This window comes from Capra hircus, chromosome 23 (assembly GCF_001704415.2).
Source record: "Capra hircus breed San Clemente chromosome 23, ASM170441v1, whole genome shotgun sequence".
In the NCBI taxonomy this organism is placed as follows: Eukaryota; Metazoa; Chordata; class Mammalia; order Artiodactyla; family Bovidae; genus Capra; species Capra hircus.
Genome location: NC_030830.1, coordinates 43,094,009 through 43,238,187, shown reverse-complemented (window position 1 = coordinate 43,238,187; position 144,179 = coordinate 43,094,009). Strand labels below are relative to the sequence as shown.

The 144,179-nt window shown below is 39.5% G+C and overlaps 1 protein-coding gene across 1 annotated transcript; it reads right to left on the bottom strand.

Moving 5' to 3' along the window:
* On the bottom strand, positions 28,804–131,857 carry FAM83B (family with sequence similarity 83 member B). Its single transcript, XM_018039254.1, has 5 exons — positions 131,752–131,857; positions 109,542–110,053; positions 36,532–36,696; positions 35,736–35,860; positions 28,804–31,505 (listed from the first exon to the last, which is right to left on the bottom strand). The coding sequence occupies exons 2-5, from the start codon at positions 109,983–109,985 to the stop codon at positions 29,195–29,197; spliced, it is 3,045 nt and encodes a 1,014-aa protein (XP_017894743.1). The 5' UTR covers positions 109,986–110,053; positions 131,752–131,857; the 3' UTR covers positions 28,804–29,194.

The window sequence follows — 144,179 nt, the reverse complement described above, 5'->3', positions numbered from 1 at the left end:
AAAATAACACATCAGTATTATTAATTAACAACATGATACAGCTGTCTAATATTTTATTTCATATACATTTTAGTGTATATTCTTTGTCTCTTCCTGTGAAAATTATAATATCTTTTCTAAAAAGAGAATAGAAAGATGATATTCAATTGCTCCTCTGGCATGGTCGATGGAAAGTTGGGTGTGGTTTTGAAAACCATTGATTCCAAAATGTCTTTGTATGTTCCATTTCTTTATCGCTAATGCCACATCTGATTCCAGAGTGCTTCTTGCGTGGGGACAGGTCATCAGAGAACCGCTTGCACCAGCTCCTGGTCCAGCTTGGCCACCTACTCTGTGTACTCTCATCCCTTGCCATGCCATCCCTTGCCAGGCCTTTGGTTTGCAGGGCATGAGGTAGTCTTGAATCTTGGTCTTGGTAACTTCCGAACAGGGAACATCTCTAACTCAATTTCTTCTTTAAGTCAAAGATGGGGTCCAGATGCATGATGAGATCTACCTCATAGATGTCTAATTTTTGGAGGTAAAGCTGCCAGTCTATTGACCTATCCAATGCCCAGGGAAGCCATAATGGGACAGAGGGTGTTACTCATGCTGGGCAACATGCCATGCTGCCAGCAGCTCTCCACACCCACTGTGGAGAGGGCCACATGGTTCATTAGCTTCCTGATATAGACACCACTGCCTGTAATACTTTACATATTTATAGAGAAGTAGGAGTTGGCACAAACACCCCACAGAATTTGCAGTAATGGAAGCTTCCCAGATACCAGGGGAATGGCATGTTAGAAAACAAGGAAATCCAGGTGAGCCTGAATAAGCACTGCCTTCATCCTGGAAACTTTGGGTTCTTCCCCTGAACCAGCTCAGATCTGCTAGCTAACTTTTTGCTAATTTATCCAATGTTTAACAGAGTTAACAGGGACATTTAACAGAAACTGGAGATGGAAATGGCAACCCACTCCAGTATTCTTGCCTGGAGAATTTCATGGATGGAGGAGCCTGGCAGATGTGTTCCATGGGGTTGCAGGGAGTCGGACATGACTGAGTAAGTATCACTCACTCACTCACACACTCACTTTAAGAAAAAAGAAAATCTCTCCTTGATGCTATAAAAGAGAACGGGATTTAGATTCAGATAGATCATATCTGACTCTACCACTTACTTTCTATAAAATGAGACTACATATTGTGAACTGCTGAGTAAGAGAGTTAAAGAAATGTTATATGAGCAAATGACAGTACACTGCTTGGCCTGTACGTTTTTAACGTTAAATCCCTCCAATCTCTCCTGAACCAATCAATACCAATATTCTATACCTTGAGCTATCAGGACCAATATTCCACCAGTGGAATAATTTTTACTGCTGTAAACTTGGCAGGTAGGATCCCTTGTTCAGCAAAGGAAACTCAAATATGTATTGTCACAGCCAACATCAATCTGTGTCTTCTTTGTTTAATGCTTCATTTTTGAGTTTGGCTCATAGATCCCCCATTGAAGTTGCATTCTTGCTGTAAATCTCTGCTCAATGGAGTAATTCTGAATGTATTCAAAATGAATAAATTTTGTATGAACGACTCACTGACTTGGACACTTCTTGATGTGTGTTCAACCCGCTAAATCAGATTTCCTCAGCATTGTTGCTAGCCTGTCTGAAACCCAGGATTAGCCAAGCCCTACAGTGCTAAGAGGCTGGCTACCCAGCTAAGCCTTCTGATTTCATCTGGTGCAGTTGTGCTGTCCTTCCTGCTGCCTCCTGCTGCCAGGGTTCTCAGAAAGTAGGAGGGTCTAATGCAGTCTCTTAATCCACTTCCCAAAGTGGTACACAACACCCTTCTGAGTAACAACAGAGTTGAAAATATACATTAACTCCCAGAATGACTGCTCTCTACAAACCACACATACTCGAATAAAAATTGTAAAGGCCAAAACGGAGCTAAGAACTTTACTGTCTCTCTTATTCTTCACATAACTCCATAAGGTAACTAATAAAACGATTCCCATTTTATAGAGCAGGATTTGGCAAACTATGGCCCATGAGTCTGCCTGCCATCTGTTTTTGTGGGGCCCATGAACTAAGGATGAATTTTAAATGTTTAAGTGGTTGAAACACAATAAAAGGAAGAATAATAGTTCATGACATGTGAAAGTTGTATGAAATTCAAATTGCATACCTGGAAATAAAGTTTTTTTGGAATACAGCAACATCCACTTTTTGCATCCTGTGAGGGAGTTTGCTCTACAAGTCAGAGTTGTATGGTTGTGGGACACAGAACCTGTGGCCAGCAAAGCCTGAAACAGTTACTCTCTGGCCTTACATAGAGAAACTTTGCTGACCTCCATTTATAGGTAATGAAGCTAAAGATCAGAGCATTCAATAACTTATCCAAATTAACCTAAAAGTAAGTAGTGAAACTAAGAGAAAATCTGGACCTGATTAATCCAAGAGATCGTATCTTAATAACTCTGTTGTTATAGTTTTCGTTGTTATGGAACTTAGTGAATCTCACACTCAGAAAGGAAATTACATTTTAATGACTGTCATATTTTTTATCTTGACCATTGCAGACAGGTTTGGCAAAGAATGACTGCTACCACTTCTGTAAAATGGTGTGCTGCTGAATTTATAAGAGGAGTATTTGGCTTTCCTGACATCTGCATGGCACAGTGCAAGTCCTGGTCCTACTTCAAGAGGAATGATTGCCAATCTCTATATTATAAACACTTCCACTTCTAACCTAACTTCAAAAGCACAGCGCATATGCTAGGTTTTTGGAATTGGATGAAAGGTTTGGGAACATGCCCAAGAAATAATTATAAATGATTATTCAAAATTATACATTCAGTTAATTGCCAGTAAAGAGAAAAAATGCTCCCTTCCTGGCTTCAGAAGGCAGAAATAGTGGCAAAAGATTCAAGCCATTAAATACATGAAAAAAATTACATCATCATAATCTCAGAGCAGCATTTTAATATCTAATATTCATTTTAAGATAAACTGAAATATATTTATAATTTTATTTTATCTTCAACTTGACAACATGATTTAAAATAATTGTACAGCCTGTTTGTTGTTGTTTTTTTTTTTTCACTATAGTGGCACATAATGCTACTTTTCAAGGATTCTATTTTGTATATGTTACAGTACACAAGGAAAGGCATGATAGATTAAGGGATGCTGTTTTTAGGTCTTTGCAGAAAGGCATAAATTTTATCTCTCCATAGACTGGGGCACAGTGGCAAACTAATAATTAGAATTGTGACTTTTGAATTAACACATTTATAATCAGTATCTCATGATCATTGTCCATGGGATTAGGATCTTTGGACTGAAACATCTAATCTGCATTTGCTCCATGGCTGCCCATTCCAGAAGGCTTCTTTCTGCAATTACTATGTTGGCTTTTAGGATATCTATTTTTGTGACTTGGCTATGAAGGTAAATGGCTGACCTCAGAAAAGCACTGCTTTTAATAGGCTAGTGTCTACCTTAAGTGGGGAAGTAAAAAAGACAAGGCTTTTTTTCTTCTCCCTAGAAAAGAAGAAAAGACATATGTATTAGAAAATTATAAAGTGTAAAGTAACTTTCTAAAAATTAAAGCTGTGTGTTCTATTTCCAGTTTCATTTGTGAGGAACTTAGAAGTTGCCACTCCATCTTAATAAAGCTAAAATTTTTTATCGATTGATGATGAGGGGGAATACATTGAAAGACTGGAATTGACATATGCACACTATATACATAAAATAGATCACTAATAAGGACCTACTTTATAGTACAGGGAACTCTACTGTAATGACCCATGTGGGAAAAGAATCTGAAGAAGAGTGGCTATATGTGTGTGTGTGTATATATATATATATATATACACACATATACATAAAACTGAATCACTTTGCTGTTCACCTGAAACTAAAGCAACATTGTAAATTAACTATGCTCCAATAAAATTTTAAGAAATAAATAATAAGCTCTCCAAAAAATGCAAGGGTCTTCTCTAGACAGGAAACACAGAAAGGGTGTATAAACTCGAACCCAAAACAATAAAGTAAAGGGCAATGGGATCATACTTATCAATAATTACCTTAAACGTAAAAGGGTTGAATGCCCCAACCAAAAGACAAAGACTGGTTGAATGGATAAAAAAACAAGACCCCTGGATATGCTGTCTACAAGAGACCCCCTCAAAACAAAGGACACATACAGACTGAAAGTGAAGGGCTGGAAAAAGATATTCCACGCAAATAGAGACCAAAAGAAAGCAGGTGTAGCAATACTCATTATCAGATAAAATAGACTTTAAAACAAAGGCTGTAAAAAGAGACAAAGAAGGACACTACATAATGATCAAAGGATCAATCCAAGAAGAAGATGTAACAATTATAAATATATATGCACCCAACATAGGAGCACTGCAATATGTAAGACAAATGCTAACAGTTATGAAAGGGAAAATTAATAATAACACAATAATAGTGGGAGACTTTAATACCCCACTCACACCTATGGATAGATCAAGTAAACAGAAAATTAATAAGGAGACACAACCTTAAATGATACAATAGACCATTCTGACCTAATTGATATCTATAGGATATTTCACCCCAAAACAATGAATTTCACCTTTTTCTCAAGTGCACATGGAACCTTCTCCAGGATAGATCACATCCTGGGCCATAAATCTAGCTGTGGTAAATTCAAAAAAATTGAAATCATTCCAAGCATCTTTTCTGACCACAATGCAGTAAGATTAGATGTCAATCACAGCAGAAAAACCATTAAAAATTCCAACATATGGAGGCTGAATAATACGCTGCTGAATAACCAACAAATCACAGAAGAAATCAAAAAAAGAAATTAAAATATGCATAGAAACGAATGAAAATGAAAACACAACAACCCAAAACCTATGGGACATTGTAAAAGCGGTGCTGAGGGGAAGGTTCATAGCAATACAGGCTTACCTCAAGAAAGAAGAAAAAAGTCAAATAAATAACCTAACTCTACACCTAAAGCAACTAGAAAAGGAAGAAATAAAGCACCCCAGGGTTAGTAAAGGAAAGAAATCTTAAAAATTAGGGCAGAAATAAATGCAAAAGAAACAAAAAAGACCATAACAAAAATCAACAAAGCCAGAAGCTGGTTCTTTGAGAAATTAAGTAAAATTGAAAAACCATTAGCCAGACTCATCAAGAAACAAAGAGAGAAAAATCAAATCAACAAAATTAGAAATGAAAATGGAGAGATCACAACAGACGACACAGAAATACAAAGGGTCATAAGAGACCATTATCAGCAACTATATGCCAAGAAAATGGACAACTTGGAAGAAATGGACAAACTCTTAGAAAAGTACAACTTTCCAAAACTGAACAAGGAAGAAATGGAAAATCTTAACAGACCCATCACAAGCACAAAAATCGAAACTGTAATCAGCAATCTTCCAGCAAACAAAAGCCCAGGACCAGATGGCTTCACAGCTAAATTCTACCAAAAATTTAGAGAAGAGCTAACACCTATCCTACTCAAACTCTTCCAGAAAATTGCAGAGGAAGGTAAACTTCCAAAATCATTCTATGAGGCCACCATCACCCTAAAACCAAAACCTGACAAAGATGCCACACAATAAAAGAAAACTACAGGCCAATAGCACTGATGAACATAGACGCAAAAATTCTTAACAAAATTCTAGCAATCAGAATCCAACAACACATTTAAAAGACCATACACCATGACCAAGTGGGCTTTATCCCAGGGATGCAGGATTCTTCAATATCTGCAAATCAATCAATGTAATACACCACACTAACCAACTGAAAAATAAAAACCATATGATCATCTCAATAGATGCAGAGAAAGCCTTGATAAAATTCAACATCCATTTATGATAAAAAAAAAACCTCCAGAAAGCAGGGATAGAAGGAACATACCTCAACATAATAAAAGCTATATATGACAAACCCACAACAAACATTATCCTCAATGGAGAAATATTGAAAGCATTTCCCCTAAAGTCAGGAAGAAGACAAAGTGCCCACTCTCAACACTACTATTCAACATACTTTTGGAAGTTTTGGCCACAGCAGTCAGAGCAGAAAAAGAAATGAAAGGAATCCAGATTAGAAAGGAAGAAGTAAAACTCTCACTGTAGATGACATGATCCTTTACATAGAAAACCCTAAAGACTCCACCAGAAAATTAATAGAGTTAATCGATGAATATACTAAAGTTGCAGGATATAAAATCCACACACAGAAATCCCTTGCATTCCTATACGATAACAAAGAGAAAACAGAAAGAGAAATAAAGGAAACAATTCCATTCACCATTGCAATGAAAAGAATAAAATACTTAGGATTATATCTACCTAAAAAAACAAAAGACCTATATATAGAAAACTATAAAACACAGGTGAAAGAAATCAAACAGGACACAAATAGATGGAGAAATATACCGTGTTCATGGATTGGAAGAATCAATATAGTGAAAGTGAGTATACTACCCAAAGCAATCTATAGATTCAATGCAATCCCTATCAAGATACCAATGGTATTTTTCACAAAAATAGATCAAATAATTTCACAATTTGTATGGAAATACAAAAAAAACTCAAATAGCCAAAGCAATCTTGAGAAAGAAGAATGGAACTGGAAGAATCAACCTGCCTGACTTCAGGCTGTGCTACAAAGCCACAGTCATCAAGACAGTATGGTACTGGCACAAAGACAGAAATATAGATCAATGGAACAAAATAGAAAGCCCAGAGATAAATCCACACACATATGGACACCTTATCTTCGACAAAGAAGGTAAGAATATACAATGGAGAAAAGACAATCTCTTTAACAAGCAGTGCTGGGAAAACTGGTCAACGACTTGTAAAAAATGAAACTAGAACACTTTCTAGCACTATACACAAAAATAAACTCAAAATGGATTAAAGATCTAAATATAAGGCCAGAAACTATAAAACTCCTAGAGGAGAACATAGGCAAAACACTCTGACATAAATCACAGCACGATCCTCTATGACCCACCTCCCAGAATATTGGAAATAAAAACAAAAATAAACAAATGGGATCTAATTAAAATTAAAAGCTTTTGCACAACAAAGGAAACTATAAGCAAGGTGAAAAGACAGCCTTCGGAATGGGAGAAAATAATAGCAAACAAAGCCACTGACAAAGAATTCATCTCAAAATATACAAGCAAGTCCTGCAGCTCAATTCCAGAAAAATAAACTACCCAATCAAAAAATGAGCCAAAGAACTAAATAGACATTTCTCCAAAGAAGACATACAGATGGCTAACAAACACATGAAAAGATGCTCAACATCACTCATTATCAGAGAAATGCAAATCAAAACCACAATGAGGTACCATTTCACACCAGTCAGAATGGCTGCTATCCAAAAGTCTACAAGCAATAAATGCTGGAGAGGGTGTGGAGAAAAGGGAACCCTTTTACACTGTTGGTGGAAATGCAAACTAGTATAGCCACTATGGAGAACAGTATGGAGATTCTTTTAAAAAATGGAAATAGAACTACCATATGATCCAGCAATCGCACTGCTGGGCATACACACCGAGGAAACCAGAATTGAAAGAGACACATGTACCCCAATGTTCACTACAGCACTGTTTATAATAGCCAGGACATGGAAGCAACCTAGATGTCCATCAGCAGATGAGTGGATAAGAAAGCTGTGGTACATATACACAATGGATTATTACTCAGCCATTGAAAAAAATACATTTGAATCAGTTTTAATGAAGTGGATGAAACTGGAGCCTATTATACAGAGTGAAGTAAGCCAGAAAGAAAAACACCAATATAGTATACTAATGCATATATATGGAATTTAGAAAGATGCTAACAATAACCCTGTATGCGAGACAGCAAAAGAGACACAGATGTACAAAACAGTCTTTTCGACTCTGGGAGAGGGTGAGGGTGGGATGGTTTGGGAGAAGGGAATAATATCATATGTGAAATGGATCACCAGTCCAGGTTCAATGCATGATACAGGATGCTTGGGGCTGGTGCGCTGGGATGACCCAGAGGGATGGCATAAGGAGGAAGGTGGGAGAGGGGTTCAGGATGGGGATCATATGTACAGCCCTGGTGGATTCATGTCAATGTATGGCAAAACCAATACAATATTGTAAAGTAATTCTGTTCAGTTCAGTTCATTTCAGTCGCTCAGTCATGTCCAACTCTGTGTGACTCCATGAATTGCAGCACACCAGGCCTCCCTGTCCATCACCAATTCTCAGAGTTTACTCAAACTCATCTCCATTGAGTTGGTGATGCCATCTAGTCATCTCATCCTCTGTTGTCCCCCTCTCCTCCTGCCCTCAATCCCTCCCGGCATCAGGGTCTTTTCCAATGAGTCATCTCTTCGCATGAAGTGGTCAAAGCATTGGAGTTTCAGCTTCAGCATCAGTCCTTCCAATGAACACCCAGGACTGATCTCCTGTAAGATGGACTAGTTGGATCTCCTTGCAGTCCAAGGGACTCTCAAGATTTTTCTCCAGCACCACAGTTCAAAAGCATCAATTCTTCGGCACTCAGCTTTCTTCACAGTCCAACTCTCACATCCATATGTAATTAGCCTCCAATAAATTAATTAATTAATTGATTTTTTTAAAAGAAAGAACAAATTAAAAAAAAAAAAGGAAAGCCAAAAACTCTCTTGAATCCATAAGACAGGGGAAGATACTGCAAAAACCACTGCTCCTGAAGTTCAAGACACACACATATAAACACAGGCGCCATACCTTATTCGAGCAGAGACGCAGAAGCAGAAATCACCATGGAAATCAAGGCACAAGTAGGAAAACGTGAACTGGAGTTAAAGACTTGCTAGAGTCTCCTTCGGGACACCCATTAAAGTGAAAAATTCCAGGGGGACCCAGTCCCAAGGGACTTGACAACAATGGGAGATTTGCCTAGAGGAACTCAGCCAGATTCCCACAGGGAGAATGGAAAAGGAACCATTTTGAAATACTCAGGTGCACTCTGTTTCTCTTAACAAGGCTGCTCTGAGGGCAAAAATGGTCACCAGCATCTAACCTCCCGGGGAATCACCAGAGTCCAAAAAACTTGGGTGGGCTTCCCTGGTGGCTCAGGTGATAAAGAAGTCTCCTGCAATGGAGGAGACCTGAGTTCAATGCCTGGGTCGGGAAGATTCCCTGGAGAAGGGAATGGCTACCCACTCCAGTATTCTCTCTGGAGATTCCATGGACAGAGGAGCCTGGTGGACTACAGTTCATGAGGTCTCAAAGAGTCAGACACGACTGAGTGACTGACACTTTCACTTTCTTTTCACTTTCAAAAAGCTTGGGTAAGGGATTTGCCCAAATTCAGCCCATTCTAGCCATCCTGTCTCACATTAGAGAGAAAAAAAAACTGAAAAGCATTTGTGAAGTTTACAGTCCAGAGGCACAGGCTAGCTAAAGCACTCAGATCTGATAACAGGACTATAGAACGCACTTTAACAGCATGTTACTAGAAGCCTATTTATAGCAGTTTCTTTTACCCAGTACATTATGTCACCTATCAAGAAAAAAAAATTGCAAGTCATACAAAAGCCAAAAAACACAGTCTGAAAAAACTGAACAAGCTTCATTACCAGACAGGGATGCTTCATTACCAGACAAGGATGCTTCATTACCATGGCAGGGATGCTGGACCTATCAGACTGAGCATTTAAAATAATAGTGATTAATACGCTCAGGGCTCTAATGGGTAAAGTGCACAGCACGCAATAACATATGGGCAATGGAAATAGGGAGAAGGAAATCCTCAAAAAGAACCGAAAAAAAATGTTAGAGATAAAACAAAACAAAACAAAACAGAAAAACACTGTAAGACAAGTAAAGAAATGTCTCCAATGGGCTTATTAGCAAACTCGATGCAACTGAGGAAGGTGTTTCTGAAATGGAGGACCTATCCATAGAATCCTGGAGAAGGCAAAGGCAACCCACTCCAGTACTCTTGCCTGGGAAATCCCATGGACGGAGGAGCCTGGTGGGCTGCAGTCCATGAGGTCGCTAGGAATCAGACATGACTGAGTGACTTCACTTTCACGCATTGGAGAAGGAAATGGCAACCCACTCCAGTGTTCTTGCCTGGAGAATCCCAGGGACGGGGGAGCCTGGTGGGCTGCCGTCTATGGGGTCGCACAGGGTCGGATGTGACTGAAGTGACTTAGCAGCATCAATACAATCCTAGAAAGGTGAAAAGGAGAGAAACTAAAGATTATTAAGAAAGACAAAATATCCAAAGACTGTGAGACAACTACAAAAGGTAGTTGTTCATGGAATTCTTCAGGCAAGAATACTGGAGTGGGTTGCCATTTCCTTCTCTAGGGGATCTTCCTGACCCAATAATAGAATGTGGGTCTCCAACATAGCAGGCAGATTCTTTACCATATGAGCCACCAGAGAAGTCACAAAAGGTATAACATATGAATAATGAGAACATCAGAAGGAGAATAACGAGAGGAAAGAACAAAAGAAATATTTGAAATAGCAATTACTGGAAATTTGCCAAAATTAATGTCAGAAATCCAACCATAGCTCCAGGAAGCTCAGAAAACATCAAGCAAGAGAAATGCTAATAAAACAATACCTCAGCATATTATTTTCAAACAATGGGAAATTAAAGTTAAGGAAAAATTCCTGATAAAAAGCTAGGGAAAAACTTATCTACAGAGGAATAAAGATAAGGATTATATCCATTTCTTCCTCAGAAATTATAAGATTAAGAAGAGATTAGACTGAAATGGAGTGTTTAGAGTGTGAAATGAAATATTTCCTGGCATATTAGTTGGCAAGAAGTGTCACAGCCATCAGTGATTTCTTGCCTCCAAATGTGAATGAGGGCTCCCAGAACTTCAGTCCAGCAGATGCCACACCCTCCATGGTGATTGCTGAGGAGTTTGAGGATTTGGGGAGTGGGGACTGAATGCAAAAAGCAACCATTTGCTATATCTGTCACTCCTTAAGGTGAACAAGGAAACAAGATTTTGCCCCAGATAGCTGAGGTGCATATGAAAACCATGAATTCAGTGAACCTAGAGGCTTGCATTTTTCCATAGATAGAACACTAAATTCTTTAACTTGATATTTAATTTTTCCTTATCTCACAATAATCTTTGATGTTCAGACTGCCTGCTCTCTTTGTTGAAAATTTGTTTATAGTCTTATTCCCCCTTCAACCTCCTTGAACCAGTTTTCTCAGTTAGTGAGATGCTATCTCCCAGGGTTCAGGTCCTTACCATTCCCACCAAATAAAATAACTCTACTTTCAGGGTGTGACTAATGTTTTTGGTAGACAAGAGGAAAAATCTGGCAAACCTAGAATTTTGTTCCCTGTGAAATTACCCATCAAAAGTGAAGAGAAATAAAGACATTCTCAAACAAACAACAAAAAAAAACTTGAGTGAATTTGTTGCCAGAAGACCTGCCCTTACCTTGCAAACATTAAAAGAAGCTCTTCAGAAAAAAATTCAGAAACTTCAGTCTACATTAAAAAGGAAGAGTATCAAAGAAAGAATAAGCAAAAGTATAATAAAAGCATTTATTTTTCTTATTCTTAATTGATCTGACAGAAAACAGTTGGTTCAAAATAGTACTAGCAATAATGTATCAATCATATATTTACATGTTTATATCTATATTTATTTGAAATGAAAGAAAGCAATGGTACAAAGGACAAGAGAAAGGAATTAGAATTATTTTGTTATTAGAAGGTACTCACACACATGTGAAGTGATACAGTGTTATTTGAGAGTTGATTTGAATTAATTAGTTATAAATGCATTTTGTAAACTCTAGGGCAACCACACACACACCAAAAAAAAAAAAAAACAAAAAAAAAGAAAGAAAAAAGTATAATGGTATGATAATAAATGAGAGAAAATGTAGTAATATAAAATGCTAAATTAAAACCAACTGTATCAATAACCAATTTGAATATAAATGGTTTAACTGAATCAGTTAAAAGATGGAGATTGTCGGAGTGAATAAAAAAACACGACCCAACTGTATGTATTTTCATACTGTTAATGGGGCTCTCAAGGCAAAAATACTGAAGTGGTTTGCCATTCCTTTCTGTGGTATGAAAAGGCAAAAATATGGGACACTGAAAGATGAACTCCCCAGGCTGGTAGTTGCCCAATATTCTACTTGATAGCAGTGGAGAAATAACTCCAGAAAGAATGAAGAGATGGAGCCAAAGTAAAAACAACACCCAGCTGTGGGTATGACTGGTGATGGAAGTAAAGTCCGATGCTGTGAAGAAAAATATTGCATAGGAACCTGGAATGTTAGGTCCATGAATCCAGGTAAATTGGAAGTGATCAAATAGGAGATAGCAAAAGTGAACGTCAACATTTTAGGAATCAGCGAACTAAAATGGACTGGAATGGGTGACTTTAACTCAGATGACCATTATATCTACTACTGTGGGTAAGAATCCCTTAAAAGAAATGGAGTAGACATCATAGTCAACAAAAGAGTCCAAAATGCAGTTGCTGCTGCTGCTGCTGCTAAGTCGCTTCAGTCATGTCCAACTCTGTGCAACCCCATAGATGGCCTCCTACCAGGCTCCTCTGTCCATGGGATTTTTCAGGCAAGAGTACTGGAGTGGGGTGCCATTGCCTTCTCCACCAAAATGCAGTACTTGGATGCAATAACAAAAACGACAGAATGATCTCTGTTTATTTCCAAGGCAAACCATTACAATATCAGAGTAATCCAAGTCTGTGCCCTGACCAGTAATCCTGAAGAAGCTGAAGTTGAACAGTTCTATGAAGACCTACAAGACCTTGTAGAACTAACACCCCCAAAGTTGTCCTTTTCATTATAGGGGACTGGAATGTAAAAGTAGGAAGTCAAGAGATACCAGGAGTAACTGGCAAATTTGGCCTTGGAACACAAAATGAAGCAGGACAAAGGCTAACAGAGTTTTGCCAAGAGAATGCACTGGTTATAGCAGACACCCTCTTCCAAAAACATAAGAGAAGACTCTACACATGGACATCACCAGATGGTCAATACTGAAATCAGATTGATTATATAATTTGCAGCTGAAGATGGAGAAGCTCTATACATTCAGGAAAAAACAAGACCGAGAATTGACTGCAGCAAAGATCATGAACTCCTTATTGCAAAATTCAGACTTAAACTGAAGAAAGCAGGGAAAACCACTAGACCATTCAGGTAGGACCTAAATCAAATCCTGTATACAGGGGCAATGACAAATCGATTCAAGGGATTAGATCTGATAGGCAGAGTGCCTGAAGAACTATGGACAGAGGACGGTAACATATAGGAAGCAGTGATCAAGACCATCCCCAAGAAAAAGAAATTCAAAAAAGCAAAATGGCTGTCTGAGGAGGCCTTACAAATAGCTGAGAAAAGAAGAGAAGGTAAAGGCAAAGGAGAAAAGGAAAGATATATCCATTTGAATGCAGAATTCCAGAGAATAGCAGGAAGAGACAAGAAAGTCTTCCTCAGTGATCAATGCAAAGAAATAGAAGAAAACAATAGAATTAGAAAGACCAGAGATCTCTTCAAGAAAATTAGAGATACCAAGGGAAGTATTCTTGCAAAGATGGGCACAATAAAGGACAAAAAACGTGTGGACCTAACAGAAGCAGATGATATTAAGAGGTGGCAAGAATACACAGAAGAACTATATAAAACAGATCTTCATGACCCAGATAATCATGATGGTGTGGTTATCACCAAGAGCCAGACATTCTGGAATGCAAAGTCAAGAGGGCATTAGGAAGCATCACTATGAACAAAGCTAGTGGAGGTGATGGAATCCCAGTTGAGCCATTTCAAATCCTAAAAGATGATGCTGTGAAAGTGCTGCCCTCAACATGCTGGCAAATTTGGAAAACTCAGTAGTGGCCACAGGACTGGAAAAGTCAGTTTTTATTCCAATCTCAAAGAAAGGCAATGCCAAAGAATGCTCAAACTACCGCACAATTGCATTCATCTCACACACTAGTAAAGTAATGCTCAAAATTTTCCAAGCCAGTCTTCAGCAATACGTGAACTGTGAACTTTCAGATGTTCAAGCTGGTTTTAGAAAAGGCAGAGGAACCAGAGATCAAATTGTCAACATCTATTGGATCACCGAAAAAGCAAGAGAGTTCCAGAAAAACATCTACTTCTGCTTTATTGACTATGCCAAAAGCCTTTGAATGTGTGGATCACAACACACTGTGGAAAATTCTTCAAGAGATGGGATGGATTCCTCCATCCATGGAATTTTCCAGGCAAGAGTACTGGAGTGGGTTGCTGTTTCCTTCTGCCTTACCTGCCTCTTGACCTGTATGTAGGCCAGGAAGCAACAGTTAGAAATGGACACTTAAAACAGACTGGTTCCAAATAGGCAAAGGAGTACGTCAAGGCTGTATATTCTCACCCTGCTTATTTAACTTATATGCAGAGTACATCATGAGAAATGCTGGGCTGGATGAAGGACAAGTTGGAATCCAGTTTGCCAGGAGAAATATCAATAACCTCAGATATGCAGATGACACTACCTTTATGGCAGAAATCGAAGAACTAAAGAGCCTCTTGATGAAATTCAAAGAGAAGAGTGAAAAAGTTGGCTTAAACCTCAACATTCAGAAAACTAAGATCATGACATCTGGTCCCATCACTTCATGGAGGAAAAGTGGAAACAGTGAGAGACTTTATTTTGGGGGCTCCAAAATCACTGCAAATGGTGACTGCAGCCATCATATTAAAAGAAGCTTTCTCCTTGAAAGAAAAGTTATGGCTATCCTAGACCGTGCCAAAGAATTTATGCTTTGGAACTTTGGTGTTGGAGAAAATTCTTAAGTCCCTTGGGCAGCAAGGACATCCAACCAGTCCATCCTAAAGGAAATCAGTTCTGAATATTCATTAGAAGGAACGGTGCTGAAGCGAACACTCCAAAACTTTGGCCACCTGAAGAAATGACTCCTTTTAAAAGACCCTGATGCTGGGAAAGATTTAGGGCAGGAGGAGAAGGGGAGGGCAAAGAATGAGATGGTTGAATGGTATCACTGACTCAATGGACATGAGTTTGAGTAAACTCTGGGAGTTGGTGATGGACAGGAAGGCCTGGAATGCTGCAGTTCATGGGGTTGCAGAGAGTCGGATATGACTGAGTGACTGACCTGAACTGGCTGAAAGAGTTCAGCTGGGATTCCATCACCTCTGCTAGCCTTTTTCATAGTAAGGCTTCCTAAGGCCAACTTGACTTCACACTCCAGGATGTCTTACTCGAGGTGAGTGACCACATCATTGTGGTTATCTGGGTCATTGAAACCTTTTTCCTTAAGTTCTTCTGCGTTTTCTTGCCACCTCTTCTTAATCTCTTCTTCTTTTGTTAGGTCCTTACCATTTCCGTCTTTTGCATGAAATGTTTACTTGATATTTTTTATTTTCTTGAAAAGATCTCTAGTCTCTCCCATTCTATTGCTTTCCTCGATTCTTTGCATTGTTCTTTTAAGAAATCCTTCTTATCTCTCCTTGCTATTCTCTGAAACTCTGAATTCAGTAGATATACCTTTCACTCTGTCCCTTGCTTTTTGCTTCTCTTCTTTCCTCAGCTATTTGCAAAGGCTCCTAAGACAACCACTTTGCCTTCTTGCATTTCTTTTCCCGGGGATGGTTTTGGTCCCTGCCTCCTATATTGTTATGAACCTCCACAGTTGTTTAGATACACTCTCTACCAGACTATCCCTTGAATCTATTCATCACATCCATAAGTGATTTGATTTTTGTCGTACCTGAATGGTTATTGTTGTCTCTACTTTCAAGACTGAATTTTGCAATAAGGAGTTTATGATCTGAGCCATGAACTTTCACCACCAGATGCATCAACAACTGGCATCATTCCTGCTTTGGCCCAGCTGCTTCATTCTTTCAGGAGCTACTAATAATTGCCCTCCAGTCTTCCCTGGTAGTTTGCTGGACAATGCTTATCTTCCTGTGTCATATTCTTTGGCATTTTCATACTGTCCATGGGGTTCTCTAGGCCAGAATACTGGAGTAGGTTGCAATTTCCTCCTCCAGTGGACCATGTTTTGTCAGAACTCTTCATTTTGACCTATCTATCTTGAGGGGCCCTGCATAGCATGGCTCATATCTTCATTGGGTTACACAAGCTCCTTCACCACGACAAGGCTGTGATCCATGAAAGGTATTGTTATTCTTCTATCCAATCTTATAGAATGTGCAACAACAAGAATGACCTATCATGTGAACTACGACCTTTTGGTGATTGTGATGTGTCAATGCACATTAATCTTGGAAAGAGACATACCATTCTGAGGAGTGATGCGGGTAATAGGGGAGGCTATGCCCATGTAGGGGCAGAAGGCATGTGAGAAATCTCTGTAACTATTCATTTCCTTATAAACCTAAGATTACTTTAAAAAACTAGTTTATTTAAATAAGAAAAAAATAAAACAAATACATATTCTTAAACTATGTTTGCTTTTATTGTCTTTATATCAGTTTCTTGACAAAACTTGTTTCAAAATTAATCTGTTTTTATGTAATAAGTAAAGCATGTGCGTCTTTGGCTTGATATACTTCCCTCCTCCTCTGAGTTCTCTTAAAACACTTTTCTGCATGCCTCATTGTGCTTTGGGCTTTTATTATCATTCTTTATTTACTTGAGTCATTCTGCTTGCTCCATATATTGTAAACTCTTTGAGGTCAGGTACAGAATCTTAAAAAGGTATTTGCATTTCCTGCTATAGGGGATTAATGGAGAATCATTGACTTAAATGAAGTAAAACATGTACTTGTGGAAATGTACACTGTAAGGAAAGATGAGTGCTTTTGTTTGACAGGCACAGAGAGACTTTTATGTGCTACACAGTTTTGTGCATTGAAACTAATAAAAAACCCATATACTTTCAATGTCTGATTTGCTTTCATCATTTGCAAAGATAAAGATTAGATACATATGAAATGTTGAGAATAATTTATTTTTTTATTAGGGGACAGATAAGGATAAGGGCTACTTTAGAAGAAGATTAGACCTGAAGAGACTTGCAATTCCCAAGGCAAGGAAGGTACAAGACACCATATTAGGAGCACTGGAAAGACTGCATAATCTGAGCACAATTCTTCGTATTATCTCCTTTCTAGGTCCAATCACAGCATCTGAGCCTGTTCATCTCTTTCTTCTCTGATTCCAGTACTTATTAAACACAGTACAGGCAGAACATTATTCTAGAAACCATATTTTATAATTCTAAGTGCTTTGAATTAATTTTGCTGAAGCAGATAGGTAAATATGATTCTCTATTCTAACTTATGATACTAAATCTGGCTTGAACAGACTTTGTGGTTAAGACATTAATGGTCATACAATGAGCCTGAAACTGTAATCAGTTCATCTAGTGACAGACAAGTCAGTTCTAAAACATAATATTTTCCCATTTTATAGGCTTTGAAGACTAATTGTTTCAAACTCTGATTCTAATATTTACTAGCTTCTTGTCCTTTAGAATATCAAGAAAGTCCTGTAAACTTCAGTTCCCACATTGGGTAAGGAGGGATGAGGGTACAATAATCAGTTGAAATACTACATTTAAAATTCCTGTCCATATAAGCACTTGGTAAATGCTAGCTATTAATACTATTATAATTAGTGTTGATCCACTGTGCAGCTGTCTCTGTCATGGATCTTGACCTCTGGGGCAGATATTTTTGAATGGATGATTAATGGTGATAAGGTTTTAATCAACTGGGCTTCCTATTTGTCCATTCAGAATGTGTTATATAAAGAGAACCTCTGCCAGTCTCGTCAGTCTCCAGTGTTGTCTCTCCATACTTAGTAAAGCAGAAGATCGCCAATTCTGATGGCTTTCCATTTTCATTTTAGTTTTTTATCTAACTCTAAATAGTAAGATGTATTCAGTTTTATAATTCATTAGTTATTTAAATTTAATCTGAATAGAATATATAAACTAATGGTACATTTAAAAATGTAGTTCTAATGTGTTATCTTATAATGTTTCATAATGCAATATATATTTTATATTACATTATATATAACTATATTGTACAATTATATATATACATAAATTATGTATAAAACTGTATTATACAATTATATATGTGTGTGTATATATATATATCTCGAGGCTATTTAACCTTTCTTTCTGTAAGGTAGCCGGATGAAAATGATCACAGTCATAGAACTCCAAAGCAACAGTAAATGATCTCTCTTATTACTGAATATAATACAATGGACAATGAAAATTTCCTTTCTCAAATGGCAAAAAATTATATTTTGATGATCAATAAATGATATGGATTACATAATTCCAATTATCTTTCATTAAAAATAGTATACTTTACCACAAAGCTAAGTCACATTTGTCCCAATAAGGTAAAATGGTGGAGATGTGATCCTTCTCCCTTTCTGATATATACAGATATAAAATATCTCATACAGCTGAGCAAGCAAGCCTACAAATTTGGCTTAGGTGGAGATCAACCAACAATTTGAAGAGGGGACCTTTTCATTGGAAAACTCTTTATGCTTAAAAACAGAGGAAGCATGATTTCTCTCTAACATAGTGTCATTTATCAAATGTGGATCCTAGGAAGTGTGTGAATATGTTTATGGGTGTGCATGTGTGTGACAGTTTTGTAGAGATGACAATGAGATGAAGCACACAAATCAGTCCTAAAGAAACAAGTTTTAATATTTTATTTGAGTAGAATATACCATAGCTAATTTTTGTGATTTCAACATTAAGTTCTGGGAGTGGAAACGTTTCTGACATTATTGAGGCTGAAGAATTTCCTGAAGCACTCAGAGACTTAGCATTCAGTGGCTCTCATGTTGCGATCCCTGTGCTAACAGCGCAAATATCATCTGGGGACCTAGAAATGCATAGTTTAGGTCTCACTTCAGATCTACTAATGCAGAAACTCTATGAATTAGATCCAGACATCTATGTTTTCACAAGCTCTCCAAGACATTGAGATGCACATGAATGTTTGAGGACCTCTGGTCTAAATCAATTCCTCATAAAAAGGGGAAATCTGATGTACGTGCCAAGAAGTCTGGAGCAAACATAAATCATGAGTTTAAGTAGAATGCTTGCCAACAATGCCTGTTCTAGATACCTGCAGGTCCTGTCTAGTTACATTACTCCTTTGACTCAGGGTGGTTTATACACTGCCATACCTGCTCCACATTGTCTCCTTAACATGCTCAAGCTCAGCCACAGTCTTTAAGATGGATCTTGATCCTAGTCAGGGATATTCAAGCAGCTCTGAAGCCTCCCTTTGAGGATGAGTGTCGTGATGCTCCTGGCCAATCTGACTGACCCTACTGGCTAGTTCTGCTTTATGCAGTTATCAAATCACATCTCTATTTCTGAAAAACAATTTAACATCGGTGCACCTCTTCTCATGTTTCTACTTCTTATCCCAGAAGGTAAAACGTCTACCCTAGTATACTTCTAACTTCCCTTCTTATTAGCTGCCCTATAAGGCTTCATTGATCAGTAAGATTAGTCAGAGACAAAGCCAATTAATAGGCCATTGCTGTGTGCATGCATGGGATGAAACGTGGGGCAAGAAAGGGGACAAAGAGAGGCAGGAGGACCATAAGAAGCATGGATGTTAGCATTAGCCCTGCTTCTCAGCTAAGCCCTGAGTGTGGGACAGAACAGACACTAGCGTGTTAGGTATTTCCTTATCAAAGAACCCTAGAAGGCACAAGGCAGAAAACACAGAACTCAAACAGTAAAATTTCACTCCCCGAAACCCTAATTTCTCAGACTGAGCCATTGTTTTCTTATTTTGTTCTCTTAATCCAGAATTTTGCTTGGATACCCACCAAAAAGGGCTCCCTAGTGGCTCAGCAGTAAATAATCTGCCTGAAAGGCAGAAGATGCAGATTAGATCCCTGAGTCAGGAAGATTCCCTAGAGGAAGTCATGGCAATCAACTCCAATATTCTTGCCTGGAGAATCCCATGGACAGAGGAACCTTTCATGGGGTCGCAAAGAGTCAGACATGATTGAAACAATTGAGCACCAAAGATCTCCAGTTTTAGAGAAACTTAGTTGCTTAAATCAGTCCCAAAGTCAACCCAAGACACTGTCAGGAGTAGCCCCTTTAAAGAGCCAGCCGTAATTTTCTATGCCAGCTACTTCCAGATAAATTAGCAACTTATGTATTTCATATACCAACCTTTGGGGGCTTCATCATATTCCTTGTTAGCACCTTCAAACGTTGAATTCTGTGTTGGACTACTGTGGTCCCTTGTTACACCTCCAATATTCGAAGTTATTTTCAATACCTTCCTCTCGTTTTTCTCCACTCATACACTGTCCCCACGCCTCATTGGAAGTGATTCTAGTTTCCAGTTCTAAGCAGGTCTGTTTTCTGCTGTAGTTACTCGGTCCATGTCTGATCATATTTTGAAATATAATAACTTTACTTGGCAAAAGATATCAGGACAGAAGAGATCCTTTGTGAAAATGCTTCACAATTAAGTTTGTGTTTCTATCATGAAAAATAATCTGCATAAGAGAAGTTCAAGAGATAACATGGATAGGAAGCTATTTTCCTTGGTTGTCACATTTAGCCTAAGGCAGTTGAGGAAGTATTTAAGATACAAGGTCAGGATCTTGGATTTAAGTAAGAATTTCCCAGGAAAGTGTTCAGGAAATCTGAATCATACTGAACACACACTGCAGCCCAAAGGCCGCAGCGGCGCCCCGCACCCTGGCTGCGGCCCGACTCCCTACCGGATTAGGGTTCCTGCGCGGGCGGAGGCACAGGAAGGTCCCTGGGGATTTGTTCTGCTCTGAATAAACTGCAAAATGAACATATTTGCAGCAGGGGAGATTCATTCACTTTGTGGGCTGGTGAAAAGAAATAAGGCTACAATCTCTGCTATTTGCTCTTCTTTCTTCTCTTAATTTCTTTCCTCTTCTCTTTCTAGCTCTTTCTGGGCAGTCTTCGTGTAATTACCCACTTCAATTATCCACTTCAATGCAGATTACTTCCACATCCAACTCAGTCTTCTCCCCTGAACCCCAGATACACACCATTAATGGCTGCCTACAACCAAGTGTCTCTCACACGTACCTGAAACGACAACGACAAATGACTCAGCATGCTTCCCCCGCACCACACACACACACACACACACACACACACACAACACACCTACCCCTTCTTCTGTGTAACTTACATCAGGTGAGAAGACTATGCAGCCTTCCAAGCTAAGCAACTCAAATTATCAAAACTCATCCTTTCCCTTTAATGAAAATCATATATTTGATTATCAATTTATTTCATTCTAATGCAAAAATACATATCAATTTTGTTTCCTCTTCCTTCCCAAATGCCACGGCATGTATTCATTGTCCATTAAAAATTTCTTAGATTTCTACAATAGCTTTCTGCAATAGCTTTCTGCAATAGCTTTCTGCAATAGCTTTCTGCAACAGTTGGATTCCGGGTTTCCTTCCAACCCATTTTTAGGATCACTTCCTAAGATTGATTTTGCAAAAACAGAAAATTAAAGGGTATTACAAACTTAAGAGCCTCCAGAGATTTCTCACTGCTTTCAAAATACAGTCTAGACCTTAGCTTGGCACATAGGATGCCTTATAATTTGGCTCTAAAGCTCCTCTTCTGACAATTACTGCTCTTTATTTTCACACCCATAAACACCAAGAGCAAACCAACAAACTTCTCCATTGTTTTAGAAAAAATGCCATGCCTTTTTACATTTCTTTCTCTGTATATTCGTTTTCTCTGCTTAGAGTAGCTCCTCCACTTTATCTTCCTGGCATACAGAGTCCCCACTGTGGCTTCTCACATGGGATGTTGATTGTTTACTTATGACTCTTTGCTCACTTAATTGTGCTGGCAAAAAGAGGGGATCATGTGTACACCACAGGTATCAAGCAAGGAATAGACATGTAATTTCAGTGAGTAAATACATATGTGAATCCAAGGCAGTGTGTGTCTCTAATAATTCCTATAAATGTTAGTGATATTAGAGTAGGGTAGACAAAATTGTTGAAGAGATAACACATTTTAGGGAGGATGAAAAATCTGGAAAGATAACATTATCTCTTCTCTTTTTATTTTTAGAATGAAGGAAAAGTTGGCTCCATATTTAAAGCATCCCAGAAAATTCTCCTTCACCTCTCCCTCAAAAATGAATTCAGAAATGATGTCACAGATTTCCCACTGTCTAATACTGAGACAAATCACAATTTGTAGTGTCAGGGGCACAACTTCTTCTAAGTGAAATGCAGATAGTGATAATGAATGACACATAGAAACACATTTCAGATCTTCGATGATATTAAGAAATAATTGATAAAGTTATTGCATTTACTTTTTGAAAAATCTTTAAACTTTAGGGATACATAATGAAAACATAGCTGTGACATGTGATATGATTTCAGAATAATATGAAATGGTGAGATAGAGTATGGAAGAGGCACATTTATCCATGAGTTGATGAGTGTTCAGGACAGGTGATGAATGATGAGCATTCATTAAAATACCTGTCCAGGTGTGCATGCTTGAAATTCTCTAAGTTAAAAAATACTTTTTCCATCATGACCAAAGCCTCCACAATTGTGAACTATTAAAGTGACATCAAATATTGTTCTTGTTATTTGTAAGGCATTGATACTTTTTATTCTAGTATCTCCTATTCTATTAATTTTTTAAAATGGAATTATGGACCACTAAATTTATTTGGTTTGGTAGTAGTAATAGCAAACACTGTTTTACACAATGGAATAATTTTTCATATGTTAGTCTCACCCTGTTCAATATTCCCTCTAAGAGTTTTCTGTATTCCATACTAGGTATTAACCTCCTTGTAAGGCTCCCAGCCTTTTACGCATCGTAGCTTCTTGATATTGCTCTAAATTTGACACATGGTTTTTGTCACAAAGTCTGCCCTAGAAAATTTTTCTAGAATTGGTCTAAACAGATGAAGGTTAAGGTAGGCCATGGATAAAGCTAAGGCAACCTAGGAAGGACAATTCATGGTATCATAAAAGTGTTTCCCTGACTCAGAGCAGGCAGACCTCATTTTTTCTTTGATTGCTCTTCTCAGATACTGCTTTTTTCTTTCATTCTTTAAACTGAAGGCTTTGTGACAAAGCTGTAGTAAGGAAGTCACTCGGAATTTTTCCAATATCATTTGCTCTCTTTGTATCTCCATATTTTGGTAATTATCATTTATCATTTTTTCATTATTAGTGTATTTGTTACGGTGATCTGTGATCTTTGTTGATGCTATTGTAACTGTTTTGAGGTGCTGGGAACCATGTGCATATAAGATGGTGAACTTAGAACAATAAATGTGTGTGTTCTGACTCTCCTCTGACCAGCTGCTCCCCTGTCTCTCTCCCTCTCCTCAGACCTTCCCATTCCCTGATCCACAACAATATTGATATTAGGCCAAACAATAACCCTACAATGGTCTTTAGGTGTTCAAGTGAAGAGGCATTTGATGTGGCAAAGATCACTATTGTCTTATTTTAAGAAATTGTCACCCCGGTCTTCAGCAACCCTGATCAGTCTGTAGCCATTGAGGCAAGATCATCCACCAGCAAAAAGATTATGACTCACTGCAGGCTCAGATGATGTTTAGCATCTTTTAGTAGTAAAGAGGGTTTTGAATTAAGATACATACATATACTAAAGTATAATGTAAACAGAACCTTCATGCTGCTGCTGAAGGGCTGTGCTCAGCTGTGTTTGCCTCTTTGCAACCACATGGACTGTGTAGCCCACCAGGCTCTTCTGTCCATGGAATTTTCCAGGCAAAAATATGAATACTGGAGTGGATTGCCATTTCCAACTCCAGGGGATCTTCCCGACCCAGGGATCGAACCCACATCTCTTGGGTCTTCTGCACTGGCAAGTGGATTCTTTACCATTGTGCCCCCTAGGAAGCCATAAATTTTATACACACTGGGAAATTTAAAAATTCTTGTGGCTCACTTTCTGCATTTCTTTTTATTGTGGTGGGTCTGGAACTGAACTCTCAGTATCTCTGAGGTGTACTTGTGCATTTGAACAGAATCATCTCTTGTTCCAGGTGACTCATATCCTTTATTCAAGCTTGACCCTAGGATAAAAAGAACCACAAAGAAATGCCCTGATTTACAGAAGCTCCAGGCATCAAACTCACCATTTAACTTATATTTGTTAAATATAATATTTTTCTCATTTTTAAAAATGTAAAGTCATTCTGTATTTCTAAATACTTTCTCACTTACCTAGGTTATTTTCAAACTTTTTTTCTATGGTGCAAGATAGGCCTCCTGGGGTGGCGTCATCTACAAAAAATAAATACTTTTTCTACTGCAGCATTCAGCTTAGTGATAAAATTGAATACTATGGGTTGCACTGAACTACTTTTTATACTATCATTTCCCACATAGTGACACTTTATTCCAAGCCTCAAACCTATTTTAACTGATCAAATAAGTGTATTCAATAAAGAACAACTTAGTACCACTGTTAAGGGTAGAGTATGATCACTAAATATCAAATCTGGATAAATTATTATACAAAATATAGTAGTTAATAAAAAATGATGTTTATGAGATAATTCCAAAATTAACAGAGAAATATTTTGAAATATGTAAAAATCTAAATTCATGATGCAATAACTAAGTGAAAAACATCAGGGTCAGTGGTGAAATACATGGTATGAAGATAAAAAGTAAACAACATACAATATATTGATTTTGTACAAAATTATTTAATATTCATTTATGAGATCTAACAACAAAATTTGGAAGAATATTTACTAACATTGTAGGTATATAAAAAGTTGACTCTCTTTGGTTTATAATTTTACTTTTTTCTTTTTAAATATTCTAGAACCAAAATGAATTTTATGATAAAAAAATTTTTTAACCAGCATCACATATAAGTCACACATTATATGAAATAATGATTCTACTTTATATCCCTTAGCTTTAAGGCACATTAAGAATCAACAGATATTCGTAAAAGAAAATATCTGTGGAATAGTATTTGAATAACTAGAAAATCTTGAGTAAAGTTAAGTACAGCAAAATTATTTGGAGCACATCTCAATTAAATAAGATATCTGCTTCCACAAAAGTAGATGTTAAAATAAACCCAGACCTCAACACACTGTGTCAGAATTACGGCCAGCCCCAATCCCTGAAACAGGGGAATATCAGGGTATTCAGGACAAAGGCACTTAAACTGCTCTGAAACTATCTGCCAAGAATTACTTTGAAATCATACCTAATTTCTTGAGTTTCTGCTTACAAACTTTTACATTATGTAGACAGCAAAAATTGTCTCACCAAACTTTAATATGAAAGTACATCCAAGCGACATTATCTTCCCACCAATAACGGGGCAAAAAAGGAAACATATTACTTGAAATGACTACATCCATGAAGCCTGGGTGTGTCTGTTGAAAACTCAAAACCCTGAGTAAATCATCTGAAGCATTATGTGCTTGCTTTGTCTTAACCCTGGGAGTTCCTCAGCTTCAGAAACTTTGGAAAGTTAGCATGTATAGAGGCTGACATACAGATATTTGTGGAGGAAAAAAAATAGAAGAATAGTCCAAGATAAAAGGCAGAGAGGGAAGTGAATCTGCTGTGAAAAAGCCCACGCTACCTCACAGGTGAGTGGAATGAAGCCCTGGGCTTCCTAATCCATCAGTGAGAAGGGGAACTCAGCGACTACTTAAAAGCTCTCCCTGTTTCCAGAAATGATGGCAACTGCTGTGGAAAAAAAGAACAGGCTTTTGCATGTAATTAAGCATGATTAAAACTCTCGTCTTTATGTAATTTCAGCTTTATACAATTTCAGTTGCATTGCTGTAAATTTCAGGACTTCCAATTTCAGAGCTGCCTAATGACAGCCCATTAGCCCTTAGCTCTGAAAGAAGGCCCATCTAACAAAAAGAAAGAATGGATAATATTAAAGCCAAATTGGCTTGGTTAACCCTAGGTTCTGCTTTTTGATAAATCCATAAATAACTACAGTCCAGAATCACAAAAGAAAATTTTTCTAAGAACAAAACGAAAAATCTCACTCATTAAACATCAAATCTAATAGATCACACAATTGTCAGATGGCTCTAAAACTTAACACACAAATAATTAAAAACATTTTTTTTATTGCAACTGCAACTGAATTCCTTATTTGATTATAAAGAAATACATATTCCAAAGGCTATTTGAAAAATCAATTTTTTTTCTGGTAAATATACTTGAATACTTTTCCTGTGAAAAATGACTATTCACTCTTAATGTTTTATTTGTATACTGTTGAATCATTAGGAAGTGTGCAAATTTTCCAGTCTATTACACTCAGCTTTCCAAAACAAACAGATAGATACTCATGTTATAGCAGTTGGAAATTCCCTATGTTATAAGGGAGTTTTAAAACCAACTTTTATGAATGATGTGAAATTGAGTACCATACTCTGGATTTGTGTATATCAAATGTCCCTGCTGTAGTTACTTGTTTATTTTTGCAACCCTTAAAGAGATGGCTAAGGAGAAAGACAACTACTTTCAAAGAAGTTTCCTCAAGCAGAGCGGAGTAGAAGCCAACAAGTTATGATGTGGGTATAGTATTAAAAATACAGGCTTTTGTACTCAAACCCTCAGTTCAGTACAGTTCAGTCGCTCAGACATGTCCGACCCTGCGTCTACCGATAAGAGAGTTGAGCTCTTGAAAAGTTACACAACTTCTCTGAGGCTTAATTTTCTCATGTGCAAAAAGGAGGCATTAACTTCACAGGGTGACTGTGAATATGTAATGAGACAATATACTTAACTTTGCATTCTATTCATTGCCTAGCTCCTAACCTTCTCTAGAGCAAAAGCATTTTAGGGGCAAGTTCACGTCCGGTTCCTTTCCTCTTCCTCTCCTCGTCAAAGGTCAACTGGAAGGAGGTCAACATGTTGCCTAGCAATTAAAAATGGACTCCTAGGCTATGTTCAGAGAGCAGCCTCACCTACTAAAAGAGTTTTAAGCTCGGCATATGCTTGTTCAACTAAACCTTTCCTAGTTGATTGCTGTTGAGTCAGGAAATGTAAATGTTCTCTCATTTAATTCTCCACAGTTTGGGTGAAGCAGGTATTGAATATATTTGGGAAGTAACATGTGACAGAATGTTGTAGACACTTTAGTACCAGGGCTTACTGGTGATGTGGTTTGGGGCATTAGCTCTCTGAGTCACAGTGTCGCAATTATCATATGAGGAAAATGGTGCCCATAAAATATTGCTCGGAGGACTTCAGATCCTAGCTCAGGGCCTCGTCTGTGAATGCTGGGTTTCTGCTCCTGCTATCCTTTGTTTTCTTGTCATGTTTCTTATCATGGTTTTAAAATACTGTGGAAAATTATGTTAATGCCATTATTTGACATTATTTTACTTAGTAATGATGTAGCTTTTAATATTTGACTGAATTTTGAATTTTTAAAACATGCTGTCCCATATAGCAACTTAGAAGGTGTAAAACAATTTAAAGTGTCATGTGGGACTTCCCCGGAGGCTCAGATGGTAAAGCATCTGTTGGCAACGCAAGAAACCCAGGTCCAACCTCTGGATGGGGAAGACCCTCTAAAGAAGAGAATGGCTCCCCACACCAATATTCCTGCCTGGAGAACTCCATGGACAGAGGAACCTGGGGACTACAGTCCATGGGGTCGCAAAGAGCCAGACACAACTGAGTGACCGACACTTAACTTATGGGACTTCCCTGGCACTCCAGTGGTTAAGATGCCATACTTCCATGTCAGGGGCTGCAGGCTCAATCCCTGGTCAGGGAACTAAGATCCTGCACTCCTTGCTGCACAGCCGTACCTGCCCCGCCCCCACCAAAAAAAAATATGTCATAGAAACACTTTCCACTCTCAAATAATGCATTGTTTCTTGAATTCTGCTCTTTGTGAATGAAAAAAAAAAAAACAAACAAGTTATACCGTCTCTGTAATGAATATGGAACTTTTATTTCATTACTCTAAGAAAGGCAAAAGGGGATCTTATGAACTACATACCATCATCAAACTAAAATATAGAAAGATTTAAAAGTTTCAATCAGGCCCCAAGGTCATAGAAGAACCAGGCCATGCAGCACTTTTCATTGTCATCAGGGTCCTCTCAAGAAAGCACTATGCAGCTGGAGTGTATTTGGCATAGTATAGGAAAGAGCAAAGGGTATAGTAAAGAGGATAGTATAATAAAGAGCAAAGGGTTTTGCAAGCAAAGAGTTTTGCCAGCAAAACACCTAAGCACTCTCATACTAATCCAAGATAAAAATTTATGTGGAAGGTTACAGTTTTAAAGTCTTCTTCATATTAGAAAAAGGAGGGGAATAATTTAGGTTTTCCAAATTCCTTCTGGCTTTCTATAAGTTTGAAGGAAAGAATGACTATAAAAGTTCAGCAGGGTGGCAACAGTTTCCCTTGGTCCAAAGTGGAAATAAGCACATTCTGAAAATAAATTTCTATGATTAATTTGAAATACCTGAGGCCAATACTTTGCAAATACTTCAGATATACAATGTGCTGAGCTATATAGTTTAAATTGTACTATTACTGCCCTACCAGTTTCACAGAAAAATTAATAAAACATTTATAAAATACAAGTTATCCTGTAGAATTGAAAAGTAATTGAAAACGACAAATGCTTTGCCCTATTTTCTCATAATTTGAAGATATGAAAACCCCACAAAGACATAGTATAAAAGACTGCTGACAGTGTCATGATCATTTTTAATAAGGAAAGAGTTTGCAATGAATGGCTAAAATCCATACACCATCTCTCCACTAAAGCTTCCATTTAAGACAAGCAGATAGAAAACAATTTCATTACACTTGTCTTACCATTTAAAAATCATGTATTTATAGACATTCCATCTATAGTGTAATTAAGCACAACTAATTTTATCACACAGAACAATACTGTACATATGTGAGTTGGTAAACACATACATCATACCTCAAATTCTGCCCCCATAGAAATCTATTAGCATATTATAAAAATATGCTAATTTTTCCATGCTAACATTCCATAATGTTCTTTGGACAACTATTTACAGCCACATTGATTTTATATTTTAAAGTCTATTTGTAATTATAGTAGCTCATTTATTTTTGTGTATGAAGTTTCCAAACTTCTGCATAAATCCTCGAAATTTGTTTTCATTTGGCTGAAATGAGTGGTAAACACCAGTGTTATAATTAAGCATTGGGCTGGACCTGCCATAACTATTGCCCATAGTTGAGGATTTCACTTCTGGGCGGTGTGTACTGCTATTTGGCACGTTGCTTGTTGGCTGGATAGAGCTTTCAATCTTACAAAATGGCTCAAAACGACTGTAAACACGCCGATCAATTGAATGAGTTCTCAGAAGCTCATCATTGGGCTTTGATCTTGGAGAAGAAGTTGGTTTTCTTTCAGGAACAACAACTGCTTTAATCTCCTTTGAATCTCGGTACTGGATCTGCTCGGTGTTGAATCTGGGGGCAGAGGCATCTCCTGCTCCTTCTGAGAACTTGCTTTCAGCTGGACCTGAAGAAGCTATGGTTTTGTTACTTTCATTGGATGGAGAACGTATCCTCTGGGGTGAATGTCCTGCTACATCTTCCTTACTCTTGTGGATGCTGCCTGGAGAGTTGGATGAAGAGGAATGCTTTCTCCTAGGTGATGAATCATTTTTGGGTTCTGATTTTTTTTGTTTTTGATTCTCTTCAGCCTCAGAAATTAAGGTGTCAGAACTACTACACATTCTGTAAAAGGCAGGTGCTTTGTTTTTGGATAGATTGTCTTTCTTTTCTGGGGCAAGGCTAAGTAATGACCTTAACTTCTGAGATCCCTTTTTCAAAAAATTTGGGGAACCCTTCACTTCTTTCTTGGAAGTGACTTCTTTGTTGGGCTCCTCTTTATTCACATCCAGCAACGCAGCCATGGAAATTGACTTGGTAGCAGTGCCACTTGGAGGATCTCCCTTGGGAACCTCCTCTTCCCCCTCCTCCTCCTCTTCCACACCATGGGTCACATTGTGCATGCTTTTAGAACTTTTTAACAAATCCTCTTTAGGTTTTTCTGGTTGTCTCACTGGATTCCTGGTAAGTGTGCTATACACATAATGCTTACTATTTCCATGATTCATATTGGCTTTTGAATGGTCAAAGAATGGGAAACTGCGCCTTTTAAGCAGATTCTCATTTTTCTGACTCTTTAGGTTTTCTGTCTGCTTGTTTGCACATAAGGTTGTATATACATAGTTGTTTGACTCCGTAGGGCCATTTGTAGTTGAGTTTAAAGCTGGTGGGTGGCTTTCAGGAACCTGTAAGGTATGCATTTTTGGTGCCTCTGGCTGTATTGAGAACTTGGGTGTTGACTCCTCTGAGGGTTTGTCTGTCATAAGCTGTGCGCCTGTTGGGGTGTCTGGGATCTTTCTAGGTGTGTCACTTCCCTGGGAACCAACGACAGTTGAATTTGAGGAATCAGTTGTACAACTGTTGACCTCCTGCTGCTCAGGTAAAGTGGGTTTAAACACGAGAGAGGAACGAAGCCGAGAGTGAGTGTACAGGGCGCTGGCTTTCAAATTCTCATGTCCCTCATAGCCCTCAAACCTGTCGGTGGGAGCAGATCCGTTGGAATCAGGGGCAGCTTCCGAATGGTCATTTAAGTAGGACTCAATTCTCCAGTTACGCAAAAATGACTTTGTGGTATGTTCAAGGGTTGGCATGCGTTGTTGCAAGAAGCGAATATGATTATCTGTCCCGTTAAAAGACCTCCGCACGTTGGAATTCCTTTCTGGAAGATTGGTCGTCTTCCTCTGGGCAAGGCGGTCAGCAAAACTCTGGGCAGGTGTGTGCTGGTGGCCTCCGTAGCCGCCCCGGGATGACGATGCCACGCTGAGACTGTCTGAAGGCCTTTTCCAGTTCCCAGGAGCATTAACATTCCGATTCAGAGCCCTGTTGAGCAGCAAGTATGGCGTCGATTCTGGCTGTTCCCCGGCATAACTGTGCCTCTTCCAATTTTCATTTAACTGACTGTGCTGAGGCTGACGGATTGGACCATTAAAGTTGGGAACAAAGTGAGGTTTGTAGGCATGATTTCTTAAGTTGAATTTGTCATGTTCATTGCGAGTATATATCCCTCTGTTTTTGAAGTAGCTAGAATCTAGTTTATGAATGCTGTCTTGTCTGCCAAAAAGGTTTCTTTGGCTGGAAACAGAAGCTAAGGAAGACACGGAGCGCTGGTAAGTGCCGTTCTCCCAGAGGGCTTTGCCGTGGTTCACCCTGACTGACTCTTCTGGGGCAAAAGAGCTGGGGACACAGGACCTGGCGTAGAGAGTTCTAAACTCCTCGTCGAAAGACTCAACAAGTTGTCCCGTGATTATCTGAACCATGCTGAGATGTGCTTTTTCAAATGACCACATGTAGCTGGAGAAAAAAAAAAAAAAAAGCAAAATTGGCAAATGTTAACCATGTTGACGATACTTAGCTCTACTAAGATGTGTCATTTAATATTGACAACGAGTATTTTTGTTTTCTTTAATTACCATAATTTAGAGCTTCAGTCATTATATCTTTGCAATATGTCTCCTCACTCCTGTATTCATATTTTAAATAACAAAGCAACTCAAGTCCTGGCTTTGAATCCATCCATAATTTTGAGAAGTACACGGAAAGCTGAGTGTACATTTTACATCTCTGCCTACTAAGATTTTATGGAGCAAAATATGGTATTCTACTTTATATGCAGCACCCTGGTCAGGTGCAGGCAAGCTGGTATTGGAGGAAAAGTTGAGAAAACTGGCCTCCTCCAAGCCAACTGTTCCACATGAACTTGGACATTAGTTTCCTCCCAGCCAGAATGAGAATAAGGACAGAATAATTACTACAATTCCTTATGGTCATAATATGTCGGGATGCAAGACAGTCTGTGCTAATGCACATATTTCATCTCTGTGTCTTAAGAGCACATGGAGTTCCGGGTGCTAGAAGGTGGAAACAGACATAGGATTTGCGGCAGCAGGCTCAGCCACTAAAGACATCCTTCAATTCACTCAGTGTCCACCGTAAATTCAGTACTCACAGACCAAGCCAGTTAGAATGCCAATTAAGATCTCTGCTTGTAGAATACAACTGCTTTTATGTACAAAAATGCCTTTATTGTACTTTGTGGAATTTCTAAATCTCTTTCCCAGAGTTTAGACGTGACACTTGTCTTGAAGTTTCATATATAATTTTAAATCTTATTTTAGAAAATCTTGATAATGTAACATGTAGCGACACTGAGCTGAAAAAGCCACTGTAATATGCTAGGCCTCAAAAAAATGGACATGATATAATGGAGGGGTAATATGAAAGGAGCATACTGCTTATACAGGGAAGACAGTAACAAAGGCAGATGGAAATATTAAAAGAATGTACAGAACAATAAAACATATAAAATATCACAAGCAGCAGTGTGCAACTTAAAAATCTTATTCTGATATGTTCAATTTTCTCTAGTGTGCTTACTAAACGCATGGTACGAGCAGCGTACGTCAAGGTACTTTTTATGTACAGATGTGTGACAACCAGGATGACTTACAAGAAATGGTACAAGAGTGAATTGTTACAGGAATTTTCAATCCAACTGTAGATATGAATATAAAATTTGCTAAAAACAGCAAGCAAAGGCATGAATGATCAGCTTTCAAATAGGAGGATATCCCCAGAGACAGTAAGAGATTGGCAGTATTTTGAAATTAGAAGCCAGGAATTTCAGATATGAAAAGTGGGAAAACCATTTTGGGGAAAGGAGAAACATGGAAAAAGAAAGGGAACAAGAGTGGTCATGTTTTGGCTGAACACAGAAAGCAAATTATGCTTAGTTGAAGTAAGAAGCTAAAGAGCAGACTGATGGGGTCTTCTCTGACAGTCCAGTGGTTAAGATTTCACTTTCCCAATTCAAGGGGTGAGGGTCTGATCCCTGGTCAGGGAAGTAAGATTCCACATGCCTCGTGGCCAAAAAACAGAAGCAAAAAACAGAAGCAATACGGTAACCAACTCAACAGACTCTAAAAATGGTCCACAGCAAAATAAAATATTTAAACTCGTGGAGGAAATCTTGAAAACAAAGCAAAGAGATCACAAGATTAAAAAATAAAAAAAAAACTTACAAAATTCTCTCTCAGTCAAACCTGTGGACAATACTAAGTATCTTCCAGGTTTTACTATGACAATTTCAAATGAGGGTATCCAATTCAAGATTTGATTTCCATACATTGTCCATGTACAATACACATTACAGTATACACTGTATACATGCAATACACAATGTACAATATACATTGTCAAGAAAAGCTTGTGTGTTTTATGTCCTCATTGTTGGTATCATGATGCAGCCAGACTGCTGTGTCTTCCTGATAACCCTGTCCTCACGATGTGTGAGCTATCACAGCGTGAGACCTGGGAGTATAGATGCCAGACCTCTCTAGAAACATTGGGAGCCTAGCATATAAAGACACTTTATGGCAAAGAAATATGAATTAAGGTATGTATAAAATAGCTAATGAGAACTGACTGTAGAGCGCAGGGAACTGTTCTCAGTGCTCTGCGGTGACCTCAATGGGAAGGAAATCTGAGGAAGAGGGGATACATGTCTCTGTATGGCTGATTTATTCTGCTGTACAGTAGAAACTCATGCAACACTGTAAAGCAACTATACTCCAGTAAAAACAGCAACATCAAAAAGGAGGCATTCGGAATTTGCCTACAAGGAAAACAATGGCAATACCAGAACAGAGACTTGAAAGCTATTTCTACCCAAAAGAGTGTTCATTTTTAACCAGTTTCCACAAAAACCAGTTCATAACTGTTCCACTAGATCCTGCCCTCATATTTGCTGATAAGAAAAATCCATAATGATTAGGCAGGAAAAAAAAAATGGCAAGTGCTACAAGCCCTTTAAAAAAATCATTTTTTAAAAGAAGTCTATTTGAAATTAACATGAAATAATAGAGAGAAGAGTTGTTAGATAATAGTTTTGATGAATTTTAATAATCTGTGGTCCTACAAGTCCATATTCATTTCCACAAATAGTAACTTAAGTTTTGCCTCTGTCTTATGATGTAGATGAGAAGCTAAAGAGTTTCTGTAGCTATTTGTTTGTTCTTCCCAACACCAGTTTTAAAGTAGCTCAGTTATAGTCATCTCAAAAGATATCACCTATTAATAGTAAGACGAAGCTGACATGAAGTTATTGCTGAAGATAATCTCCAAAGTAAAGTTAATAATAAAAATAGAAAGCACTCATTAGGATGAGATTACCTAGTAAACACCATTCCAAAAGTCAAGTGAACTCTCATTTTAATTAAAATTTTCAATTAAAACCCCTCTAAAACCAAGCGGGTCTGAACAAATAGATACACAAATAATGAGTCTTTGCAATAATTCATTAACTTCAAGCACTGCTCTTAACACATTTTCCTTTAAAGCTGCAAAGAGGATTTTCACTAGAGGATCCCTGAGCAAATATTAACAGTTAAAACATGCCTAGAATAATAGCTGCCTTTGGGGGTTTTTGATGCATTAACTCATTTAATTCTCATGACACAAGATAGGTTCTATGATTATGCTCCTTTTACCCAGGAAGAAATTAACATGCAACCAAAGTAACTTGCCATGGCCATTCCCTTCAATGCGCTGCCTCCTTTTTCTGGACTTTTAAGTTCTTAAGACAAGAGGCAAACTTTTCCCTTGCCTTATCCTGTTGACATCCACAGCTCTCCTGAATTTTTCCCACAGCCTTTACTAGTGAGTCTACTGTGCTCTGGTGACCCAGGAGTTCAGGTGTTTGTTGGCATTTTTATCTGCCTATTGTTATGACCTTACTGTGTGACCCATTCAAGATCTATGTCTGAAATTTATAAGGGAGTTTCAAGGCAGCACTTTACTCTAGAGCCAGCCGGACCTGGACTTGGTTGCCAGACCTGAACTGCCTTTTGGTCCTTAGCTGTGATGTTTTTAGACAAGCCACTGAACCTTCTAGAACTTCAGTTTCATCATTTATAAAATGTAGATAAAAACAAGTGCCTTGCAGATACACTGTAAGGACTGGGAATGAAACGTAAAGGCTAAGTTAGAACAGAAATGGATGTATTCCTCCAGTGGTAGTATAGAAAGAGGCCAAGGAGTAGACCGGGGGCTGGGAAACCCACCTACCATAGCATTTAAACAGTCAGACTCTTCAGTGAGTTTTCAGTAACACTGTGATTACAGCATAAGAATCATCAGGGTCTTAATAATACTAAAATAATAAGAGCAACCCATTAAGCAGGTTCTTCCAAGAGATACAGCTTCTATTTATGTGAACAATTATTATGCTTCATACTGTTTTCATAAGGAACAAAAACACCTTAAGCATTATAAATCTTTAGGGAACCTGAGATATTATTCAATTCCCTCATTTGGGGGAGGAAGAGTTTAAAGCCCAAGTAAGTTATGTGACTTGCTGATGACTTAATATTCTTTCAGCCAGAACTGAAATGCAAGTCTCTCCAAGTTTTCCACGCAAGGATTCTTTTACTTTTAAGAAATAACTAAGCAGATTACATTAAAGCTTGAAACTCATAAATTCTATAAATGATTGATAATACTGGAGTGTAAATACAATGACCTTACCTGTAGGAACCAAACATAACTTTCTGGCAGTCAACCAGCAAAAATTTCTGTTCCATTTTTCCATGAAATTTTGCCCCTGTTTTGGAAAGATAATCTTGACCTTTTACTGTCCGCACTCGAATATTCTAGAATTGAATGTAAAAATAAATATTATGGTTAGAGTGGGGATATTTTGAAAAGTAAAATATATTAATATAAAAACTTTTTAATCAAAAAAGTACAGAGGTAACAATTTTGTTAAACATATAACAACAATAAAGATAGAGAAGTACATTTTAAAACAAAACCTGAAAAGAAAGCACTCAAAGAAAACAGTCACTTAAATCATGCATTTTAATATAATTGAAATCATTTATACATGACGGTTTTATAAATCTCTTAGGGTCCTACTGCAAGAGCTCCTTTCAGGTTATAGTAGCATGACAACAAACAAGATGAAAATTCGCCTTCATCTTGATGACTCAGACATCACTGAAATGATTGTGACAAGAAACATCTGCTGAATGAAAGAATCACTCAAGTCAGTTGTTTCAAGGTTGCCCATGTAAAACGGAAACATTAATTATGACTGACAGCAAAGTTAGCTCAGGAGCTTAAGTGCCCCACCATCAAGAAAAGGACCCTATAAAACCATCATGAAGATGATGAAGTCGTAATCTGAAAAGGACAAGGGGACCCGTCTGTGGTCGCCACCTTCAATATATGGTGTGCACCTGGAGTGACATAGCTCACTGTGCCTCTCATTTGACTGAGGCAGAGCACCTGAAGAAAAGAAAATGAAGTACGGAGTTCTTACTCTGAGACGCTGAACGTGACAGCCCTGTTTCTCGGTCATGCTCAGGAAATGACTAAACTTGGACTCATCAAGCAGAATGTACACAGATATTCCTCGAGTTGATGCCTCCACAATTTCTTTGAAAATGTCCACGTCTGTAAATACATCCATCGCTAAGGCAATGACCTGTTAAAGATACAAATAGGAAACGATGTTAGATACCCAATAGAGAAAGACCAAGAAAGCGCTTGCTTTCAGAAAAAAGTGGATAAAATAGAAAATAGCTAAATGTATATTGAAAATAAACTATTTACAGATTTATCACATTAAATAATTTCATACTAGCTTTAAGTCAAAGGGGAATCTGCATTTCAGTAGAATGTTGAGTGAAGGGCAGATGTGAATCTTGGTAATTGAGGTTGTCTGCAGGGTGGATGGAGGGGGCAGTTAGGTGAAGGGTGGAAATTAGTGCTAATGTTTCTCATGGGAAATATTTCCAGGGGAAAGCAAGATTTCTGGAACTAGTTGTTAGGAATAAAAGTCTTGGTGAACAGGGACAGAAAAAGAATCTTCTAGAAATAGAAATATAGTGAGAAAGGACCAAGATAAGAAAGGTATAAGGGGAGTTGAAGACCAAAAAATTAAATACATATGCCTAAAATTAGCAGAGCAGACAGAACAAGTAAATGAAAAAAAAATGAACAAAAACAGATGATTAAAAAGGTAAATAGAGAAAGAAATATCCTTAAGGAGCAGGCCCCCAAAATGGAGAGAGTCCAAGTTAACAGTTGAAAACAGAACCAATACTGACTCTGAGAAGCAAGGGGAAGGAAATGACGCTGAAGTCATTCAACGGACCACCCACTACATGCCAGATGAGAAGGGCAGAATCCCTGCCCTTTGCCAAGCTTACAAAGTGGGGAAAGAGGCCATAAACAATGCATCGAAGAGGGAAATTACGTGATAAGCTTAAGATAATGTTTGCTGGGGAAAAATTAGAGCAGGATGAGGAAGGTCACGAGTTCCTGGAAATTGAGAAGTAGGGGTCTGTGGCGTCTCTGAGAGAATTTAAAAAGGCCCTTAAGGTGGATATCCTAACAGATTGTATCTCAAGCAGGGGGACCCCACAGTGCAAAGGCCCTACCTCAGGTTTAAGGAACAGCAAGGGTGGGAAATAAAACAAGAAATGGAAAAACTTATCAGAAAGCCTTGAAGACGTTACAAAGCTTTCCATGTTATTTCCTAAATAAAATGTCAGCTGTTGAAACTCTTTATTGAGGCAATAATGTGGTCTCATTTATGTTCAAAAAAGATTGCTCTGGCCTCTGTGTTAAGAACAGACAGTAAGACTAGGAGGCATGGTGGAAACAGGGAGGCCAGTTAGAACCACCGGAGCGATTCCAGTGGGAGGTTACAGTGGCCCGGACCAGAACGGTACTGGGAGCCGTCACCTCCAGTGATGAGCAGAAACAGTCAACACGGGGTGCTTTGAGCTGCAAGGACTTCTGTATGGGCTGAATGTGGGATGAGAGAGAATGAGGGGAAAAGAGCATGACTCTTAAGATTTTGGGGCTCTTTAACCTCAAGGACCAAGTTGTCATCAACTGACATAGGGGAGGGTACAGCTGGAGTAATGTTTAGTTAAAAGATTAAAAAGTCAAGGGACCTGGATATTCAAGGGGAATGCCGCGTAGGGAGGTCTAGGGCAGAACTGTCAGCTGGGTGTCATAGGGTAGATATGATGACTAAATCCAAGTCAACAAGGGAGACGAGGTGAATAAGTTAGGTGGTCTAGTACAAGCGGTAGGGCAGCAAAGGAAAGCTAAGCAAAGGGGGTATCCTGAGAGGCACGTCAAGACAAGGTGTTAACAAGAAGGGTGTCCTCAGGGGTGTGCTATCATGCCATAAGGCCAAGTAACACGGGGATTAATTATTCATCGGATTTAGTAATATACAGGTTATTGATGATTTCACAGTGTAGTTTTAGTGGAACAGTGAGATCAAAAGCTTTCTAGGGAGGGTTTTAAGAGAGCTTGGCTGGACAGACACTGGAAATAGCACGTACAGGTAACTCTTTTTGAGTAATCTGGCTACGATAAGAAGCAGAAAATTGGGGCGGTAGCAGTGGGTTAAGCTGGGTCAATGGAAGTTGTATGTTTTACTTTAAGGTGAGAGAAGTAACAGCAGGTCTATGTGCTAATGAAATGCTCCAGTGAACAGTGAAAATTAATGATGCAAGAGATAGTTGGAGGTGGTATGGGGAATTGGGGGTTTCTGGAGGAAAGTCTTAGAGTAGGCAATAAAATACAGGCTACAGGGGTAAAATAATCAGAGTACAGGGAATAAAGGCCAGTAAAAGATCACTGTACTACCAAGGCAGAAGCCAGGTAGAAGGTGGTGGAGGGAGGGCAGGTGTGGTGCTTGTGGTGGCGGGGGGTATGATGTTCTCTGAATGCTGCCATTTTCTTTGTGAGATGGGAAGACCCTGGGTTATGGAAGACATGTAAGCATATGAGGAAAGGGGCATAAATAGTCATCTAAGATGATAGAAAAGGCAATAGGGCATGAAGGTAGTGTAACTGCAGGGCAGCATTAAGAACCCATCAAGTCATTAAAATGAGACCAGTCAATGTGGTTGTGAAGAGGGGAGCAGTCATGTAGCACACAGTCAACTGAAATGCTCCAGTGAAGAGTGAAAATTAACGATGAAGGAGATAGAAGATGTGTAATGTAGGGGATTTCCCTTGTAGTTCAGATGGGAAAGAATCTGCCTGTAGTGCAGGAGGCCCAGGTTCGATCCCTGGGTCGGGAAGATCCCCTGGAGAAGGAAATGGCAACCCACTCCAGCATCCTTGCCTGGAAAATCCCATGGACAGAAGAGCCTCGTGGGCTGCAGTCCATGGGGTCGCAAAGAGTTGGACATGACTGAGTGACTAACACGCACGTACATACAATGTTCAATAGCTAAGATGATTGATCCTGGGGTTTAAACTCGATCAAGAGAGGAGAGATGGTGTCACAGATGTGAGAGGCAGGGAAACAGGGGTAGGATCAATGAATCTGAGGTCTCGCTGGGACTAAATGATAATTAAATATTAAGGAATTGTCATTAATTTTTTATAATAACAGCAATATAATCATAAAAGGTAATATCTATCCTTTCTTTTAAACAGACACATTAATATAGCTGCAGATAAAAATTGTATTTAATTCACATTATAAAAGGTGAACCAAAATTGGTGATGAAAAGTGAAAGCCAGTTGATGGTACATGAGTGTTTTATATGCTGTTTTTTCTACTTTTGAAAATTTCCACAGCACAAAGTTAAAAATAAATAGTTAAGCGAATAAGTGGACATTGGATATTAGCAGGTTCCGGAGGTACCATGTGCCAGAAATACAAGCAGGAGTGTTGGTCAGAGGAGGATGAATTGGGTCCTACAGGATCTGCAGTTACCGACTGTGATGCTATCAAGGACCTGATTGGGAGTTAGGGCTGAGACGCATGTAGGACAAGATCGTGGAAGGAGAGCAGGAAAAGGATCCTTTCCACACATACTGAAATTGCCACCAGAACTGCTGAAAAGAGTGACGGCACCAAGCAACAAAAATGGTCAAGAAACAAGAAGGAAAAGAAATACCCTGGCGATAGGCACATGGAAGCAACCACTAAGATAATGTGTTGGATACACTGCAAGTACACAGATGAAGAAGGTCACGGATAATATCTGGTTTAATCCAATAAGATCCTAGAACAAAATACTGGACCGTGTTCAAACAACACAAGATGACATTCTTTAAACTATCAATAAAACATACTTCAATCAGATTTTCTTGAGGAAGAATAATTTCAATCATTCTAATGGCCTCCCATGACCCTTTCCTTATTTATGATTGAGATGAGGTGCCAGAAGGGAGAAGCTAGTGGGAACAGCCTCATCTGTGTCTTCTACATACTCTTTAGAAAATCAAACATGTGAAAAACCTTCAGTCACATCCACAATTATTAATGTGTTTATGATACAGTAATGAGTGATGTGATGGTATATGGACATTGACATAAAGAAATGAAAGTGTCCATTTTACAAACTTATTTTACAAATAACTTTAAAAGCCATGTCTGGAGCAGTCTAGCACTAATTTTTTAACTAAAATGGGATTTTTTAAATAGAAAAATAGTTTCACACTATATGGCATTTAAAAAAAAATGACCAGCATATCTAAAGAATTTATTTATAATTTGCCAGAAAAATCATGTAGCAAATTACTTCAGACTTTGGGAATGAACACAAATGTATGACAGATAAATAAAGGGTTTTGTTTGTTAAAAGTAATTGAAGCCATTCAGCCAATGGATGATTCTAGCACATATAAGATAGAACAAATGACAATCTCTCTTACATGACAGATAACACAATACAGCAGGATCCGGGAGACCAGATTTCACATTTCTGACAAGCTTATCTGATGGCAGCAGAGCCAGGTACCTTATCAGGATTTCTGGTTCCCAGTACCCTCAATAGACACCTAGAAAAATTATATGAAGTCTACAGAGAATTTCAGCTGTGCCAAGAAAGGCAAAACAAAATATAAAAGGTAGCCACGTTTTTAACTGGTGGGTTACATTCAGGAAAAGGAATGATAATTAGAAATGAGCTATGCCAAACCTGATATGAAGGTATTACATTTCCAGCTAGTTAGCTAAATCACACTGTGCTGTAGAAATAACCAAAATGACTGTATCTAACGAAACAAAAATGATATACTTGATTAGTACAAGGTTTATCAAAGGGTACATGAATTAATTTTCTAAGTCAACACAGAGGTCATTTACATTAAATGGGATTCATTAGACTGCCGTGTAACATATTTTTAAACTTTTCTTGCCTCTTCATTAGTTACTTTGCTTCTTTTTTGATAAATTAGAAATGTAAACAAGCAAATGCATTCCTCAGCAACATGAGACTTGGAAAACTTTTAGGAAGGTATTCTGTGTCACTTTTAACATTTGAGAGATATCTTGCATCTTTTAGGAGTTTCAGAGAATTTGATTCAAGGATCTGAGTTACCACTTATTTATCTCAGATTAGTAAATTTTCCTGAAGGGACCTAGACACAATTAATTAAAATAATATAAATAGTGACAAAACATTTATGGTAACTTCATATTCATGATACAACTGAAATTCATTTAGAGAAGGAAATAATGAGTTGTTATGTAATACACTCTAAAAATAATTCAGAGAAAGGAAAAAAATGTTCTATTGCTGCAAGAATGTTAGGGGTGAGTACAAAGTAGAATGACATGTACTACTGGGGCTTCATGAATAAGCCTTAAAAAATCAATAAAGATTATTTTTAGCCATACAACTGGAAGACTAGCATTACAGGCATAGAGGCAAAGATCAAAATGATGATCACAGTAGTATCTTAATAAATGTTTATTGAATTAACCTAAATATAAGCACAAAGATTATCTGCTTTATGATTATGGGGCAAATTTACTTAGGATTTAACTGTATAGCTCCTACGAAGGATCTTGCAAATCTGATATACATTTAGATATGATCTTGATAGGAATATGAATCCTGAAAAATAAAATATCCAAAAGACTATATGCCTTTAAATGACCCAGATACTTAATGAAATGTAAGTATACTTTGGGTTAATGTTCTGTCGTTACAGAACTGTCAGCATCACTTTCAAAAATTGAAAAAGTGAACATCATATCTTTTATGCTTCAAAATATTAAGCACCATTTGAAAGTATTCAGGCTTTCTTGGTAATTTCCTACATATATACAGGAGGAGGATTTACTTTCTTCCAACAGGAGAAAAGCTAAAAAGGAGTTCAAATTAATAATAATAATAATAATAATAATAAAGAACACTTTAATAATTACATTTGTAATAAAAATCAACACAGCTGGAAAACCTTAAAACCGAGTAATAGAAATCAAGATAAATGATCACCTAAGAAATTTATATTTGTAAATCTGTAATGCCTGTTAAAAGCAATGTCCTAAATGAATTTTAGAAATAAAAGGAAGCCTGATATTAAGAATAAGTATTTTGGTCCTTATCCTACTGGAGCCTAAGTGAAAGTATTCATTTTGTGTGAAATTTCACATATAATATAGTGTATGCCCCAGAGTAAGTTTCAGCTTTACATTCGTTGTTCAGTAGTTCAGTCATGTCCGACTCTTTGTGACCCCATGGACTGCAGCCTGCCAGGCTTCCATGTCCTTCACTATTTCCCAGAGTTAGCTCAAACTTTTGTCCACTGAGTCGGTGATGCCATCCAAACATCTCGTCCTCTGTCGTCCCTTTCTCCTCCTGCCTTCATTCTTTCCCAGCATTGGGGTCTTTTCCAATTAGTCAGCTCTTCACATCAGGTGGCCAAAGTATTAGAGTTTCAGCTTCAACATCACTCCTTCCAATGAACACCCAGGACTGATCTCCTTTAGGATGGACTGGTTGGATCTCCTTGTAGTCCAAGGGACTCTCAAGAGTCTTCTCCAGCACAGCAATTCAAAAGCATCAATTTTTTGGAATTCAGGCTTCTTCAAGGTCCACTCTCACATCATTCATGACTAATGGAAAAACCATAGCTTTGACTATATATAGGCCTTTGTCAGCAAAATGATGTCTCTGCTTTTTAATACTGTCTACGTTTGTCACAGCTTTTTTTCCAAGTAGCAAGCAACTTTTACTTTCATGGCTGCAGTCTCCAACCACAGTGATTTTGGAGTCCAGGAAAATAAAGTCTGCCACTGTTTCCATTGTTTTCACGTCTATTAGCCATGAAGTGATGGGACAAGATGCCATGATCCTAGTTTTTTGAATGTTCAGTTTCAGCCAGCTTTTTCACTCTCTTCTTTTCACTTTCATCAAGAGGCTCTTTAGTTCCTCTTCACTTTCTGCTGTTACAGTGGTATCATCTTCATATCTGAGGTTGTTGATATTTCTACTGGCAATTTTGATTCCAGCTTGTGATTCATCCAGCCCAGCATTTCACATGATGTACTCTAAATATAAGTTAAATAAGCAGGGTGACAATATACAGCCTTGACACATTCCTTTCAGAATTTTGAACCAGTCCATTTTCCCACGTCTGGTTCTAAGTGTTGTTTCTTTACCTACATACAGGTTTTGCAGGAGGCAGTTAGATGGTCTGGTATCCCCATCTCTAAGGATATTCCACAGTTTGTTGTGACCACACAGTCAAAGGCTTTAGCATAGTCAATGAAACAGAAGTAGATGTTTTTCTATAATTTTCTTGCTTTTTCTATGATCCAATGGATCTTGGCAATTTGATCTCTGCTTCTTCTGCCTTTTCTAAATCCAATTTGCACATCTAAAATTTCTTGGTTCCCATATTGTTGAAGCCTGGCTTCAAGGATTTTGAGCATTACCTTGCTAGCATGTGAAACAAGTGGAATTGGAATAAAAACTGACCTTTTCCAGTCCTGTGGCCACTGCTGAGTTTTCCAAATTTGCTGGCCTATTGTGTGCAACACTTTAATAGCATCATCTTTTAGGATTTATAATAGTTCAGCTGGAATTCTATCACCTCCACTAGCTTTGTTCATAGTGATGCTCCCTAAGGGCCACTTGACTTCACATTCATTATGAATACAATAATTTTGCACACATATAAGTATACTAACAGCTAAATCGATATCAGCTGATTTGGTCTGCTATGAATTTTGTAATCTTTGGAAAGTCACTGAAATGATTCTGAGTCTCACTGACTTCTGCTGCTGCTGCTAAGTCGCGTCAGTTGTGTCCGACTCTTTGTGACCCCATAGATGGCAGCCCATCAGGCTCCTCTGTCCCTGGGATTCTTCAGGCAAGAATACTGGAGTGGGTTGCCATTTCCTTCTCCAACACATGCATGCATGCATGCTAAGTCACTTCAGTTGTGTCCGACTCTGTGTGACCCCATGGAACAGCAGCCCACCAGGCTCCCCTGTCCACAGGATTCTCCAGTCAACAATACTGTAGTGGGTTGCCATTTCCTTCTCTATGTATTAAATTATCCACAGAAGATGGTGTGCGTATCAAGTTCTAAAATGCTATGTTTAGATAACTATTCACTTACTCCTAATTACTCAGCAATTGGATTAAAACATAAGTTGTACTTAGCTTTTTAAAACCTTACTGACCATGACCTAGTGATAGTAAAAACAGACAAAAAACAAAAAACACCTGGGCACTGTAGTAAAAGTCAACAGAAAATGTTAAATTGGAATGTCTAGGCTCTGTTATAGGTACAACATACTTTTGTAGAACTAGCACATATGTTTGACAGCTCAGAAGGGTTGCATAAATCATTTCCCTCTGTTTCTACATTGTGTTATGTGGTTGAAAGTATTTATACAACTATTAGGGACTAAATGTTTGTATCTTTCAAAATTCAGATTTTGAAATCCTGAGCAGGCTTAAAAAAAACAGCAAGAAGAGTCATAGTCATTTTACTGATTTCACAATTCAGCCCACTTACAAGTTCATGTCTTTCTAGCATTTTCGGAAAAGTGCCTTCTCCTGAAAACTGGCCTATCAAGGGTCCTGGGCATGGTCTGCCAAACCAATGGGTCAGGATCTAGATCTTGGCACACTGACAAAAGTAACTTGTTTTCAAGTTACTGGTTGTAACATAATTATCTATTGGCTTAGAATAGCTATTATCTTATTTAAAATTTTGCAATATAAAAGGGTGTCTGTCAAGATCACCAGGAGAAATATCGATTACCTCAGATATGCAGATGACACCACCATTATAAAGAGTGATGAAAGTGAAAGAAAAGAGTGAAAAAGCTGGCTTAAAATTCAACATTCAGAAAACAAAGATCATGGCACCTGGTCCCATCATTTCAAAGCAAATAGATGGGAAAACAATGGAAACAGTGACAGACTTTATTTTCCTGGACTCCAAAATCACTGCAGGTGGTGACTGCAGCCATAAAATTAAGACACTTGCTCTTTGGAAGAAAAGCTATGACCAACCTAGACAACATACTAAAAAGCAGAGACATTACTTTGCTGACAAATGTCTGTATAGTCAAAGCTCTGGTTTTTCCAATAGTCATATAAGAGTCATGTGAAAGCTGGACCATAAAGAAAGCTGAGGGTCAAAGAATTGATGCTTTTAATATTCTTCCTTTGTGTTTAGTTTTTGTTAGTTTGATTAGTATGAGTCTTGTCATACTAATCATACAAGACATAATAAGTCTTGTCTTCTTGGGTTTATCCTGTATGGGACTCTTTGTGCCTCCTGGACTTGATTGCCTATTTCCTTTTCCACGTTGGGGAAATTTTCAACTATAATCTCTTCAAAAATTTTCTCATACCCTTTCTTTTTCTCTTCATCTTCTGGGACCCCTATAGCTTGAATGTTGGTGTGTTTGATATTGTCCCAGAGGCCTCTAGGACTATCCTCAGTTCTTTTCATTCTTACACTTTATTTCCACCATTTTATCTTCCAGTTTACTGATTCATTTTTGTGCTTCAGATATTCTGCTATTGATTCCTTCTAGAGTATTTTTAATTTCATTAATTGTGTTGTCTCTGTATGTTTATTTTTTAATATTTCTAGGTCTCTGTTAATTGATTCTTGCATTTCCTCCATCTTGTTTCCAAGATTTTTGGTCATCTTCACTATTATCCTTCTGAAGTCTTTTTCAGATAGTTTGCCTATTTCCTCTTCATTGATTTGGACTTCGGTGTTTCTAGTTTGTTCCTTCATTTGTGTAGTATTTCTCTGTCTTTTCATTTTTTTAAAACTTATTGTGTCTGAGGTCTTATTTTCTCTGCTTCAAGGTTGAATTCTTTTTTTAAAACATAAATTTATTTATTTTAATTGGAGGTTAATTACTTTACAATATTGTATCGGTTTTGCCATACATCAACATGAATCCGCCACAGGTATACACGTGTTCCCCATCCTGAACTCCCCGCCCTCCTCCCTCCCCCAGAAGGTTGAATTCTTTCTTCCTTTTGGTTTCTGCCCTCCTAAGGTTGGTCCAGAGGTTTGTATAAGCTTCATATAGAGTGAGATTTGTGCTGTTTTTGTTTGTTTTTCCTCTGATGGGCAAGGCTGAGTGAGGTGGTAATGCTGTCTGCAGATGATTGGGTTTGTAGCTTTGTTTTGTTTGTTGTTTAGTGAGGTGTCCTGCACAGGGTGCTATTGGTGGTTGGGAGATGCCGAGTCTTGTATTCCAGTGGTTTCCTCTGTGTAAGTTTGCACTATGTGATACTCCCTAGGCTTAGTTCTCTGGTAGTCTAGGATCTTGGAGTCAGTGCTCCCTCTCCAAAGGCTCAGCGCTTGATCTCAAGTTTTGCATGGTAGTATATATTCTTTCCCACTGGTCAGGCACTCCTGTCCACTCTCAGCTGGTGTTCTGCACACACGCTGTGTCTGAAGTTGTATTCCTGATGTGTCTGTGGAGAGAGATGTACTCCATGTCCACCTGCTCCTCTGCCATCTTGCTCTTCGGAAGTGACACTTTTACTTTTGCAGGAGTGAGCATCCAAAGGGGCGCAGTCACAGACGGACACCAGCCTCCTCAGAGAGTTGACAGGTGGGTGGAGCCTTGTGGTCAATGTGAAGTTTAGGGACTTCTCTGGTGACCCACTGGCTAGGAATCCACCTGCCCTCCTCTCCTCATGTTCTTAAGTCCATTTTCTATGTCTGCTTCTCCACTGCCGTCCCATAAATCTGTTCTTCAGTACCATTCTTCTAGATTCCATACATATGTGTTAGAATACGATATTTATCTTTCTCTTTCTGACTCACTTCATTCTGTATAATAGGTTCTAGGTTCATCCACCTCATCAGAACCAACTCAAATGCATTCCTTTTTATGGCTGAATAATATTCCATTGTTTATGGAAAAAGTAACATAGGAACTTACATTACCATATGTAAAATAGATAGCCAATGGGAATTTGCTCTTTGGCTCAGCAAACTCAAACAGGGGCTCTGTATCAACTTAGAGGGTTGGGATTGGGAGGGAGACAGGAGGAAGGTTCAAAAGCGAGAGGGTATATGTATATACCAGGACTTCCCTGGTGGCTCAGATAGTAAAGCGTCTGCTTACAATGTGGGAGACCTGGGTTCGAGCCCTGGGTCAGGAAGATCCCCTGGAGAAGGAAATGGCAACCCACTCCAGTATTCTTGCCTGGAAAATCCCATGGATGGAGGAGCCTGGTGGGCTACAGTCCATGGGGTTGCAAAGAGTCGGACACGACTGAGCAACTTCACTTTCACTTTCATATGTATATCTATGGCTGATTCATGTTGAGGTTTGACGGAAAAAACAAAAACAAAAACAAAAACAAAATTCTGTAAAGCAATTATCCTTCAATAAAAAATTAAAAAAAAAAAAAAAAAAAGAATCCACCTGCCAATGCAGGGGACACAGGTTTCATCCCCGGTCCAGGAAGATTCCACATGCCTTGGAACAACTAAGGCCATGTGACACAGCTACTGGAGCCCATGCTCGGGTTAGGAGAAAAGATGCTCAGGGAGGGTCTGTGAGCATCTATGTGCCCCGTCCAAGCCGCCTGGGATCACTAACCTGCAAGCTCCTCCCAAGACTGCATTCTTTACTTGAGCAATAATTGTGTCTCTTGAATGTCAACAATTAATTAGCTTGACATAAAAAAGAAATCAATCACATAGCGTGGCAAAAATACCACAGGTCCTATTTATCCAATAATTTCTATTTGAAAAAGAAATTTGAATATCAAGGAGTTTTACATAAAGTCATGAACTATTGCAGTAGCATTTTTGTATTCAGTGTAAGTCTTCCTGTGTCTTCACCCTGTAGTGAAGTTACATGAACTTAATCCCCTGTTTATTTAACTCTACTGCTCTTTCTCTCTTGGAGATTTTTTTTTACCACTTGCTTCTGAGAACTGTGTATTATTTTTCACTTTGATGCCTAAAAATTGAAAGACAGCATACCTTTGGTGGTAGAGAACAGTCGTTCTAAAAGTTGAGAGACAGGGGAATAACTAATTTTCAGGGTATCATCAACCTCGATGGAAAACAATTAGCCACATTACTTAGAATATTTCCTGAATAATTTGTCTCCCACACACTCCAAGTTTCTTAAGTATTTTGAACACCTAATGATACTCCGGAGAAGGCAATGGCACCCCACTCCAGTACTCTTGCCTGGAAAATCGCATGGATGGAGGAGCCTGGTAGGCTGCAGTTCATGCAGTCGCTAAGAGTTGGACACAATTGAGGGACTTCACTTTCACACACTGGAGAAGGAAATGGTAGCCCACTCCAGTGTTCTTGTCTGGAGAATCCCAGGGACAGAGGAGCCTGGTAGGAGGCCGTCTATGGGATCGCACAGAGTTGGACACGACTGAAGTGACTTAGCAGCAATGATACTCATTCTATATAGATAATATTCAGATGCAAAGCAGTGAATGTTTTTCAGTTGGGCTACAGACACAAGACACAGGTTTCCTATTTTATTAGCATTTCCAAGTCTTCATTAATATGATTAAAATCTCATTGTGAAAATCTCCACTTTCCCTGCTAAGAAAATTCTAAACTATAATTTATTTTCCTTCAGTAGGTTCATAAAAAGGATCTTGCCCTAATTCTAGGTTGAAAATCTGTTTATTAGCTATACTACATCTGAACGTTGAGGTTTTATTAAAATAAACTGCCTTTATCAAAAGCTGAGATAGCGACATTTATTCCAGCCACTTTCATTGAGTTAAACCAAATTGTTTTATCCATCAAATTAAGGAAGATCCATGTCTTTACATATGACCTTTGATTAATATTCTACATAAATATGTTACTTGAAAAATAAAGTATTTTATATAAATATATCCTCGAGCAGCTCTTAAAGCTGTAAATATTGCCAAAATGGGAGCTAGTGATTAAAGAATAGGAATAGAATGAGATGAGGAAAAAAACTACAAAAATTTTGACTACATTAAATTTGGTTACTATACCAAATTTGTCAAATGACATTTGAAAGCCATTTAAACTTCAAATATTTCCAAAGGTCAAATAATTTCATCTTTTAGGACACAAATAATATTTTAAAAGTACTTCCATTCTAACAAAATTGAATGTGGAGTTTCTATCTGGGCCAGTGAAATATTTTTGAAAAAGAATTAAATATGCCTGTGAATTTAGGTTTCTTGAGACTTTATTTCTGAAAACAGATCAAATGGCAAAAGAAAAGTACACTGGATAAGCATTAAAAGGTTCAGATAATCATAGGGGAAGAAAAAAATATCCAAATCATTAAAATGTAAAGCAGTTCAATAAGAAATCTAACCTTCGACTTTTATTATTGAGCTGATCAAAGGCAACAGAAAGCCTCCTGACTGATAAGAGAACCAGAGGAATCTGTCCTCTGAGAGGATGGTAGAAAAGGGTGTGCAATGAATTTAACTATCTGATAGGAAATAACACCATCAATGACATATTTGGTTTCAAATTAAAATTAAAGAAATGAAAGTTTCATGAGTATCAGAAAAGATCCCCAGCTCCACTTTCTCAGAGAGGCTAATTATTCAGGTAAAAGATAATCTCATGGCTTTTTAGACTTAATATTAGATTGCCTTTTTTTCACATTGAACTCAAACTTCCTAGGTAAAATTTAGGAGAATTTCTTTCAGTTCTAGTGTCTGGATCGGAAAGTAAACAAACAAGTAGACAGCAATATTCTCATGTCATGAAAAATTTTATAAAGTACGCTTCATAATTATACACACACACAGGGTGAGAGAAAGAATGAGAGAGAAAGAGAGATGGTCTGTCTCTTTCAACCTCCAGGGGAAGAATGATTATTTTTAAAAAACAGACTAAAAAAGGGGAACTTGCAATAATTTCACAATTATGCCAGGGACAATGGTACTTTTTCTTTTATCCTGTTGTATGCATACTTTTAGAAACAGATGTTATTTACGTAATGTGTATGTTATATGTTTGTCATTAAGGAATGTTCTCCTACTATACAAACTGTCATAATTTCATGTTTTTAGAAAAGATAGTTTTCCAAAAAGCAGTGTGAAGAATGTAGTCTGAACATAGAAGGACCCCACCTAGAAGTCTGCTGTAAAGGTTCAGAATCTGATTGGCAACAGGGATCATATCAATGTCTGTCAAGAAAACATTTCCCTAGGAATTTTCAATGTTGAGAAATTAAAGAAAAGACCATAGAGACCCAAGTCTGTCACTTATGGGGGAGAGAGAAAAGGGGAAAAACAGAAAATAAAGTTTTTTTCTTCTGGGGTTCCCTGTCCTGCTGGCACCTCCTGTCAACTGGATCGTGGGATACACAAGGAGAAAATACTTCTGGACAACTTGCAGATTTCTTGATTGAATGACTGAGTGGCTGATGTCGTCAGTGACAGACACAGGCAGATGGGAGGTTGGAAAGGGAGAAGGTTGGCTTTGGGTCTGTGGATTGTCAACCATCTATGACACAGCTACATGGAAACCGTTACAGGCTGCTGGTTGTCAGGAGAAAGCTTCTGGCCTCCAAATTCTACAGATTGCCACCCATAAGTCAGACTATTTAAGAATACGTAATTTATAAAATCGGAGAAGGCGATGCTACCCCACACCAGTACTCTTGCCTGGAAAATCCCACAGATGGAAGAGCCTGGTAGGCTGCAGTCCATGGGATCGCAAAGAGTTGGACATGACTGAGCGACTTCACTTTCACTTTTCACTTTCATGCACTGGAGAAGGAAATGGCAACCCACTCCAGTGTTCTTGCCTGGAGAATCCCAGGAACAGGGGAGCCTGCTGGGCTGCCGTCTATGGGGTCGCACAGAGTCAGACCACGACTGAAGCGACTTAGCAGCAGCAGCAATTTATAAAATCAAATGTAAACTCTTTACAGTGGCATGTGGAGTCTGTCTTCATTTCAGGCCTCACTGTATTTTCTATGCCTCCTGTGATTCCTTCTGTCTAAAATCTCCACCTTCTCTTTATCAAAATCCAACTCCCCTCTCAAGGCCGAGTTTACCTGCAGGCCTCTTTCACAAAGCTGCTGCTGATTCCCTGAGCCTGCATCAATAACATCCTAATGTGTGCTCCATCTATGGTTTTTAATACATTTAGCACAGCATTCATTTCATCAGCCTTGTTGCTCACTTACTACTTTCAAGGGAGTAATAAGCTAGGGGAGAGTGGGGAAAATATACCTCAGTCATTTTGTATCCCCATCAGCTTAACAATACAACTCAATAAAATTTATTAAATTATTCAAGCTACTTCTCTGAAGCATCAAGTACGGTTATTTTCAAATAGTAAATAAGCCAATGTTTTTAACTGCATATTTACACTTCTTATTTTGAATTCCTAAACATTTCTATGATTTTCTAAAGAAAGTGTTGCTGTTGTTGCTCAGTCATGTCCAACTCTTTGCAACTCCACAGACTGCAGCATGCCAGCTTCCCTGTCTTCACTGGTTCCCAGAGTTTGCTCAAACTCATGTCCATTGAGTTGGTGATGCCATCCAACCATCTCATCCTCTGTCATCCCCTTCCAATTAGTTGGCTTTTCGCATCAGGTGGCCAAAGTATTAGAGCTTCAGCTTCAGCATCAGTCCTTCCAATGAATATTCAGAGTTGAATTCCTTTAGGATTGAATGGTTAGACCTCCTTGCCATCCAAAGGACTCTCAAGAGTCTTCTCCAACACCACAGTTTGAAGGCATCAGTTCTTCAGTGCTCAGCCTTTTTTATTGTCCAATTTTCACATCTGTACATGACTACTGGAAAAACCATAGCTTTGACTATATGGACCCTTGGGGTCACAAAGAGTTGGACACGACTGAGCAACTGAACTGACTGACTGACTAAGGCAAAATAATGTCTCTACTTTTAAATACGCTGTCTAGGTTTGTCATAGCTTTTCTTTCAAGGGGCAAGTATCTTTTGATGTCATGACTGCAGTCACCATCCACAGTTATTTTAGAACCCAAGAGAATAAAGTACGCCACTGTTTCCACTGTTTCTAAAGAAACTACTTTCTCAGAAATCTCTCTCAACACTTTTCATTTACAGTTTAGAGTCTGTAATGGAGGTAGTTTGGAGCACATGAACTGATGGTACAACTGTGTTATTGGTCTTCTCTTTCTGGGAATTATTTTATGTATGTGCACCTGCATGAAATAGCCAGAAGGCACCTAAAAGTCATCTGCCTGCTGTTCAAATGAAGTATGTCCCACAACTTATCCTAAATGGCACAGGTAATAAAGATAGAAAAAGGCAAGAAGAACTAAAGAGCCTCTTGATGAAAGTGAAAGAGGAGAGTGAAAAAGCTGGCTTAAAACTCAACATTCATAAAACTAAGCGGTCCCATCACTTCATGGCAAATAGATGGAGAAACAGTGGAAACAGTGACAGATTTCTTTTTTGGGGGGAGGGGCCTCCAAAATCACTGTTGATGGTGACTGCAGCCATGAAATTAAAAGATGCTTGCTCCTTGGAAGAAAAGTGATGACTAACCTAGACAGCTTATTAAAAAGCAGAGACATTACTTTGCCAACTAAGGTCTGTCTAGTCAAAGCTATGGTTTTTCCACTAGTCATGTATGGATGTGAGAGTTGGACTATAAAGAAAGCTGAGCGCTGAAGAGTTGATGCTTTTGAACTGTGGTGTTGGAGAAGACTCTTGAGAGTCCCTTGGACTGCAAGGAGATCCGAGTCCATCCTAAGGAAACTCTGTCCTGAATATTCATTGGAAGGACTGATGCTGAAGCTGAAACTCCAATACTTTGGCCACCTGATGCGAAGAACTGACTCACTGGAACAGACCCTGATGCTGGAAAGGATTGGAGGTGGGAGGAGAAGGGGGTGACAGAGGATGAGATGGTTGGATGGCATCACCGACTCAATGGACATGAGTTTGAGTAAATTCCGGGAGTTGGTGATGGACAGGGAGGACTGGTGTGCTTCAGTCCATGGGGTTGCAAAGAGACAGACATGACTGAGTGACTGAACTGAACAGAATAATAACATTTGTAATATGGAGGGTGTTAGTAAGAGCCATCTTTCCCAAAAAATTAGTTGCGCTGGATAAATAGTATTTTCATATCAGTGGCACCAGCAACAAAAGCTGAAGAACATGATATTTAAGATCAAACCATAAGTGATAAAGCTACAGCTAGAACTAAGTTTTCTTCTAGTTCAGTACTTTGCCATGAGGCCATATGCCATCAATCCACTGCTTGAATCAGGGGAAAATGAGTATACCTAAGGAGGTTCCAGAACATGGTGACCATCCCATGGTAGAGTTCAGTTTGTTCCCAGATGTGTGGTTAATGCATCAATAGTGAAAAGCAAAGAACGCTTTGATGCAGAGTTCCATTCTTGAAATACAATTGTACCCCATTTTTTGAATCTTGGCTAAAAGTTCTGGCAATCCCCACAATATTATCATTGGGTTAAGCCAGTTAAATTCTACTTTGTCTCTACACTCTATCTATAGCTATGTCTGAGCCACTATGGCACAGAATCTTCATTGGTGAGATTCTATTCCAAACATGTACAAAACCCAGCAGACGGCTACTAGAATGGCTATCATCAAAAAGACAAGTTAACAAGTGTTGGTGAGGATGCAAAGAAAAAGGAAACCCTGTGAAGAGCTGGTGGGAGTATAAATTAATGAAACCACTATGGAGAATAGTATGGCGGCTTCCCCAAAAATTAAAAATAGAGCTACCACATGACCTACCAATTCATCCAAAGACTACAAAAAGAATAACTCAAAAGGACATATGTATCCCTATGTTCCTTGCAGCATGATTTATAATAGCCAAGACATGGAAACAACCTAAATGCCCATCAGGAGGTGAGTGGATAAAGAGGGTGTGGTGTACAAATAACAGTGGAATATTAACTCGGCCCTAAGAAAGAATGCAATAATGCCACTTGTGATAACCAAGGGGCACAAGGGTATTATGCTAAGTGAAATAAATCAGACAGATAAAGACAAATAGTCTATGCCATCACTTACATGTGGACTCCAAGAAAACAAATGAACATAACCAAATAGAAACAGAGTCATGGATACAGAGAACAGATGGTTGCCAGAGAGGAGCAGGTTGAGGGCAAAAGAAACATGGATGAGGGAGACTGAGACGTATAAACTTTAAATTATAAAACAAATGAGTCAAAGATATGAAATGTACAGTATGGGGAAAATAACCAATAACTATACAACATCTTTGAATGGTGACAGATGGTGACTAGATTTACCATGGTGATTATTTTGAACATATAGAAATATTAAATCACGGATTCCCTGATAGCTCAATTGGTAAAGAATCCGCCTGCAATGCAGGAGACCCCAGTTCAATTCCTGGGTCAGGAAGATCCGCTGGAGAAGGGATAGGCTGCTTGCTCCAGTATTCTGGCCTGGAGAATTCCATGGACTGTATAGTCCATGGGGTCTCAAAGAGTCGGACATGACTGGTTGACTTTCACTTTCACGCTATGTACCAGCAACTAACATAGTGGATTAGGTCAATTATGCCTCAAAAACAAATTCATAGATAAAGAAACCAGATCTGTGGTTATCAGAGGCAGGAGGTGGGTTGAGAAGAGGGGAGGTTGTCAAAAGATACAAACTTTTAGTTATAAGATAAATATAAGGGATATAAGGTACAACATGATAAATATAACTAAGGCTGTGATATATTATATATGAAAGGTGTTGAGAGTAAATCCTAAGAGTACTCATCTCAAGCGACATTTGTGTCTATATGAGATGATGGAAGTTTACTAAATTTACTGTGATCAACAGTTCATGATGTAAGTACATTATGCTATATACCTTAAACTTACATGATACTGTACATCAATTCTGTCTCAGTGAAACTGGAAAGAATATGTATATAAGCTCACTCTGGATGCTTTCCAATACATGAGATATGTCTCATAAATATGTATCATAAATTATATGAGATATGAAAATTATGGCTAGATTTTTGTCTTTATATAGCTGACAAGTGGTTATTTGAAAAATCCATCTCACTAATGAACTTAAAAATCAAGTAATCAGGATATATCATATGTTCATCCATTCTAAAAATATATACAGTATTTAAATGAGATAGGTTTCAAAAAAACAAAAAGAAAAAAAAAGAAATGAGATAGGTTTCAAAGTGTTTAAAGAAGTTCTACCTCATCTTGGCAGAACTGTACTTTCAGGATGTTTCTGAAAATGGAAGCGTCATGCCAGGTAAAGAACTGTACTGCAAATGTGTAAGTAGAATAGCTCATGAAAAAAAAAAAAGCTTAGTTTCTAATAAAGAAATGGAGAAACAAAATAAAGTGGGATGAGAAGATAAGGAATTTGAAGCTGAATGAAATCAATAGCCACAATTCCTATTAATATGATATCTTTTACAAGCATCCTTGCCAGCATTTGCTAGCTTCTTTCCCCACCCCACTCAAGAAATGCCAAGAAGGCAGAGAGTTCCATTTGGTTAGTAAGTGAGGTAGCAACAGTTGTATTTCACAAGTGTTAAGTCCATTTAATTTTTCTTCCTCCAAATTTTGGTAAAGGAGAGCCTTAAATAAGTAATGGTATTTTTTTTTTAATCCCTCAAGTGGATTTTCTTTCATGACAGGGTCTATGTCATATCAGCTCAATGTTATTCCTTTAATAAAAATTATATAGCCACTCAAGCCAAACAAGTCATCATAACACTTAGGTCATTGTGTCTCTTTTCTGTGTGTGTGCTTAGTGGCTCAGTTGTGTCTGACTCTTAATGACCCCATGGACTGTAGCCTGCCGGATTCCTCTGTCCATGGGATTCTCCAGGCAAGAATACTGGAGTGGGTTGCCATGCCCTCCTCCAGGGGATCTTCCCGACCCGGGATTGAACCCAGCTCTCCCACATTGCAGGCGGATTTCTTAACCATCTGAGCCCCAGGGAAGCATGTCTTTTCTGAGATTTCTTCAAAACTGAACACATTCTCAGAAGTTTGGTCCAGTATTTAACTGGAACCTTTCATAGAAATTTTAAAAAACCATTTTTGAGCAAAGGCTTGAATTAGGTCAACTCTGCCCTCTTGAAGTGCTTTCAAGCTCTGAGATTCTATGCTTGTTAAAAAAGAAACTTCACATTTCACAAAAGATTCCCTATGAAAATATCACCAAGAATTCTCCCTTACTTCCTCTCTCTCGTGCCATCGGCTCCTAATGCTACAGGCAAATGAGACATTAGGCAGAGAAGCTGAAAGTCAAGATCAACTGGAGTAAAGAGAGTAAGGAATTGAAGAGAATATCACAGGGTTATGACGTCATCCAGAAATGCTAGCCACACTGGCATCTTCTGCTTATACATTTCAGCAACACTGAACAATGCTTTGGAGTCGTTTGGTTGTTTTCCATGGTAACAAGTCCAAAGGATTGAAATCAGCAAATAAAATTATATGTCTATGAAAAATAATACATTCTTAAATAGCATTAGATTAAATAAAACAATGATGGGAATAATCTTGTTTAATTTAACTAAAATATAATAAGACTAATCTAGACAATGGCTTTATGCCACTGAAGAAATGACAAAAAAGGCTGAAAAGTATGTCTAACACTTGATTTTTACTGGTAACCATCACTCAAGAAAAGGCACTGTCTGAAATGGAATGCATAGCTCATACTAAAAGTAGACTTTCTCCACATAACTGTAATGAGCTTTATAGTTGATAGTCCTATTTACCCTAAACACATTACAATAATAGAATAAAATGGAAATGGACACTTCATAAAACAGGACAAATTTTAATATAACCAGAAAAGAATGTCTAATCAAAAAGGCTCTTACATACACATTGAATGAAAGAGATTTCATAATACTTGCCATACCTGTAAATGGATATTTTATTATGTTGTTATTTATTCATAATATTTTATGAAATCTTACAGATAATTCTTAGCAACATCATATCAAATCATTATAGATTTAAAATCACCTATTAACTGTACGAATAACCAATAATTGTTTTGCTTCTGACTCTAAATTCTACTAGATTGAGTTCTAAGTTTAGAAAGGTTTTATTCTTATTAAAATTTAGATGATAAAATCAGATAAAATAGATAAGGCAGTGAAAGCAGCTTCTGGCAGGAAAGAGCTCTTTGCCAAAATAGTTCTCTGCAGGCACCCCCTTTTGTCTTGTCACTAACCTCACACCAGGAACCTCAGTCCTCTATTTATCTCAGTCTTAAGCATCTTTTTCAAATATTTATCACACGAAACTTGCGTAATCTGTTCCATAGATGAAAGAAGTAGAAATGAAGAATAAGTAATTAACAGATGACCAGATCGCTTCTCCAGCTTCCCCTTCAGTAATCTCGAGAAAGAAACTACGTGAACAAGAGAGCAACTAAAGAAAGATCACAAGAAGGTGACAAGCCTGCCCACCGGGAGGGATGGCAAGGACTCTGATTTCTTACCCCACTGACTCACCGAGATTATCTCCTGTTTTTCCCTTTAAGAACTTCATGGTCAAGCAGAATCTTTACAGTTGGTAAAGACATGAGTCTGCCTTCTCCCCAGCATTCTGATTAAAGGCAACTTCTTTCTATCAATCTCTCTGTCTCTCTCATTGATTTTTCAGGGGCAAGCAACGGACCTGAGTCCGTAACAGTCACCAGCTTCACTCAGCCCATGTGTGTTACCAATACAGGCTCGTCACAGGTACTGCTCCTTTTATCTGCTCTTAATCGAATAAATGACCCAGCTTATTTCTAAATACAACCAGACATTCTGTACTTCGTGGTCTTTTGAAAATCCCATTTAAATGGAATTTCGGTTCTCCATAGAGATAAAACAGGAAGGTCAGATCAAACAAGAGGCTGGAATTTTTAATCTAGTTCTTTCAGCACAAAGACACGCACGGAGAGCTTCATCTTGGGACAAGGGAGGAAGCTCTTTTCTGAGGCGAGGACCCAGGTCACTGTGGAGGCAGCTGTGAGAGGCACTGCTGGAGCCCACAGGCATTTCAATTTGTCCCCTAGGCTTCCACGTTTTCTGTCCTTTTCTCCACCTCTCCCTCTCTCTTCGGGAGGAAGCACAGAACTCTACTCGCAGGAAGCAGTGAGACCAGGGCGGGCTGCGGCAGCCACTCCCCAGCTCTACCCCGCTGCCTCCCACGCAGCTGCGGCCCCTGGGGGGTCTTTTCCAGGCCTCTCCAGAATGTCCTTCCTTTTCCTTACAAGTCAGTAACCTCCCTTCCCCCACCCACCACCCCCTCCCTATCACTTTCTTTTTTTAAATGGAAGCACAGCTGATTTACAGTGTTTTGTTAGTTTCAGGAGTTCAGCAACATGATTCAGATGTATATCTTTTTCAGATTCTTTTCCATTATAGATTATTACAAGATGTTGAATATAGTTTCCTGTGGTATACAGTAGGTTCCTGTTTATCTGTTTCACAGAGTTGTGCGTATATGCTAACCCCAAACTCTTAATTTATCCCTGCTCCCTGGTAACCATAAATTTCTATTCTATCTCTGTGGGTCTATTTCTGATCTGTATATAAATTCATTTGTATCCTGCAATCTGACTCTTGGGCTTATATACAGAGGAAACCATAATTTGAAAAGATACATGTACCCCAACATTAACTGAAGCACTAGTTACAACGGCTAAGACATGGAAGCAAGCTAAATGTCCAGGGACAGATGAATGGATAAAGAAGATGGGGCGCACACAAAAATACAGAATTGGAATACTACACAGCCATGAAAAGATGAAATAATGCCATCTGCAGCAACATGGATAGACTGAGAGATTGTCATACAAGGTAAATAAAGTCAGAGAAAGATACATCTCACATGTGTGGGACCTCTCATTTTCTCTCTGTCTCTTTTTTCCTCTTTGTTCCCTTGAATATAAATTTTCTTTGCTCCTTTTTACTGCTTGGCTTCTCTCAAAGTTAGTCTTTGACTCCCACAACCACTCTGCCAACGCTGGCTTGCGTGAGGCTCCTAGGCCAGAGCTCTGCTCTGGTTCCCACTCTTTGCTGGCCTCATAACTTTAGCATTAAAGGCATCTACAGACTCAGCCTTCTGAACTTAGGTCTAACGTCTTAACAGCCAGAATCTATTTGGCCCATCCATGGAACAAACTAGAATGGGCAGAGGCATTCATTATCCATTTGTTTATTTTTTAACTAAAGTGCACTGAGCTCTCATGCTTTGCCAGACCCTGTGAGGTATTAAATAGAGGCTGGAGGAGGGGGGCAGGGTACAGTGGAAGAGTGTTTATCTTAGACAGGATTGGGGAGGCAATCATCTAGGTTAGAACAATAATTAATCTTTGGACAATAGTACTTCTAGGTAGAAATGATAACTTCTGTAAATTCATTCAACAAAATACCTTAGGACTTTTGGAAGATGATGCTATTCATTGCTTTGGGACAAGTTTTGTTTGCTCAGGTGGACTCACTGATATTGGTCTGCATATCAACACATGTACTGACCATCGCTTCTTAACACTGTTAAATACCTGAGGAAACCAGATAATTTGTAGACATTTTGAAGAGAGAAATAGCCATTCATTTATGATTTTTTAAGACCATTGACCTGTTAAGGTTGGATGTTAAACAATATGCAAAGGCTTTACTTGTGATTAGTCATAGGAGACTTCCCTTTGGGGCTTCCCTTGTGACTTAGCTGGTAAAGAATCCGCCTGCAATGTGGGAGACCTGGGTCCGATCCCTGGGTTGGGAAGATCCCCTGGAGAAGGGAAAGGCTACCCACTCCAGTATTCTGGCCTAGAGAATTCCATGAACTATACAGTCGCAAAGAGTTGGACATGACTGAGCGACTTTCATTCACTTCACATAGGAGACTTAAAATAGAAAGGAAATATCTTGCAACTTGGTGACATCATAGTTTACTTGGGATTTTGCAAGGATTTCTGAGGCTAGGGGCTATGTAAAAATGCACCTCATTTTATTGGATTTTGCTTTATTGCACTTCACAGATATTGTGGTTTTTACAAATGGAAGCTTTGTGGCAACTCTGCATTGAGCAAGGCTTTTTGTTGCTGTTGTTGTTCAGTTGCTAAGTCATGTCTGATATTTTGCCTGGTGGCTCAGATGCTAAAGAATCTGTCTGTAATGCAGGAGACCCAGCTTCAATCCCTGGGTCAGGAAGATACCCCAGAGAAGGAAATGGCAATCCACTCCAGTATTCTTGCCTGGAGAATCCCGTGGACTGGAGCCTGGAGGGCTATAGTTCAGGGGTCGCAATGGGTTGCTCAGACATGACTGAGCAACTATCACGCACATGAACTATAGCACGCCAGGCTCCTTTGTCCACTGTTTTCCAAGTTTGCTCAAATTCATGTTCATTGAGTTGGTCATGCTATTTAACAAAGTCTACTAGCATCATATTTCCAGCAGCATTTCTCACTTTCTGGCTCTGTGTCACTTTTTGGCAATTCTCACAATGCTTCAAATATTTTCATTATTATATTTATCATTCTGATCTGTGATTGGTGATCCTTGATGTTACTATTTCAAAAAGATGACAACTTGCTAAAAGCTCTGATTGATGATGGCTAGCATTTTTTAGCAACAAGTTATGTTTAATTAACATTAAAAAAGCAAATATCTTGGCTAAATGGAGTAAGACAATAACCATCTAGGGTGCCCAGGACAGTTTCAGCCTAACAAAGAACTCCTATCCAGTCACACCAGTTAAGGGTTGACACTAATTCCTTAGTGAGGAGTTAGGAAGTGACATTAGAACTTACTCTATATACACATGATCTGTAAGCACATAGAGCAATGATTCTAATATTCACCTAGAAATGAAATGGGACTACAGAGAAATACTCAAAGGAAAGAATAACTGAATGTGCAATATTATGATAGAGTAAATAGTATGCATGCTGCTGCTGCTGCTAAGTCGCTTCTGTCGTGTCCGACTCTGTGCGACCCCATAGACGGCAGCCCACCAGGCTCCGCCGTCCCTGGGATTCTCCAGGCAAGAACACTGGAGTGGGTTGCCATTTCCTCCTCCAATACATGAAAGCTAAAAGTGAAAGTGAAGTCGCTCAGTCGTGTCTGACCCTCAGCGACCCCATGGACTGCAGCCTACCAGGCTCCTCCATCCATGGGATTTTCCAGGCAAGAGTACTGGAGTGGGGTGCCATTGCCTTCTCCAAAATAGTATGCTATGGCATATTATGGCATATTAAAAATAGACCAATAGAAAGGAACAGAAAAAATAAAGAATGAGTTAAAAAATATAGCAAGAATCTATTAAAGGTGTTTTTCAAACAGTTAAGAAAGAACTATGTTATTACATTAGTGGAGTTAGGAAATAAAAATAAATAAATAAAAACTAATACTCCAAAAGAAAAATGATGAAAGCAAATACACATGGTCAGTAAAGCATAAGAGATGCAGTACAAAAACTCAGTCACACACAGTAATGCAAATCAAGCCATCATGTTTTACCTATCAGCCTCTCAAAGAAATTGAAGTGACTGACAGCACTCCCTGTTGGCAGGTGGTGAGAAAAGAATCTCAATGGTCGTATAAATTGAGACAGTTTTCTGAAGTGACAACATGGTAATGTTCTTCACAGTGAATAGGTACCAAACCATATCCACCAGACCAGTTCCCTGGACTCATCCTGATGGAGATGGTACTCAAACGTAGAGATGTACATGTACATATTCAACCCTTCACTCCCTGGGACAACACACATCTGTAAGCAGTCTACGTGCCCAATAAATAATACGGCATTACAGTTACGGTACAGTCATATCATGGAAAACAGTGGCAAAAATAAGCCAAGCTCCAAGCATTATGTAGGATATAAACCCACTGACTGAAATATCCAGAAATATATACATAGGAAAAAGCTACAATTATAATCACCAAATTTGTTTCAGGTTATTTTTATTGTCTTCTATCTTCCTCTTATTCTTCTGCTGTATTATTGTAAGTGAGACTAGTTCTACTTTTTTGATTATCAAATGTATTTGTTTTAAATGTTTATGAAATCAAATAATATAATATTTACCTTTAATCATATTATTCTATTCTAGAGGCTGAAGTTGAAGAGTCCTTCAAGATTCCTGAGCATAGAGAAAGTAAAGACAGTACGCAGCACTCCTTAAAAAATTCTGTCTTAATGAGACATTTTTGCCTGAGTAAGTGAGCTATAGGTTACATATATGTAAAATTTTGGACCTCACTAGTAGTGGTGATTTAGTTGCTAAGTCGTTTCCAACTCTTGCAACCCCATGGACTGTAGCCTGCCAGGCGCCTCTGTCCAAGGGATTCTCCAAGTTAGAATACTGGAGTGGGTTGCCATTTCCTTTTCCAGGAAACTCTTCCTAGCCCAAGGATCGAACCTGGGTCTCCTGCACTGCAGGCTGATTGTTTAGCGACTGAGCTACGAGGGAAGCCCATCACTAGGGGAGAACTGGAATTAAAATGAAAGGATAGTCTGACTCACTCACAAAATAGAAGAGGTCTGCCTGGAATTCAATAGTTCTTTTATCTTAGAACCTACCCAAAAGTTTCGAAAATTGTTGAAAACAAGATAGCTGTAATTATTAAGAAGGGCATGTAGCCTCTCCCATAATGATAGCAAATTGACAGAATTCTCAGACTATGATCACAATAGAGCTGAAGACAGAGATCATGGGAGACTTGGACAATTTCTACTAATGAATTTCCAGATAAGAAAAAATTCCACATAATAGACATTGGATTCATTAAATGTCTACTTCTCAAAGTTGTTAGAGTCAAAACAATGGAAATATGATCTAAAATTAATAAAAGTGAATTCATGATTTACAGATTCAAAGCTCTGAAAGAGAAGGTGGAGGTGCTTGGGGAATTGGTCTTGTTTTTGGAGTCAACATTGGGGGGTAGCATTATTCTATCTCTCACATCATGCAGTTGAATGTCAACATCAGAGACAAGACACAGACACACAGGACACAATGTTTGACCTAAGAAGGGCTTCCCAGGTGGCGCTAGTGGTATAGAACCCGCCTGCCAATGCAGGAGACAGAAGACACATGTGGATTCGATCCCTGGGCCAGGAAGATCCTCTGGAGGACAGCATGGCAACCCACTCCGGTATTCTTACCTGGAAAATCCCATGGATAGAGGAGCTGGTGGGCCACAGTCCCTGGGATCGCAAAGAGTCAGACACAACTTAGTGACTAAACAGAAATAAGGTCACCCCTTAGCTGGGAGGTGGATGCAATAACAAACATGAAAATACATGTATGGTTACCACTGGGGAAGTAGGGTGGGCGGGATAAATCAGGAGTCTGGGATTAACAGATAAACACTACTATATGTGAAATAGGTAATCAACAAGGACCTACTGTATATTACAGGGAACTCTAGTCAATACTCTGTAACACTCTACATGGGAAGACAATCTGAAAAACAATGGATACATGTATGTGTATAACTGAATTACTTTACTGTACACCTGAAGTTAACACAGCACTGTAAATCAACTATACTCCAATATAAAACAAAATACATAAGAGAATAATGGAAATAAACTATTTGAAACTTTTGTACCAAAAAAGAAAAGAAAAAATTGTTTTGAAAGTGATTCAAGCAAATGATGGCAATTCACAAATCATGAGTGAAAATGAAGTCGGTCTTAACCTCTCTAAATAAGAAAGATCCAGGGATGGGAAGACAGCTGACCTCTTTCAGCCTGAAGTGGAGGCAGAGGAGGGAAGACTCCTGGATGGAAAAATAGTCTGTCAACTTAGCTACTTTTTGTGTAAATGACATACTTGTCACTGAACAATGTTAACCTGTCAGAGTTTAAGTGCTTAATTACCTTACATTATTTTATAAATATGATTAATAAAAATGTTATGAATGTAAAATGTTGACTTCTCTTCAAAGTCACTGCAAGGAAGAACCTAGTGTCTCAACAACCTAACTTCAGTCAGCAACTGCTCTTTCTTCCCTTTATGTTCAATATTAAAGGACTGAATAAAGAAAGCAATGCTATTTTCATAAGAACCTGCATAAGTTATTTTATAAACTTTTCATAGCATGGCAATGCTGTATTATTACATTAAAAAAAATAAAAAAAACCTTCTCCCCTGAGTATATAACGTGTTATATATGTTTTCCTTTGACAGGAAATTCTTTTTAATGTTTATTCATTTATTTGGCTGAGTAGGGTCTCATGTAGCATGTGGGACCTAGCCCCCCTGACTAGGGATCAAACCTGAGCCCCCTGCACTGGGAGAACTGAGTCTTAGCAGCTGGGCCACCAGCTTAGTCTCAACAAGGAGTTCTTTAACATAATGGTTTCAGGGGATATGAGGATCAATCATCTACTTGCTTTATTGTAACAGGCTTTCACCTTATTTGCTTCAAGAGGATAATAATACACTTTTTTTTAATGTTGAGCAACTTTGTCAACCTGGTAGTCTACTGACTGGGATGCTATACTGAACTACATGTTTTCTCAATTCCCCGGTCCCCACGGTGTTTCCAGTCTAGGAAAACATAAATGTTATTAAAAGGAGAGCCAAAGAACTCAAGAATAGCCTAAAAAGCGGATCGATATTAACTGAGTTCTGAGACACATGTCATCTTTAACCTTTAGACTTCTTTGTAGCTTATTCAAGAACACTGATTTGGTGAGACACATAGGCGGATTCTCACTTCTTTCCACATATGCGTCAACAAAAGCTTTTGTTGCCAGGAATTCAGTAAATCAGTAAAGTTGACAAGTGTCAAAGAAGAGTCATGATCTATCGAAAAAATTTAAATTTTGACCTATGGTTGCCCTTTAATCTCCTAATACACAATTAGAGCTGTTTTGAATGTTGAACACACCAGGGCGGTTACACATGGGGTCCCTGCACCCCACATTTCCCAGCCTTTCTTACCAGGTCAATGCTGCTGCTGCTTCTGCTAAGTCACTTCAGTCGTGTCCGACTCTGTGCAACCCCAGAGATAGCAGCCCACCAGGCTCCTCCGTCCCTGGGATTCTCCAGGCAACAACACTGGAGTGGGTTGCCATTTCCAGGTTAATGGGATGGCCCAACACAAGCATCAACTTTTGCATTTCTCAGTTCTTGCTAAAAGAACTTATTTGATTGATGCTGCCATTTAAGCTGAAAGCACAGTCAATTCAGCCTCCACCATCAAGCATTGTATTTGCTCTGTATATTTGTTATACATACACATGTGTGTGTGTGTGTGTGTGTGTGTGTGTGTGTGATTGACATGTGCCTTTCCCTCCCCTCAGTCATCAACATTTACTTGATTAACAGCAAAGATAGAATCTGTGGCACCAAAACTATTATTTTTATGAATGCTTCATCTGAGTATGCACAAAAATACAAAAAAAAAGTGTTTTATTTTTGGTGTTTCTGGAAATATGAGAAGGAAATCCTGGCAACTGCTGACTTCATTCTTCAGTAGTGCGCTCATTTTTTTTCTGCCTCAATCTTCCTCAAGAATACCACACTCCCATCAAGTGAACGCTTTCTTTACACACTGAGATTGTACACCACCACCCCTGCCAGGCTGTGAATGAGAAGCTTGAAAAGGGCCCCCATAATTCTGCTCTGGGTCCACAGGGGTGGGGACACCTCACTCTCTTCCCATCACTCCATCCACTGAAAGGCCATGATCTAAAGAAAGACAAGCTGTTCGTTTATGCTTTCAAGCAGTGCCTTAACCTGAAGCATGCTTCAATATTAATTGCATGAATAACTTTGTGTACATGCGTGCACTGAACACATCAAAGGTGCATTTTCATAAAATTTTAGTTGATTTAAAATGTGATGCTGCATGCTGTAATCATCTATAAACTATATATCATGGGATAAACTCTTTTAACCTGTTTCATACATCAGGCTTGGCTTTTGTTTGTTTTAAACTGAATCATTTCATTTCATTGTCATTAAAAGGTATGCTGTCAGTCATTTCGTCCTTGGAGCTCAATTTATTTTGAGTCATGAAACTCTGAGAATGAACATTTGAAAGCATTCAGTTTGGCAATTTTCATGAGCTTTTGAACAGAACACTGTTAGACCTAGGTAAAGAAGGCACTGGATTATAGGGTATGACAAAGGATAAAACGCACTTTATTACTCGGTATGACTAAGGATAAAATGAGCATTTTGAATCAAACTTCAAGTTGCTGCATTTACTGTTACATCCAAAAATCTCAGTGCAAGTTATAATTGCATGTGATTTCTAAGACACTTAAGAGAGAAGTATTTGGAAAAACCTTGAACCAATTCTCCCGTTTGCATAAAGTTGTACGTAAAGTTCATGTAAAATATAATAAGGCTTTTTAAATTTCTGTTTTATCAGTTTATACCACTGATTTTGGGTTTCATGACAAATCAGGACCCATCTTTCTATTTCTCATTTTTATTTAAGAAATATGCTGTGTATTCACTGTGGATCAGGAATTTTAAAGTGTGCAAGATAAAGTTCTTTTCTCAAGGACTTTAGAGTCTAGTTGGAGAAACAGAGGCATAAACAAAGATTGATTAAGGGCTACACAGATATGCACAGGAACCTGGAAGGTAACACTGAACAAACCTGGAAAGTTCAAGAAATGCTCAGCAGAGATGTATTAACTAAAACATAAAAACTAAGGGGAAATCAACAAGAAAGATGACTATAGAGGAACACAGGAGAGGTTTCCAAATCAGACCAGACAAGAGACTATGCAAGTCTGAAGTTGAGCAGAGACACTAGGGGCAGGGTGTTGGTGAAAGAACCAACAAGTCTTGATAAAAATTTGTATGGGTGTAGACAAGCTTCCCTGGTGGCTCAGACGGTAAAGCGTCTTGCCCACAGTGCGGGAGACCCAGGTTCCATCCCTAGGTTGGGAAGATCCCCTGGAGAAGGAAATGGCAACCCACTCCAGTACTCTTGCCTGGGAAATTTCATGGACTGAGAGGCTCCTCAGAGCCTGGTAGGCTACAGTCCATTGGGTCACAAGGAGTCGGACACAACTGAGCGACTTCACTTCACTTCACTTCAGACAAGTACGGGAGTTAAATCAATTAATTTCAAGGTTATTATTTTGGGGTTTTTTTTTGGGTTTTAATTTTTATTTTGTATTGGAGTATAGTTGAGTTACTGTTTTGAATGCATGTGAGAAATGGAATATTTCCTGCCCTATCAGTAAAAAAGGATTTCACAGTCATCAGCAATTGTGCCTCTCCAATGTGAAGAGGTAAGCCCTGAGGAAACCCAGGATGTGAAAATACAGGATACTGGCCCCAGATAGCTCCCCAGGATCAACGGAATGATTTCAGGGAGCCCAGGCTCTTGCATCTTTCCATACACAAAAAAGCACTGAACTCCGTAACTTGACATATCTGGTTTTCATTAATTAACAGTAATCTTTTGATCCTGAACCTGAAGCTCCAATACTTTGGTCACCTGAAGCAAAGAGCTGATGCGTTGGAAAAGACTCTGATGCTGGGAAAGATTGAGGGGAGGAGGAGAAGGGGGCAACAGAGGATGAGATGGTTGGATGGCATGATTGACACAATGGACACAAGTCTGAGCAAACTCTGGGAGAGAGTGAAGGACAAGGAAGCCTGGTGTGCTGCAGTCCATGAGGTCGCAAAGAATCAGACATGACTTAGTGACTGGACAACAACATTTTGATGTTCCCAACTACCTGCCCTTTGTTGCAAAATTCCTTTATATCCTGGTTTCTCCCTCGCCTCCTCAGAGCAGTTTTTCAACGCCATCTGAAATGATGTTCCCCAGGCTACAGTCCTCATTTTGCCCCCAATAAAACTTAGCTCAAAAATCTCACATTGTATGTTTTTTCAACACGTGATAAGATGGTGATAGAGTTAGAAAAATGTAAGCGCAACATCTGATTTGGAAGTGGGGTAGAGGGAGACGCTTATCTGGGGAGTACTAAATGTGCAATGCTTGGGACACTCAGATGGCGATGTCCTGCGGTCTCCACTAGTCACATCACTTCATTCTTTCTGACCTTTGTCCCAAATCTTCACAAATATCACATGACCTACAAAGACGAGCCATCTCTGTAATCTGAGTTTCTGTCAAGTGTTGAGCATCTTTGAGCCTGCTTCACACCTGAACAGAGCCAGTGATAAGCCTCCCATGGACTCCTGTGCTTCCTGCCCTGATGTGGGGTTGGCAGAAAACTCTTCTTTGAGCTGCAGACAGCTTGGGAGGAAAGAGCACTGGACAGGAGCAACAGGCGGGTTCAGCTATGCCAGAAGCTTCTGGTTCCTTTCAGATTTAATTCCCAGGGAATATACAGGAAAACCATACTGGATCCTTAGAAATTAAAGCCTATATAAGCCAAAAAGTTTAGCTAAATACCCATAGGAGGAGGAAGAAAATACATTAGCTACTCTAAGAAAGGCCACCCTGAGTAGAGGATGGAAGGATATTTCCCTTTCTCTTGGGCCCCCATAATTGATTGTTTTCCTTCAGTATGATGTAATTATCACATCGAAACTCCATAACTTTCAAGGTTGCTAATTAGGAAAACAGTAGAGGTACTATTTTTATTTCATACATGTCTAATCGCTATCTGCTTGCCAAAATCTTTGCTGGCTGTGAACTGGCTGGCCTGTGCCCTGCTTAATTCTTCTGGCAGATAGACGCCTTTTAATACTTCTTCTGGCAGGTGCGTTGGTGTTACTGACATGCCTCTTTTTACCGTCACATTATCCTACTGGTCTAGACAAAAAGAGAATGACTGGAAGTTCCAGGATATTCACCAAATGAAAGCTTAAACACTTTGACCTGAATTTGACAGCTAACTTAACAGCTAGGTTTTCATGTTCTTTTGTCTTTTTCCAGACATCCACAGAATTTTTCACACAAAAATTGTTACCGGAGTTTCTGTCAAAAGCTGTAAGAAAAATGTGTGAGTCCTCTGTCCCTATATTCGATTTGTAGAGAACACAATAATATATAAGCACATGTCAGAAATTTTAATCTCATTTAAGAGCTCTCCAATTTAAAACATTTAAACTACTCAGGATATACAGCTATGCAATCAAGGCTTTTATTCTCAGCAAGAAGATTGCAAGTGTTATTTTAGGTTAATCGTGGCGCCCAGAACTGTCATCCATCTCTGGCCTCCCTACTTTCCAGATGCTGTTGTTGATGTTTCTATTATCGGGTCACATGGTGGGTTACTCTGCCCCAGTGCAGCAGCTGTCCTGGCTGCTAAAGCTGTCCTAGGTCTGCGGACTGGACTAAGTAACCTGATGGGTCTCAGAGAAAAGGCCTGGGAAGGAATGTAGCAGTAACAAGTAGGAAAACAAGAACAATAGAAATAAGAACCACAAAGATGAAAGGGAAGGAAATAAACAACATCTCACTAAATACTAACAGGGTGGTGTCAAAAGTTATCTTATACTATTCTGGGCTGCACGGCTTCCATATGATTTCTTAGAATCTAGACTTGATTATAATATCAAATTATTAATTAATTTGTTAAAAATTAATGCAACTGATTTTTATTAAGGAAGATCTTTCCAAGGATTTGGGGTAACATATATAAATTCAAACCAGGTAAACTTTCCTAATAATTAATGAAATGTGACTAAACATCAAAAATATGTTTGTTGTTTTTATTCTATCAATTTTAGATTGATAACATTCTTAAATACAGAATAATTTTCCCTTGATATATACACAAACATATATAAAATAAACAACAAAGACCTACTGTATAGCACAGGCAACTATATACAATATCTTGTAATCATCTATAATGGAAAACAATATATATCTATATATGTGTGTGTATATACACACACACAACTGAGTCACTTTGCTGTGCTCCTGAAACTAACAAAACATTGTCAATGAACTATACTTCAATTTTTAAAAAAATGGTTAATAAAAAAAGAATAAATCTTCCCTGAATTCTCAAGCATAGTAGTAGATTGATATCATTCAAATTTGATAGTATTTGAATGTACTGTAAGTGACAATCACTGACAGTACTGTAAGTCACTGTCACTGACAGTGACAGTATTAAAGGTTGATTGCAGAGGTAGTTGCTGTATCGAGGGCCGTATGAGGCTTCGCTTATGTTAGTCTTTCATACGGTTCTTACTGTGTTTCTCTTGCTATCAGGATGTCAAGCTAATACTTTCTTTCTTGACAGCATGGCTCCTTGTGTTCTAATTTAATATCTGTAATCTGATCGGGTTTGTAAAGATTTAAGAGCTAATTTGAATTTTGTATAATATAAGGGACTCCCTGGGTCAGGAAGAGTCTAGTATTCTTGCCAGGAAAATTCCATGGATAGAGGAGCCTGGCAGGCTGTAGTCCATGGGGTCACAAAGAGCTGTACATGACTGAGCAACTGAGCGCGCGCACACACATAAGGGACTAAGAGGCCTGTTCCACCAAAAAGCAGTAGATTTGGCATGTCTGCTTGGGCTGTTCTAGGGTTGATTTCCTTATTTCTTGATTCTCTGCATCATTCTAGATGGGTGCTATAAATAGGCCGCTAGATCTGGAAAGGTAGCGTGTTGGTGTGCACTTCAGTTTTAAGCAACTGATAAAGTATAAAGTATTTTAACCAATTTTTTTTTTTTTTTTTTTTTAGGCTTTGCCATGCTTTTCTCTGGAAGGAGTGATACTTAACCTGAAGGTCCAATACTTTGGCCACCCAATGTGAAGTTGATTCATTGGAAAAGACCCTGATACGGGGTAAGACTGAGTGCAAAAGGAAAAGAAGGCGACAGAGGATGAGATGGTTGGATGGCCTCACCAACTCAATGGACCTGAGTTTGAGTAAACTCTGAGAGACAGTGGAGAACAGGGAAGCCAGGCATGCTGCAGTCCATGGGGTCACAGAGAATCAGACATGACTTAAAGACTAAACAACAACAAATGTTTTCAAGTTTTAAGAGCCCATTTTTCCCTAATTTAGATGAAGCCTGTTCAACAGAGATAACCATTACACACAACATTTACAACACACATAACCAAAAACTATGAACATGAACTTGGCATGTTTATTTTCAGAATATATGATGCCTCGATATTTGAGTGTATGTCAAAATTCTCTGGCGCAACAATCATGTTTGAACACAAACAGCCCTGAGACAATAAAAGCCAGAACCACAAGTTGGCATATCCACCTGAGAACAGAAAAACCACATGTATATCATAAAAAGATATGTACAAGGCTCAAGGAAGGACCACGCAGTATAGACTGGAGAGTGTGCTCAGCGTGTCTGACTCTTTGTGACCCCGTAGACTGTAGCCCGCCCGGCTCCTCCGTCCATGGAATTCTCCAGGCAACAGCACTGGAGTGGGTAGCCGTTCATTTCTCCAGGGGATCTCCCTGACCCAGGGATCAAACCTGCGTCTCTTGTGTCTTCTGCATTGGCAGGTGGATTCTTTACCACTAGTGCCACCTGGGAAGCCCAAAACACAGTATAATAGCAATTTTTGCAAGACTAAAATGAAAAAAAAACCAGAAGGGATCTTGATGGGGTATCGAATCTGTCCTTTTACCTTCCCAAGAATACACCTGCCCCAGGCAAACCAAAACTTCTATTCAGGCCCAGCAGTGACTGTCTCTTCAAATTCTCACTCATCCACACTTTAGATGTTACCATGGTTGTTTTCCCACACCCTTTCTGAGTTACAGAACCAAGGCAATAAAGGATCTATAAACGCCCTGGCAATAATTTGGTTCCAGGCTTGGAACTATTAAGCTAGACTCGGTCAAATTAATTAACTTTTTGAAATGTCAGTTTCTTTATTTGAAAAATGGGAAAATAAAGCATACCCCAGAGTCTTTTCAAGGATGAAATAAAAACCTTTCAGGCATGTAGCATCAGACCTAATGCATAGAAAAGGCCAGGTGAGAGCTGAGTTTGAATGCCAGACAGTCAGGACCCAGAGCTCACATCTATGTTCATGATCCTTGCCCTAAGCTGCCTAATACATTTGCACATTCTGAAGTTTCTTTCTCAAAGGTATCATACTAAATTTTACCCTGCTTATTTGCAAAAGTTTTCTGGCCAAAGCCACTCTTCATTCAGTTCAGTTCAGTTCAGTCGCTCAGTCATGTCCGACTCTTTGCGACCCCATGAATTGCAGCACGCCAGGCCTCCCTGTCCATCACCAACTCCCGGAGTTCACTCAGACTCACGTCCATCGAGTCAGTGATGCCATCCAGCCATCTCATCCTCTGTTGTCACCTTCTCCTCCTGCCCCCAATCCCTCCCAGGATCAGAGTCTTTTCCAATGAGTCAACTCTTCGCATGAGGTGGCCAAAGTACTGGAGTTTCAGCTTTAGCATCATTCCTTCCAAAGAAATACCAGGGCTGATCTCCTTTAGAATGGACTGGTTGGATCTCCTTGCAGTCCAAGGGACTCTCAAGAGTCTTCTCCAACATCACACTTCAAAAGCATCAATTCTTCGGCACTCAGCCTTCTTCACAGTCCAACTCTCACATCCATACATGACCACAGGAAAAACCATAGCCTTGACCAGACAGACCTTAGTCGGCAGAGTAATGTCTCTGCTTTTGAATATGCTATCTAGGTTGGTCATAACTTTCCTTCCAAGGAGTAAGCTTCTTTTAATTTCATGGCTGCAGTCACAATCTGCAGTGATTTTGGAGCCCCCAAAAATAAAGTCTGACATTGTTTCCACTGTTTCCCCATCTATTTCCCATGAAGTGATGGGACCGGATGCCATGATCTTCATTTTCTGAATGTTGAGCTTTAAGCCAACTTCTTCACTCACCTCTTTCACTTTCATCAAGAGGCTTTTTAGCTCCTCTTCACTTTCTGCCATAAGGGTGGTGTCATCTGCATATCTGAGGTTATTGATATTTCTCCCAGCAATCTTGATTCCAGCTTGTGCTTCTTCCAGCCCAGGGTTTCTCATGATGTACTCTGCATAGAAGTTAAATAAGCAGGGTGACAATACACAGCCTTGACGTACTCCTTTGCCTTTTTGGTACCAGTCTGTTGTTCCATGTCCAGTTCTGTTGCTTCCTGACCTGCATACAGATTTCTCAAGAGGCAGGTTAGGTGGTCTGGTATTCCCATCTCTTTCAGAATTTTCCACAGTTTACTGTGATCCACACAGTCAAAGGCTTTGGCATAGTCAATAAAGCAGAAATAGATGTTTTTCTGGAACTCTCTTGCTTTTTCCATGATCCAGCAGATGTTAGCAATTTGATCTCTGGTTCCTCTGCCTTATCTAAAACCAGCTTGAACATCTGAAAGTTCACGGTTCACGTATTGCTGAAGCCTGGCTTGGAGAATTTTGAGCATTACTTTACTAGCGTGTGAGATGACTGCAATTGTGTGGTAGTTTGAGCATTCTTTGGCATTGCCTTTCTTTGGGATTGGAATGAAAACGGACCTTTTCCAGTCCTGTGGCCACTGCTGAGTTTTCCAAATTTGCTCGCATATTGAGAGCAGCACTTTCACAGCATCATCTTTTAGGATTTGAAACAGCTCAACGGGAATTCCATCACCTCCACTAGTTTTCTTTGTAATGGTGCTTTCTAAGGCCCACTTGACTTCACATTCCAGGATGTCTGGCTCTAGGTGAGTGATCACACCATCGTGATTATCTGGGTCATGAAGATCTTTTTTGTAGAGTTCTTCTGTGTGTTCTTGCCACCTCTTCTTAATATCTTCTTCTTCTATTAGGTCCATACCATTTGTGTCCTTTATCGAGCCCATCTTTGCATGAAATGTTCCCTTGGTATCTCTAATTTTCTTGAAGAGATCTCTAGTCTTTCCCATTCTGTTGTTTGCCTCTATTTCTTTGCACTGATCGCTGAAGAAGGCTTTCTTATCTCTTCTTGCTATTCTTTGGAACTCTGCATTCAGATGCTTATATCTTTCCTTTTCTCCTTTGTTTTTCACTTCTCTTCTTTTCACAGCTATTTGTAAGGCCTCCTCAGACAGCCATTTTGCTTTTTTGCATTTCTTTTCCATGGGGATGGTCTTGATTCCTGTCTGCTGTACAATGTCACGAACCTCATTCCATAGTTCATCAGGCACTCTATCTAGCAGATCTAGACCCTTAAATCTATTTCTCACTTCCACTGTATAATCATAAGGGATTTGATTTAGGTCATACCAGAATGGTCAAGTGGTTTTCCCTACTTTCTTCAATTTAAGTGTGAGTTTGGTAATAAGGAGTTCATGATCTGAGCCACAGTCAGCTCCTGGTCTTGTTTTTGTTGACTGTATAGAGCTTATCCATCTTTGGCTGCAAAGAATATAATCAATCTGATTTCGGTGTTGACCATCTGGTGATGTCCATGTGCAGAGTCTTCTCTTGTGTTGTTGGAAGAGGGTGTTTGCTATGACCAGTGCAATTTCTTGGCAAAACTCTATTAGTCTTTGCCCTGCTTCATTCCGTATTCCAAGGCCAAATTTGCCTGTTACTCCAGGCATTTCTTGACTTCCTACTTTTGCATTCCAGTCGCCTATAATGAAAAGGACATCTTTTTTGGGTGTTCGTTCTAAAAGGTCTGGTAGGTCTTCATAGAACCGTTCAACTTCAGCTTCTTCAGCGTTACTGGTTGGGGCATAGACTTGGATTACTGTGATATTGAATGGTTTGCCTTGGAAACGAAGAGAGATCATTCTGTCATTTTTGAGACTGCATCCAAGTACTGCATTTCGGACTCTTTTGTTGACCATCATGGCTACTCCATTCTTCATTAGCGGCCCAATTCCAAGGGTCTACTACTCTTTCTAATGTGTCATCTATTGAAAACTGGATATATAGGGTTTGTATTCTATTCCAATAAAGAACAAAAATGTTAATTCAAACACCAGGCTAAGGCACACCTCTGTAGAGTTCTGTTTCTTACATTCGCTAGACACATATTTTTAATTAAAATCTCCTCAAGTATGTTCTCTCAAATATAAGACACCTGCATAAACTATATTGTATTAATACCATTTTTGGCATATGTACACTTTTTTTTATTGGCAGACATCACAAACATGATATGTTACAGAAGGTAGATTATATTTCCCCAATTTAAATGGCAACCCACTCCAGTATTCTTGCCTGGAGAATCCCATGGACGGAGGAGATTGGTGGGCTATAGTCCACAAAGAGTCAGACACAGCTGAGTGACTTCACTTATCATCCTAAACAAAATTAAGAGACTCATTAGTATCCATACAGACTACATATACCATCTATCAGGAAAAAAATATTGCTTCTAGGACTTGGAGTTTAAACATTCTGGCATATCTGTTGCTTCCTGAATTTAGGCATGGGACACTGGGAAAGTCATTTAAATCAACGGACTGAAGGTCACTGGCAGCATACACCACAGCACTTACAGGATTCAAGTGCAAAAGACACACTGTTAAATATGAGCCAGGAAGAAACTCTTCTCTCTCACCCTTAAATTAACCCCCAAACTAACAGACAAATGTAAACGTCCAAATGGAAAAAAAAAAAAAAAAAAAAAACAGTCTCTTTCATGGAATAATTAAACAATACAGTTTTCCAACCACCATAAAACATATTGATTAAGGTTCAAGTAAGTTGACACAAAACCAATTATTTTTTAGAACTTGTAACACTGAAAGTAATTTGAGTATTAAACCACTTCCAGAATGGAGAGGAGCAGGATGATTACAGGAATAAACATTGAGGCCTCACATATATTCACGTGTGCACGAGAAAGGACTCTGAAGGTTCCTTGTATTTCTCTTCACATAAATATTGTCAAAGCAGACTCCTACGTGCTAAACTTTAGAAGGATTTCTTTTCATAAAAAGTCACTTTCCATCTGCATCATTTTGTTCAGATATTTGACCGTCAATTTAATTTAGAAATTGACTCTGTATATAACCTGATTTAGTAGAAGCGTAACATTTTTATTGGTCCATAGATGTTGGGCATATATCATTGCTAGAAATGTGAAACTTGTGATGCTGAGACTGTCTTTTAACAACCAGCAGCTGATTTGGCAAAGATCATCTCTAGACCCAAGATATAACCAAGATATAAAGTGTTAAGTTACTGAACTGACTGATATCAGAAATTTGGTTCATGTTATAAGTGCTGATGCATTTGGCATAGTTATTAAACATAATATGCATTCTGCACATTATTAACCAGTTTAGACTTGTAGAAACATGTACTAATAAATAAACTATAAAATGGATTAACAAATAACTATAATAGGAATAGTCTGTGTCAAGGAACACGTCATTGGTATAAATCAAAAGATTTATCAGACGTAATCTCATCTCACTAGTTGAGATCAGGCTTCTTATAATAGTTATCTACCGCTGAATAGAGAATCATCTCTAAAATGCAGTGGCTTCAAACAACAAACATTATCTCACAGTTAGTGTGGGTGAAGAATGTGAGAGCGGCTTAGGTTAGCTGGGTGGTTCTGACTCAGAGCCAATGTCATAGTCATCTGAGGCTGGCTGAGGAGTATCTGCTCCCAAGGGGGTTCATTCACGCATCGGTTGTAGGAGGTCTTGGTTCCTGGCCCTACGGGCCTCTGTATAAACTGCTGAAGGACCTTATGACACAGCAGATGACTTCTTTCTGAGCAAAAATCATCCAGACAGAGAGGGCTAAGCAAGATATCCTACTTATCACCTGATCTCACTTCTCCCATGTTCTATTCATTACAGGGGAGTCACTCAGTCTAGAACACACTCAAGGAGAAGGGAATTCAGCCCTACTTTTGGAAGGAGGACTGTTAAGAGTTGTGGACATATTAGCACAGGCAACAGTAAGATGGTGTGCCCAAAATACATACAGTACTAGTAGGGAGAGATGAAGAAGAGCATTTCTGGAAGAGGGAAGGGCAGAAGCGAATATTTAAAGGTAGAAAATGGCAGATGTCAAAGCCACAGGGGCAGATGCTGGATGCATCGGCGCTTCTGTGGCACCAGCACAAAGCAAAGGTACAGGGGTTCATCGTCAGAAAAGGATGACATGGATCCTTCCGGCAAGTGACTGCAGGGATACTGGAGAAAGCAGAATTGTTAGGTAGCAAGATGAGTTAGAAGGACTATTGTGATTAACCATGGAAAGTTGAGAGCAGAACTTGGGCGGTAGCAACGGAGAGAATTAGAAGGAGGAAGACATGGCAGAGGCCCAAACCTCAGGGCCTGATGGCAAAACTGGAGGTGTGCAGTGAGAGAATACTGAGTCATATATGCGATTCCAAGGTGGCCTCGGTATCAGAGAAAGTGATGATGCCTTTCACACAGACAGAAGACAGGAGAAAACGTTCAGTGGACTTCATAAACTCTTTTGGACACAACTGCATTTTAAAGCCCAGTGAGCCCTGTAGGTAAAGACGTGGGACAGTCAGAAAAAATTAGCAGACATCAGCAGACAGTCCACACCAGAGCTGTAAGAGGAGGAGGTGTGGACGTGGACAGGTGCACCGAGGGATAACGTGCAGAGAGAACAGGACCCAAGGATAAAAGCATTGAAACATTCACTTTCAGGAAAGGGAACGAGAACTACAAACGGACAGGAAGAAGACAGAGGAATGTCATCGTGAACAACGGCAAGAGATGAGAGGTGACCAGTGCTTACTGAGAAGTTGAGGAGGCTGGGTTTGTTAAAAAGTGGCTGGCGTGTCTTAACCACGTGCAAAACAGTGGACGCTGAGGCACTGGGTCAGAAAGGAATGGAACAGAGACCTGGACTGCAGAGGTGAGAGGAAGGAGAAAGAAAGATGCAGAGACACTTGATGACCTACTCCCGAAGGAAGTACAGTGATTAAAAAAGGAGAGAAAGAATGGCAACAGGATGGAGCCAAGCAACTCACTCAGAATGTCGTACTGGAAAGCAGAGAGAAATGACCATACATATGAAATAAAGACATAGAAATCAGAGTAATAGCACTGCAGGGGGCAGTTAAGATCATAGATTTTTTTTTTTTTTCTTTTTCTCTCCTCTCTGAAGAAAACAGATTAAAAGAGACGAAGCCTACATTAGACTTTTGCCAGGAAAAAGCTAGTAGTTGAAAGGGAGTCACTTGGAAAGTCCTCACATCAAGGATTTATCCAGGGAAGCAGTTCTTAGAGATTAGGGCGTAAAGACATTCAATGCAGTTTCAAACGCTAAGCCTCATTCAAAAAATTCTACAAACTGAATGCTGGAGTAAGTGTGGAGAAAAGGGAACCCTCATGCACTGTTGGTAGGAGTGTAGACTGATACAGCCACCATGGAGAGGAGTATGGAGGTTCCTTAAAAAACTAAATACATAACTACCATATTATCCAGTAATCCCACTCTTGGGCACATATCCAGAAAATGCGATAATTCAAGAAGATACATGCACCACAATGCGCACTGCAGCACTATTTACAACAGCCAGGACGAGGGAGCAACTGAAGCATCCATCACCAGAGGAATGGGTAAAGATGTGGTACATGTATCCAGTGGACATTGGATATCAGTCCATAAACAAAGAAAGATATTGGGTCATTTGCAGAGACATGGATAGACTGAGAGAGTACCATACGGAGTGAAGTAAGTCATAAAGAGAAAACCAAATATCATATATTAACGGGTATATGTGTAATCTAGAAAAGTGGCACAGGTGACTTATTTGCAAAGCAGAAATAGAGACACAGAAGCAGAGAACAAACAGATGGATACTCAAGGGGAAGGGGGAGGGGGAGGAGTTAGGAGACTGGGATTGACACGTACACATTATTGATACTATACACAGAACAGGTAACCAATGAGAAGCTACTGTATAGCACAGGGAACTCAGTGCTCTGGGCTGATCTGAAGGTGAGGGAAATTCAAAAAGGAGGGAATATATGTATACGTATGGCTGATTCACTTTGCTGTACAACAGAAACTAACACAATACTATAAAGCAACTATACTCTAATACAATTAATTTAAAAATTATCTTGCAACCCCTTCTTTATTATGGTGATTGCATGAGTTGAATATACGGTGACATAGGTTGCAGCAATCTGTAAGCAATTTCTTTGGCAGTTAACTAGGAAACCAAAAACAGAGCCTTTTTCCATTTCCGGGGTTGAGGGGAGAATTCATGTGTGTAATCAGTAAGCGCATTCCTTGGGGCACATTTCCTGAAGTGTTATTTTCAAATGATTGTTTGGGCTCTCAACGTATTTGGTCTTACCATTAAAAATAAAACAGCATAAGCATACACGTTAATGTGAAACTAAGCTCTGGGAAACCCGTGACTCTGAGCTCCAGGGATTCTGCTACTGTGAAACTATGGAAATAAATCCTGAAAGCTCTGATGACTCAATCAGAATGGGTCCACTTTTACAAGCACATTAAAAGTCAGCTGACGTGATAACCTTTTATTATAGAAGCAAGTTGCATGGCTTTCCAAACTGGATTATTAACAGTAATAAATTATTTGAAATTTAACATAGAAAGAGAAAAAGGCCGGGTGTGCTTGGCTGAGTAAGTACATTTACCGTTTGAACGTGGCAGATGTTTTCCGAAAAAAGATGAAACGAACATACATTTGAAAAAATTAACACTACATTTTCTCAAACCTTATGTTTTCTATACTACAACTTTTGATGAATATAATGCTATAAAATCATTGTATTTGTTTTCACTTGGGGCAGTTCTTTCCTTTTGATACTTTGAATAGATTCTGGCATCATATATTTTTCTTTAAAAAAGTTTAGGTAGCTCCCTGGTGGATCAGTAGTTAGGACTAGGGATGGTACGGGGAGGGAGGAAGGAGGGGGATTAAGCATGGGGAACATGTGTATACCTGTGGCGGATACATGTTCATGTATGGCAAAACCAATACAATATTGCAAAGTAATTAACCTCCAATTAAAATAAATAGTCTTTTTTTAACAAAAAAAAAAAGGACTCTGCACTTTCACTGTTGTGGCCCCAACTTCAATCCCTGGTCAGGGAACTAAGATCCCACAGCCAAAGCCAAAAACAGAAAAAAACAGAGTATTTAAAAAAAATTAAGTTTAACAGAAATGGTTAAAATATAAAAGTTATATGTATAAAGTGTATAGGTAAGCATCACTATTAAATATATTGCTATACATGATATTTATAACGTTTATAAAGCCATTTTAAAAAGATACACACAGAGGTTTCTTTTAAGGCTTTAAACCTAAGAGCGCTTAAATTTTATTAAACTTCCATAGAGTTAAGCAGCTTAAGCAATATGCTTTAAGATTTTAAACATGAAGAAAAGTATGCATATCTAAAACATACGTAAACATGAACATCTATCCTTGCACAGACAGAACAACTATACATAAACTTCTTTTCACTTGTATACTATTTTAAGTAGTATTTTAAACCCAAGGCTGCATCATTTGTAGCTTATAGATGAAACTACGAAGATAATGGTTGAAATAATGAACTTGATGAGCTTGATGATGTGTGGAAAAATGTTGGAAAGTAAGGCATGCAGAGGAAAAATAAAATACAGGGTGGTTTCTATCCATAAACATATTGGAAACTCTTAAGAGTAAAATAAAAAGTCTTTAACTGATTCACTGAATGAGTAATAGGTATATTTAAGTAGTATGCAAACTTTAAACAACTTCTCGAAATTTTAAAATAGTGATAAATTTACCCTTTAGTTTTATTTTTAACTCTATAAATATACATCTAAGATATGCATAAGTGTTTTTCTTAAATTCACATGCAAATAGACTCTGTGATATTTAATCATACCAATTCATTCTAAATTAAGTGAAAGGCAGTCCTCTGATACAAGACTATGATAGCTTGTTCTAGACTAAATTTCTTACTGGAGACAATAAGGGTTGAAAAACAAAAATAAAGGTAGCCAGGATTTATGGAGCCAAAAATCAGAGATAAAGGAGAAACCAGAGGAAATGGAATGTTTCCTGCCACTTTTCACCTAGCATTTTTTCGTATTTGCCAATTCACAGAGAAGGGCACTAAAGGCAGTAAGCCATGGTGAAGAGCTTTTCCAATTTCAGAGCGATGAAGAAAGCAAAAACTAGATTCTAACACCACCAAAAAGGACGTTAAGACACCAGAGAGCAGAGGAAAGAGAGTCACAGCAAAGTGAACTCAGGATTCCACACAGTTATTGCCCTAAAGACACTCCTGAAATCTTAAACGGCTCACTGAGTAGAGGGAAGAGAAAGCAGAGAGAAGAAAGTTGATAAGATGGTAAAGAGTGTAAGAAAGCTTTTGACAGATTATGAAGATAAAAACTGAAGTTGAGATTCTTCCAAGAAACAGAGGCTCCTGTGAAATCCCAGAAGAGTTACTCTAGAAGTCAATGAAAACTGGGAACAGTCCACTGTTTGCAAGACTAAATGTCATCCTCATACCTCAGTCTCTATGGAATAGGTTGATTTACTCTTACTTCAATTGTCAGCTTAAAGAAAACTAAATCCTCTTTAATGGAGATTACTTCTAAATCTTTTCATACTCAATAGTCAGCATTCAATCAATCAAAGAAATTCCAAGGAGGTGAAAGGATACAAACAAAGGACCAAAAACACCAAGAGGGAAAAACAAACCACAGATAATAGAAATAGATTTATAGGTGATCCAGGCTGCTGGTGTTATCAGAAACAGACTTTGGAATAACTTATTGAGGCAGTCAAGAATTATATGGGAGATGTGGGTTCAACCCCTGGGTCAGGAAGATCCTCTGGAGAAGGAAATGGCAACCCACTCCAGTATTCTTGCCTGGGAAATCCCATGGACAGAGAAGCCTGGTGGGCTATAGTCATAGGGTCACAAAGAGTCAGACATGACTAAGCAACTGAACAACAACAATTATATGGGTGAAAAATACCAATACCAAAATTAACAATTCAACAGTTGAGTTTAATAATAAATAATCCTCAAAGAAAGGATTAGTGACTTAAAGATACCTATATAGAAAACATCCAGAATGAAATACAGGGAGAGAAAATGATAGAAAACACAAAAATGAATATAAAATATATGCGGGTTATGTTTAAATAAAAATAAACAAAAATTTAAAAATGAACAAATTAATACCAGCAATTAGAATTCCTGGGACAGGAACAGAAATAGGAGAGACACTCAACATTTGAACAGATGCTAGCTGAGATACTACCTAAAAAAGCAGAAAGACACGATGCAGATTAGAGAAGCTCTACTAAGAAAAAATTTTAAAAATAAGTACTCACTCAGTTATATCATATTAAAGCTACAGAAATGAAAGTAACATCTTAAAAGCAGATATGGAAAAAAGATACATTATCTCTAAGTAAGCAACAATAAAAGTCAGCTGACTTTACAAATATAGTAATATTTTATTTTAAAATATTTCACAGAAAGTACTGTTTATATTTCATGTTATATTCAACATTATAAAAGAAGCCCTAGCAACATAATAAGGTACTCAAAAAATATAAAAGTTATATGGATTGAAAAAGGGAAAATAAAACCAGTATTAGTTACAGATATAATTATATACCTAGAAAATCCAAATACTCTATATATAAACTATTGGAATTAATAAATGAATTTATCAAGTCATTGAATCCAAGTTAAAATACAAGGAAAAAAACCATGTATTTCTATACACTAGCAAAGGAAAAATTAGAACAAAATGCTCAAAATATCATTTCTAATATGATCAAAAAGTAACAACTGCTAATAAATCAAATGATGTGTAATACCTATATACAGAAAACTACAAAATCCCACTGAAAGAATGTATTTATAACTAAATAAATGGAGGAATATATCTCGCTCATGAACTGGAAGATTCAGTATTGTGAAGTTTAATTCTGTTTAAATAGTCTGTAGATGGAATATAATCCTAATCAAAAGCTCAGATTTTTCTTTTTAAATTATTAAAAGGATTCTAAAATTCCTACAGAGAAGCCACGGATTTAGAATAACTAAGGCAACAGTGAAGGAAAACAAAACTAGCGGACATAATGCTACCAAATAGAGACACTTACCATAAAGGTATAAAAACTAAAACACTGTAGTCTTGGAACAAAGTTAGGAATAGATCCATGGAACAGAATAAAGTAAAAAGTATACTGTCTGAAAGGCAATGGTGGCACTGCAGTTACACATGGAAGTGATGATAAATGCTGCTAGGTTAGCTTGATACTATTTCTACAAAACCTAAAATGGACCCTGACTTCATGACACATATACATCAGCACCAGAAGGATTTGCAAACCCAAAGGTGTGTATGCGCATGCTCAGCTGTGTCTGATTCTTTGCAACCCCATGGACTGTAAGCCACATGGGCTGCAAGCCACAGAACGTATTTGCAGGACATGTATCTTGAGAAAGATTTCATGCGTACAAGAGTACTCAGTCGTGTCCCACTCTGTGATTCCCTGGACTGTAGCCTGTCATGCTCTTCTGTCCATGGGATTCTCCAGGCAAGGAAATGGAGTGGGTTTCCCTTTCTACTCTGGGGATCTTCCCAACCCAGGGATCAAACCTGCATCTCCTGCACTGGGAGGCAGATTCTTCACCACTGAGCTACCTGGGGAGCCCCAAAGAATTCACAGACAGTGTAAAAGATTCTTAGAAATCAATTTTAAACAAACAAATACCTAGCTTTAAAAAAGAAGAAGAAAACAATGGGTGAAGAACCCTGAGCCCTATGATAGAGTGGAGAACACAGCTCATCTAAAATCCAAAGGACAAGTATAAACATGACAATATCCTAGGGCAAATGACTAATCCAAGCCTGGTGGGGGAATTGATCAGAGCTCAATTTAGCAAGTAAAGCTGAACAAGGATTTTAAAAAGACGAATGGGAGGCAAAGAATAAACAAAAGGATGCTCCACAGAGAATAATCATGTTGAAAATCAGGAAACAAGCAGCTGCCATGGAAAGCCTGCAGAATGGCAGTGCAGTAACACTGGAGAGTCAGGTGATGGGAGGGAAGAGGAAGGAGATCAAGGGCAAAGGTGAGGAGGAGCCACCTTCAACAGGAGGAGCCTCGTATATGCCATGTTTGTCCACCTGGACTCTATCAGGTAGATCATCAGGACCCAAACATAGTAAGACCTGCACGAAAGTGTCCTGAGAATTCAGTGGTTTGTCCGGTACCAATAGGCAAGGACTATTAGGTGCTCTGTCTGGGTTCAAGTTCCAGCATCGCCTTTCCTACTTCAAATTCTAGTAAAAAGTTATTAATCTCTTTGTTCTTCACCCATGAAAGGAGGCAACAGAGGTACCTATCTGAGACAGCTGCTGTGAATATAAATGTCAATACATATAAAGAGTTTACCATACTGCCTGGCACGTACCAGTCAATAAATGCTAGATAGTATCAATGTCAGGAACAAATTTTTTGCTCCTTCCCAGTAGAGAAGCAACCTGGGATGTAAGAGTTTGGGAATGGAATCAAGACACTTGAAGACAATCTGTCCTGAGGGTTACTGGGTGACTTTGAACTTTTGGGTAAAAAGGCTACATGGTCACTGGGTTCAGATTCTTTTATTTTTTTTTAAGTAACCATTCTTGAATTTCAGGCAGCTTGATTATGACTGCGTACGGTGACATAGACACTGACTGTTTTCCATGATTATGGATTTTCCAGTAGCACATATTGGATTGATATTTAGCCAAATGGCAATGTTTTTGCATGTTCACATTTATTTACTTGCTTAAAATGTTCGTTTGACTTATTAGGGGAAATTGATAGGTGATGATTAATAAGACATTAATACAGCCTGAAACAAAGTTTAGAAAGAAAGTGTACACTTACTGATTTCTCTGCTTTTAAAGCTTCGAGAGTGCTTATTGAGTAGCTAATAATTACACAAAGGCAGTTATGAGGCTTTCTTCATTTCTAAAGGAATGTTACTGGGATTCTCATCATATCAGCGCTGATGTACAGAGGAGTGGGAGGAGGGTGGGGACAGATCTAGACAGAAGGACCTGCTCTGCTTCAGCAGAGGCTGCCCTGCTGAGAAACAGGACATTATCACTGATACTATTTACAACTGCCAGTGCACAGTGTCATAAAAAAGCAGACTGCCTCTTACTCAATCTTATTACTGTTTTCAGATTCCCAAGAGGCAATGAACTTCCTTATTACCTGCACCCAGGCACCCTTCACTGCCCCTGTTCTATGCCACTGCTTATCGGCACAGGAAACCAAGTATTTTATTATGGGAAAAGTCCTAAGTGGAAAAGTTCGCAGGCAAATTGTTATACATAATTTCAAGTATGATCTCAAGTATATTACATACGAACATTCTATGTCAGAGATGTAATATTGGGTGTTCAGAGATTTACACACACATATAAAATACACAATTGGGTGCACATGTACTTTCCTGTCCATCTATTTATACCTTAGAGGGAAGAAAATACCTAAATTTTATTTTCTTAACTCTTTCTTGTATTTTCCCCATATTTTCTATAAGGAATGTGTATACTCTGGTAATAAGAAAAAGTAAACCTTTATTCTATGTATTCGCTGAACTAGTAATCGCTGTTTGCCAATAAATATTTTGGCAAAACATTTCTCTACTTTAAAACTTTAAGAAGTATCTCTGTATCACTCTGATACATAAAGTAAAAAAGGTGGATAAAAACCCAGCCCCTTTGTAACACATAGGTCACTCACATAATGGCCAATACCCTCAAGCTCTTATCTATAAATCTCCCATAAATCTTTTACCACATCCCCCAAATACTAGACTCTAAACCACTTGAAGCATTTCTTTTTCCACTTGTATGACCTAGTAGAGTGTCTTGAACTTAACAAAAATTTAATAGATACATATAAACTATATATAGTATAGTATATAGTTATGTTTTTATTCAGAAATAAATTGTATTGACTTAAAATCAAATAGTTAAGACATTTAAAAATAACTCCCCCAAATCACCTTCTGAATTAAGTAGTTATAGTATTCTACCTCTGCAAGAAATTGAAGGTATAATATATTCTCATTTCAAGAAGAGATCTTCAGCTCTGGCCCATTATCAGCCTCTCAGTGAGCTTTATACCAACATTTGCTACAACCTACTTATATTTCTCTCTACATTTTAACTAACCAACAAAATGCTAATACGTGCAAGACCAGATGTGATGGTATCACCCAGAAACATTTCATGGCCTCCCACTGTCCATACTCACAAAGGCAGACTGAAGGACCTTCACAGTTTGATCTCAACACCCTCTGCCTTCCTTTTTCCAGCCCCACTTTGCTCCCTCCACATTCCCTGTTGTTGAAAATGCCAAGCTCTCCAGGGTACATCTCCTACTCCTCCACACATATGATCCACAGTGATCTCTCAAGAAAGTGAGGTCCCAACAAACACCTTCCCAGTTGCTGTCTTACTTCACCAGGTCAGCATATGCGGTTGCTTAACACTTGCCTTTGGGAGGTTCTGCTTCTCTGCAGGTTTTGTAACCTCCTGCCTTATCAGGCCTTGGGCCATCAGCCAGCCAGGCTTCTTATCTCACACGCTCTATTTACCTACTTATTTGTATCTCTGGCTTATCCAGCTATGTCCCAGTCCATTCCTTACCAATGACCTCAGGACCAGGACTGTCTCCAAGTCCAGTCACTCTGGGGATAGATTATAACCTGAACCCTAGTCACTATTTAGACAGTGGTGGCTATAGTCACCAGTCAGCGATCTCAGGGCTGTGATAAAAATGATAACTTAAAGGCCTCTGTGACTTGGTCTCTGCCTGCATCTTGATTCAAACAAGCTGATGACTCTGAAGCCGACTTCAAGGACAATGTCATCATCCCAAATGCTGACATCAAAAATGGTGGAGTCATCTTATATTTTCAATTTATTTCATACCTTGTATCTTACTGCCTTTAAAATATATCCAGAATCTGATCAGCACTGCTACCATCATGGCAATCTGACAAGATAATCTCACACTTGAATTACTGTAATAGCCTCTGCTAAGTTTATTCTTGGGTTCCTTCTCAGATGGCGCCAGTGGTAAAGAACCCGTCTGCCAACGCAAGAGACATAAGAGATGTAGGTTCAATCTGTGGGTCGGGAAGATCCCCTGGAGGACGACACCACAATCCACTCCAGTACTCTTGCCTGGAGAATCCCATGGACAGAGGAGTCTGGAGGGCTATACTCCATGGGGTTGGAAAGAGTCAGAGAGTTCAGTTCAGTTCAGTCGCTCAGTCGTGTCCACCTCTTTGTGACCCCTTGGACTGCAGCAGGCCAGGCTGCCCTGTCCATCACCAACTCCCAGAGTTTACTCAAACTCATGTCCATTGAGTCAGTGATGCCATCCAACCATCTCATCCTCTGTCGTCCCCTTCTTCTTCCGCCTTCAATCTTTCCCAGCATCAGAGTCTTTTCCAGTGAGTCAGTTCTTTGCATCAGGTGGCAAAAATATTGGAGTTTCAGCTTCATCATCAGTCCTTCGAATGAATATTCAGGACTGATTTCCTTTAGGATGGACTGGTTGGATCTCCTTCCTGTCCAAGGGACTCTCAAGAGTCTTCTCCAACACCACAGTTCAAAAGCATTGATTCTTTGGTGCTCAGCTTTCTTTGTAGTCCTACTCTCACATCCATACATGACTACTGGAAAATCCATAGCTGGACCTGATTAGATGGACCTTTGTTGGCAATGTCTCTGCTTTTTAATATGCTCTCTAGATTGGTCATAACTTTCCTTCCAAGGAGAAAGTGTCTTTTAATTTCATGACTGCAGTCACCATCTGCAGTGATTTGGGAGCCCCCAAAAATTAAGTCAGCCACTGTTTCCATTGTTTCCCCATCTATTTGCCATGCCATGATCTTAGTTTTCTGAATGTTGAGTTTTAAACCAACTTTTTCACTCTCTTCTTTCACTTTCATCAAGAAGTTCTTTAGTTCTTTTCGCTTTCTGCCATAAGGGTGATGTCATCTGCATATCTGAGGTTATTGATATTTCCCCGGCAATCTTGATTCCAGCTTGTGCTTCCTCCAGCCTAGCGTTTCTCATGATGTACTCTGCATATAAGTTAAATAAGCTGTGTGACAGTATACAGCCTTGACATACTCCTTTCCTGATTTGGAATCAGTCTGTTCCAAGTTCTAACTGTTGCTTCCTGATCTGTATACAGATTTCTCAGGAGGCAGGTCAGGTGGTCTGGTAGTCCCATCTCTTTCAGAATTTTCCACAGTTTGTTGTGATCCACACAGTCAAAGGCTTTGGCATAGTCAATAAAGCAGAAGTAGATGTTTTTTGGAACTCTCTTGCTTTTTCAATAATCCAGCAGATGTTGGCAATTTGATCTCTGGTTTCTCTGCCTTTTCTAAATCCAGCTTGAACATCTGGAAGTTCATGATTCACGAACTGTTGAAGCCTGGCTTGGAGACTTTTAAGCATTTCTTTGCTTGTGTGGGGGATGAGTCAGACACGAATGGAGCAAATTAGCAAGCTTATTCTTGAGTGCTTATAGTTTATTTTCAATACTGTAGCCAGATGTATCCTTTTAAAATACAGCATATTTCAAATTGATCATGTCTCTCTTTTGCCCAAAATTCTCCAGTGGCTCCCCATTTTACATGGAGCATAAACCAAGGTCCTTGTAATGGTCCATGAGGACCTCATGGTACCTCTCTGAACTCACCTGCTCGTCTCCCTCTGTTTTCTTGGGTCCAGAAACTGGCATCCACACTATTCCTCTAATACACAAGAAGGCATGTCCTTGCCCTAAAGCTTACCCCACGTCCAGTCTGCTCTGCCCACAAGTAGACGCAGGCCTCATTCCTTCTTTCCTCAAATCTTGACTCCATCATCACCTTGTTGATGAAGCCTCTTCTGAGAATCCAGTTTAAAATCTTAAACTGCCCCCTGCCACCACTCAATGCCCCTTCCCCTCCAAGTTTGTGTTCTTTTTTTCTCCATAGCACTCCTCATTTATTGTGCTTATTATCGAAATCTCCCTATTTGTCCATAAGCTCCATTCAAAGACAGTGTCTCTTTGGGGTTTTATTCCCTTATGTATCCTCAGAATTTAGAACTGTATTTGACAAGCAGTTTACATTAAATAAATATTTGCAGAATAAGTGAGCCGCCTGCTATACTGATCACCTGTTAAGGCTCGCCGATGGCTGGCTGATCCAGTCATAGCTGAACGCAACAGAGGCGAAAGGACAATCTCATTGAGTACTTTTTCTAAGGTCTCCTTTATGTGAAACCCAGAGAATTTGTTTCTTTCCTGTGTGTCTTAACACAGTCTGTATCCTAGGTGCTACACCCCATCCACGTATCACAGTCTTCTGTCGGTTCCAGTCGGTCACTTCTGACTTCCAGCAGCAAACCCCACAGTGGCCTTGTGCCTGGTCCATTTAGAAACCAGCACTCCCACACGGCCACCAACTGCACTCTGGGCCAGACCCTCTCACCAGGTCTTCTACAACCTCCATTTGGGAACAGGCCGCCATTTATACTTTCCAATTACGATCCTTTTGGATCATTACCACTGACTTCATCATGCCTATTACCAGAAAGCAGATTATTCATCATTAAAATACGGATCATAAAAGTACCTATTTCATGAGCTGGGCAGTGTGAAAGTCAATTTAAAGTAGTGCATGTAAACTGCTGAACAGTACACGACACATAAGGGTTCCACAAATATTACATGTTACTGTTACTGGATTATACAACACAAACCCTTTGCTCAAAATCAGCTGCCAGTTCCAGTCCTGATAATAAAAGCTAAGCAATGTTTTTCAAGAAATTTGAAGAGTGACTAGTTAAATGACATGAAAAATTGATATAAAGTATATGTCTCATGATGAATCTATGGCAACTACAGGAGAATAGGCAAAAATCCTTGAACCACAAAATGTCAATCTGATGTGAGAACCTCCCTCACCTCAGAAAGACATCCTAAAGCAAACCCGCCACCCCATTACATTTCACATCTCATTAAGAGGACAGATAAGCAAAGGACAGTTGCGTCCCTTTATTCTCATGGAAGTTAACATTTGATAAGATACTTCAATCTGACCTGATTCATTAAGTTTATCACCTCCATCAGCGGCAAGCCTCAATTTATTTATATCATTTTACAATAACTTTGCTTATTTATTTATTTTGGCTGTGCTGGGTCTCGGTTGCTGCACGCACTTTTTTCTAAGTTGCAGCCACAGGGGCTATTCTCTAGTTTCAGAGCACAAGCTTCTCACTGCAGTGGCCTCTCTTCGCGTGGAGCACGGGCTTCAGAAGTTGTGGCTCCTGGGTTCTGGATCACAGCGCCAACAGCTGTGGCGCACAGGCTTAGTTACTCCATGCATGTCGGGTGTGCCCAGATCAACAGAGACTGAACTGTATCCTTCGCACAGGCAGGCGGATTCTTCACCACTGAGCCACCAGGAAAGCCTCTATTTGCATCACTTTAAACAGGGATGCCCACAGAGTTGAAGTTACGCTCTCTTCACCCGTGTTCTTTTGACTTCCCATCGGGATATCACTTGCCCCTTTCTCCTGTGCAGAATTACTTTTCTGGCTTTCCCCAAAAACAGCATCTGAGTTTGCACAACTGCTAAATTCTATCCCTATGAACTTTCGGTATCACTGAGACATTAGGAAAACCGAATGTTTTATGATCATAATGTTTTATGACGGCAATTAGATCTGTCATTCCAAAACCTACTAAAGGTGTGATATCATAAAAATGTTACACACTTCAATAAGTACCTGTTTATTTATTTTAATCCTATGACAGGAAGGAAAATGAAGAAATCGAAATTATCATTAAAAAATGAACTGTCTACTTCCGAGATCCCAGAATACATTGAACTAAGTTCTGTGCCTTGGTCGATAACAGTCTCCCTCACAGTTCTGTGGAAAGAATGTACACACCACATGCAGTCCCAGGGGAACTGCTTCTCACAGCTCATACTGTAAAAAGAAAAGAATTAAAGGGTACCAAAAGATAGCACCTGAGGGCAGAAAATGGTCTTAAAATTTTCGCAGTGATGCAAAAATAAAGGCTGATGAAATTTTGATCATTTGATGAAATTTGATCATTTCCCTTGATCAAATAAATCATGTGTACTCTGAATAATTCAAATTTTAAAACCTTTTTTTCCCAACTAGTAATAGAGGTATAGGTTAATATTACCAAGGCAGAGTTTCTGATAAATTTACTGTCTCCTATAAATGATTTTAAGTATTCTTTTAAAAGTTAAACTCTTTCCCAAATTGCCACTGTCAAATAAAAATGGGTTAAAAATGAAAATCAAGGGTGATTTTTAGATTTTACCTGATAAGACACAGCCTGGCAAAATACCTGAAACTCATATATCACACATGACTTTAGAATAAAAAACAAGCTGGAGATCTTATATAACAATTTTATTTGTATTTTTTCATACATTTCAGATTAATTGCTTCCATTGAAATAGTCTCTCAGTCTGGAAAGTGAGAGTTTTAAGCTGAGATGATTAATTAGGGTAAGTCTTAAATAATATGTCCTATATTACTTATTTAATTATATCAGAATTATTTAGTAAGTAATAATAGTTCATAAATTCAGGGTTACTTGAACTTTGGACACTAAATGTCAGGTCTAAAATAAAACTTACAAAAAATTGCTCTTCTTTTTTTATAAATATAGAATCTTTGTATAAAAATCCAAAAAAATTATCACTTTTCAAATTAGAGATGAAATGGAATGACTTTTTTTCCTCTTGGTCTACAACAATGTTGCCTGTCCTCCCCCTTAGCTTTTCACCAAAACTCTGTATCTTTTCAGATTTTAGCATGGTTTAGAATTTTTTCTTCAATTCTGAGCAACTGTCCATTAAAGAGGATGTCTTTTCTGCACATCCTGAGTATAACATTTGTAACATGTGAGCTGTCTTCACAGTAGGTAGTATTTTCAAGAATGCATACTTATGTTGAATCAATATTTTCCCATTTTGAACCTTCTAAGCAATAACCCTTGGAAAATGCTATGCACTTTGCTAATGCACTGTTACATAATCACCACAATACTTCAGAAATGGATTTGAGTCATTTCACCAACAGCTAATAACCTTGGCTGCCATTCCTGGTAAGATGCTATCGTCTTAGATGCTGAACTTGGTTGTTCATTTGCTCTCACTTTTAAAAGAGAAAGGCCAAATCACAGTGATGCAAAAATAAAGGCTGATGAAATTTTGACAACATAAAGGTCTGGAAAAATATAGTAAGAGGAAGAAACGTAGAAGGAGGAGGAAGAGAAGTAGTGTTTGTCATCATTTCAACACCACATGCATCAAACGTATGGGGGTAACATGGTAAACATGTCAGTCCATCCATTCCACTCTCACCAGGACCCAATGGAGTATTAGCATATCCATTTCACAGATGGGAAAACTAAAGCTCAGAGCAGTGGTAGTACAAAGCCTAATGTAAACAGGTGTTTGAGCTGGGATTCAACCTGACCCTAACTGACTCTGCAATTCAGAGCCTTCATGAGATTCCATGACGATTCCTTGAAAAAAAGCATCTTTTGAAATTGTGCAGTTTTAAAGGAGGATACAATATTTTGCCCATAAAAGTTATCAAGTCAATCAAGAAACCTAAAACACTCCTTTGCAGCCAAAGATGGAGAAGCTCTTTATAGTCAGCAAAAACAAGACCAGGAGCTGACTGTGGCTCAGATTATGAACTCCTTATTGCCAAATTCAGACTGAAATTGAAGAAAGTAGGGAAAATCACTAGACCATTCAGGTATGACCTAAATCAAATTCTTTAGAATTATACAATAGAAGTGAGAAACAGATTTAAGGGACTAGGTCTGATAGAATGCCTGATGAACTATGGACAGAGGTTCGTGACATTGTACAAGAGGCAGTGATCAAGACTATCCCCAAGAAAAAGAAATGCAAAAAAGCAAAATGGCTGTCTGATGAGACCTTACAAATAGCTGTGAAAAGAAGAGAAGCGAAAAGCAAAGGAGAAAAGAAAATATGCCCATTTGAATGCAAAGTTCTACAGAATTGCAAGGAGAGATAAGAAAGCCTTCCTCAGTGATCAGTGCAAAGAAATAGAGGAAAACAACAGAAAGGGAAAGACTAGAGAACTCTTCAAGAAAATTAGAGATAGCAAGGGAATATTTCATGCAAAGATAGGCTCAAAAAAGGACAGAAATGGTATGGACCTAACAGAAGCAGAAGATATTAAGAAGAGATGGCAAGAATACAAAGAAGAACTGTACAAAAAAGATCTTCATGACCCAGATAATCACGATGGTGTGATAACTCACCTAGAGCCAGACCTGGAATGCGAAGTCAGTGGGTCTTAGGAAGCATCACTATGAACAACGCTAGTGGAGGTGACAGAATTCCAGTTGAGCTATTTCAAATCCTAAAAGATGATGCTGTGAAAGTGCTGCACTCAATATGCCAGCAAATTTGGAAAACTCAGCAGTGGCCACAGGACTAGAAAAGGTCAGTTTTCATTCTATTCACAAAGAAAGACAATGCCAAAGTGCTCAAACTACCACACAATTGTACTCATCTCACACACAGCTAAAGTAATGCTCAAAATTCTCCAAGTCAGGCTTCAGGTATGTGAACCATAAACTTCCAGATGTTCAAAATGAATTTCAAAAAGGCAGAGGAACCAGAGATCAAATTGCCAACATCCACTGGAACATCAAAAAAGCAAGAGAGTTCTATTTCTGCTTTATTGACTATGACAAAGCCTTTGACTATGTGAATCACAATCAACTGTGGGAAATTCTGAAAGAGATGGGATTACCAGACCACCTGACCTGCCTCTTGAGAAATCTGTATGCAGGTCAGGAGGCAACAGTTAGAACTGGATGTGGAACAACAGACTGGTTCCAAATAGGAAAAGGAATACATCAAGGCTGTATATTGTTACCCTGCTTATTTAACTTCTATGCAGAGTACATCATGAGAAACGCTGGGCTGGAAGAAGCACAAGCTGGAATCAAGACTGCCAGGAGAAATATCAATAACCTCAGATATGCAGATGACACCACCCTTGTGGTAGAGAGTGAAGAAGAACTAAAGAGCCTCTTGATGAAAGTGAGGGAGGAGAGTGAAAAAGTTGGCTTAAAGCTCAACATTCAGAAAACTAAGATCATGACATCTGGTCCCATCATTTTATGGCAAATAGATGGGGAAACGGTGGAAACAGTGACAGACTATTTTTTTGGGCTCCAAAATGACTGCAGATGGTGACTGCAGTCATGAAATTAAAAGACGCTTGCTCCTTGGAAGGAAAGATATGACCAACCTAGACAGCTTATTAAAAAGCAGAGACATTACTTTGCCTACAAAGGTCCGTCTAGTCAAGGCTATGGTTTTTCCAGTAGTCATATATGGATGTGAGAGTTGGACTATAAAGAAAGCTGAGCGCCAAAGAATTGATGCTTTTGAACTGTGGTGTTGGAGAAGACTCTTGAGAGTCCCTTGGACAGCAAGGTGATCCAACCAGTCCATCCTAAAGGAAATCAGTCCTGAATATTTATTGGAAGGACTGATGTTGAAGCTGAAACTCCAATACATTAGCCACCTGATTCCAAGAGCTGACTCATTTGAAAAGACCCTGATGCTGGGAAAGATTGAAGGCAGGAGGAAAAGGGGATGACACAGGATGAGCTGGTTAGATGGCATCACCTACTCAATGGGCATGAGTCTGAGTAAACTCTGGGAGTTGGTGATGGACAGGGAGGCCTGGCGTGCTGCAGTCATGGGGTCACAAAGAATCGGACACGACTGAGAGACTGAACTGAACTGAAAGAGCATTTTTTTCCTCTTTCCTCTCCCTTAAGTAACTGTGTTAAAAATTATATACTTAATATCAGGGTTATTGGTAGTAATGGGAGATAGGAGAACAGCACCAGGGTTGGCATAGAAAAGATCCCATGCAATCACAATAACAGTTTACATGGTAAAGTCAGTGTAATTTAAAAAAGACTTTTTCACAAAATCTAAAAACAAGAAATGCTGGAGATGGTGTGGAGAAAGGAGAACCTTTTTGTATTGTTGGTGGAAATATAACTTGAGATAGCCACTATGGAGAATAAGAAGAGGTTCTTTAAAAAACTGAAAATAGAACTATCACAATGACCCAGCAACCCCACCACTGGGCATATACCCAGAGAAAATCATAATTCAAAAAGACACATGTACCCCAGTGAGTGTTCATTCCAGCACTGTTTACAATAGCCAGGATATTGAAATAACCTAAATGTCCAATGACAGATAAAATAAAGAAGATGTAGTGTATATATACAATGGAATATTCCTCATTCATAAAAAGGGACAAAACTGAGTCATCTGTAGAGACATGGATGGACCCAGAGACTGTCATACAGAGTGAACTAAGTCAGAAAAACAAGAACAAATATTAAAGTATATATGTGGAATCTGGAAAAAGAACTGGTATAGATGATCTTATTTATGAAGCAAAAATAGAGACACAGACATAGAGAATGTACGGATACCAAAGGGGAAGGCGGGATGGGATGAGTTGGGAGGTTGGGATTTATATATATATATATATGTAAATTTATATATATACATAAATATACATGTCATGTATGGATGTGAGAGTTGGACTGTGAAGAAGGCTGAGCACCGAAGAATTGATGCTTTTTAACTGTGGTGTTGGAGAAGACTCTTGAGAGTCCCTTGGACTGCAAGGAGATCCAACCAGTCCATTCTGAAGGAGATCAGCCCTGGGATTTCTTTGGAAGGAATGATGCTAAAGCTGAAACTCCAGTACTTTGGCCACCTCATGAGAAGAGTTGACTCACTGGAAAAGACTCTGATGCTGGGAGGGATTGCGGGCAGGAGGAGAAGGGGACAACAGAGGATGAGATGGCTGGATGGTATCACTGACTCAATGGACGTGAATCTGAGTGAACTCCGGGAGTTGGTGATGGACAGGGAGGCCTGGCGTGCTGTGATTCATGGGGTCGCAAAGAGTCGGACACGACTAAGCGACTGAACTGAACTGAACTGAACTGATACTATTGACACTATGTATAAAATAGATAACTAATCAGCATCTACTGTATAGAACAGGGAACTCTATTGAATGCTCTGTGATGACCTAAAATGGGAAGGAAATTCAAAGAAGAGGAGATATATGGATACAAATAGCTGATTCACTTTGCTGTACAGTAGAAATTAATACAACATTGTAAAGCAACTATAACTACTCCAATTAAAATTTTGTAAAAAAAAGATTCTTAAGATTTCTCTCTCTTTCTCAAAACACATACAGACACACAGACACAGATACACGCACACATTTACACACACATATAATGCATTTACTCAAAGAAAAGCTATTATATTAATGTCACAGGATACTACTGTCATTAAATCTGACTAAGCAAAAACTATTTCCTGGAAGAGACTAATTTTGACTCAAATTTAAAGAAGGAAAGCAGGAATAGAAGGAACATACCTCAACATAATAAAAGCTATATATGACAAACCCACAGCAAACATTATTCTCAATGGTGAAAAATTGAAAGCATTTCCCCTAAAGTCAGGAACAAGACAAGGGTGTCCACTTTCACCACTACTATTCAACATAGTTCTGGAAGTTTTGGCCACAGCAATCAGAGCAGAAAAAGAAATAAAAGGAATCCAAATTGGAAAAGAAGAAGTAAAACTCTCACTGTTTGCAGATGACATGATCCTCTACATGGAAAACCCTAAAGACTCCACCAGAAAATTACTAGAGCTCATCAATGAATATAGTAAAGTTGCAGGATATAAAATCAACACACAGAAATCCCTTGCATTCCTATACACGAATAATGAGAAAGTAGAAAAAGAAATTAAGGAAACAATTCCATTCACCATTGCAACGAAAAGAATAAAATACTTAGGAATATATCTACCTAAAGAAACTAAAGACCTATATATAGAAAACTATAAAACACTGATGAAAGAAATCAAAGAGGACAATAGATGGAGAAATATACCATGTTCATGGATCGGAAGAATCAATATAGTGAAAATGAGTATACTACCCAAAGCAATTTACAAATTCAATGCAATCCCTATCAAGCTACCAGCCACATTTTTCACAGAACTAGAACAAATAATTTCAAGATTTGTATGGAAATACAAAAAACCTTGAACAGCCAAAGCAATCTTGAGAAAGAAGAATGGAACTGGAGGAATCAACTTGCCTGACTTCAGGCTCTACTACAAAGCCACAGTCATCAAGACAGTATGGTACTGGCACAAAGACAGACATATAGATCAATGGAACAAAATAGAAAGCCCAGAGATAAATCCACACACATATGGACACCTTATCTTTGACAAAGGAGGCAAGAATATACAACGGAGTAAAGACAATCTCTTTAACAAGTGGTGCTGGGAAAACTGGTCAACCACTTGTAAAAGAATGAAACTAGGTCACTTTCTAACACCGCACACAAAAATAAACTCAAAATGGATTAAAGATCTAAATGTAAGATCAGAAACTATAAAACTCCTCGAGGAGAACATAGGCAAAACACTCTCAGACATAAATCACAGCAGGATCCTCTATGATCCACCTCCCAGAATTCTGGAAATAAAAGCAAAAATAAACAAATGGGATCTAATTAAAATTAAAAGCTTCTGCACAACAAAGGAAAATATAAGCAAGGTGAAAAGACAGCCTTCCGAATGGGAGAAAATAATAGCAAATGAAGCAACTGACAAACAACTAATCTCAAAAATATACAAGCAACTTCTGCAGCTCAATTCCAGAAAAATAAACGACCAAATCAAAAAATGGGCCAAAGAACTAAATAGACATTTCTCCAAAGAAGACATACGGATGGCTAACAAACACATGAAAAGATGCTCAACATCACTCATTATTAGAGAAATGCAAATCAAAACCACAATGAGGTACCACTTCACACCAGTCAGAATGGCTGCGATCCAAAAATCTGCAAGCAATAAATGCTGGAGAGGGTGTGGAGAAAAGGGAACCCTCCTACACTGTTGGTGGGAATGCAAACTAGTACAGCCACTATGGAGAACAGTATGGAGATTCCTTAAAAAATTGCAAATAGAACTACCTTATGACCCAGCAATCCCACTTCTGGGCATACACACCGAGGAAACCAGAATTGAAAGAGACACATGTACCCCAATGTTCATCACAGCACTGTTTATAATAGCCAGGACATGGAAACAACCTAGATGTCCATCAGCAGATGAATGGATAAGAAAGCTGTGGTACATATACACAATGGAGTATTACTCAGCCGTTAAAAAGAATTCATTTGAATCAGTTCTGATGAGATGGATGAAACTGGAGCCGATCATACAGAGTGAAGTAAGCCAGAAAGAAAAACACCAATACAGTATACTGGTGTAATATATATGGAATTTAGGAAGATGGCAATGACGACCCTGTATGCAAGACAGGAAAAAAGACACAGCTGTGTATAACGGACTTTTGGACTCAGAGGGAGAGGGAGAGGGTGGGATGATTTGGGAGAATGGCATTCTAACATGTATACTATCATGTAAGAATTGAATCGCCAGTCTATGTCTGACGCAGGATACAGCATGCTTGGGGCTGGTGCATGGGGATGACCCAGAGAGATGTTATGGGGAGGGAGGTGGGAGGAGGGTTCATGTTTGGGAACGCATGTAAGAATTAAAGATTTTAAAATTTAAAAAAAAAAATAAAGAATGAAATATTCATGGTGAGGGTTGAAATAGGAAGGGTGCAGAGAGGAAATTCTTAATAAGCATTGGACACATCAGGAGACAGATAATAAAGGCAGTGATAAACACATAAATATCCCTTAGCTGGGCAGGGTATGCCTGCAAAGAAATGGCAAGGAAAGTGACACATGGTGACACAGTAAATTCTACTCGTGTAATGAAGGAATATAACATACTGAAATAATCGTGACTCCGTAACTACTATTAGAGATTTGGATAGGAACATTCGATTTAAAAAATCCTAAAAGGTTTTGCTTTGTGTCTTTCATTAAATAAGTGGAGGTACCTGGAGAGGCACCATGACTTGTTCAATCCATAACCAGTTAGCCATCAAGCCTCCAGCACTTTGATTGCACCCATCAAGTCCCAGGTAAAGTCCCCATTATCAGCCACCTTCACTTTGCGGCAATGGGGCCACCCAGTACTTAAGTTTCTGTTAGTATTAAGGATCCTGAGGCCATAACAGACACACCCAGGAATGGTGACTCAGGGAGCAACCAAGATCTAACTCAGGAGATGCAGGTCTGAGCACCTTGGGAATCACGCTGCCCTAATTCTCACTAGATTCTTGCTTATGTGACTTCTCCATATTTCACAAGAGTAAGAGTCACATTTCACAGAAGACACTAGGCTAGAATTAAGAAACAGAAAAACCAGCAGTATCTGCTTAAACATTTACATATTCAAGATGATCATGTACATCTGTGGCTGATTCATGTCAATGTATGGCAAAACCAATACAGTATTGTAAAGCAAAATAAAGTAAAAATAAAAATTAAAAAAAAAAAAAGAAATGATGACTTTATGGATATCTACCATTGAGTAGCTAGAAGAAAAGTAACTTTAATGAAAGATGACTTTTCAAAGTAATTAGAGGAGACATTTTCATAAGAGGTATTCATGGTAATTAGGAATAAATGCATATATCATCTTGGGAACACTTCTTGAGAGACAAATAATTACCTGGGAAAAGTCTTGCTAGATGCTATCAGACTTTATAAAGTTGAACCAAATATAATTATGTCAACCATACAGTGACATAAATAGAAGGAGGTTAACAAAGAGCCAGTAAATAAAAATAAGATCTTCTTAGGGCATAAGGTGCTACCTACAACTGGATTTTCTCATAGGAAAATTCTCAAATAATCAAATTTGCAAAAGAAAAAGAAAAGAAAACATCTTTCTGAACAACTTGTAAGTGACAACAGGCAAAAATAAAATGAATAAATATAAATCTATGAATCCTTGAAATGCTATAAAGATTATATTCTGCTTATAAAAGCAGAATGATTCAGAGATAAAACAAATGCAATAAATTAGCAAAGTTCAAAACCAAAATATTCCCAGACAAGAGAGATGAGATATAGCATCATTTTTATTTCCTTTCTCAAGGGACTGGAAGGTTGGTTTGGTAGTTATGATCGGACTTCAAATATTTGAACCTCTAAGAAAACTGCAAACGGAGGACGTCAAGGCTGTATATTGTCACCCTGCTTATTTAACTTATATGCAGAGTACATCATGAGAAATTCTGGACTGGAAGAAACACAAGCTGGAATCAAGATTGCTGGGAGAAATATCAATAACCTCAGATATGCAGATGACACCACCCTTATGGCAGAAAGTGAAGAGGAGCTAAAAAGCCTCTTGATGAAAGTGAAAGAGGAGAGCGAAAAAGTTGGCCTAAAGCTCAACATTCAGAAAACGAAGATCATGGCATCTGGTCCCATCACTTCCTGGGAAATAGATGGGGAAACAGTGGAAACAGTGTCAGATTTTATTTTGGGGGGCTCCAAAATCACTGCAGATTGTGACTGCAGCCATGAAATTAAAAGAAGCTTACTCCTTGGAAGAAAAGTTATGACCAACCTAGATAGCATATTCAAAAGCAGAGGCATTACTTTGCCAACTAAGGTCCGTCTAGTCAAGGCTATGGTTTTTCCTGTGGTCATGTATGGATGTGAGAGTTGGACTGTGAAGAAGGCTGAGCGCCAAAGAATTGATGCGTTTGAACTGCGGTGTTGGAGAAGACTCTTGAGAGTTCCTTGGACTGCAAGGAGATCCAACCAGTCCATTCTGAAGGAGATCAACCCTGGGATTTCTTTGGAAGGAATGATGCTGAAGCTGAAACTCCAGTACTTTGGCCACCTCATGAGAAGAGTTGACTTATTGGAAGACTCTGATGCTGGGAGGGATTGTGGGCAGGAGGAGAAGGGGACGACAGAGGATGAGATGGCTGGATGGCATCACGGACTCGATGGACGTGAGTCTGAGTGAACTCCAGGAATTGGTGATGGACAGGGAGGCCTGGAGTGCTGCGATTCACGGGGTCGCATAGAGTCGGACACGACTGAGCGACTGAACTGAACTAAACTGAAGAAAACTGCTTTTGAATTCTTTTTATTATTTTGATTTTTTTCTATTAAATGACATTTATTTCATAAGCAGTTTATCTCATTTGCAAACAGAACAGTGAAAACAAATTAAAATCCTTCTCTGAGATCGTTACTGGGTTCAGCTATGCTGTTTCCTTGCATTATTTGTTATTACCTCATAGCTCCATTGTCTCATAATGATTAAGAAAAGAATTTCCATAGACTTCCCTGGTGGTGAAGAAGAGGTTAAGAATTCACCTGCTAATCCAGGGGACATGGGTTCGATCTTTGGTTCGGGAAGCTTCCACATCCCACAGGGCAATTAAGTCTGTGCCCCGCACTACTGAGCTCCGTGCAGCCCAGAGCCTGTGCTCTGAAGCAATAGAAGTTGCTGCAGTGAGAAGCCCACGCAAGGCTACCAGAGAGGAGCCCTGCTCATCGCAACTAGAGAAAGCTGGCCAGCAGCAATGAAGACACAACACAGCCAAAAATAAAATCAAAAAACAACAGAATTACCCCAAGAAATGTGGAAGCAAGAAACTTTATTCCTTCCTCTAAAATAAACATTATTCAAGTACTTTATCTGAAAAAAAAAAAGATAATCCTCTTTGTACATTTCATTCTCTCATGACAATTCATTGACAGTTACCAGTAAAGAGAATTCACCCCCTGAAAATAGTTCAGAAACAAGAAGTTTATTATGATAATTAATAGGCTAGAATCTGAAGGTTTACAAGAGCCTAACTCAGCTGCTGAGTCATGAAAAGCAGGCAGAATATTTCAAAGGCAACGTGTTTTGACAAGCTACGATTTCATAATAATATTTATTTTCTTATTTTAACATTTTTCACAGGACCTATGGGCAAGCAATGCAAAATTGTTTAAAAATGTGGTCAATAACTCTGTCTTATCTGGAGTATTGGATCCTTCAAAATTCTTTAAATTAACATTGTGACATAGCAAGAAACTTCCAAAATACTCACACAACATACATCCCATATACTTATAGCCCATTTGGCCAAAATATGTATTAAATCTGGTAAGAAACAAACACATTCTCCAATGCTTTTGGGAAAAACAACAGAAAACCACTAAGTTATCTACTGCGATTTATAGTCAATTTCATTTTACTCAACTTATAAAGTTCAAATAATTCTTTCTTTGAATTCGGAATGGATATATGTATGCAGGGCAGTATACATACCTTGGGTAAGTATAAAGGTAAAGTTCTTCCTTATTTTATGCCACTTGGAATTGATGAAAGAGAAGCAAAGCATCATATTATTGTTTTACAGTTTGGACTTTGAGATCCTTGTTTGCTAATTCAAGTGGGAATTCCCAGCAAACAATGACCAGGCAGAGGATATTACATTTAAAGGTTTACTAAATAAACAGCTGTCACATTAGAACAAAAATACATCAGAAGCTCATGACTGATGTTCAGTGTCCAGTGAGTGCTCGCCTAAGAACTCAAGCTAGCTCCTGAATTTCACTTTGTATCACAGATGTGCAGTGCCCCAAAGGAGACTGTCTGGGGTTCAGGCTGATGAACTAATAACTGCAAAGATTAACATAATAAAAATATGAAGCTTCACTGATGCATTTTTCAGTTAATACTGTGGTTCAAAAACATACTGTCTCCCCAAACAGAAATTCACAAATATTACTACTTGGTATTTGTTAAATTACCTATGAAGTGAAAGTGAACTGAAAGTCATTCAGCTGTGTCCAGCTCTTTGCGACCCCATGGACTACGCAGTCCATAGAATTCTCCAGGCCAGAATATTGGAATGGGTAGCCTTTCCCTTCTCCAGCAGATCTTCCCAATCAGGGATCTAACCCAGGTCTCCTGCATTGTAGGTGGATTCTTCACCAGCTGAGCCACAAGGGAAGCTCTATATTACCTATACAAGGACTCGTATATACTAAACTAATATACTGAATTTATATATAAATTGAACTATGAGAATTTTTAAAACTGCACTATTCTATTTGTTTACAGAGTATAGAATAGTCCAGTTTTAAAAATTCTCATAGTTCAACTTATTCAGTGAAAGTCTAGATACCTACCATGTGCCTGATTCTACAGCTAATTTTTTAACAACTGGAATAGATGAGTGTTTTCTTAATGTAATCCTGCTAAAGGGGTTAATATGAGTACAAAGTCAGCTTATTTGAGCTTTGAAGATCTAAGGGGGAAAAACATCACCTTACTTTGAAAAGCCTGCATGTGACATTGGTCTTGGAACATTGTGTCTGCTTAATGAGAACTAGAGATTCTTAGTTTCCTGTCTTGCAAACTATCATGTCCTGTGGGTTTCAAGGAATCTAATACATCTGTACTTCATAAAAGCACACTTTCCCAAGCATCTCTGTGTCTTGTAGACATGAAAGAAAGCAATGCCAGGTATGTCTGCATCCCAAACCCCTTTTAGTTCGAAATTTCTACACTGTATAGTATACATAGAGAAGTATCCATAGATGTACACAGCATCTATAGGTCCGCCGTGTGGATCACAATAAACTGTGGAAAATACTTAAAGAGATAGGAACACCAGACCACCTTACCTGTCTCCGTGAAACCTGTATGCATGTCAAGAAGCAATAGTTAGAATCAGACATAGAAGAAAGAATTGGTTCAAAACTTGGAAAGGAGTATGTCAAGTCTGTATATTGTCACCTTGCTTATTTAACATACATGCAGAGTATATCATGTGAAATGCTGGGATGGATAAATTTCAAGAAGGCTGGGAGAAACATCAACAATCTCAGATATGCAGGTAATACCACTCTAATGGCAGAAAGTGAAGAGGAACTAAAGAACCTCCTGATGAAGGTGAAAGAGGAGAGTGAAAAAGCTGGCCAAAAACTCAACATGCAAAACACTAAGATCATGGCATCCAGTCACAACACTTCATGGCAAACAGATGCGGAAACAATGGAAACAATAAATGACTTCATTTTCTTGGGCTCCAGAATCACTGCAGACAGTGACTGCAGCCATGAAGTAAAGATATTTGCTCATTGGAAGGAAAGCTATGACCAACCTAGATAGCATATTAAAAAGCAGACATCACTTTGCCAACAAAAGTCTGAATAATCAAAGCTATGTTTTTTTCCAATAGTTATGTAAGAATGTAAGAATTTGACCATAAAGAAGACTGAATGCTGAATAACTGATGCTTTTGAATTGTGGTGCTGGAGAATACTCTTGAGAGTCCTCTGGACAGTAAGGAGATCAAACCAGCCAATCCTAAAGGAAATTAACCCTGAACATTCATTGGAAGGACTGATGCTGAAGCTGAAGCGCCTGATTCAAAGAGCTGACTTATTAAAAAAGAACCTGATGCTGGAAAAGATTGAAGGCAAAAGGAGAAGGGGGTGGCAGAGGTGAGATGGTTAAATAGCATTATTGACTCAATGGACATGAATTTGAGCAAACTCAAGGAGATAGTAGAGGACAGAGGAGCCTGCTGTGCTGCAGTCCATGGGGTTGTAAAGAGTCAGACACTACTTAGCAACTGAACAACAACAATATAGTATCCATAACTAAGAAATAGACACCTCATAGTTAACGATCATAATCTTTTGTTTATATATTTTAAAACTCAATAAACAACTTCGGAAATCGTGTTGTAATGTCCAAAACACCTATCATGGTGCTGAGTACATAGAAAGCTCTCAATAAGCTTTATGATATTAATTAAAAAATATTTCTACAGTTTTGTCTGAGTTCTATGATAGAATTTCTGAGATTGATAAGCAAATTTAAATATTTCATAAAGAAAACAGACACCCTAACATGCTAAACACCTCAGAAAGTTACTTCAGAATTTTACATTAAGCCTGACTAAATACTGTTTTCACAAAACTCAGGAAGTAAATAAGAAAATCTATGCTTTATTAAGTGAAAGTGGAGAGTGAAAAAGTTGGCTTAAAGCTCAGTATTCAGAAAAAGAAGATCATGGCATCCAGTCCCATCACTTCATGGAAAATAGATGGGGAAACAGTGGAAACAGTGTCAGACTTTATTTTGGGGGGCTCCAAAATCACTGCAGATGGTGATTGCAGCCATGAAATTAAAAGACACTTACTCCTTGGAAGAAAAGTTATGACCAACCTAGATAGCATATTCAAAAGCAGAGACATTACTTTGCCAACTAAGGTTCGTCTAGTCAAGGCTATGGTTTTTCCTGTGGTCATGTATGGATGTGAGAGTTGGACTGTGAAGAAGGCTGAGCGCCAAAGAATTGATGCATTTGAACTGTGGTGTTGGAGAAGACTCTTGAGAGTTCCTTGGACTGCAAAGAGATCCAACCAATCCATTCTGAAGGAGATCAGCCCTGGGATTTCTTTGGAAGGAATGATGCTGAAGCTGAAACTCCAGTACTTTGGCCACCTCATGTGAAGAGTTGACTCATTGGAAAAGACTCTGATGCTGGAAGGGATTGGGGGCAGGAGGAGAAGGGGACGACACAGAGAGGATGAGATGGCTGGATGGCATCACTGACTTGATGGACGTGGGTCTGAGTGAACTCCGGGAGATGGTAATGGACAGGGAGGCCTGGCGTGCTGCGATTCATGGGGTCGCAAAGAGTCGGACATGACTGAGCGACTGAACTGAATGAACTGATGCCTTATTCAAGCGATAAATAGATTCAAGAGATTAGATCTGATAGAGTGCCTGAAGAACTACGGACAAAGGTTTATAACATTGTATAGGAGGCAGTGTCAAAACCATCCACCCGCCCCCCACCACCCCCGCAAAAAAAAAATAAAGGCAAAATGGTTGTCTGAGGAGGCCTTACAAATAGCTGAGAAAAGAAGAGATGGAAAAGGCAAAAGAGAAAAAGAAAGATAATACCCATCTGAATGCAGAGTTCCAAAGAATAGCAAGGAGAGATAAGAAAGCCTTCTTAAGTGAACAATGCAAATAAATAGAGGGAAACAACAGAATGGGAAAGACTAGTAATCTCATCAAGAGAATGAGAGATATCAAGAGAATGTTTCATGCAAAGATGGGCACAATATAATGCAGAAATAGTATGAATCTAACAGAATCAGACCACTCCAGTACTCTTGCCTGGAAAATCCTATGGATGAAGGAGCCTGGTAGGCTGCAGTCCATGGGGTCGCTGAGGATCAGACACAACTGAGGGACTTCACTTTCACTTTTCACTTTTATGCACTGGAGAAGGAAATGGCCACCCACTTCAGTGTTCTTGCCTGGAGAATCCCAGGGACGGGGAAGCCTGGTGGGCTGCTGTCTATGGGGTCGCACAGAGTCAGACATGACTGAAGCAACTTAGCAGCAGTAGCAGCAACAGAATCAGAAGAGATTAAGAAGAGTTGGCAAGAACACAAGAAGAACTATACAAAAAGGTCTTAATGACCCAGACAACCATAATGGTATGGTCACTGATCTAGAGTCAGACATCCCGGAGTCTGAAGTCAAGTGGGCCTCAGGAAGCATTACTGCAAACAAAGCTAGTGGAGGTGATGGAATTCTATTTAGCTCTTTCAAATCCTAAAAAGATGATGCTGTGAAAGTGTTGCACTCAATATGCCAGCAAATTTGGAAAATTCAGCAGTGGCCACAGGACTAGAAAAGGTCAGTTTTCACTCCAATCCCAAAGAAAGGCAATGCCAAAGAATGTTCAAATTACTTCACAACTACACTCATTTCACATGCTAGCAAAGTAATGCTCAATATTCTCCAAGCCAGGCTTCAACAGTATGTGAACTGAGAATTTCCAGATGTTCAAGCTGGGTTTAGAAATTGCAGAGGATCTCCAAATCAAATTGCCAACATCCGCTGGAACACAGAAAAAGCAAGAGAATTCCAGAAAAACATCTACTTCTGCTTCATTGACTACACAAAAGCCTTTGACTGTGTGGATCACAATAAACTGTGGAAAATTCTTAAGAGAAGGGAAAACAAGACTATCTTCTGAGAAAGGAATACTTTCTCACCTGCCTCCTAAGAAATCTGTATGCAGGTCAAGAAGCAACAGTTAGAACCAGACATGGAACAATGAACTGGTTCAAAATTAGGAAAGGAGTACGTCAAGGCTGTATACTGTCACCCTGCTTATTTAACTTATATGCAGAGTACATCATGTGAAATGCTGGGCTGGATAAAGCTCAAGCTGGAATCAAGATTGCCAGGAGAAATATCAACAACCTCAGACATGCAGATCATACCACTCTAATGGCAGAAAGTGAAGAGAAAAGAGCCTCTTGATGAGGGTGAAAAGAGGAAATTGCAAAGCTGGCTTGAAACTCAACATTCAAAAAACTAAGATCATGGCATCTGGTCCCATCACTTCATGACAAATAGATGGGGAAATAATGGAAACAGTGGCAGATTTTATTTTCTTGGGCTCCAAAATCACTGTGGACAATGTCTTCAGCCATGAAATTAAGTCACTTGTTCCTCAGAAGAAAAGCTATGACAAACCTAGACAGCATGTTAAAAAGCAGAGACATCACTTTGTCAATAAAGGTCCGTCTAGTCAAAGCTATGGTTTTTCCAGTGGTCATGAATGATGTGAGAGCTGGACCACGAAGAAGCCTGAGCACCAAAAAATGATGCTTTCAAATTGCAGTGCAGGAGAAGACTCGAGAGTCCTTTGGACTGCAAGGAGACCAAACCAGTCAGTCCTAAAGGAAATGAACCCTGAATATTCATTAGAATGACGGCAGCCGAAGCTCCAATATTTTGCCACCTAAAGCAAAGAGCCAAGTCATTGGAAAAGACCATGAAGCTGGGAAAGACTGAAGCTAAGAGAAGTGGGCAACAGAAGATGAGACGGTGGGAAGGCATCATTGACTCAATGGACACGAGTTTGAGCAAGCTCCAGGAGATAGTGAAGGACAGGGAAGCCTGGTGTGCTGCAGTTCATGCAGTTGCAAAGAGTCAGACAGCACTGAACAACTGAACAACAACAAAATGTTTTATTTACCAAAATAAACTATATCCAGAGCAAGAATTAGGGCTCTGTGTGCTTATGAACAAGGAAAATTTTCCAAGATTTACTAACCACATATTTCCTTTCAGAGATTAAGGAAAAGTTAAATGATTTAGATTATGAATGCATCAAATCATCCCATTTCCAGTCCATACAGCTTAGATATCATGCATGAAGGTCTCTCAGATGTATGAACATGGTGAAGAGCAGGAAATCTCCACCTGCAGCAGGGACGCAACACCTGATCTCAGAAACTTGCAGCATGTGAGAAGTACAGCCTGCCTATATATTCGTATGTATATTTCCCGAAAGTAACACGCATGGTCTATACACGTACAGATTCTTATTAACGTATGTATCTGTTATACCATGTGTCCCAGCCCCTGGGTCACGGGCTGCTACCAGTCTGAGGTCTGTTAGGAACTGGGCTGCACAGCAGGGGGTGCGTGGAGGGTGAACACGTGAGTCTTTGTCTATCTCTCCAGTCGCTCCACATCGCTCACTTTACAGTCTGAGCTCTGGCCTCGTCTCAGATCAGGAGTGGCATTAGTTCTCAGACGAGCATGAACCCTGCTGTGAACTACTGGGACCTAGATGGCTCATTCCTTATGAGAATCTGATGCCTGGTGATCTGAGGCAGTGATGCTAGCACTGGAGAGCAGCTGCTACTGTCTCCCGTCACCCCCAGATGGGACCGGCCAGTCGCAGGAAGACAAGCTCAGGGCTCCTCCTGATTCTGCATTATGATGAGTGGCACGATTATTTCATTATATATGACAATGTAAGAATTACAGAAAAAAAAGTGCACAATAAATGTAATGCACTGAAATCATCCCCAAACCATTCCTCCCGCCCCCTCTATCCTGGCCCGTGGAAAAACTGTCTTGCACAAAACTGGTTCCTGATGCCAAATTGGTTGGAGACAGCTGTATTGATACTATTTCCCACGTTTCAAATCTTTCATCTAGAGATAGAAATATTACCTTTCTTGCTTCTTTGATCATCTTCCGAATGGTTTCCTTAATCGTAAGCAGTTGTGCTCTTGGTGGATGAAAGAGGAGCTCAATGTGCGTCCCCCCTAAGAGTCCAGGCATTACATACGGCCAGCCTAAGTCAAGATTTGGGGCTTCCACGTCGGACTCCACAGGCCAGTAAGTCCCTGAAGATGATGCATCATCGCAGGAATTATCAGGACCATGTGCTGTGCTTTGTGCAACTTTTTGAACATTGTTCAAAATGTAATTAATTTCTTCCTCAGCTAGAAAGTCTGACACTCGTTCCTTGGCAAGAAATTCTTCGTATGCATCTAACCCATGTTCAATCAGCGTGTCCACAGCCACTCGGTACCATTCCTTATAGTGAGGTTCAATGTAATTGTCTGATTTACACTCGTCATTCAAGGAGGAAAGCATTGATGAGGACTCCATGCTTGCAAATCTTTGACAAGGGCACTTTCAAATGTCCATTCAGGAAGGAAAGAGAGGTATCTGGATGCCTAAAAAGAAGAAAATCAAAATCAGAATTTGGAAATCAAATGTCTTAAAATCCTTGCCAACTGTTATTTCTACATTTATTTATTTTTACTACCAGCTCAACATGACATACATTTTCTATTCAAAGTGGCATTAATAATACCACAGTTCACAAAATCCCAGTAATTATTATGGTATTATTCATATAATACCATAATCCAAATAAGTTAAACTGATTTCCTTTTACAGATTCCTAGTTGATAAATCCCTTCCCAAGATACCTCTAACTTTAATTTCTCATCTAAGGAAATATACCTTCCTCCTCTGACATTCTGAAAGCCCATCCTTCTTAAGTTTAATCTGGGATTACACACGGTATGATTAGAATCAGAATAAAACCAACGCCTGGTCAGCCATTTATATAAATCTTTCCCAAGTACCTGTTAAGCATATATCCTGATGAAATATAAAAAGCTCAAAACACTTGCCTTCCAGGGATGTATAAATAAGATGAAGAGGTGAACTATACATACAAAGCTGTTTGTTACCACTTTGAACAAAGACATATACTGCTAAGGGCCAAAACAAGTACTGTGTGTAGTCAACACTTTCAGAATAAAAGCAAGTCAAGATCAATATGAAATAGAAGAGATGCATTATGGATAGCCTAGAGAGGAGGTGGGCTTCAGCTGAACCTGGGACGATGAGTAAAAATATGATCAGATGTCAAGAAGGAATATTTTCATCCCACACAAAAACGTAAAACATAAGCAAAAGCACAGAACAGGTGTGAGCTTGGTACATTCAGAGATGGTTTAAAAAGAAAAAAAAAGACAGCTTGGTCTGCTGGAAATCAGGATGCTTGTGTTAGTGGCAGGAGATAGAGGGGGGTAGACCAAATGGAGCCAGGTGTGGAGGCCCACGGGAGATTGTTGTGATTCAGCAAAACTTGTGCCCAAGACAATTAGTCTGGCAGTATCAGGGGAGTAGAGGAGGGATAAGGAGCTGAGAGAGCCCTTCTCTTTTCAAACACCCAGTGAGGACGTGACGAGAATATTCAAGCCATGGTGCAAAGCACAAACTTGAACTCTGATGGCTTGACGGCATACAGGTGATAAAGAAATTCAGGGCATTAAAAAGACAATTCAGATTTCTCTTAGGAAGGAAAATCTGCCTACCCAGGCCCACGCACCACCCCTCACAATGCCCACAAAATGCTATTCATTCCCTCACTCTGTGTCAGATACCGGACTGGACCTTGTGTCCGTCCAATTGGGACTTCCGATTTGAAGGCTTTTGAAGTCACAAGCTCCACTGTGTGGATGCAGACAAAGAGCAACTCTACGATGTGCTACAAGCACTCCAGGGCTTTTCTGACTAAAAAACGTCTTCGTCAGTGGCCCTGCCGTAGTCGCCAGTTTTCTACTTCACTCAGCCTTACCGAAAAGCTAATCTGGAAGCCATTACCATTTATTAACTCCTCACCTGAAGATCCGTAACAAGAGTCACTAACCATAGACAGAAGTCATGGAGGAATGGACAATAAACAGGGCCATAGTTCTGCAGATCCAGTGTACAGTAAGCCAGACTGAGGAGTGAGCGGGGCTCAGGGTACCTCACTTTACTATTTTATGTACATAGATGGAGACAAGCCGGCCTCCATCCCTAGGCTTGGAGGTTTTACAGAGAAAATCTAGTAGTAATGAAACCTAAAGATTAAATCTGACATAAGAAAAGAAGAGGACACGTTGCTTTCAGTCTCCTGGAGGATCCTCAGCTTGAGCCATAACTTGACCAAAGCCAAGGCAACTGGAACTGTCCCTGGGTCCCGGGACCATCATCATCTATGCAACAGGGCATCGGAGTTCTGAGCAACACAGTCTTCCTGTCTCCTATGGAATTATGGTGCAGTTTTGGGGTAACATGCCCTCACTCCTCCATGAGCTGGAGGAACAAGGACTAAGCTGTCTGCTAGTCTGATAGATAAGCTATAAAGAAGTAAAATTTGATGATTTTATTACCTCATTACATCCAACTTAATGCATTGACATGTACCAGGATTTTAAGAAGGAAACTTTCATAAATGTCTCAGTCTTATATAGGTGCCCAGGGGTTCTCAATAGGAGAGATTTGACGCCACCCCCACTCTAAGCACGAGCAATGTCTGGAGATGTTCTTAATGATAAGGATGTGTGGGGAGGTGTGTTACTACCACGCGGTGTGTAGGGACCAGGGATGCTGTGAAGTCCATGTCAACGCACAGAACAGCTGCCCACAGTAAGGAATTATCTGGTCCAAAATGCAAATGGTGCCAAGGTTGAGAAATCTTCATCAAGTTGCTCACTTCCTGTGCATAGTATTAAACTACTAAATAGTGACCTTTGCAGTGTTCATTACAGATCTCTTTTGCACATTAACACTCATTTATTAACAAAGAAATAAGGTTTTTATTTGTTTGACAGAATGAATTAATCTGATCAAACTTTAGTTTCCTAAGGTTTAGTGAAGTGCAGTTTTCATTTGATAATTCCAGTCCATGAAGGGACAAACATCCAGTGATGACAGGAAGTCACACAGATCATCTGTAATTATTAAAACCAGTGGGCAACTGATGACTGTTCATAACAGTCCCAGGCCTCCTGAGCACTCATTTTTAAACTTTTAAAATTTAACTTTTGAATTCCTAAAACATGTGATGCTACCTGCCTATTCCATCTGGAAATCAACATGCATAAAGTGCTTTAAAAAAAACTGGATGCTTGGGGCTGGTGCACTGAGACGACCCAGAGGGATGGTACAGGGAGGGAGGAGGGAGGGGGGTTCAGGATGGGGAACACATGTATACCTGTGGCGGATTCATGTAGATGTATGGCAAAGCCAATACAATATTGTAAAGTAATTAACCTCCAATGAAAACAAATAAATTTATAGTTTAAAAAAATATACTCAATTCATTTCGGAGCTTTACCTATGCAAATATATACACTGCGAATATTTTTGAAAACTTCATTCTTGAACTATGCGTAAGCTGAGAAATCACAGAGATCAGAGGGATTATGAAAGTAAAATAAAACTAGGAGGACACATAGGAAGAATTAATTATGAAGGTAAAACCAATTGGAAGTGGGAATAAAAGTGAAACCCTATAGGACTAATCAAGAGCAAAACCAGATACGATGCAGAAAAAACACACCACAGGAAAACTACAACAGCCGTAAGTACTGAAGTTGAGATATGATGTATAAGAGCCAAGATAAGAAATAAATACACTTGATTTGTCCTGCTGGAGAGAAGCTATCCTTCCACCATTGTCTAGAGATCTACTCATTTATTGCAAGAGCTGTTTACAGGGGGGTATTATAAAATATGAACCATCTACATAAATGTTAATGGGAGAGAGCAAAGCAATGGCTCCTACATAAAGAGCTACTGCGGTAAGATAGCACCTGTATTTAATTATAGACTCAATAGAGCACTTTAAGAGTTCAGATGTTAAATATTTGAAGGGTTATATTTGAGGACAAAATGAATTGGGTATGCCTTTAAACATAGAAAAATTTAGCATCATTTAATTAACAACCATTAAAAACTCTTAGAAAGTACATTCTTTTCACATACTATTTCATGTATATTCTTTTCACAGGATAGAGTTAATGAGAAAAGAAAAATAAAATCTCTCCATGATATAAAAGCTGAGGAGACTGTTTGGCTCATCTATTATTTGACTCAGTCCAGAAAAAGAGACTTGCAAAACACATGATTCAAATCCAGACCCCCAAACCACCACATACTGCATTTGCTATCAAACTTTAGGGTCATTGTAGGAAGCATAAATTCCAAAAATGAAATCTGTAAATACAAATTCTATAAACAAGGTATAAAAGAATAGATTTCAATGTGTGGGCCACTCTAAAATACGGTTTGGACATTTCAATTATAAAACTAAATATACGACTAACACAAGGCAACAGCCTCACTGCCTAGGGTTGATCCTGAGAAATGGAAACTTACCTTCACACAAAGATTTGTACACAAATGATTACAGCAGTCTTATTTATAACAGCCCCAAGCTGGCAACCACTCAAACATCTTTTGCAGTTGAGTATTTTACAAACTGTGGTACCCTCACATCTTGGAGTATTCATCAGCTATACAGTGAACTAACTTCTGATGCCTGATCAACCTCTATGAACCTCATGAAAGTATGCTGAGTTAAGAAGGCCAAACCCCGAAGACTACGATACAGACTTACAGTTCTGCAAGATATAACCGCTGCCTGAAAGGAGGGAAACTGCGTAAAAGATAACAACCAATTTCTCTGTATTATTTCCCTCAACTTCATGCGAATCTACAATTATCTTAAAACAAATTGTGCTCACTAGTAATTTCACCTGCCTTGAATAGAAAACAAAATAAAAATAACGTATAACTGGGAGGGTGAGAGCTTGTGTTCAGGGTTACACCACTAGGTTTAAAACTTTCTTCCCAAATCACAGTCAATTCCCTACATATGAACTTTTAAGTTATGAGCTTTCAAAGATGTGAATGTGTGTTCCAGCAACATTAGGGTGGGTGAAACTGCAGCTTGCCCTCTGATTGCGTTAGCTGGGTACCTGGGGTAACTTTGCTTGACTTATGAACAAATAGGATTTGCAAATGGCACTCTTGGAATGGAACTCATTTGTATGTAGGGTACTTACTGTGTTGCGAAGTTCACGGACAAGTGACCTGCACACACAAACCTCAGTCTGTGCCTGTTACCGAATGCAAGTTTGTGCTCCTGATCCACAGTGAGGTCAAACAAACTGAAACATCGGAGTTTGGAGGAAGGTATATTGCAGGGCTCTGAACAGACAATGTGTGGTTCCTGCTCAAAAACCCTGAACTCCCTGAAATGCTTCAGCAGAGCATTTTTAAGGGCAGGTGCGGCAGAAGCATTTCAAGGAATGTATCATCTGATGCACAAATCTCTGGTTAATGGTAAGGTACCAGCGTGGTGTCACAGGGGTTAACATTATCAGTCCTCAGGCTCCAATAGGTCTGGGGCTATATACTCCTGGTCATCAATTTCTTTCACTTGGTGGTGGCTTTTAGCATCTGAAAATCTTGGGAAAATACAAGATGCTGTTACGGTGGGGGTACTTCAGAGAGGTGCTCAAGCAGAAGATATGGGGAGGGGTCTGTCCCAGGAAGGCCCCATAGGTCCTGCTCAGCTACATGTTCATGACATTAAGTCAATCTAAGAAATAAATGAGGCAAATGCCTGTGAAGTATTATACTAGCATTCCTATTTTACATTTTAACATATTACAGTATAAAGATATAAAACATTTGGTCACAAGTCTTTTAGGATTCAAAAAAAGGCAGAATCTCTGTCATCCCATCAGCAGTGTTAACACTGTTTTGTCAACTGTAGTATTAAGCCAACAGCTAAACCTAGCCTCCATTGCTTACAGTTTCTGATCATAGAACGATCATTGGAAAGACTTCTGAAATAAGAGGTTGGTGGAAAAATGCTCCAAGGAGAAATTATAAGCTTCTTAAATAACAGATAGTCTGAGGTTATGATTAGCTCATGGGCAAGCGACTGGCCCCAAATCAGGATTTTGGCTGAAAGGAATCCCAGAGAGATAAGCATTGCCAATGACCCCAATGTCCTGTTACCAACTTCAGTCTTAGGCTGTTTCTATTCAACCAGTGCAGACGACACCACCCTTATGGCAGAAAGCAAAGAGGAACTAAAGAGCCTCTTGATGAAGGTGAAAGAGGAGCGTGAAAAAGCTGGCCAAAAGCTCAACATTCAAAAAATGAAGATCATGGCACCTGGTACCATCACTTCATGACAAATAGATGGGGAAACAATGGAAACAGTGACAGACTTTATTTTGGGGGGCTACAAAATCACTGCAGATGGTGATTGCAGTGATGAAATTACGAACCACGAAATTAAGAGACGTTTGCTCCTTGGAAGAAAAATCATGACAAACCTGGACAGTGTATTAAAAAGCAGAGAAATTACTTTGCTGACAGAGGTCCACATAGCCAAACCTATGGTTCTTCCAGTAGTCATGTATGGATGTGAGAGCTGGACCATAAAGAAAGCTGGGCAATGAAGAATTGATGCTTTTGAGCGGTGGTGTTGGGGAAGACTCTTGAGAGTCCCTTGGACTGCAAGGAGATCAAACCAGTCAATCCTAAAGGAAATCAATCTTGAATATTCATTGGAAGGACTGACGCTGAAGCTGAAACTCCAATACTTTGGCCACCTGATGTGAAGAGCTGCCTCATTAGAAAAGACCCAGATGCTGGGAAAGATTGAAGGCGGGAGGAGAAGGGGATGACAGAGGATGAAATAGTTGGATGGCACCAGTGATTCAATGGGCATGAGTTTGAGCAAGCTCCGGGAGATGGTGAAGGACCGGAAGCCTGGTGTGCTGCAGTCCATGGGATAGCAGAGATTCAGACACGACTGAGCAACTGAACAACAACAGTGCTGTCATGGATTCAACTGAGTCCTCCAAGAAAATGTGTTCAAGAATGTGATCTCATTTGGGAACAGCATATTCTCTGCAGACACAAGACATAGACAAATACATGGGATAACTCCAAGTGACTGAAGAGGCAGAGATCAGAATCCTAGAGATTACTGCCAACACCAGACCAAAGAGAAAGTCATGAACAGATTATCCCTTAGAGCTTCCAAGAAAACAGGGTCCCAAGGACACCAGACTATTAGCCTCTAGAACTATGAGAGAATAAACTGTATTGTTAGATGCCAAAATTTGTGGCGTTTTGTTACAGCAGCCCTAGAAAGCTAACATAAACACACATAGGATCATTTTTATTTGTAAATCTTAAAAATGTCAAATAAAGGAACTTAAAAAAATAAATTTACCCTTCACAAATGATTTCAATTGGTTTTTTAGTGTGCTATTATAAAACAAGTTTTCTGACATAACTTCAACGTTAGGCAAATTTCTTTAAGGGACATTTAATAGTCTTTCAAATATTGAGGGAAATGATACTTCAAATCACTCTTTTTAGAGCGGGCATTGACTCTATGATGTACATCAAAATGTTTGCTTATAGAAGATGAGAAAATGTTTTATAAAGGCTTGTTTCAGAACATCCTTGACTGATAAAATCGTAATCTACAGTGGACAACAGTTGAAAATAACTTAATTCTTCTTTCTTCAAATTTTTCAGTTCAGTTCAGTTCATTCGCTCAGTCATGTCCAACTCTTTGCAACCCCCTGGACTGCAGCACACCAGGCTTCTCCGTCCATCACCAACTCTGCCAAGATTATGCTTGACTTTGATTTTAAGAAATTTAAGATGACCATGAAAACATTAAAGAAGCTACTACTAAATTTAAAATTCACTATAATAATCTGCCAAGGGCAATCAAATACCTAATTGTGGCAACCCAACATACTAAGATTCTAAGCTGACTTCATAATAACACTTAGGACAAAATGGCCAATAGTGCAGGTCACAGGCTTCCACAGAGCAAGCCAAGGAATTCAAGCTCCTGTGGCACACACTGTGTGGGCGCAGACTTGCCCACAAGCGGATATGCCCATGAGGCATATGCAGTTAGTGTGGGTGCAAATGCCTCCATACGTGGTCAAGAGAATCATCCATCTTATCAAACTCATGAAAAGGACAAAACTAAGCAGCTGCAACTCATTCTATAAATCCTAATGAAAAGATCATTTGCTCACTATCTAATCATTTCTCAGTTTCCTTAATCTCTTTTAACTGGGGAATAGCATGGCGATCACTTGCACACCAAAATAATTCCAAGGTTTGTTTCTTATTGGCTGCTCTTCTATATACTGGTATCCCCAGTCTAAACTATAGTTCAAATGTAAGAACATAAAGACCATGACAATAAAACATAGTCATTTATTATATTTGGAAAGATTTATTGAGTAATTCCTGTAGAGAAATGTGTAGGAGAAAGAATAAACACTTTACTGAGAAAACATGTACTTAATAGTCAAACTGCAGAGAATTACTCTATGCATGGCTTAAAATGAAACAGAAATTAAAGCAAATTACTCTTGGACCAATATCTGACCTATTCCTAAATTGTGTTTTATTATGATATTAGTAGACCAAAAGATCCAAAGAATGGAACAAGGTAACCCTAATTGGTTGCATCTTGTGCCAAAAACGCTCCATCTCAGCCTGGTCCTGATCAATGTGTGTGACAATTATTTGTACCAATAAATAGAAAAACGTCGATACAGTTTACAGAACTGAACAATATATATGTTAGATGACAGACTCAATATTCAAAATGATCTTACATAGTAAGATAATAAATCAATTGATTAGGAGAAAACCCAATACAAAAAAATTTTAAAGTTTAAGTTTACATTAAAAACTAGTTCTATAAGCACAGGATGGAGGAGGGTAGGGGGAAGATTATGTCATGAAGAATATTTGAAAAATGGAATTGTTCATCCAAAGAGAACACAAAGAGAGACATATTAGGGTAATCTTTAATTACATGAAATAGGGAAGGAGAATGGTTTCAAAGGCAAACGACAAATCAGAGGTTGGTTCAGTGACCCAGAGTGCGAAAAATAGCCTAGGATTCGACTTGTGCTCTACCATGTACTTGTTTTTGGTTACTGTCATTTCGTGACTCCAAACCTCATGTTCCTGTACTGATGGCAAAGGGTTTCTATAAAAGCCTTACTATCTATCTGCTACAAATGGTGAGGCAGTCATATAGGATGGATTTTACTTAGTAATAAGTCTCCATTTTTTTTCTTATTTTTCTACCTGTGTACTCTCTTTCTGTATGTATTCAGGCAAAGGCCACATTTTTGGACAGAGTCTTATAACATGTCACAGGTTGGGTTCTGGGGGCACACCTTTTGCTTTAAAACTCTAAGACGACATTTATATTGCCTGCTGAAAAAATTTGGAATAGATACCCACAAACTCGTGAACTTTACTTGGAAGCATGGAGGTGGTTAAGAAAGCATGTTTCACTTAGGTGTGACAAAGACCTGCCTACTAAGTCCTGTCCTGGATTCTCCTGGGTCAGCCTCCACCATTCAGCTTCATTTTATTGAAGCTAAATAAACAACATTAAACACACCCATTTTCAAATGTAAAACGAAGAAAAAAGCCAAGACAGTCGGGTGTCTCTCACTTCTGCCGGGATGCCATATGGACAACAAGCAGGCTACCCAACTACTCAAGAGCAAAATTATATCTTAAGAAAATTCATCCAAAATCAAAAGGAAACACAGACATAAAAATTAGAGTGCTGGCAAAACCAGTACAGTATTGTAAAGTAAAATAAAGTTAAAAAAAAATGTAAAACCCATTAAAAAAAAATTTGAGTACTTGTCTTTGAGTGCTGGTGTTATGGGTGATTTCTTAAAACTCTTTACACCTTTCTATATTTGCCAAATATTTAGTAATGAATTGGGCTTTCCTTGCGGCTCAGTTGGTAAAGAATTCACCTGCAATGCAGGAAACGTGGGTTTGATCCCTGGGTTGGGAAGATCCCCTGGAGAAGGGAAAGGCTACCCACTCCAGTATTCTGGCCTGGAGAATTCCATGGACTGTATAGTCCATGGGGTCACAGAATTGGACATGACTGAGTGACTTTCACTTTTTTAACAACGAATATATGGGATTCCCTGGTGGCCCAGATGGTAAAGAATCTGCCTGCAATGCAGGAGACTGGGTTTGATACCTGGGTCAGGAAGATATCCTAGAGAAGGATATGGCTATCCACTCCAGTATTCTTGTTGGAGAATCCCATGGACAAAGGAGCCTGGTGGGCTACAATCCACTGGGTTGCAAAAAGTCAGACACAACTGAGCAACTAACACACTTTTATCAATGAATATATGTTGTTCACACTAGGGAAGAGGATGTTCCCACTGGGGAAAAAGAAAGTTGATAAAACAATTATTCCCACAGTTAATTTTAACTTTAGAAAATTCTCTTCTTTTACATTCATGTACTAAGTTGACTGTAATAGGTAATTCAAAACACTGCATATAAAACAGTCTAATAACTATTATAAAGCAACACATGAACAGGTACAAAACATGCAAAAAATAAAGCTACATTGTTACAGGGGCCATAAAGAAAACAAAATGAAAATAACTACATGTGGTTAATGAGGTCTTAAGTAGCTCAGGGAGACAGATGCCGCGTCATCCCCAACTCTCAGGGCGTCAGGACCAAGGCCAGGGCAAGGGGCAACCACAGCACTCCCAGCACCGAGCATCTTACGTGGTGCATCAAGTAAAGGCCTTGTTCTCTACCTCTTTCCTGAGGCTAGGAGCCTGTGAAGGAGGAGACTGTGTCTGTTTAGCACACTCATCAGTGATCAGGATGGACATAACTGTTCAATAACCAATAAACCACATATTACCTTAAAACCTCAAAGTAACAGAATTAGAGTTGATTAAAGTGGTGTTAGTGCCAAGGCAGGAGACGTAAAGAGACAAGGGTTTGATTCCTGGGTCAGGAAGATCCCCTGAAGAAGAAAATTGTAACCCACTCCAGTATTCTTGCCTGGAGAATCCCATGGACAGAGGAGCCTGGCGGGCTACCATCCATGGGATCACTAAGCGTCAGACAGGACTGAAGTGACTTAGGACACATGCGAAGTATGATAGGCCCCAAGATACTGAAGAATAATTTTTTTTAAATGCTAAAACCTCTGCATAACGTTTGGGCTTCTCAGGTGTGTGCATGAAGTGTGAAAGTCACTCAGGCATGTCCAACTCTTTTCGACCCCATAGCCTATACAGTCCAGGCCAGGATACTGGGGTGGGTAGCCTTCCCCTTCTCCAGGGGATCTTCCCATCCCAGAGATCAAACCCAGGTCTCCCTCACTGCAGGTGGACTTTTTACCAGCTGAGCCATAAGGGAAGCCCAGGAATACTGGAGTCGGGCTTCCTAGGTGCGTCGGGCTTCCCAGGTGCCTAGTGGTAAAGAATCTGTCTATGGTGTAGGAGATCCAGGAAATGTGAGTTCGATCCCTGGGTTAGGAAGATCCTCTGTAGGAGGGTGTGGAAACAACTCCAGTACTCTTGCTGGGATAATCCCATAGACAGAGGAGCCTGGCTCCAGGCCATGGGGTTGCAAAGAGTCAGACACGACTGAAGTGACTAAGCACTCACACACGCGTGTGCAGAACTTGAAAGGTGTAAGCACCTATTTGTTTCTGCTAAGTGGAGCTTAGTTTTTCGGTAATACAAATTATTGCCCTTTTGTAAAGCACTTTAAGAGAATAATCAGAAATCCAATGAGTACTATAAAAGCTCTTAGATAAATCCATGCTATCAAAAAAAATTAATTTCAAATGAGCACTTTATCAGAAGTATGGAGATGTTATTGTGTCACTGGAGATTCTCCCTAAAATTTGTATTTTAAAACGTTTAATTGTTAAAGTCATTCTGAGAAATGACTTCTCTGCACTTCATCTTAACAAAATAAAGTTCTTAGTCTTGCATTTTTCAACAGAAATAGTGATACCAATTAGCTGTAAAGCATGACTCATTTCCCTGTGTCATTAATGTCAGTTCTATTATTAAAGAGATTTATTTCAGCAGGAAGAAAGGATTCATTGGGTGTTTAAATGAATTATGATTATAGATGTTTGGTATATCATTAACATGAAACTGGAGTAAACTATATATTCCTGAGCAGCCGTGAGAAGCTTCAAAGTCTATATTTCTTTTGACAACTTGATAAAACACTGCACAGTGAAGCTTCAGTTTGTCCCACAAGTTACCCTGATACAAACCCAGATTATGGTTTCAAGAAGTATGTAAATCTCTCTGTTCTAAAGGCAGGCAAAAGTTGCAGTAGGACCAGGATCTCCTTTTATCTTGAGAACTGCTAGAGTGTTAGGGGGAGTGATTTTTATAGTGACAGTTGTTAGAGCCAACAATATAGAAAAAACACAGTTGAGATATCCTCCGTGCTGGGTTCCAGGACAGCAGCTGAGAATTACCTTCAAATGTCATCAAGGCCCATTTTCCCATTTCTTGGCTTGACCTTGAGAACTACACTCATCTCCGTCTTCAACCATCTCTGTCAACACTCTCCCAGGAACCTTACAGGTGGACACACCCTGTGTCCACAGGTGACAGGTGAATCCCAGACCTGACTGCTCCCTTAGGCTCCAGATCCATATAGTCAATCGGTTCCGACATCTTCCCTGGGTACCTTTCTTTCTTTACCTTTAACATTATGAGTTCATTCCCATCTTAGGATCTTCACACTAGTTGTCCATCTACCTGGAACACCCCTTCTTTTCACTCCTTTATGTCACCACTTTACAGAAGTCTTCCAGACTGCTGATTTAAAAAAAAAACAACAACAACAACAACACCCTGTCTGACATGCTTAATTCTCTTACCTGGTTTTATTTAACCTATATCACTTACCATGCTGTAAAATAGCAAAGGCATTTATTTACATGTCACGGCCTGTATCCCCCTCACTAGAATGGAAACCCCTCCAAGGCCAACGAACAGTATTCTAATTTACCAGTGCCCGTACCATACTGGTTAGTACATATCCCCACTGTTTTGCATAGGCCTCACGTCTCATGTTCTCCTCTCGTGTTTTATTCTGTGAAATCACAAAGGAGAAATATCTAAGGATCCATCTCTATGCCTCCATCCATCCATCCACCCATCCATCCATCCATCCACCCATCCATCTGCTCATCTCTTTGCCTTGCCTTTCCTCTCACTTCACAACACCCATCTACAGTTCCCTGATCCCACAGGAAGTGGGGTTCAGGATCTTTCAACCTCAGTTTCTGAACTTTAGCAGAATTTATAACAAAGACTTAATATATTTAGCCCAGGGCACTGCAAGCAACAAGGGCCACCTGGAGAGGAAGGTTGAACATGTGTTAAATGCATTCCTGGCCCACCTTTTGAGTCTATTTAAGGTAATAAAAGGTCAATCATGGTTCACATTGACATTTGCAGAAGAACAGGTGCTGTAGGAAAACATAATAATCTTGTGCCCCAACGTGAACTATAAGAGGCTTTCCAAATACATCAGTAAAAACAGTGTACTTAACCAATGGAAACTTCTAAATACAATGCCTTGAGAAAATGTATTTTGTGAAGGTATGTTGGGAACAGCCATTGAAATTGAAGGTGTTATAAATATTTAGCAGCAAAAAAATAATCTTGGACTGTTAGAAAGTAAACATTTAAAACCATATGAAGATGATGTGGATAATATACAAACTGACAAATACTTATTTCATTAAAACACTAAAAAATGGTAATAATATATCTAGCTCAGAAAAATATTAGTTTCAATTTGTGTAAAGAGCCATAAAAAAAAATCAGAACATCTAAAACAATACCAACATCTAGCAGTCTTTTATTTGTCTTTTCCTTCGGGAGTCACTTTTAATTAAGCCTTCCTAGATATCACAGTTGAAGTAGAGTATTCCTCTTTTATTTCCTCCCAGAAATCCCTGCCAAAAAATGTGACTGGAAAAAGAGCCCCTGCTAAATCAGCCCTTTTATTATTTTCTCAATAAGTTTCTTCACTGGCTCCTTTCGCTTGTTTATAAAACACATGCACACAAAGAAATCAATCAACGAGGTCTAAATAAACACATTTCTTAAATGTGTAAAATGCTGCTGGAATGTATAATAGACCCTAGGTCTTAAGGATTCCACAGGAGCAGTAACCTCGGTTCCCCGTAACCTCTCTCCATAACTGTAGGAGGGTATAATAAAAGGCAATACCTACAACAATGTACACTTCTAAGTGGAAGGAACTTAGCACCGTTCTGAAGGTGTGTTATCATCGGTTACATTATCAAAACCTATCTTCTGTTTGCTTCAGGGGTGTGTGTGTGTGTGTGTGTCTGTGTGTCTGTGTGTGTCTGTGTGTGTGTGTCTGTGTGTGTGTGTCTGTGTGTGTGTGTGTGTGTGCTAGTCGCTCAGTTGTGTCCGACTCTGCAACGCCATGGACTGTAGCCGGCCAGGCTCCTCTGCCCATGGATTCTCCAGGCAAGAATACTGGAGTGGGTAGCCATTCTCTTCTCCAGGGGATCTTCCTGACCCAGGGATTGAACCCAGGTCTCCTGCATTACAGACATTCTTTACTATCTGAGCCACCAGGCAAGCCTCAGTTGCAACCATCCTTTATACAAACCAAGAAAGTAATTCATGTCTCTGCAAAGGGCATGATTTGCTCCCTTTTTGGCTGAGTCATATTCCATTGTATAAATGTACCACGTCATCTTTATCCATTCCTCTGTCTATGGACATCTACACTGTTCCCATGTCCTGGCTATCGTAAACAGTGCTGCAAGGAACACTGAGGTGCATGTATCTTTTGGAATTAAGGTTTTAGCCAGGTATAGGATGACACAAAGCGGGGGAAAAGGAGGCTTGGATAAATCGGGAGATTGGAAATTGACATAAACACACTGCTATAAATAAAATAGATAACCAATGAGTACCATGTATAGCACAGAGATGGGGAAAAAAGAAGGTACAATATATTTGCAGGACATATGTTAAGTTAACCTGAAAAATGCATTCCAATATTCATTAGATGCTGACAAATACTGTTTGACTCCAGTTATAAACCAGATAACTAGAACAGTCAAATTCACAGAGTCAGAAAGTACACCGGTAGATGTCAGGAGATGAGGGATGGGGGGAGGATGGGGGACGGGGAATGGGCAGTTAGTGTTTAATGGGGACAGAGTCTCAGTTTAGAAAGGTGAAAAATTCATGACATGGATGATGGTGAGAACTGCATACAACAATATAAGTATACTTAGTGCCACTGAACTGTACAGCTAAATATGGTTAAAACAGTGTGCTTTATATTATGTGACTTTTTACCATAATCAAAAACATTAAAAGTCATTCATATGAAATGTAAACAAAATAAACTATTTGGGTCTCCCTCAAATAATGTTATTATTATGCAATGATATTAAAATCAAAGATAACAATTTGTTTCTTTAACTTGATTCATTAATGATTTTATCAAGTCACGTATTCCACATGTGATATCTTACTCAGGATGGTCAAAGATTCTTGTGCTAAATTTCTGAGGAATAGTATTCAGGATCCAATGGTTTTGAAGAGAGTTTATGCTCTTTTCCATTTAGGTTTCTTATCCTAACTTTACTATGTACAAGATGTAACCTGCTAGATGGGAGTAAATCTATTCTATAAACACAACACAGTAGGTAAAATAGTGTGAAGACACTGTCTTAATAATAGGGCTCTGAATTAGGCCTTTGAGGATGGACCAGATGCGACTGATTTTTCAGGAATACCTTTAGATACGAGTGTACAGGAAGTGGCCAGCTACACAAACAAATGCTTTTGTAACAAAGCAATGTTCGTGTCACTTTCGATATCTAGAGGCTGACGCTTTTTGCCTGGCATTAACAGACATGGAAATTGTAGACATAGGGCACACTTTTAATTTTCTTTTGTATCATTTTCCTGACGAGATTTTTTTTTAAAGAAAGATTCAATTACATGTATAAGTGGTTCCCTCCTTAGTTCTTTTGCCCTGTGAACTTCTCTGCATTAGACACTAACACTCAAAGTAACTCTTCTGTGACAAATCCAGTCTTTAATCCATCCATTAACAAATATTTCAATTTCCTGCCCAGTAAGGCTGTCAGCACGCCAATATGCCGTTTCAATAGCATCATCACCTTCTTTTTATTGTCTTATTTGCACTCTATTTGAATATTTTATTCCAACTTGAACTCATTTTATAAGTTTATGAAAAACAGAAAAATGAAAGTCTCCATGGTAGTGACAAAACGCTTATCTAGTAGGCGGAATGCAATCAAGCCAAAGATGAAATTATTAGGTATGCCAAATGAGGCAAATCTTTAGTTTTAAGATGGTCATTGTACATGTATTCCACTGGGAAGGAAAAGGACAAAATTTCTAAATGCATAAAAATGCTATAAATGTATTGTTAAACACTGTATTTAATATTAAAGTATAAATGGAAATTTTATTTATAACATATTTTGCCTGCTAGAGAATAAAATTTCCCTTGGAATTTATATTTTTAATATAATTTTATTTTACAGAGTTTTAGAAACATATAACGTGGACGAGTAGAGACTTGAAATGATGGAGGAAGATGACAGATGGAAACGAAGAAAGATTTTAAACAGGTGAACAAAAGCCATTATGTTATTGAACCCTCAAACAAAAGCGATCACAGAGAATTTCAGAGCAGAATGACACACACCAGTGATCAACTATTCAAGCCCTTCATGACATCACTAGAAAACTTGAGAGGCCAAGAGAATTTAAATACTCTGGCCAAAATCACCACTAACTCAGGTCTGATAATGTCCAAGGTCACAAATTGTTAGTGAACATATACAGTATCTGCTGGGATCTTCAGAGAGCATGAAGGGAATACTAACAAACAGACAGAAGCAGGGATTGGGCGTGCAGGGCAGAGAAAAGGGGAAAGGTGAGGTGACGAAAGAAGGGGAGAGGAAGGAAAGAGAGAGGCACAAAGAAAGAAAGAGAAGGCCGAGGCAAAGAAAGACGGGGGCAAGGAGGAGCAGTAAGGGGAGAGAGGGGTCAGAAATGCTAAGAGAGGACAGAAACGTTAAAGGGCAGTAGGAGACTAGAGAGCAAGGAAGGGCTGAGATTGAAAGAAAAATTAAAAATTAAAAAGGGCATCTTCGGGGAACGCTGTCAACAGTTGCTTACTTTTAAAACACCTTAACTTTATTTTACTCTTCTCAAACACTTCAGGGGTTACATTTATTTGAGAAAAATGTCGATTAAAAACAAAAATCAGGAAACAGCTGTTGAATGAGTCAGGTGAGACTAAGCATTTGGAGGAGCTCGCTGTTTATAGTGAAGCCATCACCGCTGTGCATATATACAGACGACAGTCAGACGCCCTACGGTGAGCAATTCTATCATGGCTATGAGGTGGAAGATGCCGCATCTTAGTGCCCTGAAAACTGCCTTTTCTTCCCCAAGTGAGTAATGCTTATACAATCTGAGAAGCAATGTAATAATAAATAGAGATCTAAAACTCTCTGAAATGAAAGCTGGATAACAGAAGTGGAAATAATGGGGTTCCAGTCACACTCTGGGGAGACCTTAGCTAACGTTATTTTATTGAACCCTCAAATAGAGATCACAGAGAATTTCAGAGCAGAATGACACATACCAGTGATCAAGTATTCAAGCCCTTCATGACATCACTGAAAAACTTGAGAGGCCAAGAGAATTTAAATACTCTGGCCAAAATCACCACTAACTCAGGTCTGATAATGTCCAAGTTCACAAATTATTAGTGAACATATACAGTATCTGCTGGGATCTTCAGAGAGCATGAAGGGAATACTAAGTAAAGGAACCTGATCCATTAATATCTGTTTGTACTTATTATTAGGTTCATAACAATGAACTTCCTGAGAGCCAAGAACAATGTTAACCCCATATTCCCAGAGCAGAACACATTGGTGAGGGCATCATAGCCAATATATGTATGTTTAATGAATGGATAGGGCACAAGTCCGAACAGGAACTAAAGAGCCTCCGGATGAGGGTGAAAGAGGAGAGTGAAAAAGATGGCTTGAAACTCAACATTCAAGAAACTAAGATCATGGCATCCAGCCCCATCCCTTTATGGCAAAGAGAATGGGAAATATGGAAACAGTGGCAGATTTTCTTTTCTTAGACTCCAAAATCACTGCAGATGGTGACTGCAGTCATGAAATTAAAAGACGCTTGCTTCCTGGAAGAAAAACTATGACCAACCTAGACAGCAAATTAAAAAGCAGAAACATCACTTTGCCTTCAAAGGTCCGTGTAGTCAAAGCTATGGTGTTTCCAATAGTCGTGTATGGATGTGAGAGTTGGACCATAAAGAAGGCTGAGCACCAAAGAATTGATACTTTTGAACTGTGATGTTGAAGAAGACTCTCGAGAGTCCCTTGAACTGCAAGGTGATCAAACCAGTCAATTCTAAAGGAGCTCAACCCTGAAGATCCATTGGCAGGATGGATGCTAAAGCTGAAGTTCCAATTCTTGGGTCACTTTATGCAAAGAGCTGACTCACTGGAAAAGACCCTGATGCTTGGAAAGTCTGAAGGCAAAAGGAGAAGGGGGTGGCAAAGGATGAGATGGTTGGATGGCATCACTGACTCAATGGACATGAATTTGAGCAAACTCTAGGAGACAGTGGAGGACAGGTGTGCTACGCGGTCTATGGGGTCATAAAGAATCGAACACGACTTAGAAAATGAACAACAGGGGCACAGAAGCACAAGATTATAACCTTTACACATCATGAGTGCAGAACTTTTGAATTAGATTCTTTAAAACATGCTGCTCAGACTTCCCTGGTGGCCCAGTGGTTAAGAATCCACCTTGTTATGTAGGGACGCGAGTTTGATCCCGGGTCAGAGGACTAAGATCGCACATGCCACGGAGTAACTAAGCCCTCGCGTCGCAGTTAGTGAGCCCCACACCTAGAGAGTCTGTACACGTCAACGAAGGATCCCACATGATACAACAAAGATCCTGCGTACTACAACTGAGGCCCACAGCAGCCAAAGCAGGATTCATGTCAATGTATGGCAAAACCAATACAGTATTGTAAAGTAAAATAAAGTAAAAATTAAAAAAAAATTTTTTTAATAAAAAAAATAAAAAGTAAAAAAAATTTAAATATAGGCTGCTGCCAGAAACATGGAGGTTACACCAGACCCTACGCCAGTCCTTGAGAGACTGCCCACTACCACCGTACCTACACCAAGGATGGGCTCAGCCTACAAATTATTTGACACATAGCTCAGAAGATGAATGGCCTGTGCCTCTAGGGGACATCTGGCCTCACTCTTAAGGACAGTGTGAAAAATAAAACACAAACTGCGTAGTAATTAGATGTCCCCCGAGGAAAAGGTTCCTTGTATTAGCCACGATCATGTGACTCAAACAAGTCCCAAAGTAGATGTGTCCAGCAGGTGAATATCCCCTATCTTTGGATCATCTCTCCAGCCCAGGTGCATTTTCCTCACAGCATCCAGCTGCTCAAAACATCTTTTGCCTCCCTCAACCCCTGTCCCTATCCTCTTACATACGCTAGCCTCTCGACTCCTCAAAAACCCTCCTTTCCTAATGGAAGTTAACGGGCTCCCATTCAAATTCACTGCATGCATCCCCTTTCCACCATTCCCCACCTTCAGGGTCAGCCACCCAGAGTACTCATCTCCCAACTGGCAGACGCATATCCCCTTTGGAGCCCGGCTCTACTTTGCAGGCTGGTAGGAAGGAAGAGTCACCTGAAGGCTCCGGCATGTTTGCTCAGAGAAATGTTGGTGGATTTAATTCTTGATGAAGCATAGGTGTTATCTGTATAAAATTTAACCCATGGTATCCTTAAAATCCATCATTTAGAATTGTGTTTCCATGGTGGTGGCAGCGGCAGGCGGTGGGGGCGGTACATTCTGATATTCAATAAATTCACCAACAAAGTCCTAAAATACCTCTCACTTCCAAGTTAGAAATAATTAAACAATCAAAAGTATATTTAAAACACTGTGTTTCGCAGACTCTGTGAAACTGTGAAACATCCCTGGAACACTTACATTTGGCAAGTTACAGCGGGAGAGACATGAACTTACCTAACTAGCTACACAAGGACAACTTGTAAGTTTACAAATAATTAGTTACATTAAGCTAAGTGTGGGGCCTTTTCAAAAGGTCTCCTCCCACCAGATTTATACTATAGAAGAGGCCTGATTTACTGGAATCACATTTTCACCACAAGGTTCTCCAAACTCAAAGGATCCTTCCTTTCCCAGCCTGGAAACTCACAGTTGTGTGATGCAAGTGGACAGGAAGCAGGAGGTGAGTTGTTACAGGGTGACTAAGTCACGATCAAGAAAAGCTCCACCACCAACTGTAAGGAGTATGGTAGCAGGAGGGGATATAATAGAAAGAATAATAAATTAACTAACCCATCCCAAAGAGTTTAGTCAGTTATGGTTAAAGCAACAACCTCCAAAGAGTGATCACAAAAAACATCACTGAGTCAGCAGCAAGAGGTGTGGCTTGTCTTCCTGCGTGCACTCCCTTTCAGCAGTTGTTCCATGGGTGATGCTTCCCACAATACATTCTGAGCATCTGGGGTCTAGAATGCACCAACTCGAAAGGCAGGATCCACCCAGCCCCTGAGGCAGGCTCTGCTGGGTGCAGCCAGCATCCTTCACAGGTGTGTATACCACGTGCACAGTAAACTCAAAACCAAGGGACGCAATTTTGACTGGAAGGTATGTGGGGGCCTCTATCACTCCAGGAACAATAGGAAGACAGGGAGAAATCAAACAAAACCTAGGACCCAGCCCACCCCTACCAGATCTGGTTTCACACCACTCCCCCTTCTTTGGTTATTCTGAAAAACCAAAAAGACCAGCTTTCTCTTTCCTCACTGTTTCCTATCCTAATTCTTGTCAAGTCTGATTCAGCATCAATCATGGACTTCCCTGGGGCTCTGCCTGTATTGGGGATGAGACAGGGGAGAGGTAACCTGGCAGAAGAATCTCCAGGGGCATCTGGAAAGGAGCCCTGGGACATCCAGCCTCTGCTAGACTACTGGCCACCAGCACGGCTCTTTTCTACTGTTCTGGCCTCCTTGGCTGTTGAAGTGAAGTGATGAAGTGAAAGTTGCTCAGTCGTGTCCGACTCTTTGCAACCTCGTGGACTATACAGTCCATGGAATTCTCCAGGCCAGAATACTGGAGTGGGTAACCTTTCCCTTCTCCAGGGGATCTTCCTGACCCAGGGATCGAACCCAGGGTCTCCCACATTGCGGGCAGATTCTTTACCAGCTGAGCCACCAGGGAAGCCCTTAACTCCACTTTATAGCCGCATCCCTCTGGGCACAGTCCCCAGGCAGACCTGTGCTCTCGACCTCCAGCCTCTTCCCTCATAAAGCACTATTGTCTCACCCGTAATTCCAACGACTGACACACAAGTTACCTGCCTCCTCACCACCCCCACCCCCAATGGAGGTACTAATTCTCCCAACAGGACACAAAGAATAGGCCTAACGTCTCCATGCGACTCGCCGGCAGTAATCACCTCTCCTCTGAAGGCCACCAGCACCCGCAGCAGCTGTTCTCAGAATCTGATAGGAAGCAAAAAGACCCGGCGAGCTTGCCAAGGTCACAGACCCGGGGGCCGGGAAACTCAAAGTTTCTAAAGTCTGGACCCTTCTGAGAGCAGAAGCGGGACCCACATAAACGGGAGAGGGTGTCCAGGCAAACTTGGATTTTCCTTTTTGAGCTCGGTTTCCCACGCGGGATCTGAAGTACACCCACGGGCGGTCCAGCCGCGGCTCCCGCACACGCGCCCCCCTGGGAACCCCCGCGCGGTGGACCCCGGAGCAACGAGGAAACGGGATCCAAAGCCCACTGCGGGCGGCGCGGGTCCCTGGGGCGGCCGAACGCGGCCCGCCAGAGACGGAACTTTGCAAACTTCCTAACCCGCGCGCCCAGGAAAGAAAAGCAGAGAAAGGCGAGGACCCGACTGCACGCCCGCGACCGTCCGATCCGGCGCGCGCGCCCTCCCCTCCCGGCCGCCCGGGGGTGCCGGCGGTCCCCGCCCCCGTCGTCGCCCGGCACCCTCCAGGGAGGGTCGGGAGCAAGGACCCCACTCACCGCCGGGAGCGCCCCGCGCCGCGCACAGCCGCGCCCGCGCCGAAGGTTCGCGTCGCAGGAGGCCGAGGGCGCAGGAGGCGGGGAGTCACCTGCGCGTCGGGCGGCGGAGGGCAGCGCGGGCCCGCCCGGGCCGCGCCTCCGGGCCCAGGTGCCGCGCCGGCGAGGGCGGGGTGGGGACGGGTTGCAACAGGTCCCGCGCCGGGTCGCACCGCAGCGCGCGCAGCTGGCCGGCGTCCCGGAACCTGTCCGAACTCAGACATCCAGCCCTCGGCCGGCAAAGTAGAAAACCCTTCTTTTCCTGTCCGCCCTCGGGGCTACCCAGCCTCTAGAGGTCCCGGCATCTGGGCCCGGGTGAGCAGACCCCCGGAGGCCGGCGGCGCTCACCTGGCCGGGGTGGGCGCGCAGGGCGGCGGCCGGCCCCCCTCCCCGGTGCGCTCCCGACTCAGGAATGCGGCGGGGGCGGCGCGGCGGGAGCGGGGCTGGGACCACCCCCGGGGACCCGGCGGACTCGGCTCCCCGGAGATAATTCCTGTCAGGAGCTGGCCTTTCAGACCCTACCCCGCCGCCCGCCCGAGTGTGTCCGGACTTGGAGGAGAGCAGGCAGTAGAAAGGTGTCAGACAAAGTGCTTGTGAAGTCACCTTTTCGGAAGAGAGAAGAATTTTAAGTATTTCAGAGATATGGGACTGTCTTTGAATTGTCCTGCTACTGACGTGGAATGAAAGACCTGAGCGAAAAGCAGGTCACACGGTGGGGTGCCATGGAGCAATGTTGTGGACAGGGAGACACTCTCGTTTGGTTTGAATATAATTGCAGCAATTAATAAAACGAATTTTATATTTTCTCGTCTACATCTCAGTAAATCTGTTTCGAGTGTTTCTAATAAGTGTATCATCGCATTGTCTTCAAGATCTAGCCATTTGCCATAAATGTTAAAAATGCATCCTAGTAAGGAGAAAAACGAATCTTTAGGAAAAAATAGGCATATTTTGAACTTCTGGCGTGATGTGTCAATTATCATAAGTTGGCATTGACTTTTTATATGACTTTTATGGTTATTTTGCCCGGAATAAATAACCTGGGGAAAATGCTAAATTGTTGAGATTTGAGTTAGGTCCTCCTGAATGATGAGTAGATGCAGGCGAATGAAATTTACATTTTCTAGATGTTGAAACAAAGCAAAGGACAAAGGTGGAAACTAACAGTAAGTCCCACCACATGGCAAAGCTAAGCTTCCAGATTGTGCTATTTGTGATCTGTAGTCTCTTTTCTTTAACAGCAAGTGGAGAATATTCTTGCTTTACACATTTAACTTCTTTCTTCTCCTTCTGCCAATTCCCATGTTTCACCTTTTAATATTTTTGCAATTCTGCTCTTCATTTTTCACATGCAATCTTCTGACTCAATCCATGTTCTCTGTGTGGATTTTCATTTACTGTGAGCAGCTGATTTAGTCCCTAAGTTATGTCTGACTCTTGAGACCCCATGGACTGTAGCTTGCTAGGCTCCTCTGTCCATGGGATTCTCCAGACAAGAATACTGGAATGGGTTGCCGTTTCCTTCTCAAATATAAGCACCTGAAACTATGTTAATAAATATATGCTTATCTTATTTTAAAAACAAAAGTATTTAAGCAAATTAAAAAGGCCCATGGGAAGTTGAATTTTATTAAGATATGCATTCATACATAAACAAGTGAAATCACAAAGAAGGATATCGACTAAGATGTTAATTATTCAAAACAATAAAAGAGAGGGAACTGTAAGTAGAGAAGGAGAATCTCTTAAAGGCCCTATACTAAGGGCTTTCCTTCTTTAATGGGTTGAGAGACTGTATCAAATTGACATGACACCTTAAGGAGCCTGCAAGCTAGATGAGGAGACGGGACACAAGTACAGCACACAGAACTAGCATGAGCCAGTGAGAGGAACTTTAAATGGAAAGCTCCGGGTGCTTTTTGGGCAAGAGGAAGAAATAATTAACTGCTTAGATCATTGGGGAATGCAAGCAGAATTTCACAGAAATGTTGGAATTTGAACTGAGTCCTGACTGATAAGCAAACTTGACAGAAGATGGAAACTGACGCACAACTAGATGCTGAGATCACAGAGGAAAGGTTAGAGACAAGAAAGTAAAAGTGAGTTCTGGGGCCCTGCAGAGAAGTGGCCACACACGGCCATGCTTGTGGCAGGACTGCGCTGGAAGGTAAGTTTAGGAATAAAGTTTACAGGTATTTCCTCACCTGCAGAATGCGATCATAGTTATTTACTGCCTAGAATTGTTGTAAGAATTATGAATTAGGCATAGTACTTGTAAAACTCTTATCCGGGCACTGGATGTGTGATCATAAGTGGCCACTGTTGTTACACTTGGGCTCGGATTGTGAAGATTCCTGATTGTCAAGCTGCAAAGCACAGACCTAGTATCTATTGAAGGTGAAATAATGACTGATCTCATAGTTGTTTCCCATCTAGATAAATTCTAGAGTGTAAGAAAGAGCAGTTGGGCCAGCTGTAGTCTAAAAAGGGTGGCAGCAGTGACAACAGAAAGGAGACCAGTTTGACAACCAGTGAGACTGAAAATCATTATCATGCGGGGTCAAGAGCGGGTGTGGAAGTTTACAGGAATGAAATAAGAAATAACCAGAGCAGCTAAAAGTTGTCAGTGGGGAAAAGAAAAGAAATAAACTATCCATGTATGTGAAAAGTAGTCTTCCTACTTTTCAGGAACAGGGTCATGTGAAATTTATTTCTGAGATAATGGGGACCTCTCTTAATCTATACACATTGTGAAAAGGAAATAGCAGAGGCTAGAAAGAACAGTGGCAAGGAACAAGATCCAGACAGTGTAGGAAAAACACACAAACCTTAGTCTTTCCTGTGAAAACTCTGCTTAGTATGTTCTAACCTTTATTTTTTTTAAACAGTAGCATAGATGGAAACCAGGAACTAAAAGTAGGATTTTACAAATAATTTTATACTTTAAAAATAACAAACAAGATGAGTGAGAAGATGGTATTTATGACTAAGGGGCTCCAAAGACAATATTTATTGATGAAACAGCGAGTCCATCTTTACCCCATTCCCCAAAATTTAGGCTGAGGTCCAAGGACAAAATAGTGGCACTGTCAAATTTAATTCAACAGAGCTTGATCTATCACCCAGATTGAGTTCACATACACAAGGCATTTCAAAACAGTATGAGCTATTTTTTCTGACCCTCAAAGTACCTACAATTTAATTGAGAAGACAAACTATAATGAAATAGAATAACAGAGTAATATATAGATGCACAGTAGTATGCAGAAAAATAAGAGAGAAATCACAGAAGAGAAAAAAACAACTAAAGTTTATTGGAAAATAAGAAAATTTATATTCTCAGTGACTATCTTTTCTGTTTATTTTGCTTTTAACAAAGCTGTGTCCCTTCAAAATGTCTTAGAAAAGTGATAAGAAGCAATTTCAATGAATTACTATATTTCAGACACTATTTATAGAACAAAGGAGCACTAAACTTCTGGTCCTTTCAAGAGCTTTGAAATAAACATTTTAGTGCACTTCAAGGCAATGCCTTCCAGGCAGATAAAGCCATTGATACAGAAAGAATGTCACATCTGACAATAAAAAGCTAGTTGTGCTTATCAATAACATTCTCCCCCAGTACTTTGGGGAAAATTAAGAAGGAAAATTCCTATCAGTGTTGGGCAAAAAGTACTGTCGGATGAATAATCACATGAGTTTGATTGTCTCATGACATTTCATGCATGATGACTGTGGAAATCATTGAAATGAACATTTTATCTATGTTCCACATTTAATTTGTTTCATCAGGTAAGTGTCATTAACTCAACACATATTTATTGAGAACTTTCTGTAGGAAAGGCATCACACCAGATGCTAGTTAGGGCAGAGGGTGGGAAGTTAATTAGGCATAGTAGGTATGCCTAGAAATCAGCTGTTTATCTGAATCTTTGATGTGTGTGTGTATGTGTGTGTGTGTCTGTGGATGTTCATGTGTGTGTAAAGATGGAAGAATTTTAAATACAATTTAAAGTCCAAAACGATGCTGTGAGTCTTTGTGAAAAGAGATATGGAAAAAATGCAGCTATATATAAGTAGGTACACGTGTGGATTAATCATTGTTTTTATTCATTTATTTAAATGTTACTTTATTTTACTTTACAATACTGTATTGGTTTTGCCATACATCAACATGAATCTGCCCCGGTGTACACGTGTTCCCGATCCTGAACCCCCCCTCCGACCTCCCTCCCCATAACATCCCTCTGGGTCAAGAGAAACAAAATGGTAATTAAAATGCAGAAAACCATCTTCTTATATTTTCAAATAGCCCGTTAGGTCCTACCTTCTCACAAATGCATTTTCTCTTCAATTTGGGCAGAACAAATAGCTTGCTTACATTTTTTTTGTGACCTCCACACATAACTTTAAAAATCTTTCCAGTATTAGCTAGTATAATACATAATCATGCAGTGAAACAGAGGGACAGAACATGCAGTGACACTAACAGAAGACATTTAATGAAACGTACTGATATTGTACCTACTTTTTTTTTTTTTAATTTTCATTAATGGGAAACACTGTTTGCTAAGATGTATGAAAATTGTCCAGTTTAAATATCTTTACAAAGGCTTCACTTCTGAAATGTCGTTAGCTATTTTATCATTCTTATGGATGAATGTGAGTCTTCTAAGGCAGTTTAGAATGGCGATATGCAGCAGCCACGATCACCAGTGTTATTAACATAATCACTAACATCCATCACTCTCCTATGTTGTGTGAATTATTTAGAGATACATCAATAGTGATCGTTCCAGGTGTTCTCAGGGTCATTCCTACCTGGAGTGGATTTCACAGAGGGCAGTTGAGGTCTGAGGTGTAGCTTGTACTTTTGCAATTAAAGCAATGAGGGGGCGGCAAGTGTGAAAACAGGAGCAAACTGCCTCTTCTGGAAGGACTAATTTTGGACTATCTGTGATCCTGTATCCCTGTCTCCCAGACATATCATGTTTATTTGCCCTTCATCCCTTTGCCCACATCTGCTCTGTGGATCTCTATCTTGCGATGCCTGCCTCGTTTCCTGTGTTCCCTTCTGCCCCTCTGCAGGGTTGCTATCGCTCACCACCCATCCCTATTCTTACAGTGTCTAATTCTAGCTTTGACAAGTGTGGGCTTCTTAAAATTCAAAAGCCTTCATCTCTTTATTACCTCTCTGCCAAAAGTGTGCAACCTTATATAGTAAGTCTCCTACATATGAACCTTAAAGCTGCGAATTTTCAAAGATGCTGTAAGAGTGAGTGGAAAGCAGCGTGCCCTCTGCCTCCAATCGCCGACGATCCTTCAGCTCCAAGATCCCCCACCTCCTCTCCTTCCTCCAGGAACTCTTCCTGCCTGTTCGCTCAACGCCAGCCCTTGTATGCCAGCTGTTGTGCTACTGAACTTTGTACTATAAGATTAAAAATGTTTTCTTCACTTTTGTGTTAGTTTTTATGTATTACTTATGTGAAAAGTATTATAAATTTATTACAGTACAGTACTATATAGCCGACTGTGTTCATTGGGTACCTGGCTAACTTTGTTGGACTTAGTGAACAAATTGGACTTACAAATGCAGTCTCAGGATGGAACTGGTTCTTATGCAGGGGACTTGCTGTAACATTCTTTTATTTTTCTACTATTCACAGGTTGCAATAAACATCTTTGTGCATTTAAGGAAGGTCTACTATGAGCTTCTCCTTTGAGTTAAATGTTACCCTTTCTTCCACTGGAAAGACTTCCTGGCTTTTTAGACTGGGTCAGCTCTAAGTTTATATATTTCCATGTGGTTTCCTTCCTGAAAACTAATTATATTTTTTAAATCATTTATTTAATTATTTTATTTCTGGCTGTGTCAGGTCTTAACTGTGGAACCTGGGCTCACTGATTGAGGAGGGCAGACTTAGCTCCCTATCAGCTTATGGGATCTTAGTTCCCTTACTAGGGATTGCCTGCACTGACTGCATTAGAAGGTGGATTCTTAACCACTGGATCACCAAGGAAGTCCCAGTAGTAATTATAATTTTAAGTTTATTTATGCAATTGTTTCACTCCTTTAGTTCCCAAGAAATAAGCATCTATCTGTTCCTGTCCACTACGGGATCCCTGGTGCATAATAGGGGATTCAAAAATATATGACTAACTTCTATGCAGAGTACATCATGAGAAACGCTGGACTGGAAGAAACAAGCTGGAATCAAGATTGCCGGGAGAAATATCCATAACCTCAGATATGCAGATGACACCACCCTTATGGCAGAAAGTGAAGAGAGCTAAAAAGCCTCTTGATGAAAGTGAAAAAGGAGAGTGAAAAAGTTGGCTTAAAGCTCAACATTCAGAAAACTAAGATCATGGCATCCAGTCCCATCACTTCATGGCGAATAGATGGAGAAACAGTGGAAACAGTGTCAGACTATTTTGGGGGGCTCCAAAATCACTGCAGATGGTGAGTACAGCCATGAAATTAAAAGACGCTTACTCCTTGGAAGAAAAGTTATGACCAACCTAGAGAGCATATTGAAAAGCAGAGGCATTACTTGGCCAACTAAGGTCCGTCTAGTCAAGGCTATGGTTTTTCCAGTAGTCATTTATGGATATGAGATTTGGACTGTGAAGAAGGCTGAGCACCGAAGAATAGATGCTCTTGAACTGTGGTGTTGGAGAAGACTCTTGAGAGTCTGTTGGACTGCAAGGAGATCCAACCAGTCCATTCTGAAGGAGATCAGCCCTGGGATTTCTTTGGAAGGAATGATGCTAAAGCTGAAACTCCAGTACTTTGGCCACCTCATGCGAAGAGTTGACTCATTGGAAAAGACTCTTATGTTGGGAGGGATTGGGGGCAGGAGGAGAAGGGGACGACAGATGAGATGGCTGGATGGCATCACTGACTGGATGGACATGAGTCTGAGTGAACTCTGGGAGCTGGTGATGGACAGGGAGGCCTGGCGTGCTGCAATTTATGGGGTTGCAAAGAGTCTGACATGACTGAGCGACTGAACTGAACTGAACTGAACTGAATGGAGAGATGACAAGATGGCAGAGGAGCAGGTGGATGTGGAACACTTCTCTCTCCATGGATGCATCAGGAATACATCTTCAGATGCAGAGGATCTCACAGAGTGCCAGCTGAGAGCTGGCAGTATCCCTGACCACCAGAAAGGAATATATAGGTCCACACAAAACTTGGGAGGGTGAAGGGAGGAAGGAAAAAGAGGGGGAGAGTGAGACTGGACCTGCTCCCAAGGGGTGGAGGAACTGAAAGCAGGGGTGAGATCCCCACGTAGGAGCAGTAGTTTGGGACAGAGCAGAGGCATCTGAGGCCGTTGGAGAGGGAAGCAGCTGATCTGTGATGGTCTGAATGGGGTGAGATCTGCACAGACAATCCACGCAGCAGCCTTCACACCCCAGACAGGCATGCAGGTCCTCTGGTACTTGCTATGGCTGGGAGCTGGAGCGTGAGGATTGGAGGGCAATCAGGGTGTGGACTGCTGTTGACTGTGGGGAGATGGCCCCAGGGGATGTGAGGGGGGAGATCATAGCAGGGAAGGCCCTTGGAGGAGAGCTGGGCAGCCAAGGAAGCAAGGCAACACTGCAGTCACTGAAGACGAAGGCGGTGGAGCCATCACTATAGCCTCTCTTTCTCCCCACCTGCAGGGGCCAGCAGCTGCTCAACAGAGGAAAATCCCAGGGAGGGTGGCCTTTTAGAGCCTGATAAGCTGATCAACAGATAAGGACATCAGCCAGGGGTGCCCTTTGGGTACCTGCTGTGCCAAGCAACAAAGGAGGACCAGCGAGACAAGCCCTTGAACACCAGCTGCCAGAAACTGGAAGAGGACTCTATGGGCGCCATATCTGCTGGGCCTGCGGCTGCCGGCTCCCCTACACACCTGGTGCTGCCAGGTTTCCCACGACCCAAGCAGCTGCACCACCTCCATGCCTGGTCCTCACTGGGGCAAAGCAGACAGAAGCTAGGAAAAAGCCCTAATAGTGCCATCTCATCTGTGCCCATGACCACCTGCACCCTTGCATACCTGGTGCTTCCCGAATCCCCAAGATTCAAGCAGCTGTGCTGCTAAGTCAGCTGAGTCAGTCTCAGGGCAGACTCCTGTGGATGACCCACATGCAGAGTTGGCAATAAAACCACAACTGAGTCCCACAGGCAGAGTGGCTAAGGAAGAGGATTGAAAACCTTTCCACCAGCCACCATCACCCTGATACCAAAACCAGATAGAATACCACAAAAAAAAAATAAAACTACAGGCCAATATCATTGATGAACATAGATGCAAAAATCCTCACCCAAATTTTAGCAAACAGAATCAAAAAATACATTAAAAGGATCATACATTGTGATCAAGTGGATCCTTATCCCAGGGATGCAAGAATTCTTTAGTATACACAAATCAACCAATGTGATACACCATATTAACAAATTGAAAGATAAACATCATATAATCATCTCAATAGATGCAAAGAAAGCTTCTGACAAAATTCAACACCTATTTATGATAAGAAAAAAAAACTCTCCAGAAAATAGGCATAGAAAGAACATATCTTAACATAATAAAGGACATATATTACAAACCCACAGCAAACATTATTCTTAACAGTGAAAAACTGAAAGCATTTCCTCTAAGATCAGGAACAAGACAACGATGCCCACTCTTGCCATGATTATTCAAAATAGTTTTGGAAATCCTAGCTAAAGCAATCAAAAAAGAAAAAAAAAAATAAAAGGAATCCAGATTGGAAAATAAGTAAAAGTCACTGTTTGCAGATAACATGATACCATACATAGAAAACCCTAAAGATGCCACTAGAAAATTACTAGAGCTAATCAATGAATAAAGCAATGTTGTAGAATATAAAATTAATACACAAAAATTCCTTGCATTCTTATACACTAACAATGAAAAAACCAGAAAGAGAAATTAAGGAAACAATCCCATTCACCACTGCAACAAAAAATAATAAAATATCAAGGAATAAACCTACCTAAAGCGATGAAAGACCTGTATACAGAAAACCATAAGACACTGATAAAAGAAATCAAAGATTATGCAAACAGATGGAGAGATATACCATGTTCCTGGGCTGGAACAATCAATATTGTAAAAATGAATATATTACCCAAAGCAATCAACAGATTCAATGCAATCCCTGTCAAACTACCAATGGTAATTTTCACAGAACTGGAACAAAAAAATTTCACAATTTGTATGGAAATGCAAAAAACACCGAATAGCCAAAGCAATCTTGAGAAATAAGAATGGAGCTGGAGGAATCAACCCGCTTGACTTCAGACTATACTGCAAACTTACAGTCACCAAGACAGCATGGCACGAGCACAAAAACAAAAATAATAGACCAATGGAGCAAGACAGAAAGTGCAGAGAGAAACCCATGCACCGATGGGCTCCTTGTCTTTGATAAAAGACACAAGAATACACAATGGAGAAAAGATAGCCTCTTCAGTAAGTGGTGCTAGGAAAACTGGACCACTATGTGTAAAAGAATAAAATTAGAACACTCCCTACCAGCCTAATAAACTCAAAATGGACTAAAGACCTAAATGTAGGATGAGAAATTATAAAACTCTTAGAGGAAAACATAGGCAGAACACTCTTTGATATAAGTCACAGCGAGATCTCAATGACCTGCCTCCTAGAGCAAAGGAAATAAAAACAAAAATGAACAAATGGGGCCTAATTAAACTTAAAAGCTTTTGCACAGTGAAGGAAACTATAAACAAGGTGAAACCCTCAGAATGGGAGAAAATGTGTGTTAGTTGCTTAGTTGTGTCTGACTCTTTGCAACCCCACAGACTGTAGCCTACCAGGCCCCTCTCTCCATGGGATTCTCCAGGCAAGAACACTGGAGTGGATTGCCATTTCCTTCTCCAAAGGGAGAAAATAATAGCAAGCAAAACAACTGGCAAAGGATTAATCTCTAAAACGTGTAAATAGCTCATTCAGCTCCATATCAGAAAAACAAGCAATCCAACCAAATAGTGGGCAGACCTAAACAGACATTTTTCCAAGGAGACATATGGATGTCCAATAAACACATGAAAAAATGCACAACATTGCTTATTATTAGAGAAATGCAAATCAAAACTGCAATGAGGTATCACCCACAATTATCTGAATGGCCATCATCAAAAAAATCTGCAAATAATAAATGCTAAAGAAGGTGTGGAGAAAAGGGAACCCTCTTGCACTGTTGGTGGGAATGCAAATTGATACAGCCACTACGGAGAACAGTATGGAGAGTCCTTAAAAAACTAGGAATATAACTACTTCATGACCCAACATTTCCACTACTGGGCATATACCCCGAGGAAACCATAATTGAAAAGGACACATGCACCCCATTGTTCATCACAGCACTAGTTACAGTAGTGACGACACGGAATCAACCTAGATGTCCACTGGCAGATGGATGGATAAAGAAGTCATGGTGTGTATACACAATGGAATATTACTCAGCCTCAAAAGGAACACATCTGACTCAGTCCTAATAAGGTGGAGAACCCTAGAATTTATTTTACAGAGTGAAGTATGTCAGAAAGAGAAAGACAGGTATATTTTAACACATGCATATGAAATCTAAAAAGATGGTACTGAACTACCTATCTGCAGGGCAGCAGTAGAGACGCAGACATAGAGAACAGACTTGTAGACAAATAGGGGGAAATGGGACAAATTGAGAGAGTAGTATTGAAACATACATCACCATAGGTGAAATTAGATAGCCGGTGGACATTTACTATATGGTACAAGGAGTTCAAATCCGGTGCTCTGTCATAACTCAGAGGTGTCTGATGGGGTGGGGGGTTAGAGGGAGGTTCAAGAGAGAGGGCACCTATGGCTGATTCATGTTGATATATGGCAGAAACCAACACAGTATTATAAAGCAATTATCTTCAATTAAAAATAAATAACATTTTAAAAAGGAAAATACGACACTTAAAATGTTTAACAGTGACTCCTTCAGATCAAATATCTAGTCATGATCATGTCATCTATAGTGTCATAACCTAAATTGGCTCCTGATTAAAAAATAAACCCATAAAAAAGAAATCCTAGTTGAAATACACATGAATAATGAATGAGGAGGTAAATGACATATTAAACCCAAGACCACATTCTCTTTAGCTCTTCCAAGTGGTGCCTGCATTCTCACGTTTTGTCTCTTATTATTTCCTGTAGCTGTTGTGCAGTTCCTCAGTCAGGTCTGACTCTTTGCAACCCCATGAACTGCAGCATACCAGGCTTCCCTGTCCTTCACTCTCTCTGAGTTGCTTCCAGCTTCCTTGGTGGCTCAACTGGTAAAGAATCTGCCTGCAATGCAGGGGACCTGGGTTCAACCCCTGGGTTGGGAAGATCCCTGGGAGAAGGGAAAGGCTACCCACTCCAGTATTCCGGCCTGGAGAATTCCATAGACTGTATAGTCCATGGGGTCGCAAAGAGTTGGACATGACTCTTTCATGTCCATTGAGCCAGTGATGCCTTTCAACCACCTCATCCTCTGTCACCCCCTTCTCCTCTTGCCCTTAACTTTTCCCAGCATCAAGATTCTTTCCAATCAGTCGGCTCGTCACATCAGGTAGTCAAAGTATTGGAGCTTCCATTTCCTCTTTCCTTTCTGAAAACTGAGTTGATGTGGTATTAGAAGGGACTGTAAGTTTCAAAACTCACATTTCTAAATTGCTCAAACTTCAAATATCAGAATGTATCTTTTAATCTCTCTCTAATCATGAGAATGAAGTCAGTCATATTTAAACACAAACAGACTCATTCTTGAACAGCACCATGTTCTGCCTTCACCACCAACCATATTCCAACCAAAAGTTTATTTCCCTAGAGGGGATTCTTTTAAATACACTAGACTTCATTTAAGCAGGTATTCCTTAAGGCTCCAATTCTGCTTACAAGGAAAATAAAACTCACCATCATGATTATTAGTTACAGAAAAGAAGTTAAGGGAGAATGTTTAACAAAGAACAAAATAACAAATCTAAGAGATGCTTTTGCTATAGACAGTCACATTATATTGCTATGTGTTATTATATAAAGAACATATTTTCAATTAAGAATCTATTGTAAAATTCAGCTGGGACATCAGAGCATCTGGAGTGAGAAATGGTGAGAAGAAAATAGAAATCCAGATGGAAAAAAGATTTAAATCCAATAATATGACCAAAGTTTACGAGCCCAAGTTTTACAGCCAGATGACTTTCCTTCAAATCCTGGACTTGTCATGACCCTTAGCATGGTATCTTAAATGCCTGTGTCTACAAATCCATACCCCTAAATCTGGTATAATTATAATAATACTGACCAACCTCAAAGAGATGCTAGGTAGCTTAGAAA

Coding starts and splice junctions, on each gene's coding strand:
- FAM83B (XM_018039254.1), bottom strand. CDS start 109,985: ATGGAGTCCTCATCAATGCTTTCCTCCTTGAATGACGAGTGTAAATCA. Junction 35,861..36,531: donor GTCACGTTCAGCGTCTCAGA/GTAAGAACTCCG, acceptor ATTCAATTCTAG/AATATTCGAGTGCGGACAGT. Junction 31,506..35,735: donor GTTATGTTTGGTTCCTACAG/GTAAGGTCATTG, acceptor TTTTTTCTCCAG/CTACATGTGGTCATTTGAAA.